The 144179-nt window shown below is 45.7% G+C and overlaps 3 protein-coding genes and 1 long non-coding RNA gene across 9 annotated transcripts; 2 read left to right on the forward strand and 2 right to left on the reverse strand.

The window, feature by feature from the left end:
* Window positions 1-11069: 11069 nt before the first annotated feature.
* LOC116948117 (cell adhesion molecule CEACAM5-like) lies at window positions 11070-51317 on the forward strand. 5 transcript variants are annotated; one of them, XM_032964478.2, is made up of 19 exons: window positions 11079-11249; window positions 15398-15540; window positions 18482-18608; window positions 19773-20063; window positions 21818-22102; window positions 23805-24089; window positions 24890-25174; window positions 25986-26270; window positions 27082-27366; window positions 28168-28452; window positions 29262-29546; window positions 30353-30637; window positions 31448-31732; window positions 32541-32825; window positions 33746-34030; window positions 35950-36246; window positions 40924-41038; window positions 44376-44449; window positions 45118-51317. In XM_032964478.2, exons 1-18 carry the CDS (start codon window positions 11201-11203, stop codon window positions 44416-44418), a joined length of 4200 nt encoding a protein of 1399 aa, XP_032820369.1. In that variant the 5' UTR covers window positions 11079-11200; the 3' UTR covers window positions 44419-44449; window positions 45118-51317. The 5 variants fall into 5 exon arrangements, with proteins under 5 accessions (XP_032820377.1, XP_032820374.1, XP_032820370.1 ...); XM_032964477.2 differs by lacking the exon at window positions 44376-44449 and having other exon boundaries at window positions 11092-11249; XM_032964479.2 differs by lacking the exons at window positions 23805-24089; window positions 44376-44449 and having other exon boundaries at window positions 11078-11249.
* Window positions 51318-76897: 25580 nt separating this feature from the next.
* Window positions 76898-96014, forward strand: LOC116948119 (cell adhesion molecule CEACAM2-like). 2 transcript variants are annotated; one of them, XM_032964487.2, is made up of 6 exons: window positions 76898-77149; window positions 88492-88764; window positions 89710-89994; window positions 91073-91357; window positions 92634-92742; window positions 93658-96014. In XM_032964487.2, exons 1-6 carry the CDS (start codon window positions 77044-77046, stop codon window positions 93719-93721), a joined length of 1122 nt encoding a protein of 373 aa, XP_032820378.1. In that variant the 5' UTR covers window positions 76898-77043; the 3' UTR covers window positions 93722-96014. The 2 variants fall into 2 exon arrangements, with proteins under 2 accessions (XP_032820378.1, XP_032820379.1); XM_032964488.2 differs by having other exon boundaries at window positions 95280-96014.
* Window positions 96015-102876: 6862 nt separating this feature from the next.
* Window positions 102877-141734, reverse strand: LOC142929624 (uncharacterized). The gene is made up of 8 exons (XM_076071248.1): window positions 141580-141734; window positions 118582-118661; window positions 113363-113416; window positions 110983-111015; window positions 109941-110015; window positions 107905-107938; window positions 106735-106796; window positions 102877-104377 (listed from the first exon to the last, which is right to left on the reverse strand). Exons 2-8 carry the CDS (start codon window positions 118631-118633, stop codon window positions 104328-104330), a joined length of 360 nt encoding a protein of 119 aa, XP_075927363.1. The 5' UTR covers window positions 118634-118661; window positions 141580-141734; the 3' UTR covers window positions 102877-104327.
* Window positions 124767-129810, reverse strand: LOC142929625 (uncharacterized). Its single transcript, XR_012945816.1, has 2 exons — window positions 126077-129810; window positions 124767-125102 (listed from the first exon to the last, which is right to left on the reverse strand). It is a non-coding gene; the product is annotated as an uncharacterized LOC142929625 (long non-coding RNA).
* Window positions 141735-144179: the final 2445 nt, after the last annotated feature.

A 144179-nucleotide genomic window follows, 5' to 3' on the forward strand; every position in this document is an offset into this window, starting at 1 on the left:
TGTTTAAGCAGAGATTAACTTCTGTCTACATTTCTGTTTTACAACTGTTGTCATTTTCGCATCTTAATGTGTGCACGGTCATCACATCTCTAAATTACGAGAAACCCCCATCATTGCGGAATAATAGTGCATGCTGGAAAACCGCAAGATTCACACAAGACACAAACGTTTGTGAAAAGCATGCAGCTATTCGTGCAAGTGGGCCCCATAGTGTGGTTCCCAGAGGCAGACTTTGCAACTGTGAGCTTTGGTGACTATGGATGTGTAGTGACATAGAATCGGTCACGTAGCAGCACAGCGTTGGCTGCTGGCAGGGAAGGGGATCTGCAGCTTACAGCAGCCCTGACTGACAGCAGGCCACGTGATAGACCAGAGAGGGCTCTAAGGGGAGGGTCACGTAAGGGGCACACCGAGAACCCGCTAGTAGGTTCCAGAAGGCCGGGGGCGGAGCCAGGCCACGCTGACAGTATAAGATGGCCCTGGGAGGGGACCTCGAGGCTGTCGTGTGGAGTGTGATCCCGTCGTGCTGATGGAGTCTTCACCGTCGTCTCAGTCACCATCTCGGCGTCGCCAGTCAGGCAGGCTACCAGCTGTCCTGACTGGGAGCCGTAATTACCAAGTGTTAACTGTTAAGGCCATTTAATAAACAGAGTGCCTCCTACTCTTAGTGTCTCTGAGTCAGTCACTACATATGTATGTGGGCGCCGCGGTGGCAAAATGTTAACTCTCTCACTTGGTATGAAGGAGGTAGTTGGTTCGATTTCGACCCTGACGCCTGTATATTTGGAGTTTGCGTGTCTCTCTCCCCGTGGTCGTGTGGATTTTTCTCCGGGTCCTCCGGTTTTTCCCTCCACATTTAGAAACATGCCTGGCTGCTGTACATTTCCACGTGATAAGCCACTTTGTTGAGCTATCATTTGTGGCCAGGTCTCTTCGGAAAAAGAGCTATGTAACTCAGTGGGCTTTACCTGGTAAAATAACAAAAATATTTGAATAGTTTTAATGTATGTTGAACTTCGTTCGCACTGTACGTAGCCAACCGTGCTAATTGGAGGTGCTATTAGCTGATTAGCCCTAATTAGGATGAAACTGGCACACAGTTGTAAATCACTGCATCAATGCTGCTGTCAGTTGGTCACATTTGCTCAAATCTATTTTGATGGGTGACTCAAGACAAGATTACCACAATGCACTTCTTCAGGGATTGCTGACAGATTAGTGCATATGCACATTTTTGTGGCTTGTGTTCACTGAACAATCGGACATATCTGTCGGAGAGACACAGCTGGAACACACTGCAGAATTCATATACCGGAGGCACCTTTTTAAGGCAGACCGAGGTGAAAACTTTTAAAATAAGGCGGCGAGTGACAGCGAGTAAGGGTGCTTCTGGAAAGGTGGCATTCACAATGAAATGCAACGTAGCCAAGTGTTTGAAGAAAAAAAAAAGATGTTTAATCAGTGGACAGATTAGAAACGTGGGCACAGACAAAGAGGGTGCGAAACAAAAGCCCAAAAGTGCAACAAGAAGCGTCGAGAGATGATTCGTGCTCGAGGATTGCACTGAGAGGCATGGAGGGTAATGTAAGTATGTGTAATGTAACAACTCCGGACACACCACTGGAGAGGCTTCTTAAATTCTCGTACACACACGACTCTCCTCCTCCCACCAAGCTTAAAATACGCTGCCAAGCTTAGCAGTGTTCATTGGAGCGCTGTCTTTCCAACAGCTCTGTTCTTCACCTGAGGACGGCTGCTTGCGTTGTGGCCGAAACGTCATGAGAATTTTATATTATTATGTTTTATTTTTATTATTTTATTATTTCCCTTCTACGTGACTTTACCGAAAGAACCAGGAAGATGAACATAACGCTGTCTAGCGACGATGGTGACGTCTCACTAGATAGCTGGTTGACTAGCGACGACGACAAAGCGATGACGAAGACGACAGCGAAGACGACAACCAGGACCCCGATCCCCTAAGACGGCCCAGAACCTCGCTTGTCCCTGCCTTTTATTCACCCCAGCGTGGCCATGCTCCGCCCCTGGCCACGCCCCTCCACTCGAACTCTCTCACGGGTTCTAAGAGCTTCCAGATAGATCACCTCTTTGACCCTTGGCCTAGTTATCCCTCCTTGTGGTCCGTCGCGTGCATCTGTCTTCTCTCGTTCCTATCCTGTTCCCACATCCGCAATGACCACTTATGGCCGCTAGTCGGCGTACTGTCTCTACATATGTATGTTGTTTGTATGTGTGGGGAACGGCAATGTAGTGGCGAGACGAGTTCGATTCCCGCTCACGGCCAACACCGGTGACGATTATCTGAACCGGTCCCGGGCCTCCGGTAGGTGGACTCAGCATCAAATGAGTACCTGGTGCGGTGTGTAAACATCGCCACTGGGGAAACAAAGGCGGCCGGGCGTGGTGCTGGCCACCCACCCCCTCGTGTGCCTTCATAGGTGCTCGCTAACAGCACTTGGCCCAACAGTCTGTGAAGGCAATACGGGGGACATTTATCTTTCTATTTATTTTGTATGTAATTGGAGGTGTAATGATGGAGTGGCAGACAACAAAGTGCACATGTGCAGGTGCTAGGTGGAGGATGGTGGTGACTGAGGGAAGCCTTCATCCAGCGGTGGATTGCTCATGGCTGATGATCATTTATGATGGCGATGATTTGTAAAAAAAAAAAAATCTGTGCAATAAAAAATAACACAACACCCGGTGCACGAGTGAATCTTCCTGTTTTTGTTGCAAGCGCGTCGAGTACGCAATGTCCATTTATGAGGATAACACACTGTCCAAAACCGAGCGAGTGCCGATGATAAAAGACTCTCGCCGTTGAAGCGTGCAGTCTTGGCTGAACTTGACCTGAACCCTGACTAGACCAAAAACACACACACACACAAAAAGGCCTGGGCCTCCTTGAGTCTGAACAACACGACTCTAACATTATCGGGGCACTTATTTCCTGGGAGAGAGGACAAAAAAAGTAAGAACGCATCCTCATAAAACAGTGACACTTTTAGTGCTGTACATGTACTGCTGGTTGCTAAACAATGCACAGATAAAAGCGACACTTCCTTGTTTTTTTTCCAACGTCTCTCTTCCTTTTTTACCGCCGGCCGCGAAAGTCCACAATGCCCGCCGTTTGAGACGCACGCCGCGCCCACGTGAAATATCTCGACTCGATTTAGACTTCAAACTTTCGTGACTGCAGGAATTCATATTCTTGGTTTTTTTGGTAAAGTCACGTCGATGGAAAACAAAAATCTAAATTAAAAGCAAAACAACCCAAGACGTTTCGATCTTCCTCCAAATGTATCAGCTACATTTGGAGGCTTGCCCCCTCTTTTCTCTCCACCTGAAGAAGACCGCTTGTGTTGCGATCGAAACGTCGTGGGAGGTTTTTTAGCTTTTAATTTAGATTTTTGTTTTCCGTCTACGTGACTTTACCGAAAGAATCAAGAATATGTCTTGACTCGATATGCAATCCTGTACTTGTCGCGCACTGCGTAATGCAATGGGGACGTTGGTACAAATATCACGTACACGTGCAATAATTGAGAGTGTATAAGTAAGTTATGCGTGCTTAGCGTGAAACCTTATTGTGTGTACAGCGACGTTCATCACCATAATTATCGTCAGGCCATGACGGATGAAGATTTGAATGAACCTGCCGCCGTCTCTCAAGATATCACGATTTCATCTCATCTCTGCACAGAAACTGATCTCGTTGGTCCATTTCTACAGCGAAGGTCCGTCCAGTTGTGTTCCCTCCTTTGGCTGCCACTCGGTTGTGCGAGCGCGGCGGTGGCTACGAGATGTTAACTCCCTCGCCTGGTATACAGGAGGTCGTGGGTTCGAATCTGACGCTTCCTGTATATTTGGGGGCTTGCATGTCTCTCTTCCCGTGGTCCTCTGGTTTTCCCTCCACGTTTACAATCGATACGCACTTAGACGATTTGCCTGCTATACATTTCCACGTGATAAGCCACTTCGACCACCTATCATTTGTGGCCAGATCGATTCTGAAAAAGAGCTATATAGCTCAGTGGGACTTATCTGGCAAAATCAAAATAGTTTAATAGCTTAGTTTAGTCTCGATTTTAAGGTACGATTATGTACGTACCCTCCGACACCCGACACAGCCAACTGATGAAGCTGTGACGTGATACAGACTGTGCGAACTTGTTTATAGCTTCAGTTTGGATTCTGGCAACTGCCTGATGATGCTGGTTGTGACTACCGGAATAACGTCAGCACCCGACTGTGAAATGTGTGCGGTGGATCGCTTTCCAAACAACACTCCCCTCGAAGCAGCCGTAAGTTGCCACGCCTGTGCACGTGTCAACGTGATTGAATTGGCAGTATCGGGCGGAGGATGTAGAGCACACATTTATACTGACGACATGTGACGAAACACAATCGATTATGAATCGTAATACTGGTCGTTGAAAGCCGTCGTTTGTTAAGTATAATAATGAATAATAATACGGGGTGCTTTACAAAAATGTGAACACTTCTGAGACTTTGCAACAACGTCACAAGAAACGTCACAAGAAACGTCTTGACTTTTTGAAGCTATTAACATTACATTTGTTATCATGTTACAGTATATCATCCGTTCTTTTCCCATGAAAAACGATAGTCCCATGTAAGTGTTAACTTTTTGGTGAAGCACCCTGTTTAATACTGGCCTGGGAACGCCTGGGAATTCCCCAGGAAGGGCTAGAGTCTGTGTATAGTCGTGTATAGTGTAGTGTATAGTAGTGTATAGTGTAGTAGTGTATATTAGTATATAGTATAGTGTATAGTAGTGTATAGTAGTGCAGTGTATAGTGTAGTGTATAGTGTAGTAGTGTATATTAGTATATAGTATAGTGTATAGTAGTGTAGTGTAGTAGTGTATTTAGTGTAGTGTATAGTGTAGAAGTGTATCGTATACACTACTACACTATGTACTGCTATACATTACTATGGGCAGTGTTGAGTCTATAGGCAGTGTTGAGTCTATGGGCAGTGTTGAGTCTATGGGTAGTGTTGAGTCTATGGGTAGTGTTGAGTCTATGGGCAGTGTTGAGTCTAAAGGGCAGTGCTGAATCTAAGGACAGTGTTGAGTCTATGGGCAGTGTTGAGTCTATGGGCAGTGTTGAGTCTATGGGCAGTGTTGAGTCTATGGGCAGTGTTGAGTCTATGGTGCAGTGTTGAGTCTATGGGCAGTATTGAGTCTATGGGCAGTGTTACGTCTATGGGCAGTGTTGAGTCTATGGTGCAGTATTGAGTCTATGGGCAGTGTTGAGTCTATGGGCAGTGCTGAGTCTATGGGCAGTATTGAGTCTATGGGCAGTGTTAAGTCTATGGGTAGTGTTGAGTCTTTGGTGCAGTGTTGAGTCTATGGGCAGTGCTGAATCTGTGGTGCAGTGTTGAGTCTATGGTGCAGTGTTGAGTCTATGGGCAGTGCTGAGTCTATGGGCAGTGTTGAGTCTATGGGCTGTATTGAGTCTATGGGCAGTGTTAAGTCTATGGGCAGTGTTGAGTCTATGGGCAGTGTTAAGTCTATGGGCAGTGTTGAGTCTATGGTGCAGTGTTGAGTCTATGGGCAGTGTTGAGTCTATGGGCAGTGTTGAGTCTATGGGCAGTGTTGAGTCTATAGGCAGTGCTGAATCTAAGGACAGTGTTGAGTCTATGGGCAGTGTTGAGTCTATGGGCAGTGTTGAGTCTAAGGGCAGTCTTAAGCCTATGGGCAGTGTTGAGTCTATGGGCAGTGTTGAGTCTATGGGCAGTGTTGAGTCTGTGGTGCAGTGTTGAGTCTATGGGCAGTGTTGAGTCTATAGGCAGTGCTGAATCTAAGGGCAGTGTTGAGTCTATGGGCAGTGTTGAGTCTATGGGCAGTGTTGAGTCTAAGGGCAGTGTTAAGCCTATGGGCAGTGTTGAGTCTATGGGCAGTGTTGAGTCTATGGGCAGTGTTAAGTCTATGGGCAGTGTTGAGTCTATGGGCAGTGTTAAGTCTATGGGCAGTGTTGAGTCTATGGTGCAGTGTTGAGTCTATGGGCAGTGTTGAGTCTATGGGCAGTGTTGAGTCTATGGGTAGTGTTGAGTCTATGGGCAGTGTTGAGTCTGTGGTGCAGTGTTGAGTCTATGGGCAGTGCTGAGTCTATGCGCAGTGTTGAGTCTATGGGCAGTGCTGAGTCTATGGGCACTATTGAGTCTATGGGCAGTGTTAAGTCTATGGGTAGTGTTGAGTCTATGGTGCAGTGTTGAGTCTATGGGCAGTGCTGAGTCTATGGGCATTGTTGAGTCTATGGGCAGTGTTGAGTCTATGGGCAGTGTTGAGTCTATGGGCAGTATTGAGTCTATGGGCAGTGTTAAGTCTATGGGCAGTGTTGAGTCTATGGTGCAGTGTTGAGTCTATGGGCAGTGCTGAGTCTATGGGCAGTGTTGAGTCTATGGGCAGTGTTGAGTCTATGGGCAGTGTTGAGTCTATGGGCAGTATTGAGTCTATGGGCAGTGTTGAGTCTATGGGCAGTGCTGAGTCTATGGGCAGTGTTGAGTCTATGGGCAGTGTTGAGTCTATGGGCAGTATTGAGTCTATGGGCAGTATTGAGTATATGGGCAGTGTTGAGTCTATGGGCAGTGCTGAATCTAAGGGCAGTGTTAAGTGTATGGGCAGTCTTCTTTGGTTCTTTCGGTAAAGTCACGTAGAATGAGAATAAAATAATAAAATAAAATTACACAATAAAATTCTCACGATGTTGCGGCCACAACACAAGCGGCCTTCTTCAGGTGAAAGAACATAACTGTCGGGACGACAGTGGTGAGTCTATGGGCAGTGTTAAATCTATGGGCAGTGCTGAGTCTATTGGGCAGTATTGAGTCTATGGGCAGTGTTAAGTCTATGGGCAGTGTTGAGTCTATAGTGCAGTGTTGAGTCTATGGGCAGTGCTGAGTCTATTGGCAGTGTTGAGTCTATGGGCAGTGTTGAGTCTATGGGCAGTATTGAGTCTATGGGCAGTGTTGAATCTATGGGCAATGCTGAATCTAAGGGCAGTGTTAAGTCTATGGGCAGTGTTGAGTCTATGGGCAGTGTTAAGTCTATGGGCAGTGTTGAGTCTATGGTGCAGTGTTGAGTCTATGGGCAGTGTTGAGTCTATGGGCAGTATTGAGTCTATGGGCAGTGTTAAGTCTATGTGCAGTGTTGAGTCTATAGTGCAGTGTTGAGTCTATGGGCAGTGCTGAGTCTATTGGCAGTGTTGAGTCTATGGGCAGTGTTGAGTCTATGGGCAGTATTGAGTCTATGGGCAGTGTTGAATCTATGGGCAATGCTGAATCTAAGGGCAGTGTTGAGTCTATGGGCAGTGTTGAGTCTATGGACAGTGTTGAGTCTATGGGCAGTGTTAAGTCTATGGGCAGTGTAGCGTCTATGGTGCAGTGTTGAGTCTATGGGCAGTGCTGAATCTATGGGCAGTGTTGAGTCTATGTGCAGTGTTGAGTCTATGGGCAGTGTTAAGTCTATGGGCAGTGTTGAGTCTATGGGCAGTCTTGAGCCTATGGGCACTGTTGAGTCTATGGGCAGTGCTGCTTCATGATTGCAGTGGAGGGGTCCAAGGAGGGAGATGGACCAGAAAGGAGATTGGGCACAGGGTGAAGAAGGGACAGAGAGAGAGAGAGAGACAGATACAGGATTGGGGACGAAGAGGACGAGAGGGTACTTGGAGGGAGATGAGAGAAGCGAGATGAGGTGGGGCAAGTCCATGAAGAGATTTAAAGACTATAAGATGATGTTGTTGATACTGCGTTGGCAGCGGTGCATGATTCACAAATTGCTCGTCGCATTCGTCAATAGCACCGTGGCCTTAAGAGAAAGAGAAGTATTAAAGGTGACGCTTTGGGCAATAGCCCTGTGGTATGATGGAGGGCCATTGCCTGAAACGTCAACTGTTATATATATTTTTATTTTAAGGTGAAAGTGTTATTCATAAAAGTGTTGAGTTTTGTTGCTGTTATTCTCGTAAAGGCAGTCGGACAAAAGACATGCTTCGTCAAAGTTATAGCGGCATTAAGCACCGCTATACAGCAATCTACTACGGAAATAATATACAGTATTACACGTGCATACGACTTAACTCCATGCACTGTCGTAAAATAATTATGAATATTTCATACATTATCACAAAGCTTAATCAATACATCGTAAATACACACGCTATGGACATCTTAGCAATGTATTCCATTGTATGCGGTGCATGTACATCAATCGGTAAACACGTGAGATGACCGTTAGCTGTTCTTGCAACAACAACAAAACGAAAACCAAAATTGTGCTGACATGTCCACTACGAACGGAGCTTTGTTCCAAATAACGCTCATGATTGACGGGGTCATTTCCCCCGAGAATAATAACATAAGGAAGCATCCAACATGTCGCAGATTAATGAACGTACACATGCCGTGGTGGCATTGTTAGCCCGCGCGAACTGCATCGGTTTCATTGTCAAGTGAAAAACCTTGCAGGCTCCGTTTTCCCCTAGAGAACGCCATGCACTTCCACAGGATTTGTTTTTTACCATTTGCACTTGGGCACGTTTATCTGGGTGGTTTCTCCCCCCACCACCACCGCCAATTGTATCCCAATTGCGCAATCGGTTCAATCTTGATTTGAAGTTTTCATGACGGCAGGAATCCATACTCTTTGGTTCTTTCGGTAAAGTCACGTAGGTATAAAATAAAATAAATTACGACGTTTCGATCGCAACACAAGCGGTCGTCCTCAGGCAGAAAAAAATTATAATCCAGCAGTGGAATCCAGCAGTTCTACTGCTGGATTCCTACTGCAGGACTACTGCTGGATTCCACAACAGTTCCACTGCTGTGGAATCATATACGTGTTGACTTCTACTGTTAGATTATATTGGAACTGCTGGATTACACAGCAGTTCTACTGCTGTGGAAGCCAGCAGTTCTACTGCTGTGGAATCATAAACGTGTTGAGTTCTACTGTTGGATTATATTGGAACTGCTGAATTACACTAGCGGTCGTCCTCAGTTCTACTGCTGGATTGTATTTTTTCTGCCTTTTGGACGACCGCTTGTGTTGCGATCGAAACGTCGTGATTTATTTTATTTTATACCTACTACGTGACTTTACCGAAAGAAGCAAAGAGTATGCGCTATCGGTGTCACGCCACGAGTCGAGGGTATCTCCTATCGGATCACTCGGAGGAGCAGTGCTCCTCATCGAGTTGGAGAATGGCCCACGGCGATGGATATCATAGAGGTACCTCCGAGGTCCCGTATAGCAGGGGTGGGGAACCTTTTTTCTGCCAAGGGCCATTTGGATATTTATAACGTCATTCGCGGGCCATACAAAATGATCAACTTAAAAATGAGCCCGTTATATTTGGTCAAACATTGAATTAACTCGCCCCTAATATGATGGCTGGAACTGCTTCTCTTTGGGTGAGGCGTGGTGATGATGTTAGCTGGTATTGACGATGTTGCTACTCGCAACTGCTTTTCCAAGTTCCCTCCTAGATTGATTGAATTTCGAGTCCCGCCTGCGGTTGCCTTGGCAGGGTCACACCAAATGATTTCGCGGGCCTTATACGGCCCGCGGGCCGGACGTTCTCTACCCCTGCCACTGGGACGTGGTGCATTGATGCTCCGTGTTTTTTGCGCCACGTAACTTCGAAGCCTACGCACAACTCAAGCAGCTGCATAGATTCAACCGCAGGACCTCAGCGTTGCCAGTTCAGCGTCTTGACCTATACATTATTAAAACTATACGTAAAATATTTTACCAGGTAAGACCCACTGAGCTATATAGCTCATTATCAGAAGCGATCTGGCCACAAATGATAGCTCAACGAAGTGGCTTATCACGTGGAAATGTATAGCAGCCAATACTTTTAAACATATGTTTCTAAATGTGGATGGAAAAACCGGAGGACCCGGAGAAAAATGTATGCAACCACGGGGTTGAGAGACACGCAAACTCCAATTATACAGGCGTCAGAGTCGGAATCGAACCCACGACCTCCTGTATACCGGGCGAGGCAGTTAACATCTCCTAGCCACCGTGGCGGCGCAGGCAGGCAGGTATAATTCAATAATAGTAATACGAACAACGTTCATTTCAACTTGTAGTACGCCGGGCGGTATTAGCTCACTCTCAAAGAGAGAATGACTCGGAGGCGCGAGGCAGAACGACAAAAGGGAAAGAAGCAGCAGCAGCAGCCACGCAGTGAGCCGCTTGTCAAGTCGCATCACCCCAGCGGAGGTCCGTTATCTTGATCTCAGCGGGGAATAGTCCCCTTTGGCCCACCGCCAGTGCCGGATGAAGCTAGTGCGGGGCTTGTAGCATATGTTATGAAGGGGCACCTAAATATAAATATACACGTAAATATTAAAACACACGCATTTTTTTTACTCGCATAGTAAAGTAATTGTATTTTTAAATTTGCTGTACAGCCAGATAATGCGACAAATCGTTAACCTTAAACACCGCAGTCGTTCATAAAAGTTGAAGGATGTATAGTAACTATAGTAATAAGAGCAAGTGCAGAATCACTGAGCCGGAATTGATAGCTTGAAATCATTCAGCGCGGGGCCCTTGAAAGTGCGGGGCCCGTAGCTACTACACATGTAGCTACTACACGTGTCGCTAGTTTTGCTACTCGGATAATCCGGCACTGCTCAGCGTACAGCACGCACATTAACGCGCGTTCACGGGCGGGGGATGAACCCGGGAAAACCTGGAGAATGTCAATGCGTGCGAAGGGGCCGGACCTCTCTCCGATACGGAGGGCGCACCGAGTGAAACACGGAAACTTTTGTACGATGATGATGATGGTAATAATAATGCGAACGATCCGCAAGCCCTTTGTGACGGGAGCCGTCAGTCCGCCCCCCTTATCTGTCCCTCCAGCCAAACGAACAGTGGATGTTAATGCGGTGAGCCAAACAGATATATTAAAAGTAGGAACGTTCGACAATTTCCCAGAAATAGCTCACGGGAAATTCTGTAGCTTGACCGGTGCCAAGGGGGCGTGGACCCACACACCCATCTCCCTTCCCCATTTATATATGCTGGGGACCGGACTTTCCCTCTCAGATTTGTGTAGGCACATTTGCACAAAAAGGCCTTCGTCATTTCGTCCAAAGCTTTCTGGCAGAAACGTCATCGGCATTCCCGTACACAATGTTGTTCAGATTTATTGTAGTCGTACTTTTTGCCCGCGTTTGCCAAGGTAAGTCAATCGTACGGTTTATGCACGTTCATGTTAAGACCGTTCATTGTTAAAGCGTTGACGTTGTGTATTTTCTTTTTTTGTTTTTTTTTTACAGAGCCCGCACGTTTAAAAGTGCGCGTGTTCGATTTGTTTTAATCTTACCTTTTGTACTGTTGGCTCTTGAAGATGTTCCGATGCACTTAATTTCAAGAGGTCTGTAAACCTTTCTAAACGCAGTCTGAATAATTTACACTTGAGGAATGTTTAAAGCAGTGTTTTTTTGTTGTTCAATGTTACTGAAGGAGTTGAATTTAGAGCGATATAGTATATATGTAACCCAGTAGAGTTAAACGAATGTAATCCAACAGTGAGTGTTTGTTTTTACTGAAGGAATTTAATGTAGTTATATATATGTAAACCAGTAGAGTTAAACGAATGTGCCTGCTTATACCAATTTAACTTTAGGTACAATATATTTTACATCATATCCAGATAAGGAAAGCATTACAATACTAAATGGCAATGCAAACATTTTCTATGGATTTCACGAACTGTTTGCAATTAAGCGAGAAATCGAATACAAATCCTAATCATTGCATAGTGTCTCGCAGTCAGGGAAATGTGTTGAAATTCAAGACACCAACTTCCATTTACGTGAGGCCAATAATCTAACAAGAATGATCAAATGGAAGGTACCATGTATCGTGCACATGATCAGGTGATCTGGAATGCATCCGATCTTGTCAGCTGTCGTAAGCTGAGCAGAATGTTGAGCCTGCACTGCACTTGGATGGGTAACCGCAGCCCCAATGCTGCAGCAGATATCATAGGCTGCTGTGGGGCTACGTGTTGGGCAACAGGTGACAGTGCATCGAAATCCATTGTTGTGCTGCGCTTCTATGGTCCATGCCTTCAATCAGTGCGGTGAAGTATGGTCAAATAACCCCCCACGACCTCGTCCAGTAGTGGAAATACAGTAAATGTAACCTACACTTTTACGTTAATTTTTTTAAAACTATTTTTATTTTTTATTTTACCGGGTAAGCTCCAGTGAACTACATATAGTTCTTTTTAGAAGCGACCTGGCCACAAATCATAGCTCGGCGAAGTGGCTTATCACGTGGACATTTACAGCGGGCCAAATATGCATAAACGTTACCTCTTTAAAGATGTCTGCCCTACGTATAAGAAAAGTTGGCGAAACTATCCTCTAGAGGGGCTCTCGAGAGCTTCCTCCGATTGGCATGGTTGGATATGTACGGTGCGAAAGAAGTTCAACATACATACACAACCTCCTCGACATGAACCCCTTGCCCCAGCGATGGCGTAACCAATTTCAGAGCGACACTTTCACCGTTTATATAGCTATCAGCATTTATGCAGGGCAGCAGGGTGCCTCGAAGCAAGAAGGCGCCTGGGTTTTACTCCCGACTCGGGCGCCTTACTGTGTTGAATTTGCCACTTGTTCTGCACGAGTTTCCCCCGGGTTCTCTGCTTTCCTCCCAAAGCTAAAATATATATTTTATTATATTGTTCAAACATCCCAATGCAAAAAAAATACCTTCAAATTACTCAGTTGAGATTAGAAACAGGCGCAACATCGCTCCGGACTGTGAAAAGTTGACAGGACCATTCTAAAATTAATGCACGAGTTTCCCCCGGGTTCTCTGCTTTCCTCCCAAAGCTAAAATATATATTTTATTATATTGTTCAAACATCCCAATGCAAAAAAAATACCTTCAAATTACTCAGTTGAGATTAGAAACAGGCGCAACATCGCTCCGGACTGTGAAAAGTTGACAGGACCATTCTAAAATTAAGTATTGAGACTCAAGTGAGGCTTTCCTGATTTAAAAAAGTAATAATAACAATGTACTATACACAGTGTGCAAAGTACTTTGTACTTCATTAACTGTGACACCAAGATTTAGTTTCGTAGTTTTTGGCCTTGTTTGTTAAAATGGTGAAGGTTTTTCGTTTTAATATTTGCAATTTTGTGCTGAGGTACGTGTTCACACAGGAAATGAGTGTGTTGAATAAGACACGAATATTAAATAACAGTTTTGGAGATCATAATTGAATGAGCCGCAATGTGTCATTTTATAGTATTCATGGATTATCTAAATACATCATGGTTTATCGATTATGCTTCTTAAATTGTATGATTGTAAACACAACTAAACACCAGAACCGTTTGATAATGACATAACATTATTCCTACAAGGTCAATCTAAATATGTATTTATACTGGAGGAATCCGATGAGCTATAAAGCTCTTTTTCACAGATGTCCAGTCGAGGCGGGTCAGAACGTTACAATAACAAACAATATAAAAACACAATAGGAGTGCAAAGTATAGAAAAAGTAAAAAAAATAACTTTATAAAAGAAAATACTTAAAAAAAATCTTACCAGGTAAGGCCCACTAAGCTACATAGCGTCTTTTCAGAAGCTACCTGGCCACAAATTATAGCTTAACGAAGTGGCTTATCATCATGTGGAAATTTATAGCAATCAAATACTCTAAACGCATGTTTCCAAATGTGAAGGGGTTAATCGGCAGGACTTGGAGAAAAATTCATGGGACCGCAGGGAGAGCATACAAACTCCGCATATACAGCAGGCGTCAGGGTTGGGATCGAACCCCTGACCTCCTGCATACCAGGCGAGGAATATAACATCACACCACCGTGGCGCCTCTGAAGTAAATAAAGTATATACGTTCAAATCGCATTAGGTGGCCACGGGATGTTGATTGTCATTTCCTCACAATGCTAAGTGAGTTTTTTTCCCTCTGGTTTCCGAACATCCCAAATGCAGGATGTTCCTAAAATATATATATATTCTTGAGAATCAGTGAGGCTATTTTTATGGATATATAACTTTCATTATACTAATAGCTCATTTGAGTGAAAATAACAAATAAATTAATTAAATCTTGTCACATTCAAAGCGAAAACTCGCACCAACTAACAAAGAGCCGTACATCTGAATGTATTAAAAACAACTTTGAGTTGTCGCAGGTCTGTTGAACATCACCAGAACCGACCCCCACAGCGCCCACGTCAAGGGAATGAGTCACAGCACTGTAGGAATAATGTTGTGTTCATCTTTATCTTGAGACATTTACGGCGCATGCAACCCAAAGTGAGCACAGCAACAAAACAAAAATCCGTTCATATTTTGAATGCGTTTATAGAGAAAATAAAATGTTGTGTAAAGCAAATCAATGGTTGGAATGCTCAAGAGCTATCGTCCCTCCCAGTTTAGTTTATATTTATTTGGCAGCGGGCTGAACAGTTGCCTACCTTTCTCGGGGCCTTTCTTGGGGCAGGCACGGCGAAGTGTCTGGCAGTGCCTGCCCTTACTGAAGGCAAGATGGATAACGGACTTCTCCCAAACTCCATCGCCTCTGCTGCACAATCCTGCTCTGATTACTGTAGCCAATTCTGCTTACTGCGTTAGTAAAATTGCAATGGCTTTGTGCAGAGTGTCGTGACGGAGACGTTTCATTTTGAGACTAACGCGAGTTAAATTTATTTCTCAGCCAAACCGTACAGATTGATATACGCAGCACCATGCATGGTCATTAACGAAGAATACGGAACCAAAACTGAAAAGTGCGCAAAGGAAGCACGGAGAGTTGCGTGCTTGAAATAACATTTTGAGGCAATGGCTTTGGGTTGTGGCCTTCTCTTGAAATCTCAACAATCTGGTTAAAACAACATACAACTTGAGACCCATACAAATTGGAGTCCATGAGTTTTCTCGCGAACATTTGAACAGAGCCTGCGTTACAAGCATGGATTTATTTAACCGTGTCAACTCCATAATAGATTATCCGCCGGCTTCGGCGGGGGGGGGGGGGGGGTGCCGAATTTTTAAAAACGCCAGATAATCACGAACCATCATTATTTAAAATAGTTAATTTTTGCAGATTCTTGAATGACATTGTGTTTTTTTTGTGTTTTAAATTTGCTGATCGCCTGACTGGTTAACAGGCCTTGCAGCGGTTTTGCCGGTTTCGCCAGATGGGACCTGGACCGCCGGAGCATGTTGCAAGCAGCCGGATAATCGCGCGGTGTCGGATAATCGATTATAAAACTGTAATGCGATCAACAGGCGAAGACGTTTGACGCAGTCACGAAACAAAAATTCTCCCCGCAGGATCGGAAAAATTGAAGGTGACGGTTTCTCCGCGCGATGCGCTCGAGGGAAAGCCGGTGAAGATCCAATGTGAGATGCCCTCAAAGAGACCGGCCAGATTCCAGTGGCTCCAGCTGCCCCCAGCCACCGCCTCTCACAGACTGGTGAGTGCAAGGCCATCGTGCCCGCTGCCATGCGCCGTCACCGTCCGTGATCACGATCGGTGGTTGCCTCCGACCTCTTCTCGTGACCAACGGAGGCATTTCGCGACGCGTGTGTCACGCCAAAGAAGGGGTCGCTTGCGTCGATCTCGCTCACGTCCCTTGGGTACACAAGGGACGGAGTTACTCTGCAGAAGTCGCCGGCTTTCGATTTCATCTCTCCGGCACGGCAGCTGCACCAAGGGTGTAACGTTTCTTAAATGGGGCGCGCCGCACTCGATCAGCAGGCCACAACGTTTGCCCAATGCGGAGGAGTAGGGCAACATACCATCTGCGGCAGCTCTCAAGAGCTTCCTCTCCTCGTGAACGCCCTTCCATCAGCGGTGGCGTGAGCAAGTAATTGCAGGGTTGCACCTTTACGATTGAGATAAGACATAAATGAATGGTCTACGTGAAACATCGTCATTGGCAGTATACCAAAAGCGCGAACTAACAATTGTAACAATGCTCGTCATTTTGTTTTCATCGCCTAATTGAAATAAACGACCTCAAATGAAATGGCCAAATAAGTGTACCCGCTGCATTACGATCGAAAGTGAAACGCAACATCAAGACGGTTAATCATTCCAGAACAATCGCGTACCCCTGCCAACTCCAGAAGTGAAACTAAAAAATAAGAGGCAGCCGGAGGAAAAAATGTTTGACCTCTCCAGCCTGTCCTTATTTAAACTCACCCTTACTCCATGTAATGTAGAAGTTGAGTTTAAAGTGAATTTGTTTAACCAGGTGAAATAACAAATGGTCATGGATAGCAAATACTGAAGGGTAAATGTATGAAACAAACCGAAAATCATGAGAAACGGAAATGTGGCTCAAGCATAAATCAATATTAAAGGTTTTAACATTTTCTATAATGTAAGTTGACCGGGTCAAATTACTGTTAAACTTATTCTTATTTCACTTTTTGTTCAACTTTCACTTTTGAGGACTTTATTAATAAGCTCTTCTGTGCAAAAAACCCAGCACAATATTATGCTGCGTGAGCGCAAGAGGTTTTTTTTATTACCGTCAAATATTAATCAAGGGACATGTTTGCTGTGGTCCTACAAATGCAGCGTTACAGTACAGTACTATAATTGTCATAGATGATTTGGTGATATTATAGTTACAGATGCCAAAGCGTTATTATTCGCTTGTATCACAATTCTTAATTTAATTGCATTTTCGAGAGGAGTCATTGAAATTGTTATAATCAGCTTTCTATTGATCTTAGATTGTACCTATACTTGTGAGTGTAGTTTTAAATTTGCGTACAGCGCTTTGAGATACTCAAATATGAAAGGCGCTTTATAAAATAGTGGTTATTATTATTGTTGTTGCAACTGCACTGGGGCCTATGGATTGGAGAGGATCCAGGCTCTGGCCTACGAACAAATAGGAAACTCACAGCTGTCAACCCATACGGTTTACCCCATATTGAAACAGCCCTGTTTGTGTTTCTCCCTTGTGATGGGACTTTGTAGGATGAACATTGATATTTATAAGGGGCACGGGGTGACCCATATGGTCTGTAATAAGGTAGGGCACTGATAAGGGGTTGACAGGGATGGAAACCAGACAGGGGGTGGTGCGCATAGCGTTCCTCGTACCGGCGATTCATGCCAACCACGCTGTGCCACTGCGCCTCAGAAGGTTGGAATGGGCCCCATGTTAGGGCCCCATACTTGCGAAAGTTGGGGCTCAAGATGTAACCCGAGTCGAATTAAAAGGTAAAAGTGTTTTAACAAGCTTTGCATAATGGGGAAAAAATACATATTTGAGAATGAAATTAAATACACCGGCTGGAGGAGGATTAGGAACCACACAATGAAATAGTGGCAACCAATGGATCACGATTAAGTGATTATATTTATATGCAGGATGTGAAGTTTAACTTCGTGGTGCCATGGTGGCTGAGGAATGGAAAAGGTCTTCATCCAATGATGATGCCTTGCAGGCACGTGGTAGCCCAGGATATATACAGTACATGGTTACATCTGCGATGATGCCTCGTCAAATATTCTTCTAAAGAGAAACTTCCAAGTTCCGCCTTTTCCTGCCATGGAATTCCAGCATCCCTCAACTCGTTGCCCGTTGTCACAAGCCTGGGGCTTCGTTTGCATTCGGCAATTATAAATCCCGCTGCTTGTCACGGGTCACCGTTCCCACGAACTTAAACCCACATCGACTCGTCATGTCGAGACTTGTCTGGGTGCACGAGGCCGACGCCAAAGGCCACGCGTTCTCTGTCTGCGTCTCGCTTCGCGCTGAGTTTCACTCCCGTTGTACTCTTTTCGCGAGTTCTTATGATCCTTGCTCACCACAGGAAGTGTGGTAATTCTGTGCTGCTGCTGCTGCTGCTCTTCTTCTTTGGTTCTTTCGGTAAAGTCGCGTAGATAGAAAAAAAGATAATAAAAATAAAGTGAATAAAAATACAAAATAAAAAAATAAAACCACTAATGTAGACTGTAGCCTGGTTCTTAATCTGAGTGAGTGTACTGGCAGTCTATAATGTAGACTGTAGCTTGGTTATTAAGTTTGGTGAGTGGACTGGCAGTCTATAATGTAGACTGTAGCCTGGTTATTAACCTGAGTGTACTGACAGTCTACAATGTAGACTGTAGCCTGGTGCTGCTCTTGTTCGTTGCTTTCCACTTGGCGTTTCGGGCGTGGCTGTGCTCAGTCAGTAGCCGTGATATTAAATAAAAAGTATATCATGCGTACAATAACACAAGACTATTACTTCAGCCTTTAAATTGTTTTTTGGTACTTAATTTGACCTCTCGATTATTTGAAAGTGGTTGATGTGACACGACAAAACCTTGAACGCGATCCTCTTTCACCGCGCGTTTCTGTTGAGAGAGAGAAACTAAAAAGTTTGAACGCGTCTCATCCCAACCGGCAGCTGTCGATGGACAGTTCCACCATCACCATCTCGTCACTGCGTCGCAGCGATGGTGCCGACTACAAGTGCATGGCCACCACCGATGATGGGATAATCCACACGGGCTCAACGAAGTTGGACGTCTATTGTAAGAGTACACCTCCAAGCCGCATTCAAATCAACTAATTTTGCACATGCATCTTGACTTAAAGCTTTCGTGACTGCAGGAATTCATATTCTTGAGTCTTTCGGTAAAGTCACGTAGATAGATTCAAAGAAAATGTTTTTTTGTTATTTTCTTTGAACCTATCTACGTGACTTTACCGAAAGACCCAACAATATAATTTGCACATCTTAAGCGGGGTTTAAAGTAATCTTATTTTATTTCGCTCAAGCTAAAGCCCACTGAGCCATTGGAGTTTTTTTAGAGGCGACCTTGGCTGCACGTGACAGCTGATGGAAGTGGCTCATCATCGCATGCGGGAATTTATCGTAGCAGCCGCATAATCTATACAAATGTTTTTTCAATGTGGAGGGGGAATGGGAGTGAAAAACGGTAGGTCGGACCCGGATAAAAAAAAAAATCGACGCAATCACCATGGGGAATACACGCAAACTCCATATATACATTCATTAGGGTCGCGATTGAACCAACGACCTTCTGCATGCCAGGCGAGGGAGGATAACATCTTGCCATGGTGGCGCCCCATTCGTTATTTTGCGCCAGTTCGTATGGCACACGGTTAAATGATGGAGGCACCGCATTGCACAGAAGGGCATTGTCTACAGTGGTTTCACAGTGGGCGGTAATGATGTTATGTTGCTTTTACACGACTAGGTAATTTGCGGGTTATTTTATTTTGTAAATGAGGTTAAGTCTCAAAAGGTCAGACATAATTCATCCTTATCATAGGTACCTGGTTTCTTATCGCCAGAATGAGCCTGCACTTAACTCTGTAACAAAAAAGACAAGTCCTATGGCTCACACATACATTTACTCCTAATGTCAGGTGTGTGTGGTGGTAGCACTGCGCTACGAACCCGGCGACCCGAATTAAATTCCTGCTCACGACCAATAAACGGTGGCGAATATATGAACGTAGTCCTGGGCCCCGTCGAGGTCGACTCAGCCTTAAAAGAGTACCATGCGCGGTGTGCAAACATCAACACCGGCGAGACAAAGGCGGTCGGGCGTGGCGTTGGTCACCCACCCTCTCGCGTGCCGTGCCGGCCTTAATAGCTGCTCGCGAACAGCGCTCGCCCCCAACAGTCTGTTAAGGCTACCTGGGGGATCTTTGCCTTTGTGTGGTAGACCCTCCCCAGGCCATGACGTTGAGGCTGAGCCCCCACAGCGACCCGGTCGCCCGAAGCGATCGGAGCCCGGCGCACGTGGCCGTGGCAAAGGGGGCCTCGCTCACGCTCATCTGCGAAGGGGACTCCAACCCAAAGCTGATAATGGCGTGGAAGAGAGGGTCGGAAGAGATCGACCACTGGACCTCGGAGTACACCGTCGAGCAGCCGCAAGAGGCCGTGTACACGTGCGAGGCCGTGTACGAGATCGCCAACGTCAAGTACAACGTTTCCGTCAACGTCACCATTCAGGGTGGGCATCATTCCACGCGGATTTCTCTATTTGATGTTGTATACATCTAAACGTCGAGTCACAGAACGACACGAGACTTTTGTATCAGGGTCAAGCCAAGATATGTTACTAATAATATAACACCGTTCTGGTCGATCCCTCGGATATTGCATGGTCAGCACTCCACCTCAAAGTTCTGTACTTACAAAATCCCATCAATCCATCATCCCATCATCCCAACATCCCATCATCCCATCATCCCAACATCCCAACATCCCATCATCCCAACATCCCATCATCCCATCATCCCAACATCCCATCATCCCATCATCCCAACATCCCAACATCCCATCATCCCATCATCCCAACATCCCATCATCCCATCATCCCAACATCATATCATCCCATCATCCCAACATCACATCATCCCAACATCCCAACATCCCATCATCCCATCATCCCAATATCCCAACATCCCATCATCCCATCATCCCAACATCCCATCATCCCATCATCCCAACATCATATCATCCCATCATCCCAACATCACATCATCCCAACATCCCATCATCCCAACATCCCAACATCCCATCATCCCATCATCCCAACATCCCAACATCCCATCATCCCATCATCCCATCATCCCAACATCCCATCATCCCATCATCCCATCATCCCAACATCATATCATCCCAACATCACATCATCCCAACATCCCAACATCCCATCATCCCAACATCCCAACATCCCATCATCCCATCATCCCAACATCCCATCATCCCATCATCCCAACATCCCAACATCCCATCATCCCATCATCCCATCATCCCAACATCCCATCATCCCATCATCCCAACATCCCAACATCCCATCATCCCATCATCCGGCTCAGGGGTCGGCAACCTGCGGGCTCCGGAGCCGCGTGCGGCGGTGGGTTATTACGGACTGGCTCGTGACGTTATTTATTCACGACCACCGTCTCGTATTCACCACTTTGCATCGAGGCTCTTGAAATATTGAGGGTTTTTTTTTTATTACCGAATTTGAAAAAATAAATGGCTCTTAAATTTTGACTTAAAGCTTTCGTGACTGCAGGAATTCATATTCTATGGTTCTTTCGGTAAAGGCACGCAGATAGAAAAAAAAGTGAATACAAATATCACGATGTTTCGATCGCAGCACAAGCGGTCGTCATCAGGAACAGGGCTGCTATCTTCTGAGGGCAAGCTGTTTATAAGGTTTACATGAGCTGCCCCGCCCATCTCTAAACCTTTATATAAACAGCTTGCTCTCAGAGGCTAACCTCCCTGTTCCTGATGACGACTGCTTGTGTTGCGATCGAAACTTCGTGATATTTTTTATTAACTTTATCTTTACTGTTATATATTTTTCTATCGACGTGCCTTTACCAAAAGAACCACAGAATATAAATGGCTCTTCTTATTGTTTCGGTTCCTGACCCCTGATCCAGCTCTAAGTCTCCCCTGGTTCACTGGCATTTGGCACCGACTGTGATGCCTGTAATGACGTAGAAAGTCAAGGCCTTTTGTCAATGCACCGCTTGATATAAATCCACACACACATAGGCTGATATCAATCCACACACACATAGGCTGATATCAATCCACACACACACACATAGGCTGATATCAATCCACACACACACACACAGGCATGCGGCGGTCTTCGGGGATCAGGAGTACTATCTGACCATACCTGAACGGACACAGAACTCGAGTAACGATTTCTTTTTTTTTGCTGTTCACCTTTCACAGAACCGGTCTCAAAGCCACAAGTGAAGGTAGAGAGCACAGTGGTGCTGGACCGGGTTGGCGCTGTGACAATGACCTGCTCACACGACATGAACACACAGCCCGAGTACAGTTGGTTGCGGAACAATCGACCCATCTTCGCCCAGGAGGAGAGGTACACGTTCATCGGTGGAGGTGCCTCCCTGCGTGTGGAAAGCGTCCGCCATACAGACACGGGGGCTTACCGATGTGTGGTGTGGAACGACGTGAGCAAGGAGACCAGCGAGCCAGTGACGGTGACGATTCTGGGTAAATATGGACCGTCTTACTGGAACTTATTATTAATCGGAGTGGCCTTTATTATCCACACACAATCGGGTGCACTTCCTCGCGTGCCCTGCTACTAAGAAGCGTTCATTATCCGGCAGTCAAACTGACATTTGTAAGTCCCAAAAGCTGTAATTTTTGTCGAATGAAGTTAAAACACAAATTCAATATCGTGGAATTGTTTTTGTTAATGCAGCCATTGGCGACTGGCTTCGGTTAATCAGCCAGCTACACTTAAGAACTCAGTTGAATTACAGGTGGCTGCAATGCAGATTCAAACCCAGGATCTCAGCAAATATTGTGTGTGCACAGCGATCAGTGAGCCACTTTAGGTCGATGGTAATCATGGCGAAACACTGTCCCTACGTATGTTTTAGTCATCCCAGCGAAACGGTGCGGTCGTTTTTTTAGTACCGAGATTGCAATCACCATAATCAGCCAACGATGAATCCACTGGTGGATGAAAGCCACATAAAGCTGTCCCCACGTACCCTGGGTGCATGTGACGGAACAATTCAGCAAGGCCCTGTGTGCAATGCCCATGGCACCGTCCCTTTGTGGAGCTGAGTTCACCACTCTGTCTCCGCGTGGTGTGGTTAGACGTCTTCTTGGGCGACTCCATTCCCTCGGCTGCCACTCTGTTGTTAGTCTCGACCATTGGCCATCATTAATCCTAGCAACATTCCCTCTTTATTTTTTTTACTTTACCAGGTAAGGTCCACTGAGCTATGTGTCACTTTTTTGGAAGTGACCTTGTTACAAATGATAGCCCAGTGAAGTGGCTTATCACGTGGACATATATAGCAGCTGAAATACTCTAAACACATCATGATAAATGTGGAGTGGAAAACCGCGGAGGACCCGGAGAAAAATCTACGTGACCTCGGGGAAAGCATACAAATACACAAGCATCAGGGTCTGGATCGAATCCATACAAAAAATGAATATTACAGTTATGTATTGGTATATTATGGCTCTTATTGCTTTTCTCTTATTATTCGGAACAATACATTGCAATCTTCTTTGGTTCTTTCGGTAAAGTCACGTAGAATGAGAATAAAATAATAAATTGATAAAATAAAATAACACAATAATATTCTCACGACGTTTCGGCCACAACACAAGCGGCCTTCATCAGGTGAAGGGAGCGAGACTGTCTGGTAGGACAGCGCTGGAGTGAGAGAGCCACGTTCAGATCACGGCTTTTAAGCTGTGTGAGAGGAACAAAGAGCCTTAGAGCCGCGACTCTAAGGCTCTTTGTTCCTCTCACACAGCTTAAAAGCCGTGATCTGAACGTGGCTCTCTCACTCCAGCGCTGTCCTACCAGACAGTCTCGCTCCCTTCACCTGATGAAGGCCGCTTGTGTTGTGGCCGAAACGTCGTGAGAATATTATTGTGTTATTTTATTTTATCAATTTATTATTTTATTCTCATTCTACGTGACTTTACCGAAAGAACCAAAGAAGATGAATCATTGCAGTCACGAAAGCTTTAAATCGAAATACATTGCAATGTTTGTTATTTGGAACCCTATGTTTACCTGTCAATAACAGACATTGTCACTCTATTCAGCGAGACATTCGTTATCAAATATAGTCAGCCTATGTAACGGTTTGTGAATAAGAAGTGCGGTCTTTATATGATGGGAGATGCTGAACATTGTTGCCGTGTTGTCGTGAAACAGAATCCGTCACAAAGCCACGACTTGAGATGGACAGAAGCGAGGCACTAGAGGGAACTCACTCTGTGACAATGACCTGCTCACACGACATGAGCGTACAGCCTGAGTACAGTTGGCTGCGGGACAATCGACCCATCTCTGCTCTGGAGGAGAGACACAAATTCCTCGATGGAAATGCCTCCCTGCGTGTGGAAAACGTCAAAAAGGAAGATGCAGGGCTGTACCGATGTGTGGTAAAAAACAGCTTGAGCCAGGCAACCAGTGATCCAGTGAGGATGACAGTTCTAGGTAAATATGTTGGAATTTATCTTGTTTATCTCTCTTCTCAATTGTCACCCAGTTGCGCAAGTCCTGGATTGTTTTTCCAATAAAAATCCAACACAAGAAAGCAAGTATAAATGTCAAGAGGTGGCCAGGTGGTTCAGGCCTCAGGGCACTGAGCTGACGTTGCTGAGATCCTGGGTTTGAATCTGGACTTCAGCCACATGCGATCAAACCTGGTTTTCAAGTGTAGCTGGGTCATGGCCTCAACCCAGTCACCAATGACTGTATAAAAACACATCACTTTGAATTTGGGTTTTCACTTCATTGGGATAAACTCCTGCTCTATGAATGGACACTACACATTCGACTGCCATGCAATAAACACGGCTGAGTAGCAGGACATGTAGGAAAGTGCATCCTCTTGAGTGGGAACAATGAACGTCACTTGCAGGGATCTCAGTGTCAGAAGTCCGCAACATCTTCTAGCGCACGGAGTTGCACTCCTCTGTGAGCGTTCCAAATGGACACCTTTTTCTCAAGACGCGATGCTCCAAGAACCTGGTTTATTCACAGGTGTCTGAAATATTAATTATGCCCAGGATCTCAGCAGTGTCATCTCAGTGGCCTGAGCCACCAGGCCGCTTCTTGAATTAATTTATTATAAGTGGAGTCGTGCAACTCTGTTAGGTCTTGCATTTTTGTTATGAAAACACATTTCACTTAACTGCATAATTAGCTTCGATTTGAGAGCAACGTTTCAATTTCCTTTTGAGAGGTTGGTCGACCGTGTTACAAACCATTGTTGCTGTGTTGTCGTGAAACAGAAGCCGTCACAAAACCGCGAGTTGAGATGGACAGAAGCGAGGCACTAGAGGGAACTCACTCTGTGACCATGGCCTGCTCACACGACATGAGCACACAGCCTGAGTACAGTTGGCTGCGGGACAATCGACCCATCTCTGCTGCGGAGGAGAGACACAAATTCCTCGATGGAAATGCCTCCCTGCGAGTGGAAAACGTCAAAAAGGAAGATGCAGGGCTGTACCAATGTGTGGTAAAAAACAGCTTGAGCCAGGCAACCAGTGATCCAGTGAGGATGACAGTTCTAGGTAAATATTTCAATTTCTTTCGTGTTTTTTTTCCCAATATGCATCCAGTTGCGCCAATCCTGGATTTTTATTTCCAATATAAATTTAACACAAGACAGCATTGCAACACTTCACGTTATAAAGTATAAATATCAAAAGGTGGCCAGGTGGTTCAGGCCTCATGACACTGAGCTGACGCTGCTGAGATCCTGGGTTTAAATCTGGACTTGAGTCACCTGCGATTAAACCAGGTTTTCCAGTGTAGCTGCTTTATGGTCTCAACCCAGTCACCAGTGACTACATAAAAACTCAATCACTTAGAATTTTCACTTAATTGGAAAAAAAACCTGCTCTGAGAATTAAACATTACAATTGTGACTGCCATGCAACGAACACGACTGAGTAGCAGGGCATGTAGGAAAGTGCATCCTCTTGAGTGGGAACAATGAACGTCACTTGCAAGAATCTCAGGGTCAGAAGTCTGCAACATCTTCCAGTGTACGAAGTTGCACTTCTCTGTGAGAGTTCCAAATGGACACTTTTTTTTCTCAAGACACGATGCTCCAAGAACTTGGTTTATTCGCGGGTTTCTGAAATAAAAACTCTGCCCAGGATCTCAGCAGTGTCATCTCAGTGGCTTGAGCCACCAGGCCACTTCTTGAATTTATTTATTAGAACGTGAAGTCGTGCTACTCTGTTTTGCATTACATTTTTGTGACAAAAAACATTTCACTTGCATTATTATCTTCGATTTGTGAGCAACGTTTCAATTTCCTTTTGAAGGTTGGTCGACCGTGTTACAAACCATTGTTGCCGTGTTGTCGTGAAACAGAAGCCGCCACAAAGCCGCGAGTTGACATGGACAGAAGCGAGGCACTAGAGGGAACTCACTCTGTGACCATGGCCTGCTCACACGACATGAGCGTACAGCCTGAGTACAGTTGGTTGCGGGACAATCGACCCATCGCTGCTGCGGAGGAGAGACACAAATTGCTCGATGGAAATGCCTCCCTGCGCGTGGAAAACGTCAAAAAGGAAGATGCAGGGCTGTACCAATGTGTGGTAAAAAACAGCTTGAGCCAGGCAACCAGTGATCCAGTGAGGATGACAGTTCTAGGTAAATATTTCAATTTCTTTACGGGTTTTTTTTCTTCCCAATTTGCATCCAGTTGCGCAAGTCCTGGATTTATTTTTCCAATACAAATTTAACACAAGACAGCATTGCAAGACTTCACATTATAAAGTATAAATGCAAGAGGTGGTTCAGGCCTCATGACACTGAGCTGACGCTGCTGAGATCCTGGGTTTGAATCTGGACTTGAGCCACCTGCGATTAAACCTGGTTTTCCAGTGTAGCTGCCTCATGGTCTCAACCCAGTCACCAATGACTACGTAAAAACACAATCACTTTTAGTTTTCACTTAATTGGAAAAAAAAACCTGCTCTGAGAATTAAACATTACAATTGTGACTGCCATGCAACAACACGACTGAGTAGCAGGACATGTAGGAAAGTGCATCCTCTTGAGTGGGAACAATGAACGTCACTTGCAGGGATCTCAGGGTCAGAAGTCCGCAACATCTTCTAGTGTACGAAGTTGCACTTCTCTTTGAGAGTTCCAAATGGACACTTTTTTTTCTTCTCAAGACACGATTCTCCAAGAACCTGGTTTATTCACGGGTTTCTGAAATATAAATTCTGCCCAGGATCCCAGCAGTGTCAACTCAGTGGCCTGAACCACCAGGCCACTTCTTGAATTAATTTACTAGAACGTGAAGTCGTGCTACTCTGTTTTGCATTACATTGTTGCGACAAAAAAGTCACTTTACTGCATAATTATCTTCGATTTGAGAGCAACGTTTCAATTTCCTTTTGAGAGGTTGGTCGACCGTGTTACAAACCATTGTTGCCGTGTTGTCGTGAAACAGAAGCCGCCACAAAGCCGCGAGTTGACATGGACAGAAGCGAGGCACTAGAGGGAACTCACTCTGTGACCATGGCCTGCTCACACGACATGAGCGTACAGCCTGAGTACAGTTGGTTGCGGGACAATCGACCCATCTCTGCTCTGGAGGAGAGACACAAATTCCTCGATGGAAATGCCTCCCTGCGTGTGGAAAACGTCAAAAAGGAAGATGCAGGGCTGTACCAATGTGTGGTAAAAAACAGCTTGAGCCAGGCAACCAGTGATCCAGTGAGGATGACAGTTCTAGGTAAATATTTCAATTTCTTTCGTGTTTTTTTTCCCAATATGCATCCAGTTGCGCCAGTTCTCGATTTTTTTCCAATACAAATTTAACACAAAACAGCATTGCAACACTTCACATTATAAAGTTTAAATGCAAGAGGTGGTTTAGGCGTCAGGGCACTGAGCTGACGCTGCTGAGATCCTGGGTTTGAATTTGGACTTCAGCCACCTGCGATTAAACCAGGTTTTCCAGTGTAGCTGCTTCATGGTCTCAACCCAGTCAACCAATGACTACATAAAACACCATCACTTTGAATTTTCACTTAATTGGAAAAAAACCTGATCTGAGAATTAAACATTACAATTGTGACTGCCATGCAACTAACACGACTGAGTCGCAGAACATGTGGGAAAGTGCATCCTCTTGAGTGGGAACATTGAAAGTCACTTGCAGGCATCTCAGGGTCAGAAGTCCACAACATCTTCTAGTGTACGAAGTTGCACTTCTCTGTGAGAGTTCCAAATGGACACTTTTTTTTTTCTCAAGACACGATTCTCCAAGAACCTGGTTTATTCACGGGTTTCTGAAATATAAATTCTGCCCAGGATCCCAGCAGTGTCAACTCAGTGGCCTGAACCACCAGGCCACTTCTTGAATTAATTTACAAGAACGTGAAGTCATGCTACTCTATTTTGCATTACATTTTTGTGACAAAAACATTTCACTTGCATAATTATCTTCGATTTGTGAGCACCGGTTCATTTTCCTTTTGAGAGGTTGGTCGACCGTCTTACAAACCATTGTTGCCGTGTTGTCGTGAAACAGAAGCCGCCACAAAGCCACGCGTTGAGATGGACAGAAGCGAGGCACTAGAGGGAACTCACTCTGTGACAATGACCTGCTCACACGACATGAGCACACAGCCTGAGTACAGTTGGTTGCGGGACAATCGACCCATCTCTGCTGCGGAGGAGAGACACAAATTCCTCGATGGAAATGCCTCCCTGCGCGTGGAAAACGTCAAAAAGGAAGATGCAGGGCTGTACCAATGTGTGGTAAAAAACAGCTTGAGCCAGGCAACCAGTGATCCAGTGAGGATGACAGTTCTAGGTAAATATTTAAATTTCTTTACGGGTTTTTTTTCTTCCCAATTTGCATCCAGTTGCGCAAGTCCTGGATTTATTTTTCCAGTACAAATTTAACACAAGACAGCATTGCAAGACTTCACATTATAAAGTATAAATGCAAGAGGTGGTTCAGGCCTCATGACACTGAGCTGACGCTGCTGAGATCCTGGGTTTGAATCTGGACTTGAGCCACCTGCGATTAAACCAGGTTTTCCAGTGTAGCTGCTTCATGGTCTCAACCCAGTCACCAATGAATACATAAAAAAATATCATTTTAATTTTCACTTAATTGGGGAAAAAAAAATCTGCTCTGAGAATTAAACATTACAATTGTGACTGCCATGCAACAACACGACTGAGTAGCAGGACATGTAGGAAGGTGCATCCTCTTGAGTGGGAACAATGAACGTCACTTGCAGGGATCTCAGGGTCAGAAGTCCGCAACATCTTGTAGCGCACGGAGTTGCACTCCTCTGTGAGCGTTCCAAATGGACACCTTTTTTCTCAAGACGCGATGCTCCAAGAACCTGGTTTATTCACAGGTGTCTGAAATATAAATTCCACCCAGGATCTCAGCAGTGTCATCTTTGTTGCCTGAGCCACCAGGCCACTTCTTGAACTAATTTTTTAGAATGTGGAGTTGTGCTACTCTGTTTTTCATTACATTTTTTTGACAAAAACATTTAACTTTACTGAGTAATTATCTTCGATTTGTGAGCAACGTTTTAATTTCCTTTTGAGAGGTTGGTCGACCGTGTTACAAACCATTGTTGTCGTGTTGTCGTGAAACAGAATCCGTCACAAAGCCGCGAGTTGAGATGGACAGAAGCGAGGCACTAGAGGGAACTCACTCTGTGACCATGACCTGCTCACACGATATGAGCGTACAGCCTGAGTACAGTTGGTTGCTGGACAATCGACCCATTTCTGCTGCGGAGGAGAGACACAAATTCCTCGATGGAAATGCCTCCCTGCGCGTGGAACACGTCAAAAAGGAAGATGCAGGGCTGTACCAATGTGTGGTAAAAAACAGCTTGAGCCAGGCAACCAGTGATCCAGTGAGGATGACAGTTCTAGGTAAATATTTAAATTTCTTTAGGTTTTTTTTTTCCCAATATGCATCCAGTTGCGCCAGTTCTCGATTTTTTTCCAATACAAATTTAACACAAAACAGCATTGCAACACTTCACATTATAAAGTATAAATGCAAGAGGTGGTTTAGGCCTCAGGGCACTGAGCTGACGCTGCTGAGATCCTGGGTTTGAATTTGGACTTCAGCCACCTGCGATTAAACCAGGTTTTCCAGTGTAGCTGCTTCATGGTCTCAACGCAGTCACCAATGACTACGTAAAACCACAATCACTTTTAGTTTTCACTTAATTGGAAAAAAAACCTGCTCTGAGAATTAAACATTATAATTGTGACTGCCATGCAACGAACACGACTGAGTAGCAGGACATGTAGGAAAGTGCATCCTCTTGAGTGGGAAAAATGAACGTCACTTGCAGGGATCTCAGGGTCAGAAGTCCGCAACATCTTCTAGTGTACGAAGTTGCACTTCTCTGTGAGAGTTCCAAATGGACACTTTTTTTTCTTCTCAAGACACGATTCTCCAAGAACCTGGTTTATTCACGGGTTTCTGAAATATAAATTCTGCCCAGGATCCCAGCAGTGTCAACTCAGTGGCCTGAACCACCAGGCCACTTCTTGAATTAATTTACTAGAACGTGAAGTCGTGCTACTCTGTTTTGCATTACATTGTTGCGACAAAAAAGTCACTTTACTGCATAATTATCTTAGATTTGAGAGCAACGTTTCAATTTCCTTTTGAGAGGTTGGTCGACCGTGTTACAAACCATTGTTGCCGTGTTGTCGTGAAACAGAAGCCGCCACAAAGCCGCGAGTTGACATGGACAGAAGCGAGGCACTAGAGGGAACTCACTCTGTGACCATGGCCTGCTCACACGACATGAGCACACAGCCTGAGTACAGTTGGCTGCGGGACAATCGACCCATCTCTGCTGCGGAGGAGAGACACAAATTCCTCGATGGAAATGCCTCCCTGCGCGTGGAAAACGTCAAGAAGGAAGATGCAGGGCTGTACCAATGTGTGGTAAAAAACAGCTTGAGCCAGGCAACCAGTGATCCAGTGAGGATGACAGTTCTAGGTAAATATTTCAATTTCTTTAGGGGTTTTTTTCCCAATATGCATCCAGTTGCGCCAATCCTAGATTTGTATTTCCAATATAAGTTTAACACAAGACGGCATTGCAACACTTCACGTTATAAAGTATAAATATCAAGAGGTGGCCAGGTGGTTCAGGCCTCATGACACTGAGCTGACGCTGCTGAGATCCTGGGTTTGAATCTGGACTTGAGTCACCTGCGATTAAACCAGGTTTTCCAGTGTAGCTGCTTCATGGTCTCAACGCAGTCACCAATGACTACTTAAAACCACAATCACTTTTAGTTTTCACTTAATTTGAAAAAACCCTGCTCTGAGAATTAAACATTATAATTGTGACTGCCATGCAACGAACACGACTGAGCAGCATGACATGTAGGAAAGTGCATCCTCTTGAGTGGGAACATTGAAAGTCACTTGCAGGCATCTCAGGGTTAGGATTCCGCAACATCTTCTAGTGTACGAAGTTGCACTTCTCTGTGAGCGTTCCAAATGGACACTTTTTTTGTTCTCAAAACACGATGCTCCAGAACCTGGTTTATTCACAGGTGTCTGAAATACAAATTCCACCCAGGATCCCAGCAGGGTCATCTCAGTGGCATGAGCCACCAGGCCACTTCTTGAATTTATTTATTAGAACGTGAAGTCGTGCTACTCTGTTTGCATTACTTTTTTGTGACAAAAACATTTCACTTGCATAATTATCTTCGATTCGTGAGCACCGGTTCATTTTCCTTTTGAGAGGTTGGTCGACCGTGTTACAAACCATTGTTGCTGTGTTGTCGTGAAACAGAATCCGTCACAAAGCCGCGAGTTGAGATGGACAGAAGCGAGGCACTAGAGGGAACTCACTCTGTGACAATGACCTGCTCACACGACATGAGCACACAGCCTGAGTACAGTTGGTTGCGGGACAATCGACCCATCTCTGCTGCGGAGGAGAGACACAAATTCCTCGATGGAAATGCCTCCCTGCGCGTGGAAAACGTCAAAAAGGAAGATGCAGGGCTGTACCAATGTGTGGTAAAAAACAGCTTGAGCCAGGCAACCAGTGATCCAGTGAGGATGACAGTTCTAGGTAAATATTTAAATTTCTTTAGGGGTTTTTTTTCTTCCCAATATGCATCCAGTTGCGCCAGTCCTGGATTTATTTTTCCAGTACAAATTTAACACAAGACAGCATTGCAAGACTTCACATTATAAAGTATAAATGCAAGAGGTGGTTCAGGCCTCATGACACTGAGCTGACGCTGCTGAGATCCTGGGTTTGAATCTGGACTTGAGCCACCTGCGATTAAACCAGGTTTTCCAGTGTAGCTGCTTCATGGTCTCAACCCAGTCAACCAATGACTACATAAAACACAATCACTTTGAATTTTCACTTAATTGGAAAAAAACCTGATCTGAGAATTAAACATTACAATTGTGACTGCCATGCAACTAACACGACTGAGTCGCAGAACATGTGGGAAAGTGCATCCTCTTGAGTGGGAACATTGAAAGTCACTTGCAGGCATCTCAGGGTTAGGATTCCACAACATCTTCTAGTGTACGAAGTTGCACTTCTCTTTGAGAGTTCCAAATGGACACTTTTTTTCTCAACACACGATGCTCCAGAACCTGGTTTATTCACGGGTGTCTGAAATACAAATTCCGCCCAGGATCCCAGCAGTGTCATCTCAGTGGCATGAGCCACCAGGCCACTTCTTTAACTAATTTTTTAGAACGTGAAGTCGTGCTACTCTGTTTTTCATTACATTTTTTTTGACAAAAACATTTCACTTTACTGCGTAATTATCTTCGATCTGTGAGAAACGTTTCAATTTCCTTTTGAGAGGTTGGTCGACCGTGTTACAAACCATGGTTGCCGTGTTGTCGTGAAACAGAATCCGTCACAAAGCCAAGAGTTGAGATGGACAGAAGCGAGGCACCAGAGGGAACTCACTCTGTGACAATGACCTGCTCACACGACATGAGCGTACAGCCTGAGTACAGTTGGTTGCGGGACAATCGACCCATCTCTGCTGCGGAGGAGAGACACAAATTGCTCGATGGAAATGCCTCCCTGCGCGTGGAAAACGTCAAAAAGGAAGATGCCGGGCTGTACCAATGTGTGGTAAAAAACAGTTTGAGTACAGATACCAGTGATCCAGTGAGGATGACAGTTCTAGGTAAATGTTGGATATAAAAATACATACAACATACCAGTGATGCATGCAACGATAAACACCAGCATTTCGGTTGTCACCATTCACAGTCACAACGTTCGTAGCGAAAGCATTTTTGTTTTTACCATCTCATTCGTAATTTTTCGTGCAATGTTCTACACTCTATTAGCGTACAGTCTAAACAAAATCTACAAGAATACTCTCGTTCCCATAAAATTTGGCGCATGTACATTTTAAAATACTGTTAATGATATATGCAGTGTGAACAGCCATGCGTCTTGACACACTCCCACACCGCTGGGCTGCGAGGTTGCCTGGAGAAATAGCATCGGTGCAGACGTTTTAATGTTTTTCTTTAATGTTATCTTTAATGTTATCGCGTCTTGTGCGAAAGTTTTCCCATTTCCTCAAAGTAAAATTGGCCCATAACGTCCTGTGACTTTCTTGGATGAATACATGCTTTCATCTATATACAGCATACACAATCAAATCGTGATTTGATTGTGTATCCCAATTTTCATTGGGATTTCCCAATTAAAATTCCGTATATGGCTGTGGTCGTGGTCACACATAATTTATTTTCTGAGCCTAAAATGAAAACGAGATCAGTAATAATCTACAATGCCCTAATTTAATTATTGTTATACCGAATAACAAATTTTCATTCAGCTATGGCATTGGTCCTTAAGTAGAAAAAAGTGGACACATGCCAGTAGGCTAACGTTCAATCCCCCCCCCCCCCATGTTTGTCAGACATGTTGCTTGCATTAACATTACGCTTATTTGGTACAATTTGTTGGTACTTTGTTGATTTTAGCAACCCTATAACTTTGCCATTATCGTACAGTGGCCCATTTATTTGATACATATATACATGTAATGCCCTTCCTTGATTGACAACGGTGTTGCTGTGCTGCTTGCAGGGCGTGTCTCAAAGCCACAAATCAACATGAACGAAAGAGAGGTCGAGGAAGGACACAGCCCTCTGATCATGACCTGCGCTAATAGCAGGGAAACGGGTCACCAGTACATCTGGTTCCACGATAAACGGATCATCTCTGCTCCGGACCAGAGGTTCTCGCTTTCGAATGGAGGCGCCACCCTGCGCGTGGAAGTCGTCCAACTCAGCGACGCCGGGGAGTACCAATGCTTGGTGCGGAACGACGCGAGCGAAGATGTCAGTGAGCCAGTGACGCTGACCGTCCTGGGTGAGTACACGCAGAGAGACGCGTCCTGTGGCCCAGCTGTGAAGTTTTCACAGAAGAGGCTGCCCCTTAGAGAAGAACAACCCCCCCCCCGCCCCCCACAAACCGATCTCATCGTGTAGCTTACACGCCCAGACTGCCTGCCCCTCGGATGGCTGAAATGCATTCGAAATATGTTATCAATGATAACGAAAAATACATTTAACATAATCCATTGCCTGTTGATTAACTGTGACCAATCCGACCATTGAAATGTATATGACTATACATTAACCCCACCTTCAGTAACGGGAAGACTTCTTCGCAATTCTGGCGAATCGCCTGATGAAGCCGGTTGTATCCACCAGCGAAACGTCATACTCAGAGTGTAAACGTCGTGGGTTTTACTCTCCAACACACCGGTGTGCTGAAGTAGTAACGAATTGGCACATTTTGTTTTACACGACTAACCTTACTAATTGGCTGTGTTGGGTGGGGATGGGTCAATGACACATTGATATATTTACGCGCGATAACCCCAAAAAAAACATTTGCTATGAATAATTTTGGTCGCGATAGCCGACTACGTTTTGAAAAAAAAAATAGACTGGAAGGTCACGGTCAAGTGAGTCGATGATGCAATCCATTGTGACGTCAAACCCATACGCTGTCGCAGAACAACGGTCAAGTGAGTCGATGATGCAATCCATTGTGACGTCAAACCCATACACTGTCGCAGAACAACGGTCAAGTGAGTCGATGATGCAATCCATTGTGACGTCAAACCCATACGCTGTCGCAGAACAACGGTCAAGTGAGTCGATGATGCAATCCATTGTGACGTCAAACCCATACGCTGTCGCAGAACAACGGTCAAGTGAGTCGATGATGCAATCCATTGTGACGTCAAACCCATACGCTGTCGCAGAACAACGGTCAACCGAGTCGATGATGCAATCCATTGTGACGTCAAACCCATACGCTGTCGCAGAACAACGGAGTGATTTCATGAGAGCGCTCTCCCTGAGCCGATTTTAGAGTCTTGTTTTTTGCCATTCACGGAAGCTTCAAACTCCTGTCGGACAACCGTGGACACTCTGCCTTGGTGTGTATTTTCAAGAGGGAAAGCCGTGTGTTGTTATGGGTTGTTTCTTCCACTTATTGACATTGAATCCGAATTTTTTTTTAATGCGACACTGGAATTTCCCCGTCTGAAAATGTGCAACGTCCACAATGCGGAGAGATGACTTCCTCTTTGGTTCTTTCGGTAAAGTCACGTAGAATGATAATAAAATAATAAATTGATAAAATAAAATAACACAATAATATTCTCACGACGTTTCGGCCACTTGTGTTGTGGTCGAAACGTCGTGAGAATATTATTGTGTTATTTTATTTTATCAATTTATTATTTTATTATCATTCTACGTGACTTTACCGAAAGAACCAAAGAAGATGAATCATTGCAGTCACGAAAGCTTTAAATCGAGATGACTTCCGTTGAATGTTTCTTCCAAAATAAATTCATCCCGAAATTTACCCCAAACTTCAAAAGAGAACATCCCCGTAATCGCTGCCGTCATATCACTGACACAGCTCGACTCACAGGGCCACCGGGGGGTGTCCTCCGGCATCCATCCGAACAACGATGACCGGCAACGCACACGCACTGCCCTCGATTTCGGTCGTCAACAACCGATGTCGGCGGTGCGTGAAGCGAATGACTTTGGTGCGACTGGCACACAAGCACGCGGCACAACAAATACCGCGTTCGTCCAACGCGACCGTTTCTTTAAAAGGGCGAACACGCCGAAGGTGACGCTTCGGGCCAAAATGGGCCCCCCCCCCCCCGCCTCCTTCAGTAGCTGTAACGCGGTGCGGAGAATGTGGCCATTGCCCGAGACGTCACTTATCAGTTCGTCGTTTCTCCCCGTGCCCCGCAGAGTCGCTCTCCAAGCCGGAGGTGAAGGTGAACGACAGCGCGGCTCGCGATGGCGATGTCCGCGTGGTGCGCCTGGACTGCCGGCACGGCGGGCGAGCGCGGGGCCGCGGCGCGTCGTACGCGTGGCTCCTGGACGGCCGCGAGCTGACGGAGGAGCCAGGGATGTACGAGACGTCGGCCGACGGCGCCTCCCTGCTGGTGCTGCCCGCGGCTCGCGGCGCTTCCGGAGAGTTCCAGTGCGAGGTGCGCAACGGCCTGAGGAGCAAGAAGAGCGAGCCGGTCAGGTTGGCCCCTCCCGGTGAGATCTCGATGCAGAGCGAATCCGGTGGCTTTGTTGCACGTCACCTGCAATCCAGACAAAGGGTTGTTGGGTGGAACGCACACACGATGATGAAACGTCCCTCCGTGGCCGCAGCCGCCGAGGTCACCCTCTCCTATCTTGTGACCGGGGTATGAGATTAATTATTCATATTATTATTATTTTGGTGCTGTCAATTTCCACGTGATACGCCATTTTGTTGAGCTATCATTTGTGGCCAGGTCGCTTCTGAAAAAGTAATAGCTCAGTGGGCCTTACCTGGCACGATAAGAATGATAAAATGTTTACAATGGTTTTAATCAATGTCCGCAGATGAGAGTGCAAGGTCACCACAAGTTGGCCACGTAAGTGGGCGGGCGCAATGGGAGCTCCTGTGACGTAGGACACCTCACGTGGGAATGCCCACAGAGCGTCGGATCTTTCCGCGCTCAGCTTCGTTGGCGCTCGACCGGGGTTCCAGCTGGATTTCACTTCCGAAAAACTTTAAACGGCCTACGCCGAATTCTGGCTTCACCGAAACTGACTTTGAGGGGATTTTAGCGTAAAAAAATGCAAAAAAGTAAAAGGCACAGCCCTGCAATAGCTTAGTTTAACCCGCAGGCTTTCGCAACCAATGTTATCCATAATAGAGGGTTTCTTGGGTTAAATCGCCTAAATATAAATGTGTTGTTAAACTCGCCACCACCCGACACAGCCAATCAGTAAGGTTTGTCACGTAAACAAAGCGGGCCAATTAGTTACTATCCATAACAGAGGTTTTTTGGCTTAGATCGCACACATATATAAATGTGTCGTTAAAACCCGCCACCACCCAACACAGCCAACTAGTAAAGTATGTCAGTGAACAGAATATGACCAATTCGTCACTCGTACAGCACACCGGTGTGTTGAAGAGCCAAGCCACAACATTTACAAGCATCAACAGGCGACAGCCAGATTTGTGGAGAAGTCGAACTGATTCATTCCTTATATAGAGGCGTAGATGTGGTGACCACGCTTCTGCGCTCTTGCACAAAGTCGGGGGGGGATCACTGAGTCAACGTACATTATGCATTATGCGAGCACTTTGAACTTGTCCTCCCTGTACATTGTGTGTATTAAAATAGCCGTACCAACCGTTATCCCTATTGAAGTATGCTGCCCTTTAAGGCATGCATTTAAACAATGTATTATTTGATGATTCGCTTCCATGCAGGCAGTAGCTAACCGGACGGTTCCAATTATGTATTATTTATTTCAATTTCGCTAGATTATCTAATTCGTCTTGGGCCAGTAGTAGCTAGTTTTGCAAAGAACTTCAACATGATCAAAATCAATTGAGTGTCCTTGTTGGCACGCGTGTTTTGCTACTGCTACCTCTATTATGGATGATATTGGTCGCGAAAGCCTACGTGTTAAACCAATTAGTTACGCGTTCAGCACACCTGTGTGTTGGGAGAGTAAACACACAACATTTACAATTCGAGTGTACCGTTACGTTTCGCGGGTAATTGCTTTGCTAACGCCACTGCTGATGGAAGGGCCGACCACTAGATATAGCTCTAGAGAGCCCCGCTTAGTTGGAAATTGGCCTACTCTTCCACGCTGGACAGACGTCTTGGGAGATGTAGGAGTACACAACTCCTTTACCGAGTGGACTCACTGCGGTTGAAGGCCATTTTTGCTGCTGGGTGGGCAGAGCCAGAGGATTTCAGACAACGCATTGCACCGGTGGCCACTGGTGTTGCAAGTTTCATTGCGTTCACCGTTACATCACGGCATCAAGTGGATTTACTGTGCAAAAAAAAAAGAAAGTCGACATAAGTTTCCAGTTTAAACAATTGTGCGTGCTGTTAATATCCTCTGCCACTCCCATAGCCTAAAAATCCCCCTTCCATCCAAGTTAATGAGTTTCCTCTTCTCTGATTATGATTGACTCCCTCCTTATCTGGTAATATAAATAAGCCTCCTTTCCCCATTATACCCCGGTCCCAGTTTTCTGCAAAGCGTGCTGCAATACAGAGGAAATTCCAAGGTATGGTGCCAGGGATGAGTCTATCCATAGGAAAACAACAGTTGACTTCTCACAAAGCGGTAATTATCTTATTGGCCCTGAAGGAATGAACGTGCACAGTTAGGTACGTGTGTATTGCGAAATAAGTGTATGCAAGATAATCAAATGAATTTAACAAAAATAAACAAAATTAGACTGTACGTTTACACACCGTACAGTTAACCAACCCGGTAGCTCGAAAGTTGTGAAGTCCACATCATGGATGGGGGTCGACTCAGCTCATTATCCCTCCTGGGTCGATCAAATAAATACCAATGTGTGGGGCAGTCAACAGGGGGTTTTCCTGTAGATTGACTCGCCCCTGCCATAAGAATGGGGGAATTTCCACCACTGGCTCAAGTCTGTAATAATAATACATTTTATTTGTGAGCGCTTTTCTGAATACTCAAAGACACTTTACATAAAATCATAAAAGCAGCAAAAACAACATCAAATGGTAAAAAACACTAAAAACACATCAAACTTAGCTAAACATTAAAAGCAATTTTAAAAAGATGAGTTTTAGTCAATGATTTGAACGCTGGAAGGTCGGTGCAGTCACGGATTTGTTTTGGGAGAGAGTTCCAAAGTGAGGGGGCAGCTATAGAGAAGGCTCTGTCGCCCCAGGTTCGATGCTTGGTCCTGAGAGGTGGAGTCAGGAGGTTGGCGTCAGATGAGCGAAGGCTACGGGATGGGTTGTGGCGGTGGAGCAGGTCAGTGAGGTAGGAAGGGGCCTGGTTATGAAGGGTTCTGGAGGACAGGGGTAATGTGGTCACCGGTGCGGATGTGAGTGAGCAGACGAGCAGCAGAGTTCTGGATGTACTGGAGTTTATTTAATGTTTTGGTTGAGGTGCCGTATAGGATGCTGTTGCAGTAATCAATTCTGGAGGTGATGAAGGCGTGGATGAGGGTTTCTGCAGCGGAGAAAGAGAGTGATGGGCGAAGTCTGGAGATGTTTTTGAGGTAAAGAAAGGCAGTTCTGGTGATTTGTTTTACGTGGTGTTCAAAGGAGAGGTTATTGTCAAAAAAGACTCCAAGGTTGCGACTTTGAAGGGATGGAGACAGGGTGAAGGTGTCGACAGTGACGGAGAGACTACGAATGGATTTAGTGATAGATTTGGGACCAATGATGATCATATATGTTTTGTCGCGGTTAAGTTTAAGGAAATTGGTGTGCATCCACGATTTAATGTCAGCGAGGCAGTTAGAGAGAGTGGAGTGGGTGGCGGAGGTGATGGATTTGGTGGAGATGTAGAGCTGGACATCATCGGCATAGCAGTGAAAGTTAAGACCATGGTGGCGAATGACGTTGCCAAGGGGAAGCAGGTTTAGTATGAAGAGCAGAGGACCAAGCACCGAGCCCTGGGGGACACCTTGGGACAACGTAGCGGTGGAGGAGGTGCAGTTGTTGATGTGGATGAACTGTCGTCTGTCGGTGAGATAAGATTGGAGCCAGGAGAGGGCGGTGCCAGTGATGCTGAGGGAAGATTTGAGGCGAGAGAGAAGAATGGTGTGGTTGATAGTGTCAACAGCTGAAGTGAGGTCCAGACAGACCCAGGGAGCAGCAGCTCAGGCAGGCCCAGGGAGCAGCAGCTTAGTGACGTTCTGTTTACGTGACAACCCTGACTCGTTGGCTGTGTCGGGTGGTGGCGGGTTTTAACGACACATTTATATATCCCATAGGTCTGTTCGTAAGTCGATTTGTTTGTAACTTCAACTTTATTAATTCCAAACATGGTGTATGGGGAATGGCTGTAAAAGTTGTCCACAGTAATCTCCTGTAGATGCCACTAGTTCTTTATGTTCTGCAGATGTAGATGCCACCACCGCCATCTATTGCGCGGTTGAACTTATGGCTCTCTGTCCGAACAGGCAAAGAGGAGGTTAACACTGTCTCAAAGCTCATTTGAGCAGTAAAATCACTTTTGAGTAATGCACAACCTCTGCTCTCATGACTGTATTAAGCTTATATCACCATCATGGTCAGCAACTCAACTTTAGGCCTCTAGCAATTATCTGAATTATCGCAATTAGGCGATTCAGGATCAATGTTCCATTCGAGGATCAATTTGTGTAATACTGTACGGTGGTGAACGCAGTCGCTTCTGGTAGCAGCAGAGGTCACATTATATATAAAGAAAAAACATTAACCACAAAGGTATGCGACTTGATAATAATCGATTATAATTGAGACATCAATGCATCGTTAAGCAGCAGCAGAGTTCACATGAAATATAAACAAAAACATTTACTACAAAGGTATACGACTTGATAATAACAATCGCTAAATTATAATTGATACGTCAATGCATCGTTAAGCTTACCGAATCAACTCACGCCACGGCATTTTGAAAGCCCCCAATGAACCCACCCCCCCCACCAACCGGGACACGTTGACAACGTTCACTCATCACGGGAGCGCAGCGCCGTGGTTTTGAGGATTGGTTACCCCCCCCCCCCCAAGTGACTGCGTCCGCCGAGCGTCCCCTAGGTCGACTCAGCCTCAAATGAGTACCACCGGGGGAGACAGGACAACATCAGGTGCTCGCTAACCGCACTTGCCCCAACGGGTCTGTTAAGGCTACACGTGTGTGTGTGTGGGATCTTCGTGTGTGCGTGTGCAGCCAGGGCGAAGGCAAGCCCCCAGGTGATCTTGGGGGCCACGCTGGGCACCCTGGTGTCAGCGGCGGCCGCGGGACTCGTTTTTTGGACTTACAGGAAAGTCGCCTTCAGCAGGAGGTGAGGGCCTCGACTCTTCGCAGGCACGCGCGTGATGAGAACACGTGATGAGAACACGCGCGTGTTCTCATCACACGTGTTGTCATCACGCGTGTTCTCATCACGCGTGTTCTCATCACGTGTGTTTTCATCACGCGTGTTCTCATCACGTGCGTTCTCATCACGCGCGTTCTCATCACGCGCGCGTTCTCATCACGCGTGTTCTCATCACGCGCGTTCTCATCACGTGTTCTCATCACGCATGTTCCCATCACGCGTGTTCTCATCACGCGTGTTCTCATCACGTGTTCTCATCACGTGTTCTCATCACGCGCGTTCTCATCACGTGTTCTCATCATGCGCGTTCTCATCACGTGTTCTCATCATGCGTGTTCCCATCACGCGTGTTCTCATCACGCGTGTTCTCATCACGTGTTCTCATCACGCGTGTTCTCATCACCTGTTCTCATCACGCGCGTTCTCATCACGTGTTCTCATCACGTGTGTTCCCATCACGCGCGTTCTCATCACGTGTTCTCATCACGTGTTCTCATCACGCGTGTTCTCATCACGTGTTCTCATCACGCGTGTTCTCATCACGTGTTCTCATCACGCGTGTTCTCATCACGTGTTCTCATCACGCATGTTCCCACCACGCGCGTTCTCATCACGCGTGTTCTCATCACGCGTGTTCTCATCACGTGTTCTCATCACGTGTTCTCATCACGCGCGTTCTCATCACGTGTTCTCATCACGCATGTTCCCACCACGCACGTTCTCATCACGCGTGTTCTCATCACGCGTGTTCCCATCACGCGTGTTCTCATCACGTGTTCTCATCACGTGTTCTCATCACGCGTGTTCCCACCACGCGCGGTCGTCGCTCGTTCCTCATTCGTTCATCGTCGTCTTCCTTTTACTGTCATAGAATTCGCTCTCGCCGAATCCACGCATCACAGATTCGCTGTTTGCTTCCTCTCATCCGTTTTATTCACCTCAACTCCGCCATTGCATTCTTCATATGCACCGTTCTTAATTCTCTGTAAAGTGCCTTGGTTAAGGCGCCACGATAAATGACGTTAAGATAAGATGAGCGCCACAGGCCCAAGGGCCCAAATTTCCCAGCGGACAGCTAAAAAAATGCCAGCACCGTTGTGTGTACGCTGAACTTCTTTCGCGCCGTACATAGTCAACTGTGCTTATCGGGAGGTGTGAACATCATGCATGTTGCTGCTGGGCCGGTTTGGAGTAACGAGAATCCGTGTAAGGCACTACCACTAGAGTACCAGTGGTAGTGCCTTACGCCTATTGTTATTGTGACCTGTTCGTTTAATCCGATAAGTCGATCGTACGGCAGTGCCGTGAGGATAAGAGAGTGAGAGATGGATGTGACACGCCACAAGAATTCCAGGAATATCATTTCGGACTATTCCGCCTGATATTTAGCACTGGATGTATCAATATAGGTGCTCGCTAACAGCACTCGCCCCAAACGTCTGTGAAAGCAAAAAAAAAATACTCTTTGGTTCTTTCGGTAAAGTCACGTAGGTAGAAAAAAAGAATAGATCACGACGTTTCGATCGCAACGCAAGCGACCGTCTTTAGGTGAGAGAGAGAAATCTTCTGAAACAAAGCCTTGTGTAGGCCTGAGATGGGTGCAACCTCAGGGTAAGAGGGCGGGTCTAGAGTATGGATTCCTGCAAAGCTTCAAATCAAGACTAAAAAAATTTTCGATTTGAAGCTTTCGTGACTGCAAGGATTCATCTTCTTTGGTTCTTTCGTTAAAGTCACGTAGAATGAGAATAAAATAATAAAATAAAACAAAAAAATTCTCACGACGTTTCGGCCGCCACAACACAAGTGGCCTTCTTCAGGTGAAAGGAACAAACCTGTCGGGACGACAGAGCTTCAATGAACGCTGCTAAGATTCGCAGCGTCTTTTAAGCTGGTTGAGAGAAGTGAGGCACCTTGACAAAGGGGTTTACATATCAAACAGGAGAATTTAGCATTGAAACAGTTGAGGGATTCGCTTGTGATTGGTCACAGAAATAGCTATGTTAAAGTCAAAGCCTACACATCCACAGAGGCATCTAGTGCATAGACGCCAAAGGGGCTGCAAGAACTCAACTAGCATACAGTAAACCGATGTGAAGAAAAACCCAAGTCTAAATTACATCAATATAATAAATGTACTCAATATATTCTTCAATAAGCAGAGCTATTAACAGCAACTGGGTATACACTACACTATATAATGAATACCATATAGTAAACAGATAAAAAACTAAAATATTAACTACCTCAATGTTATCAATAGACTCTATATATTCTCCAATCAGCTGAGCTACCAACAATAAGTCGTTATATATCACGATGCTATATGGCGAAAAAATTGGGTGGATTCTTACCCTCCACATCAGCACCACGGACCGCTACGAGCCCCGTTCAGACGGACGAGTCCATCATGGTCGGAACGGAGGAGAGAAACAGCTGCGAGGCGCTGTTATAATCATGTTATAAACCATACCATTAACCGTGGTGTGAGAAGTATTAAGAGTCAATGCCAGCGAAAGAGCTGCGGTCTGAAGGTCACCATAAAATAATTAATCAAGAACCGAAATGGTTTCAAACATCTTTCCAATGGTTACTAAGCCAGAATCCATCTTCTCGGTTGAAATTGTCTCTGTGCTTGTATATGTGGATAGCCTCATGAACGAATCTCTCATGGTAAGCCGGTTGGCTTGCAAAGAACCTCCGTCTTGGAGAAGTCAATGTCATGTGAGCCCACTGAATTATATTTATATATATAATTAATCGGTTTACTGTATGATAGTTGAGTTGTTGCAGCCCCTTTGGCGTCCATGCACTAGGTGCCTCTGTGGATGTGTAGGCTTTGACTTTAACATAGATATTTCTGTGACCAGTCACAAGCTAATCCCTCAACTGTTTCAATGCTAAATTCTCCTGTTTGATATGTAAACCCCTTTGTCAAGGTGCCTCACTTCTCTCAACCAGCTTAAAAGACGCTGCGAATCTTAACAACGTTCATTGTAGCTCTGTCGTCTGGACAGGTTTGTTCCTTTCACCTGAAGAAGGCCACTTGTGTTGTGGCCGAAACGTCGTGAGAATTTTATTGTTTTATTTTATTATTCTATTCTCATTCTACGTGACTTTACCGAAAGAACCAAAGAAGACTAAAAAACATATTTAGATTTTGGGTGTTGAGTGTGTATATACGTGTGTATGTTATCTGTATATATTTGTATACGGTATGTGTAAGTGGTGTGTACATATACGGTACTATACGTTTGTGTAAACGTTTATATATTGTGTGTATACGCGTATATGTGTGGAGCAGTGGCGCAAAGGGTAGGGACAGCGTTCAAAACTCGGCGACTTGATATCGGTTCCTGGCCACGGCTAACATCAGTGGTAAGTGATATCCCCATAGGTCGACTTTGTTACTTGGACGAGTGCGTGATGTGGTGTGTAAATATCAGCGCGGCGGAGCGAATATCGCCCAGCACCGGTAGTGTCCAGCCACACCGCATCGCCAGTAAACGTGAAACGGTTGGACCAACGTTGACCCAACGCTGGTCCAACAGTTTACAAACACATTCCAACGTTGCCCCGATGTTGAATGTTTAATGGGTTCGCTCGCTAACAGCGCTCTGGGTTATCAAGCATAATAACCGCATGCAGTGTTCCCTCGTCAAATGCGAGGGATGCGTTCCGGAGATGCTCGTGAATAGCCCTAGATAACATGTTTATAAAAAAAAAAAATTACCTTAAATAAATGCGTAAATAAGCAATGAAATACGCAGAAATGATCTCATCACTTTATCTCATCACTTTCTCGCATCACATTCTCTCTCATCGCTTTCTCTCTCTCTCTCTCTCGAGATGCACTCGTGTAAAGTTCCAGATGTGATTCGCGGTTTATCAAGTTCGTAAATAACGAAGGAACGCTGTAAAGTGAAAGCGGCACGACAGTGGCTGTTGCTGCACTCAACCTCTGCCACCCAATCACGGTGGCCTCGCGTTCCTGCGTTGTCCGCGATAAGTGTCCAACGTCTCCTGTGTATGTATTTCGTTCTCAGTTACGACCTGTGGAAGAGCATCAAGGGCCCTAAACCTCCGCCAAGCTCAAAAACGGCAACCACCAGCGTCTGAGTTGAGCAGTCTTGTCGTCAAAAGTTTGCGCGTGTGTGGTCTGAAGGAGTCGCTGGCCCGTGAGGCTGTGCGCAAGCGATGAGTTTTGAATGTAAATATCTCATGGTTTCGGAAGGCAATTTCAGATCGTTTTTGGATCTTCCGATCGTCCACATTTTTGTTGTGTACTAATTTCAAAACGTCTTCGTGCTAACAATAGTGACGTCACCCAATTCCACGTGACATCGCATTTGGCGAAGAAAGCATGGAGGCGACGCAATGATTTTCGATCAGTCCGAAAGACGTGACATTTTTTGGACTCTCCGAAAAAATTAATTTCTTTGGTTCGATTTTCGCATTATTCAGATTCAATCCGAAAATCTGGAACGCACCCCTACTGTGTGCAGTCACGCGATCACTGCGAGTTATAACACTGCAGAATATTTGATTTGGGGGGGGGGGAGGAACAAAACACGCACCTGAAATCCACCCTTGTGGATCTGATATTTGTTTTTAAATCCTCGATGACAATATTGTAAAATGCAAATGCGCTTGAGTGCAATCGTCATTTCCGTTTACACCTATAAATCCGTGAACACGTCTGGCCAGCGTGGAAGAGTAGGCCAAAACACCGTCTGGGAGGGGCTCTCTAGAGCTCCCTCGAGTGGAGGCTCTTGCACGAGCAGTGGTGTGAGGCAACAATTGCAGCGCTGCACCTTTACCTATACTCACCTCCTGAGATCCACTTTTCAATGTTCTGCTCTCCCATTCTACCATCCAGAAACTACAGTCATTATTTGATCTTTTAGTCAAAGGCCTGACTGTAAGGATTTCCCAAGAAGCACTTATTTTCTATGGGACATATAGATACATGGTACATTATAGAGGTATCCTCCCAATCTCTAACTGGTCATTAGCTTTTGCAAATCTGATAGTACATGAATAAATGGATAATTGGTCAACAGAGAATGTATTACTGTTATTCTCTCCGGATATAAAGCACTTTTTGAGTGTATATTAAAGCAAACGTTATAGATGCATCTGATCATCCATGAGGTGTGTGTACCCAGATTTGTATAACTTGGGGTGCCGTCTCACTGTGCAGTGCCTTTTATAATCCGGAGAGCACGGCAAAACATCGGCTACGTAAACAAAACGAACGCGTAGAAAACAAGAGTATAATTCATGTGCTTGTGGAACTGTGCACAAACCATCGTGGTAAAAAAAAACTGAATTTCTTTTGTTATTTCCTGACCATGTCAATGTGCTTGGTGAGACGCAGCAAGAACACGGCATGATGATCGCAGATGGACGTCGTCCCGTTCACGGTGGTGACATTTTGCATTGCCTCTGAAAACTTTCAGACTGAGTATATTTTTTTTAAATACTGTAGGAGGTCAGATTTAAAATGAAGCTCCCTTCGTCAAAATGTGAGGCTCGTAATTGTCGCTTGGGTATGCGGGAAAATTGTTCAACTCGTTGATGTCGGGAACAAACTGGGCATACCGAGGATTCATTAGTAGCGGCTGATAGTAAAAAATGCATTTAAAGTAGTTTTCTTTAAAAAAATAACAGCAGTTAATTTCGTTTGTTTCACATACAAATAATTTGCCTCCGACCACACACGGTCTGTTCGTTCCTTTATAATGACATAATTTTAGACAGTTTAATTTTTTTAGCCAAGTGCGATATGAATCGATGTTAAATGGAATTTCTGTCGTAAATGATGCATCTTAAATTGAGGTAAATATTTAAAAGAAAAACTACAAATTTAAGTATGCCTTGCAATGTTCTACCTACCGACAGTAATTATTGCAATTCACATATTAAGATAACGATTTTTTAAAAAATATTATCCTTTTAAAGTTGAATCTGAAAACCATCCTTTCAGAGCGTTCAGTGTTTATTTAATCTCGTTTTTTTTTCTCTTACATGAACTTAGGAGTAAAATCTGAGAAAAAGCCTCGAGCACTAATGCAATGGTAATCACATTTACAGTGGCTCCCTTATCAGTTGTTGTTTTTAGAAAGCACATTCACCCAATACTTACAGCAGCAGATTAGCTTGCATCGCGTGATAACATACAACACGCGTGATAACATACAACACGCGTGATAACATACAACAACGCGTAATAACATACATTGCGTAATAACATACAACACGCGTAATAACATTCCATTTGAACAAAAGATAATCCACATTGGATCCTAACATCCCAGAGAATTTCTACCCTATGTGTGTACTTGTGTTGAACGTCTTTCGCACCGCACTTAGCCAACCGTGCTAATCGGAGGTGCGGGGGAAGAACAATAAACTAAACGCAAAAAAAGCAGTTCGCAAAAAAAACGAGTTTTCAATCGACTGTATATTTTTTAAGTGCAAAGCTCCAGTGGCTTCCTAATAGCGGAAGGAAGAGCGTTCCAGACGGCCGCAGAAGCGCGTCTGAAAGCGCGCGATGCAGCGACCGTCTTTTGTTCGATGGTTAGCCAAAAGGCCGCTGTGAGGATGGACCGAAGTTTTGAGAGAAAAATGAATGTGAAAATGCGAATATTTTCTCACGTTCTACCAACAACTTTGTCCCCAGCGTGTTGGTCCAATCTTAGAACGTGCAATTTTATGGCGAAGAAAAACATCTGGCTCCGAAATGTCCTCCAGTGTGTCTGGAACCTTGTGATACAGCCATCACATTCGTTGATTTTTACTTTAGTCCACGTTACATTGTAAAAATAACACCACATAATTATACAGTGATAAGAAGCTATATTAAAGTGGTACTAACATACACTTTGATTCATATATATTTCCGTTAAAATATAATCAAAAGCAGAATGTGAGGATAAAACAGTACGTCTAATAAATTCATATGGTTTAGCCGAAGTTGTGATCGTCCCACTCTTACGGGAAATTGGCAATTGTGAAATTATTTCATATTGACTTCACTTGCAAGTCTTTTTCCCCAATTGCCAAACTCAGATCTCATTTTTTGTTGTTGCAACGAAAGAGCAGTTCGATTTTTTTTATTTCCTCTATGGACACGTAATGGGGTGCATGAGGGCAATCACGTCCTGTAGCGAGACGTGTGCAACTACATTGACCTTGCAGCCAATAAAACTTGCGGTGACGCCGGCACGCGTTGTGACTTCTAAGAGCCTTTATTCAGACACGGCACTCACGATGCCCAGGGCTTGTTCTTGCGAGCCTGAGCTCCATCTCCACTCGAATGTCCCCTCTCCTTGTGCTCGTTTCCTTTTATACCTAACCAAGGCCCCTCTCTGGAAGCTTCGATCACCCCACTCCATTCGGCCAATCCTGACCCTTCTCCACCAACGGCTCTCAAATGTCCTACTACAATCCACCCCTTGTACTTCCCGCCTCTTTAACTTTCAAATCTTTCCTCCAATCCCTTCCAATCTTCGCCTCCACCACCAATCACCGTGGAGGCCTCTCTGCACCAGTGGGAGAACTTGGCCTACGTCCCGATTGTCTGTCTGACAGTACACTTGTGTCAGCTAATCGGTCTGTTATCTCGGTCGTTACAAATCCTGTATCATAGAGATGTTGAAGCCCCGTACGCAGGGATTATTGTCATATGCTACGAAGTTATCAAAAGATCACGCTATCTTGTGTGAGAATATGTATGGGGTTTTGACTGTAAATCTACTGCATACGAGAGACAAAATGCGTAGGACATTTGAGAGTTATAGAAAGTAATATTTAATTGCAATAACACCGATATACTGCACGCGATGAAGGCATTTGCAAGAACAGGTCTATTGTCATGAAAAGCGCTACAGGGTTGCAGGGGTGATCTCGATTGGTGGAAATTCCACTGCCCCATGACAGGCACCAGTCTAGCTACAGTATATGACAACCACTCTTGACTTCCCACAAGGTTGTCTGATTGTTGTTGTTGCCGATTAACAAATCAACCCAGAACGTACCCAATCGTGTCATGCCTCAGAGGCTAAGTAGAGTTCAGTTTCGCGTAATACGACTGTACTTGGATTGGAGACTTGCCTTCGTGTTTACCAGGTTTTGGCTGCCAGGTTTCCAGGGATTGCTGTTAGTGAAGTCTGTTCGATAACGCCGCGTGTTTTCATAACGCGAACGGGACATAACGCGATGAATGCTTTAGGGAACACACTTTATATAACGCGTTTGCGTTATATAAACTGAACGAATAAGCGGTCGTACGGCTGTCTCGGCATAGCGTCATTCAAGGCGGGATGCTGCTGGATGCTTCTAGACGTCACCCACGCGCGTCAGTCTTTGTTCAGCCTGCTTGCACATCTCACTGTGCTTTAGCCTATATAATATACCGCGTCATAGGACAACAGACTGTGCTGCACATAAAATAATTATATCCCTGGAAGGCTTTGAGTTGTTACCACTTATATGCACGGGGTCTTTGCCAGGCACTCCGGATTTTCTCCACAGGCCGGACGTCCATTGGTGGAACCGGCCAAACATCCATGTAGGGGACTCTTGAGAGTGATTTTGGGTTGTGCTACATGTTGCTCGACATGATGTCTTGCCATTTCGTTCCACGTTGCTGGGAGATTACTTTAGGAAATGAGGGCCTCTATGAAAAAGGCTTTCCCAGGCGAGTTAGATCACTATTGTTGCCTACATTGTGCAGATGACAGGCGTAGTTGTCCCGCTCTTCCTTAAGTGCTATTCTCGACCCAATATTGTGCAACAAATGGGTCTTCGATAGCGAGTATTTCCCCCAAAGTTACCGCACATTACAGAGCAAGTGATTTCGCATGCAAACACATATTTGTGTTGTTTTCAATTGAACGCTTTCGACATTTTAGTTGTATTTTGATCATGTACTGTACATGTACAGGCCTTTACCAATCCACTGATGAATGAGGGTCTCCTCTCCGTGTCGTGCGTTTGGGAACGAGGTTGGGGGCAGTTATTTGACCATACTTCACCACGCTGCTTTTCTGCACTGATCTCTGATGCCCACAATGTAAGGTGTGGTTCAGTATATTTAATATATAAAAAATAAACAATTAAGACATTTCTTTTGGTGCACTGAAATGGCCAATTTCTGTGAATGAAATTGTAGACTGTTATCGTGAAAATCGTCATATCGTGGCCTTTATTATCATCGTGAAAAGAAATGCATGTTGCGTCGCCCCTAGTTTGGATAACCATGCAACGGCAAACGGGCTGACATTGCCCTCTCCACGTAGACTAGGGGTGGGGAACGTCCGGCCCACAGGCCGTATAGGCCCCACGAAATCATTTGGTGTGGCCCTGCCAAGGCAACCGCAGGCGGGACTCGAAATTCAATAAATCTAGGAGCAAACCTGGAAAAGCAGTTGCGAGTAGCAACATCATCAATACCAGCTAACATCATCGCCACGCCTCACCCAAAGAGAAGGCAGTTCCAGCCATCACATTAGGGGTGAGTTCATAAAATATTTGACCAAATATAACGGGCTAATTTTTAAGTTGATACTTTTGTATGGCCCGCAAATGATGTTATAAATATCCAAATGGCCCCTTGGCAGAAAAAAGGTTCCCCACCCCTGACGTAGACCAAGGTTCTCCACATGTGGTGGCCAGGGCATGATGCTCACCTTTCTTGTGAGCTCTCCAAACTCGTGAGCTCTTCAACCAGCTTTTACAGTTAGCACAATGCACACCTGCACAAGACTTGAATGGTAAATTCGCTAAAATTTTAGCCCGCTGCAGTGTTGTTATTGCTATCAAGCAGCGTTAATGTCAACGGTGATAGCGAGAACATGTTTGAGTCGTGGCTTAATGCACGGTTTTCAGCGAGGTTTCCGGATTATAATCTATTATCGGTAAGGAATTATATTTTGCCGAGTGCAGTGTGGTTTCACTTGCCATTGAATTATTCCATGTGGTTAACGGTGTCAGTAACTTGATCACTTGTATGTATATATGTTGAACTTCTTTCGCACCATACGTCGTCAAGTGTGGCAATCGGAGGTGCGGGGAAATATATATTTTTTGTAAAGCAATCCATTTTATATTGTAAGTTGTATCGTCCGCTAAGTTTTTTTATATATACATATATAAATATGTTATGTCTTAAGCAGTGCTTGTATTTAAACAAAACGTACAGTGTGTGACATTTATCAAAAAATTAAAAAAATCGAACAAACTTTAAGTGAAAATTTTGTTTTGTTTTCCAATCATACTGCTTTTATTTCAGTGCAAAACTGCTCGTAATTATAATAGTTTTCTACTCAACGTTACAACTAGATCAAAATAATGAATCCGATCTTGAAAAATAAGCATGATTTGAGTCTGGATATTGGATAGATGAGTGACTACCGGTGGTGGCATAAGGCTTAAGCAAACGATTAAGGCCCCAAATAGCTCAAGCAGCCTCGTACTCAAGAAAACAGAGGTGAACCAAATACGGTGTCAGGTTAAATTCAAATCCTATTGTAAAAAAGCTGATTTAGCATAAAGTAAGTTAAACTCTCTCGTTCTTACCTTGTCAATGTATCTCTTCTCTCACGTTTAACTGGACATCTGTGAAAAAGAGCTTTATAGCTCATCGGATTCCTCCTGTTTATATAAAAATATATATTCTTATTCTGAACTACATCTATTTCTTGCCTACACTTCCTTCATTTCATTAAATTTCTGTCTCTTCCGTGTCTCCTCATCTCATAAGAGCTGTGTCGTTTGTCTACATTTCTCTCAACTTCCTGCATATCTAGCTCTCATCTCAATCTCTTCTATCGTCTCACGAAGAGCTTACACATGGAATAGGGGCTAACCCAAAAGTATATTCTTTGCTTCTACCTAGGGCCCCCAATAGGCCAGCACCACCACTGGTGGCCACCGTGCATGACATAAGTGTTAAACGGCTTCTGCGGGACTACCTTGTCAGCAGAAGATAATGCGTTAAAATCAATCGTTTCACTGCACTATGCTCCAACATCTTTGCTCCGTGCCTTCACCAACCACTTGACTGGCATGGTAAAGTCAAGGTCAGAGGAGTCCCGTGAGCGCCACGGCGTGGGGGAGACCTCCTCATCCAGAGAGTCGATTGGAGCACATATACGTAAGGCTAATATGTTTTTTTTATCGCGAACAAAACCATGTGTAGTAATCGCATTTAAACCTTTATATATATAATCATCTAAGAGTCCACTGCAACCAGGGGTGCTGTTCGTGTGCATTATTTTGCCGCTCAATGATATCTCTTTTCCACTGCACAACTGAGCTATTCTGGGCCCGTGCCGAGCCAGCCCGGTGTGGCTCCAGGGGGAGCCAGGCTGTGTTTTTGTTCGTCACTGGAGAAACAAAGAGTCATGCCGCAGACACACCACTGAATGAATGAAGTCGAAATTAGTCCAGGGGACGTGGAGATGCCAGGGCAGCACCAATAACGACAAGCCCCAAGAGCAGCCAAAGGGCAGCCAGAGCAGCACCACGTGAATCCCAGGGACTGCCGGGCAGCCGAAAGTGGGATATTACGCAGACGGCTGGGGCAGCACCAACAACAACTACTGACATCCTGCCCCGGTGGCAAAAAACTGTAGTGAAGGAATGGGTGTGGTGATATATCCGCTGCGATTTGCTGTTATGTGAATAACTCACTGTGTGGCTGGGAAATGGTCACCAATTTCTCGGCAGACATCAGATGGGCACACATATGGAAACCACGATGTACAATCGACGGTAGAATTCCGGCTAACATCTCAAAACGGCTTGCTGAAAAGAAGGCTAATGTGGGCTTGTTTTCAGCAAGCCGTGGATGACTCCATTCACAGTGGGAGGCCAGAAATGGCATGTTGTTATAGATGACCAGACAATGGTCAATGACCATATCAGCGTCATGGTAGGTCTAGGTGTCATGGTAGGTCTAGGTGTCGTGGTAGGTCTAGGTGTCATGGTAGGTCTAGGTGTCATGGTAGGTCTAGGCGTCATGGTAGGTCTAGGTGTCATGGTAGGTCTAGGTGTCATGGTAGGTCTAGGTGTCATGGTAGGTCTAGGTGTCATGGTAGGTCTAGGTGTCATGGTAGGTCTAGGTGTCATGGTAGGTCTAGATGTCATGGTAGGTCTAGGTGTCATGGTAGGTCTAGGTGTCATGGTAGGTCTAGGTGTCATGGTAGATCTAGGTGTCATGGTAGGTCTAGGTGTCATGGTAGGTCTAGATGCCATGGTAGGTCTAGGTGTCATGGTAGGTCTAGATGTCATGGTAGGTTTAGGTGTAATGGTAGGTCTACGTGTCATGGTAGGTCTAGGTGTCACAGTAGGTCTAGGTGTCATGGTAGGTCTAGGTGTCATGGTAGGTCTAGGTGTCACGGTAGGTCTAGGTGTCACGGTAGGTTTAGGTGTCATGGTAGGTCTAGGTGTCGTGGTAGGTCAAGGTATCATGGTAAGTCTAGATGTCACGTTAGGTCTAGGTGTCACGGTAGGTCTAGGTGTCATGGTAGGTCTAGGTGTCACGATAGGTCTAGGTCTCATGGTAGGCCTAGGTGTCATGGTTGGTCTAGGTGTCACGGTAGGTCTTGGTGTCATGGTAGGTCTAGGTGTCGTGGTAGGTCTAGGTGTCATGGTAGGTCTAGGTGTCACGGTAGGTCTAGGTGTCATGGTAGGTATAGGTGTCACGGTAGGTCTAGGTGTCACGGTAGGTCGAGGTGTCATGGTAGGTCTAGGTGTGGTAGTAGGTCTAGGTGTCATGGTAGGTCTAGGTGTCGTTGTTGTTCTAGGTGTCATGGTAGGTCTAGGTGTCGTGGTAGGTCTAGGTAGGTCTCGGTGTCATGGTAGGTATAGGTGTCATGGTAGGTCTAGGTGTCATGGTAGGTCTAGGTGTCGTGGTAGGTCTAGGTGTCATGGTAGGTCTAGGTAGGTCTCGGTGTCATGGTAGGTATAGGTGTCACGGTGGGTCTATGTGTCACGGTAGGTCTAGGTTCACAGTAGGTCTAGGTGTCATGGTAGGTCTAGGTGGCATGGTAGGTCTAGGTGTCACGGTAGTTCTAAGTGTCATGGTAGGTCTAGGTGTCATGGTAGGTCTAGGTGTCATGGTAGGTCTAGGTGTCATGGTAGATCTAGGTGTCATGGTAGGTCTAGGTGTCATGGTAGGTCTAGGTGTCATGGTAGGTCTAGGTGTCATGGTAGGTCTAGGTGTCATGGTAGGTCTAGGTGTCATGGTAGGTCTAGATGTCATGGTAGGTCTAGGTGTCATGGTAGGTCTAGGTGTCATGGTAGGTCTAGGTGTCATGGTAGATCTAGGTGTCATGGTAGGTCTAGGTGTCATGGTAGGTCTAGATGCCATGGTAGGTCTAGGTGTCATGGTAGGTCAAGGTATCATGGTAGGTCTAGGTGTCATGGTAGGTCTAGGTGTCATGGTAGGTCTAGATGTCATGGTAGGTCTAGGTGTCATGGTAGGTCTAGATGTCATGGTAGGTCTAGGTGTCATGGTAGGTCTAGGTGTCACGGTAGGTCTAGGTGTCATGGTAGGTCTAGGTGTCGTGGTAGGTCAAGGTATCATGGTAGGTCTAGGTGTCATGGTAGGTCTAGGTGTCACGGTAGGTCTAGGTGTCATGGTAGGTCTAGGTGTCACGGTAGGTCTAGGTCTCATGGTAGGCCTAGGTGTCATGGTAGGTCTAGGTGTCATGGTAGGTCTCGGTGTCATGGTAGGTCTAGGTGTCACGGTAGGTCTAGGTGTCATGGTAGGTCTAGGTGTCACGGTAGGTCTACGTGTCATGGTAGGTCTAGGTGTCACAGTAGGTCTAGGTGTCATGGTAGGTCTAGGTGTCATGGTAGGTCTAGGTGTCACGGTAGGTCTAGGTGTCACGGTAGGTCTAGGTGTCATGGTAGGTCTAGGTGTCGTGGTAGGTCAAGGTATCATGGTAGGTCTAGATGTCACATTAGGTCTAGGTGTCACGGTAGGTCTAGGTCTCATGGTAGGTCTAGGTGTCATGGTAGGTCTAGGTGTCGTGGTAGTTCTAGGTGTCATGGTAGGTCTAGGTGTCACGGTAGGCCTAGGTGTCATGGTAGGTCTAGGTGTCGTGGTAGGTCAAGGTATCATGGTAGGTCTACGTGTCATGGTAGATCTAGGTGTCACGGTAGGTCTAGGTGTCATGGTAGGTCTAGGTGTCACGGTAGGTCTAGGTCTCATGGTAGGCCTAGGTGTCACGGTAGGTCTAGGTGTCATGGTAGGTCTAGGTGTCATGGTAGGTCTAGGTGTCACGGTAGGTCTAGGTGGCATGGTAGGTCTAGGTGTCATGGTAGGTCTACGTGTTATGGTAGGTCTAGGTGTCACAGTAGGTCTAGGTGTCATGGTAGGTCTAGGTGTCATGGTAGGTCTAGGTGTCACGGTAGTTCTAGGTGTCACGGTAGGTTTAGGTGTCGTGGTAGGTCAAGGTATCATGGTAAGTCTAGATGTCACGTTAGGTCTAGGTGTCACGGTAGGTCTAGGTGTCATGGTAGGTCTAGGTGTCACGATAGGTCTAGGTCTCATGGTAGGCCTAGGTGTCATGGTTGGTCTAGGTGTCACGGTAGGTCTAGGTGTCATGGTAGGTCTAGGTGTCATGATTGGTCTAGGTGTCATGGTAGGTCTAGGTGTCATGGTAGGTCTAGATGTCATGGTAGGTCTAGGTGTCATGGTAGGTCTAGGTGTCATGGTAGGTCTAGGTGTCATGGTAGATCTAGGTGTCATGGTAGGTCTAGGTGTCATGGTAGGTCTAGATGTCATGGTAGGTCTAGGTGTCATGGTAGGTCTAGGTATCATGGTAGGTCTAGGTGTCATGGTAGGTCTAGGTGTCATGGTAGGTCTAGATGTCATGGTAGGTCTAGGTGTCATGGTAAGTCTAGGTGTCATGGTAGGTCTAGGTGTCGTGGTAGGTCTAGGTGTCACGGTAGGTCTACATGTCATGGTAGGTCTAGGTGTCATGGTACGTCTAGGTGTCATGGTAGGTCTAGGTGTCATGGTAGGTCTAGATGTCATGGTAGGTCTAGGTGTCATGGTAGGTCTAGGTATCATGGTAGGTCTAGGTGTCATGGTAGGTCTAGGTGTCATGGTAGGTCTAGATGTCATGGTAGGTCTAGGTGTCACGGTAGGTCTAGGTCTCATGGTAGGCCTAGGTGTCACGGTAGGTCTAGGTCTCATGGTAGGCCTAGGTGTCACGGTAGGTCTAGGTGTCATGGTAGGTCTACGTGTCATGATAGGTCTAGGTGTCACGGTAGGTCTAGGTGGCATGGTAGGTCTAGGTGTCATGGTAGGTCTACGTGTCATGGTAGGTCTAGGTGTCACAGTAGGTCTAGGTGTCATGGTAGGTCTAGGTGTCATGGTAGGTCTAGGTGTCACGATAGGTCTAGGTCTCATGGTAGGCCTAGGTGTCATGGTTGGTCTAGGTGTCACGGTAGGTCTTGGTGTCATGGTAGATCTAGGTGTCGTGGTAGGTCTAGGTGTCATGGTAGGTCTAGGTGTCACGGTAGGTCTAGGTGTCATGGTAGGTATAGGTGTCACGGTAGGTCTAGGTGTCACGGTAGGTCGAGGTGTCATGGTAGGTCTAGGTGTGGTAGTAGGTCTAGGTGTCATGGTAGGTCTAGGTGTCGTTGTTGTTCTAGGTGTCATGGTAGGTCTAGGTGTCGTGGTAGGTCTAGGTAGGTCTCGGTGTCATGGTAGGTATAGGTGTCACGGTAGGTCTAGGTGTCACGGTAGGTCGAGGTGTCATGGTAGGTCTAGGTGTGGTAGTAGGTCTAGGTGTCATGGTAGGTCTAGGTGTCGTTGTTGTTCTAGGTGTCATGGTAGGTCTAGGTGTCGTGGTAGGTCTAGGTAGGTCTCGGTGTCATGGTAGGTATAGGTGTCATGGTAGGTCTAGGTGTCACGGTAGGTCTAGGTGTCATGGTAGGTCTAGGTGTCATGGTAGGTCTAGGTGTCATGGTAGGTCTAGGTGTCGTGGTAGGTCTAGGTGTCATGGTAGGTCTAGGTAGATCTCGGTGTCATGGTAGGTATAGGTGTCACGGTGGGTCTATGTGTCACGGTAGGTCTAGGTTCACAGTAGGTCTAGGTGTCATGGTAGGTCTAGGTGGCATGGTAGGTCTAGGTGTCACGGTAGGTCTAAGTGTCATGGTAGGTCTAGGCGTCACGGTAGGTCTAGGTGTCATGGTAGGTCTAGGTGTCACGGTAGGTCTAGGTGTCATGGTAGGTCTAGGTGTCACAATAGGTCTAGGTGTCATGGTAGGTCTAGGTGTCATGGTAGGTCTAGTGTCATGGTAGGTCTAGGTGTCATGGTAGGTCTAGGTATCATGGTAGGTCTAGGTGTCACGGTAGGTCTACGTGTCATGGAAGGTCTAGGTGTCATGGTAGGTCTAGGTGTCATGGTAGGTCTAGGTGTCATGGTAGGCCTAGGTGTCACGGTAGGTCTAGGTGTCATGGTAGGTCTAGGTGTCACGGTAGGTCTAGGTGTCATGGTAGGTCGAGGTGTCACGGTAGGTCTAGTGTCATGGTAGGTCTAGGTGTCATGGTAGGTCTAGATGTCATGGTAGGTCTAGGTGTCATGGTAGGTCTAGGTGCCACGGTAGGTCTACATGTCATGGTAGGTCTAGGTGTAATGGTAGGTCTAGGTGTAATGGTAGGTCTAGGTGTCATGGTAGGTCTAGGTGTGATGGTAGGTCTAGGTGTCATGGTAGGTCTAGGTGTCGTGGTAGGTCTAGGTGTCATGGTAGGTCCAGTGTCATGGTAGGTCTAGGTGTCACGGTAGGTCTAGGTGTCATGATAGGTCTAGGTGTCATGGTAGGTCTAGGTGTCACGGTAGGTCTAGGTGTCATGGTAGGTCTAGGTGTCATGGTAGGTATAGGTGTGGTAGTAGGTCTAGGTGTCATGGTAGGTCTAGGTGTCGTTGTTGTTCTAGGTGTCATGGTAGATCTAGGTGTCGTGGTAGGTCTAGGTAGGTCTCGGTGTCATGGTAGGTATAGGTGTCACGGTAGGTCTAGGTGTCACGGTAGGTCGAGGTGTCATGGTAGGTCTAGGTGTGGTAGTAGGTCTAGGTGTCATGGTAGGTCTAGGTGTCGTTGTTGTTCTAGGTGTCATGGTAGGTCTAGGTGTCGTGGTAGGTCTAGGTAGGTCTCGGTGTCATGGTAGGTATAGGTGTCATGGTAGGTCTAGGTGTCACGGTAGGTCTAGGTGTCATGGTAGGTCTAGGTGTCATGGTAGGTCTAGGTGTCATGGTAGGTCTAGGTGTCGTGGTAGGTCTAGGTGTCATGGTAGGTCTAGGTAGGTCTCGGTGTCATGGTAGGTATAGGTGTCACGGTGGGTCTATGTGTCACGGTAGGTCTAGGTTCACAGTAGGTCTAGGTGTCATGGTAGGTCTAGGTGGCATGGTAGGTCTAGGTGTCACGGTAGGTCTAAGTGTCATGGTAGGTCTAGGCGTCACGGTAGGTCTAGGTGTCATGGTAGGTCTAGGTGTCACGGTAGGTCTAGGTGTCATGGTAGGTCTAGGTGTCACAATAGGTCTAGGTGTCATGGTAGGTCTAGGTGTCATGGTAGGTCTAGTGCAGGGGTCGGGAACCTTTTTGACTAAGAGAGCCATGAAAGCAAAAAATTTGGAAATTTATTTCAGTGAGAGCCATATAATATATTTTAAAAGTGAATTCGACTAAATGTCAGTATAATAAGCCTCTGAATTTATTCTTTTAAATAATGTTGTTATAACACTCACCATTAATGCGACTTCTGGTGCTGCATGGATTTGCTGATGTCTTTGTAGTCGGGTTGGTACTTGGTGAGGTTAAGCTTCATGCAAGCGTTGAGGCTTTCATCCGTTAAACGTGATCGTAGGTTGGACTTGATGTTTTTAAGATGTGAGAATGACTGCTCACATGCATACGTAGATCCAAACATGGTCAATACAGCAATACTCACACGCTGCAGTGTGTGGTATGTGACAGGAAGCGCGTTCCAAGTTTTGAGAATCAGCTGGTCTTCGGGTTGGAGTTTTTTCATTTCTGTCCACATGTGCTTGCTCGCCAACTCCGCTTTCTGTCGTGTGATTCTTTCCAAATCTTCATTCAGTGACTTGAACTTATTCACCCACATGTCTGAGGCCTTCAGGGCAGCCACTTCTGCTTCAAAATCTCTGACGGAGACACCAGGGATGTAATTCAGGTCGGCTGTGTTCAGTGAACACTCGTTTGGATGGGTGATGAACTTAAAAAGACGAGTGTGCTCACGAAATTCTCCAAAGCGTGCTTTGAAGGACTGTAGGAGACTGGATGTGCAGTCAGCTAGCTGGTGGAGATCAAGGTTTTGAATGGGCTCACTTGCTGTGCATGCATCTTTAAATTGGCTCAGTTTTTCAAAATGTAGTAAACGACCTGTTTCAAGATCCGTGATGAAAAGCTCCAGCTTGTTTTCAAAAGCAAATACAGCTTGTTGAAGGGATAACACTGTATTTCCAATGCCTTGCATTTTCACGTTGAGCTGGTTCAGATGTTCAGTCAGATCTACGAGATAGTAAGACTTGAGGAGCCACTCGGTGTCGGCTAGCTCAGGATGCCCGACGCCTTTCATTTCAAGGAAAGTCCGGATTTCGTTCAGGCAAGCCGCAAAACGGCTAAGCACCTTCCCTCTTGACAACCAACGCACATTGCTGTGCAAAAGCAGACCAGGATAGTTATTTACAACTTCATCCAGCAGTGTTTTAAACTGGCGATCATTTAAGGCTCGGGCAACAATAAAGTTGATCACACGAATGACCAGCGACATCACTTCGCCAAACTGCCTGTCACACATCTGAGCACAAAGTGCCTCCTGGTGTATAATGCAATGGAAACTTAGGATGGGTCTATTTTCATGTTCACGGAGAAGCGCCACAAATCCTTTGTTTTTCCCCACCATACACGGAGCACCATCAGTACACACTGAGAGAAGTTTATCCATAGGTAGACTTTTTTCTTGAGCAAACTCCATGAAAGACTTGAATAAATCCTCACCTCTTGTGGACCCTTTTAATGGCAGAACAGCAAGACTTTCTTCGCGCAGTGTGTCACCAACAGCATATCTTGCAATCACGCTGAACTGCGACAAATGGCTCACGTCTGTTGACTCATCCAAAGCCAGAGAAAAGAACGGCGCTGCATTTATGTCCTTCACTTGCGTTTCCTCCACTTTCTTTGCCATCACGATGGTACGATCATGAACAGTTCTTGCCGACAGAGGCATGTCTTGTATCCGTTTGATTATCTTGTCTTTGTTCGGAAGATCATCAAAAAGTTAATTGGCTACATCCAGCATGAACGTTTTAGCATACTCGCCATCTGTGAATGGTTTTCCGTTCCTCACTATTGCTAAAGAACCAGCAAAGCTAGCCGAATTATAGTCACCTTGCCGGGTCCATACGCGGAGTTGCTGCTGGCTAGCTTGCACCCTGCTCAGAAGCTCTTGGCACGCTTTCTTTCTGCTGTCTCCCGCAGGGTATTTTGATGCAAAGGTAGCGTGGCGCGTGTCGAAGTGCCGCTTTACATTCGACCGTTTCAACGATGTAATTTTGTCATTGCAAATTAGACACACCGCAGAACCCGCTCTCTCCACAAAGGCGAATTCTTCGGTCCATTCGTCCTGAAATGTACGATACTCGTCGTCTTTTTTTCTTTTCGCCATCTTCTTCATCGAAGGGTTAGCTTTGAGCTAATGACCGAGCAGACGCAGTCTCAGACTGATTCAAAAGGGGGCGTTTACCTGTTTTACCCAGCAACGGCAAACGTAGGCCAGTATCATCCAATTAAAATAATGGACAATTGCTCCTGCAGCCCTGAACAGGACATGTGCAGTGAAAAATCGATGGATGGATTAAAACAAGTGAGAATATTTTGTTTTATCTGCGAGCCATATGCAATCATCAAAAGAGCCACATCTGGCTCGCGAGCCATAGGTTCCCGACCCCTGGTCTAGTGTCATGGTAGGTCTAGGTGTCATGGTAGGTCTAGGTATCATGGTAGGTCTAGGTGTCATGGTAGGTCTACGTGTCATGGAAGGTCTAGGTGTCATGGTAGGTCTAGGTGTCATGGTAGGTCTAGGTGTCATGGTAGGCCTAGGTGTCATGGTAGGTCTACGTGTCATGGTAGGTCTAGGTGTCACGGTAGGTCTAGGTGTCATGGTAGGTCTAGGTGTCATGGTAGGCCTAGGTGTCACGGTAGGTCTAGGTGTCATGGTAGGTCTAGGTGTCACGGTAAGTCTAGGTGTCATGGTAGGTCTAGGTGCCACGGTAGGTCTACATGTCATGGTAGGTCTAGGTGTAATGGTAGGTCTAGGTGTAATGGTAGGTCTAGGTGTCATGGTAGGTCTAGGTGTGATGGTAGGTCTAGGTGTCATGGTAGGTCTAGGTGTCGTGGTAGGTCTAGGTGTCATGGTAGGTCCAGTGTCATGGTAGGTCTAGGTGTCACGGTAGGTCTAGGTGTCATGATAGGTCTAGGTGTCATGGTAGGTCTAGGTGTCACGGTAGGTCTAGGTGTCATGGTAGGTCTAGGTGTCATGGAAGGTCTAGGTGTCATGGTAGGTCTAGGTGTCACGGTACGTATAGGTGTCACGGTAGGTCTTGGTGTCACGGTAGGTCTATGTGCCAAGGTAGGTCTAGGTGTCATGGTAGGTCTAGATGTCATGGTAGGTCTAGGTGTCACGGTAGGTCTAGGTGTCATGGTAGGTCTAGGTGTCACGGTAGGTCTAGGTGTCATGGAAGGTCTAGGTGTCATGGTAGGTCTAGGTGTCTTGGTAGATCTAGGTGTCATGGTAGGTCTAGGTGTCATGGTAGGTCAAGGTGTCATGGTAGGTCTAGATGTCATGGTAGGTCTAGTGTCATGGTAGGTCTAGGTGTCATGGTAGTTCTAGGTGTCATTGTAGGTCTAGGTGTCATGGTATATCTAGGTGTCACGGTAGGTCTAGGTATCATGGTAGGTCTAGGTGTCACGGTAGCTCTAGGTGTCATGGAAGGTCTAGGTGTCACGGTAGGTCTAGGTGTCATGGAAGGTCTAGGTGTCACGGTAGGTCTAGGTGTCACTGTAGGTCTAGGTGTCATGGTAGGTCTAGGTGTCATGGTAGATCTAGGTGTCATGGTAGGTCTAGGTGTCATGGTAGGTCTAAGTGTAATGGTGGGTCTAGATGTCATGGTAGGTCTAGTGTCATGGTAGGTCTAGTGTCATGGTAGGTCAAGGTGTCATGGTAGGTCTAGGTGTCATGGTAGGTCTAGGTGTCATGGAAGATCTAGGTGTCATGGTAGGTCTAGGTGTCATGGTAGATCTAGGTGTTATGGTAGGTCTAGGTGTCACAGCAGGTCTAGGTGTCATGGTAGGTCTAGGTGTCATGGTAGGTCTAGGTGTTATGATAGATCAAGGTGTCATGGTAGGTCTAGGTGTCACGGTAGGTCTAGGTGTCATGGTAGGTCTAGGTGTCACGGTAGGTCTAGGTGTCACGGTAGGTCTAGGTGTCATGGAAGGTCTAGGTGTCATGGTAGGTCTAGATGTCACGGTAGGTCTAGGTGTCATGGAAGGTCTAGGTGTCATGGTAGGTCTAGGTGTCATGGTAGATCTAGGTGTCATGGTAGGTCTAGGTTTCATGGTACGTCTCGGTGTCATGGTAGGTCTAGATGTCATGGTAGGTCTAGTGTCATGGTAAGTCTAGTGTCATGGTAGGTCAAGGTGTCGTGGTAGGTCTAGGTGTCATGGTAGGTCTAGGTGTCATGGTAGATCTAGGTGTCATGGTAGGTCTAGGTGTTATGGTAGGTCTAGGTGTCACAGTAGGTCTAGGTGTCATGGTAGGTCTAGGTGTCATGGTAGGTCTAGGTGTTATGGTAGATCAAGGTGTCATGGTAGGTCTAGGTGTCACGGTAGGTCTAGGTGTCACGGTAGGTCTAGGTGTCACGGTAGGTCTAGGTGTCATGGTAGATCAAGGTGTCATGGTAGGTCTAGGTGTCACGGTAGGTCTAGGTGTCATGGAAGGTCTAGGTGTCATGGTAGGTCTTGGTGTCACAGTAGGTCTAGGTGTCACGGTAGGTCTAGGTGTCATGGTAGGTCTAGATGTCATGGTAGGTCTAGGTGTCATGGTAGGTCTAGGTGTCACGGTAGGTCTAGGTGTCACAGTAGGTCTAGCTGTCATGGTAGGTCTAGGTGTTATGGTAGATCTAGGTGTCATGGTAGGTCTAGGTGTCACGGTCGGTCTAGGTGTCATGGAAGGTCTAGGTGTCATAGTAGGTCTAGGTGTCGCAGTAGGTCTAGGTGTCACGGTAGGTCTAGGTTTCATGGTAGGCCTATGTGTCACGGTAGGTCTAGGTGTCATGGTAGGTCTAGATGTCATGGTAGGTCTAGGTGTCACGGTAGGTCAAGGTGTCACAGTAGGTCTAGGTTTCATGGTAGATCTAGGTGTCATGGTAGGTCTAGGTGTCACGGTAGGTCTAGGTGTCATGGAAGGTCTAGGTGTCATGGTAGGTCTAGGTGTCACGGTAGGTCTAGGTGTCACGGTAGGTCTAGGTGTCATGGTAGGTCTAGATGTCATGGTAGGTCTAGGTGTCATGGTAGGTCTAGGTGTCATGGTAGGTCTAGGTGTCACAATAGTTCTAGGTGTCATGGTAGGTCTAGGTGTAATGGTAGATCTAGGTGTCATGGTAGGTCTAGGTGTCACGGTAGGTCTAGGTGTCATGGAAGGTCTAGGTGTCATGGTAGGTCTAGGTGTCACAGTAGGTCTAGGTGTCACGGTAGGTCTAGGTGTCATGGCAGGTCTAGGTGTCACGGTAGGTCTAGGTGTCATGGTAGGTCTAGATGTCATGGTAGGTCTAGGAATCTGTTTTCTGTTCTGCCATAACATGGTGCAGCAAGTGTTTTCATTTTGAGCTGGTGTTGGAACAGCGTGTTGGTGATTATAAGCAGTATGGGATGCACAGAAATCCAGCAGCCTCTTTCTGATGATGTTGAGCTTATCTGGGCTTCAAATCACTAGCAGAGATACAAACACGAAGATCCCTCATGTAGCCTACATAGTGTTGAGTGTGAGGATGTAATGGCACACCAAGTGTGGTGTGAGTGCGTCCACCTAAAAGAAGCCCAGGACGACTTCTGATATCACCCGCCACTGATGTTAGCTATAGTTTGGACTGCAACTCAGGTTGACAAGTTCACCGGTTCACAATGCAGTGTGCTAACCACTACAGCTACACACATAGGTAAGCACTCCCACACATGTAGATACGCACAAATACTGACCAAAACAATGACAATTATCCCCAATATAGCAGACTGTTGGGGCAAGTGCTGTTAGCGAGCATCTATGAAGGCCGGCACGGCACACGAGGTGGTGGGTGACCAACACCGTGCCCGGTCGCCTTTGTCTCTCCAGTTACAATGTTTACACATGGAGGCTGAGTCGATCTAGGGGAGGCCCAGGACCGGTTCAGATAATCGTCACTGGTGTTAACCTTGTGCGGAAATCGAAGGTGGAGCCCTGGGTTCATAGTGAAGTGCGCTAACCGCTGCACTTCCGCTCCCCACAATACTGACCACTCACTCACACAAAAGGAGTGACCTCAGATTATGCAGTTATTTCCCATACATTGAGAACAATGGACATAAAAAAAGGTTTCACAAAAAACTGTGAGCAGAAAAAAGTTGTTTTTCCTTCTCCCCACACTCTACGCCGGACACCCACGCGGTGTGAGCCCGTGACCAGGTACTGCCTCCACACAAACTTGCACTTCTCTTTCCCGGAAACTCCCCCACATCGCCATACATTAACGATCATTCTCCACCACTGCAAGGCCCGCGGGCCTCTGGTGGTCCCTGGTGGCCTTTAGTTTGCGGCCCCTGACGTTCAGAATTCTGCTTAGTTGACCGAGCTGTTATCGTTGCATTATTTTGTTTTGCTGGCGGTGTGGCTGAGTGTCTTTATCGGCAAAAGTGTCCCTCCTCTGAAAATTAGTGAAGAACACTGTTCTACACCATCCCTCCTTCAACTCCGTGCATCTGCTCCAAGAGTGATGTCTTTGGGTTCTGGTGCACGGAATAAAACGGGACTTCTCTTCCAAAATTACAATCTACCCCCTGCTTCATTGTAGCTAGGCCCTTGCGACCCTCCATGTATCTATACTATGTTGAACTTCTTTTTCCAACCGTGCTAATCAGAGGTGCGGGGAAAGGACAACAAATGAAACAGCAAAAGCAGTTCTAAAGAAAAGAGTTTTCAATCTATACGTATTTAAAAGTGCACAGCTTCAAATGGCTTCCTAATATCAGAAGAGCGTTCCAGACGGCCGCAGAAGCGCGTCTGAAAGCGTGCGATTCGGGGCCCTGGTGTAATCGCGCAGCCTGCAGACTCGATGATGGCTGCGCTGCTGTAATCTAAACTTTGTTTGCATGGGAAGAATGAGAAAGCACTGTCGGTGAACAGGGCTAGGGTGACACCATAGACGTTCATCATCATCGGCTATCGTCAATCCACTGCTGGATGAAGACCACCCCAAGCGACCTAACACCTGCCCACGCATTACAATGAAACAGAAGGATTTCTCCACAAATCTGGCTGTCGCCTGGTGAAGCTAGTTGTCATCACTGACGAAGCGTCATACTCAGATTGTAAATGTTGTGGATTTTCTCTCCAACACACCGGTGTGCTGTACTAGTAACGAATTGGCCGCGTTCTGTTTACGTGACAAACTTTTACTACTTGGCTGTGTCGTGTGGTAGCGGGTTTAACGACACATTTATATTTACGTGATCTAACCGCCCCCCCCCCCCCCTCTTGATCGGAGAGATGAAGGTCAGAGCTTGAGTCAACCCATAGCTGTCAACCCATAGCTGTCAACCCACAGCTGTCAACCCATAGCTGTCAACCCACAGCTGTCAACCCACAGCTGTCAACCCATAGCTGTCAACTCATAGCTGTCAACCCATAGCTGTCAACCCACAGCTGTCAACCCATAGCTGTCAACCCATATGGTTTATCGGTATTTTTGTACAAGGACATTTAATTTTCAGGTCCATACGGCGTACAGCCGTTTCAATGTGGGCAAAGTATGTATCTGTTTGTGTTTGTCACTTGTGATGGTGACTTTGTAGGATGAACGTTGAGATTTATAAGGGGCACGGGGTGACCAATAAGGTCTGAATTGGTCTGTAATAAGGTAGGGCCCTGATAAGGGGTTAACAGGTATGTGAACTCACAATGCGGACCCGATTTTTGTTAATCTTTAAATGACAATTACGTTAACGCTCCATGGAGCACAGAGCAATCTCCGACTATTCTTTCACTCAGAAACGTCGCCTATTACGTCAACACACATTTAACAAACCAAAAAAATATTGCTGCTATTTGCATGTACCCATTGATTGCCAATAAGCCTTCTCGCCACGGCGGATAAGGTTGTTATGTTTTTAAACTTTGGTATTCAGTGACCGTTGCTACGCGCTTGTGGGAACAGGCGAGCCGACGGCAGTAATGGGAGGGGGAAGATGAGTAATGCTCACTTTTCCGGGAAGCAGTGCAACAACATCGGGACAGAGGCAGCATGTCAGGTCCCTGCGGGTTCAAAGCGTTATGTTTGTTTTAAATATTTTTTTTTTAAACAATGGATTCATGAAATTATTTGCTTCCTGTGTTCCTCTTCTCCCCATAAGGATCGCAATTTACAAACAATCTATTGGTTTGTAGGTGTATTTGTGTACGGTTATCCTGCTTTCGGACCGTACGTAGCCAGCGGTGCTAATCGGAGGTAAGGGGGGGGGGAAGAACAACAAACTAAACACAAGTGAAATTTTGATTTAAAGCTTTCGTAGGACTGCAGTAATTCATATTCTTAGCTCTTTCGGTAAAGTCACGTTGAAGGGAAACAATACAATAATAATATATATTTATATATATTTTTAATAAAATATATTGTTTTATATATATTTATTTTATTGTTTTCCTTCAACGTGACTTTACCAAAAGAGCTAAGAATATAAACACAAGTTCTAAAGAAATTCGTTTTCAATCTGGATTTAAAATTGCACAGCTCCAGTGGCTTCCGAACGGATGCATCGTGCGCTTTCAGATGCGCTTCTGGTAGCCGTCTGGAATGCTCTTCCAGTATTATTGTAACGACACCGACAACTGGGTACTGGGAGCCTAGATATGAAGCTTTCGTGACTGCAAGGATCCATATTCTTTGGTTCTATTCGGTAAAGTCACGTAGGTAAAAAATAAAACAACAAAAATCACGACGTTTCGGCCACAACACAAGTGGCCTTCTTCAGGTGAAGGAACAGAACTGTCGGGACGACAGCGCTTCAATGACCGCTGCTAAGATTCGCAGCGTGATTTTTTTTTTACCTACGTGACTTTACCGAATAGAACCAAATAGTACTGGGAGCCTCTTTATTGTTCACACACAGAGCAACCACCCTAGGCCCGGCTTCCTCCTGGTCTTGAAGCGTTCCTTCCCTTCAAGTCCTCTCTCCTTGTGCTCTCCCCTTTCATCCTTCTCGAGCCCTTTTTCTCGAACCTTCTCACTGTTTTTTTTACCCCAGCCAGTCCCCGTCCTTCTCCCTTTGCGGTTCTTAGCCGTCGTCTGAACATTTATTCTAATCCCTTAGAACCCTCGCCTCCCGACCAATCATCCTGGAGGCCCCTTCGACATCAACAGGAGGCTTTGGTTCTACTCCCTGGAAGCCAGTTTGACTGCACCTTTGCTTGGGGTGAGTGGTTTAAAAAAAAATGTTGGTCATTGCATTTGGTAAGCCACTGGAGCTACGCACTTTTAAATCTTGATTGAAAACTAATTTATTTTCAACTGCTTTGAGTGTTTCGTTGGAAACCAGGCTCTCTTCCGCCTTGCTACGACTCTTTGTTACCGTATTTGTGTGTTTAGGCACAGCAGCATTAAGGCCAGTATACAGTACACGGCTGTGAAGCCACTAAACCGCAATAATAATTATCGCAGTGGATTTTCCCGGTGAACTTCTGTCCGGCACAAAGAAGGCAGCAGAACGCAGCATGTGACCTTGCCAAGACATCACAGTCCTCAATGTGCCAAATCCCCGTGGGTCTGTAGTAGGAGCCTAATATGTTCTTATACTAATCATAAGAGCAAAGCCAACAACATTCTATGACGTGGGAATTCAGAAGTAAAAACCGTTTCTCCAATATATATATTTTAAAAAAAAATCTACTTCCCTCAAAACATATCGTTATCGTTGACCTCATGGTAAAAGCAAAATAGCACACGCATAGCAGCAGTCCCGTGACAATGTGCGTGTCCGCACACTCATAAAGATCACGCACCACCCAGTGATGGAATTATGAGTCATTTCAAAAGCTATGGGACGACAACATTTGTATGACATCGAATCCTTCTTGCATTTGCCAAGCTGAGCGACTTGAAAAATACACGTCAGGAGATCGTGCATTCAACACGTGACATTGTTTTATTTAATTAAGATTGCTTTGCTAATTGGTGCCTTTGACCGAATTGGCCAATCTCGTCAGATCTACACCCTGGACAAAGATTGGCCTGGACGATGCTTGGGATGTTAGGGACGCTCACCATCGGCAGTAGAGGGCAGTGCTTCTTCAATGCGTCCACGTGTTTATTACTCCCACCTTTGCCAGCCCGCGTTGACCAGCATAAAGTATGGTCGCGTTACCCCACACAGAATTTGGGAATGCCCTAATCCAGCAGTGGACTGACAAAAGGTTTGTACATGTACACGTAATGTCTAGTAGTATTTGGCAGTATCAGGATAATAGGAATTATCCTAGATGAGTTCTGATTCAAATATATTAGATTTTCAAGGATAAATTTGGATATAAGTTATTTTACTTTTCATTCACGTGTCTTCGTGATATAATAACTGTGATGTTACCCGATGGAACATCACGCCACTATTGGCATATCTCTCCATTCAATAGTGTGTATTTAATCATACAGAAGACGGTTGTCCATAGCCACCGTATTATCCCTAATATAACCCTACGTGTAAAACTAATATAAGACTAACACCGTGCTTTAAAAAAAAATGACCCCAAAATTTTGGAATGCTTTATACTTTCCAGAACAACCGATCATCCGGAAAATAAAGTAGAGCCCACCAATTACACGGATTGTAACCGCTCTGCTCGTCACGTGCCTGGGAATCCCAATGGGGGTTTCCGGGACAATTGTGGGAAATCCCAAGCACTCTGTAAACCATGCACCCTTGGTGCTCGCTCTGACCACTGGGCCATGTCTACACTTATTTATTTAAAGCACACTGCGGTTTGTGAAATTGTGACCCGTCAGTATGTATGCATGTATGTCGATCTTCTTTCCTCAGAACAGTTTTTTGTGTGTGTGCTGAGTGTGTTGGCCTTGGATTTTCACGGTTGGCTACGTACGGTGCGAAAGAGGTTCAATAGACACACATACGTAGCCTACTTTGCTAACCGGATTTAACACATCCATTCCCTCGCCACCACTGTTGGGTATTTTATTATTTTTTTATGTACTGATAAAGAGACTCCTGAGATTACGTATCATTTCCTTAATTGTGCTTGCCCGGTAAGCAGGTGTATTTTGCGATATGGTACAAATCATTATCGTCGGTGATTATACGCTGCGTGTGTATGCATTCACAGTATACTGCACGTCACATCATGAAATATGGCTCCCAGCGCCACAGCCCGTAATTTAAACGTTACCGAGTTCAAATCCTGGTGAGCGATTGACGCCACTCTCATTCCCCTGCTGGGTGGATACAAAGCAAAGTAGTACCGTCCTTAAATCTTGACTTAGGAATTCATTTTCTTTGGGTCTTTTGGTAAAAGTCACGTAGATAGGTTGTTATTTTCTTTGAAACTGTCTACGTGACTTTACCGAAAGACCCAAATAATTGTACCGTCCTTGGTTTCGATTGAGCAAACGGGGGTTGCTTTACGGATATACTTGAGGAACTTGTGTAGAATTTCGAACGCTGGCTCAAGACTGTAAACAGGAGTGTTGTGTGTCTTATGTGAGTGGGGAACCACCGTGACTTTCACTTTAGCTGCGTGCCTAGGGATCGGCATTTTTTTCGAATTCAGTAAAAAAAACACCCCATAATGATCACAGCTCTTGTGTAATAGAGAGTGGTCTTCGGATTATACGGTTGTTTTCAGGCTGATGCTATATTTGGTGTTGCGCTGGATTATGTTTGATTTATTGCAGTTCTTTGTTGTGTTGTCCTTTTGGTGACCAGAGTCACTTGTAAATGAGACTAACTCTGTCTCATGAGTTATAAAATCGTTAAATAAACTGGACGACCCAGGATAGTGTCCCTACCACAACAGTATATTAGAAGATAACGAATGAAACAATGGAGAGCTTTATTTTTACGCAAAAGAACAGGACTATACATCGTATCACTGGCCATTGTGTATTCACACTCGACAAACAACATCCAGTCAATATAAAGAACGTATTTTATGGATTCTAAGACGCTCCAGAAATTAAAACAAAACCCCGAACTGTCGGACAATTTTTTTATCTTTTAAAATGATTATCCCAGAAAATATTACATCCTGGAAAAAGTGGGAAATGAGGGCGTTATGAATTTCAGAGCAGATGCTGGGGAACAAACAGCGTCTTATATGGAATTTTTTTTCGTCGTGGAAGTGGCTGCGTGGTGCCATTAATAGTTGGTGACTTTTCAGTGGTAATGAATACTCTTTGGTTCTATTGGGTAAAGTCACGTAGGTGAAAATAAAATAACAGAAGTGGTAATGAAGTTCTTCAAATCTGGTCACATATGTAATTACGAAAGTGGGCACGGTGGCAGTAAAGGGCACACAGTGGATCATGTGATGCGCCAGCAACTCTGTCTTTAAATAAAGTGGGGAAAGTGTGGCTTACAATCCTGGGAATACGGCAAATTGTCACTGCTGACAGGCATACAAAAACAGCTTGGTTATTGGTGTGCATGCACCTCAACGGGTGTTTGGACAGCGGCTAGCATACAGTATTTCACAATGTTGACTCCGAATAAAAGCCACAAAATAAAATAATGCTCACTCACATCTCGACTGGAGGGCTTTGTCAGTGCACTACTGGATGAGGGCTCCCCCACGCCATGTGCGGGTCATGGGGGTTATTTGACCTCTGGACGGTAAACCCATGAGCACCAATCTGCTCATCAGAGGTCACGGATTTCTATTTGTTTATCCTTAATCACATTTTACAAAGGCTTTGGAAAATACTGTACCCCCAGAATACTCAAAACTGCCGAGTCTCGCAGACCCCATGAAGAGGTCCGGGACGTATTTCAATAAACTGTTATAATTTATGAGTGTACATGAGTAAAAGAAAATAGTTTGGGTGCAATGTCTGTGTTTATACGGTCGCCTTGCTGGCGGTGTCAAGATCGGCCTCTGAGGAGGAGGCTCGCGAAAGACGCTGCTACTGGGCAGTTAAAGGCAGTCGCCCTCCAGCAACAACGAAGGGTAGAGCAGCGATGCTCACAACAACAAGCGGAGCGCCGGGCGGCTAGAACACTGCAAGTTGGCATAGTAGGGTGCACAGGTGGTGTATCGGCCAGTCATCTCAGTCAACCCATAGCACCTGGGTCTGTCCTGTGACCTCCTGCCAGCGGGCATTCAATACTTCACGTGGGCTTAAAGTGCACATAGCCTGGCACAAGCACAGGGGTGACGTCGCCACCACTTAGTGGCAAATGGCGGTGGTTGCTGTTGCCTTGTTGACATCTTATGCTATTTTTGCATGAGGTCCTTTATAAATCCAATCATAGCTTTAGGGAATTTAAAACAAAACAAATGCAGTGTGGGGGGGAAACACCAGTGGCTACCAGACACGGTTTAAAATGAAATGGATGTTCAAATAAAATGGTTGAATCTCGATTTTTTTTTAAATTCCACAAACAGCCAACACTGTTCAGACGTGTCTCACCTTGCAGAACTAAACCAGAGGGATTTCAGATTGAAAAAAATGCAGAAGTTAAAAGCTATCACATGTCCAAAACAAGCAAAAAAACACTGCTTTGATTTAAAGACACGAATCTCGTCACTTTAATCAGAGATTCACGATATCGTAACTCCTTGCCACAGGTACTTAGAAAGAAGCCCTCCAATGTCTTTCCACAGTGGTTTTAGTCCAACGGCTTGAGGGGGCTTTGCAGTGTCTCTGCGGCCGTCTGGAACGCTTTTCCTTCTGATATTTGGACGCCGCTGGTGCGATGCGCTTGTACATCTGGATTGAAAACTAATTTCTTTAGAACTGCTGTTTGTGTTTGGTTTGGTTCGTTGTCCTTCCCCCCGCGGTTGGCTCTACATACACATTACCGTAGTGTACCAACGTCCAGAATGTGTGTAAACAAATCATACCGGACTGGTTTTCACCTTCAGGTTCTCATCAGCAGAGATTGTATTGGTAAGGGCCCTGTAGACACACGATGGCACCCTATTTCATGCAATACCAAGACTGCATTAAAAAAACATGCATTGTTGCGGAGCACTATGGATTCTATGAAACCTTAACTCAGAAATGTATCTAATAAACATTACCTGTACATCCTAGGCTGTTTATCTAATCGTGCAATGATTATGTTCATTATATGATTAAAGTAACTTAATTTTCGCTTTTATTTAAAATATATTTTGACCATGCCAACGTATCAAAGTGTAGTATTCTGGGTTGGACCAGTTTTGACTGCTTTATTTGATGAGACTAGACACTGATGATTATTAAATTAACCCCACAAACGAAGACTCAACTACAACTCCAGAGTTTGTAGTCAACTAGACGAAAACAAAATAATAGTATAAAAAAATTAAAGCTGACAGTGTATTGTAATTAATTTTTCATTTCCTTATTGCAGGCCGGTCATGTGATTTAACACATAGATTACTTCCCCTAGAAATACCCTTATAGTTAGAACATCTGTGGCAAACTTTTACCAGTGTTCATTGAAAATTAGCAGTCGTCGAACTTTATACATGCTTGGTTAATTTATTTTGTCTAATTTAAGTTCGCTTGACCATTTGGCAAATGGAGTTTTGTTGGTGTGTCACGGGAAGACCGCAGTAGCATCGTTGCTCTGTAGACGGAGTGATCGATGATCGATGTGCGGTCGCCGCGTCGATGGCATTCGTCGCGATTTCTCACTTTAACAGAGTGGGCCTCGTGAAGGCCGCCGTCTTCCACTCCAAGAGACTGCGGTGCTCGTGTGGCATTATGGGGACAGTCGTGCACAAATGTGTAGATTGCCCAGCGGTAGAGCAATCAGTCAAATAATCCCAGGGCCTCCGAATTCAAATCATGGTTGGGGGTCGACTCCACCTGTCAATGGGCACTACCTTTGGGGAAGTCGACAATGGTTGCCCTATGGAGAGACTCACCCCCGCAATAGGATTTTCGGAATCTCCGCCGGTTTCTCTGCAGGGCTGTAAATAGAAGATGATTACCATCAATACCTCGACGCTCATTTAAGCAGTAAATCACTTTGACTTGCACTGGGTGGAGGACTATAAAATAAATATTATTTAGTTTTAAGTCGAACGGTGTTTGTTCTCCGGAGACACTAGACCCACCGTGGGAACAAGCAACCTTTCGTTACCGACTCAAGTCCACTAAATAGAGGTGAGCATAGCCTGATGCTTAAAAAAACAAATGCATTGGTGATACGAGAGAAGAATTCAAAGCGACCATGAGAACATGTGAACTCCGAATAGAGTGTATGCAGCCGCCAGGGTCAGGAGAACAAAGATCCCCGTGCCGCCTGTGACAGACTGTTGGGGCAAGAGCTGCTAGCGAGCAGCACCTATAAAGGCCAGAACGGCACACGAGGGGGTGGGTGACCAGCACCACGCTCGGTCGCCTTTGTCTCCCCAAAGGCGATGATTAAACACCGCACCGGGTACTCATTTGATGCTGAGTCGACCTAGGGGAGGCCCAGGAGTGGTTCAGATCATCGTCACTGATTTTTGCCGTGAGCGGGAATCGAACTCGGGTGGCCAGGTTCGTAGCGCAGCGTAGCGCTAACCGCTAGAACCCACTACTACCTCCTGCATACCAGGTGATGGAGATAACATCTCTTTCCTTTGAGAACGAGTTTTTGTTGTTGGTATGTAAATATTGAAAGGCAGACAATAACAAAAAAAGACTGCGCACGATGCTGAACGTTTTTGTTCCCTTACATTGCACTGCGCCTTGGGAGTTCCACAGAGTTGATAAAATCAAGGAGTTTTCAAGAGCGTGCCATGAAAAAAGGGAGCAACTGTAGTACCACAGGAAGAGTCTGGTTTCTCCCTACCCCGGACGATAGCGTTGTAACAGTGTGACATGGGCCGTTAATATCCCTGCGTTTGCACAATCGATTTCACAGATCAGCCGGACGTTGTCGCGACGGTTATCCATTGCAGAAGTCGGAAAGTCCCTCTTCGCATTCCTGGAATGAAGCCAAGTAGGGGTTGTTTTTTTCTTTCAAATTTACAAAGCAAGTTGGGAAAACCCCAAACCACAGCAGGGAGCGGGAGACGGATACAGCAACAGCCCTTGCTAGGAAGAGCCTGACGATAACAAACAACGCATTTGGCACCTCAGTAGTAGATACGCATTGTGTCTCGGTTATGTCTGAAGATACATGTGGACAAGACGCGCAGGTTTGACAGGCACACTTGAATGCAATGCGACTTGTGATATTATCTTGTCTTTAAGGGTACCGTGTACTCGCCTGGAACAACTGGCACACTTGACGCATCTGCAGCACGTTTGAACCTTGGTTAAAAAAAAAACTGTTCTCGTGTACTGTCTACGACGTTAACTACGAAGCAGCAACGAAACAAGCTTGAAAAGAACGTGATGACAACATCATTAAATTGCATTATGTGAGCCATGCGGCTCTTGAATCGGGTGCAATCGCAACAAACAAAAATATGAACAAGAAACATCTTAAAGTGACTACGCGCAACAGAAAAATCCAGGAAAAAAACAGCAAAAGTCTTCCAGAAACCCCGGCTGGTGAAGGGTGATAATTGGTGATCAGGCGGACCGATCTCTCTCTCTACGGCGGAATCATTCACACGGCTGAGTGACATCTCCCCCTCTAACGCGAAGTCGATCTTGAACGTTCTGCGAGCCACAAAGAGGCAGTCAAAGACACGCTGCTAACACTTAGGGGCCGTCCATAAATGACGTCACGCACCTGGGGGGGGGGGGTCAGACATTTGTGACGATATGTGACGAGGGGGGTTTGAGAAATGTGACGTCACATCAAAATGCGCAACTTTAAATAAATATAGACAACACGTTCTACTTAATGTTTTCTCTCCTACAACATCAGAGTGCAGCGCCACATTAAATACGCACTACAATGACAATAGTTTTAAGCGATTTGAAGCATGTTTTATATTTTTGGGGAGGGGGAGGGGGCAGAACTTTGTGACGTCATATTTGAGGGGGCGTCTGACTTTTTGTGACGCCGTGTGGCGAGGGGGGGGTGGTCAAAAATCGTCCAAAATCGCGTGACGTCATTTATGGACGGCCCCCTATTAGTTATTAGGGTGCCCTAAACAAGGGGTTCTCAACAACCGGGGTGACGCGGACCTCTGGTGACGTGGCATTGTCCCAGGGGCCACACGTGAGGTGATTTGTAAACGAGTGGAATTATATCGCACGCGAGAGTCACTGGTGAATAATCACGCATATGTAAGTTAAGTACGATCAAATGTTAATCCATATGGTAATCTGGAACGACATTAAAGACCTTTCTAAACTCAATGATCGTAAGCAACGTGGTTTTCAATATTGCGTCACGCGTGCCTTTTGTTATTCGCTTGCAGTTACTCGCTAGTTAGGATCACCTCACAAAATGGACAATTGGTTAAAATATTGACGTTTATTTAATCCATACCTTTAATTTCTCAGAACAATGCTGGGGCAGGCAAGGAGGTTGAAACAAAATTCAACAAGGGGGTTAAAGTAGTAGCCAAATAAAGGTTCAGAACCACTGCTCTGCAAATCCCTTGGACACAGACCATTTGTTTCTTATATATTTTTTTCAACTTTAAGGCAGCGTTGTTGATGAGTGTGTTGAGTTTCTTAATTGTGCTTGTGCCCCACTGCATAGAATGTAACTAAAAAGCAGGCATTAAGAGACCTTATTTCTCCATAACCAGTTGCCGCTAGGATTAAAACCGTGTAAATATAATACATGAAGCTGACAAAGAAAACGCTGTTTTAAGTTACCAAACTAAATTTGTCCAAAGGCAAGTCACTGTGAATTCCTCCTCAAGTGAACATTGAAGCAACGCTAATCTACTAATCTCACATATACTGTACAGCCCTGAGACCTGTGGTACGGTACGGTGCTAAAGAGGTTCAATATACCCACACACACACACGTAGCCTACCGTGCTAAACGATATATAAGTTAAATATGCGTACGTACGACTGCCTATTGTTTGCAAGTCACGGTCTCGAGGCAGCGAAAATTAATCATAATGTTGCCTTTCGCAATCAAATATCACCCATCCGTGCAAACCCCGTTCTTTCCATCACGAGTTAATTTTTCTCAACTTTAAGGCAGCGTTGTACAAACCCCGTTCTTTCCATCACGAGTTAATTTTTCTCAACTTTAAGGCAGCGTTGTACAAACCCCGTTCTTTCCATCACGAGTTAATTTTGGCATGGAGTTTCAAAAAAATTCCCCCGCTCTCTCCCTCTCTCCCTCTCTCGCCCTCTCTCTTCCACGTTCACGACGTCGCGTGGGAGGCGATGAGTGACGTTGAGTCGCCGCACCACCACCACCACCACCACAACCAAACCACACGCCCTCCCTCTTCCCTTCTTAACTCTCACCACGAGCGCACCTCCGCTTAATTCTCTTCCGAGCTCGCAGTGCGCGCGTCCCCCACTTCGCCGCCGTTCGCCGCCACGACGATGATGACCACGACGACGACGATGATGATGATGAGTACGACGACGACGATGATGATGATGTCGATGCTGCTGCTCGTCGCTGCCACCACCCTCGCCGCCGCGCAGAGTACGTAACCGTCTCGAACGCGTCTCGAACGCGTCCTTCTCACGAGCAAACAACACGCGTCGGACCGCGACGTGCGTCAGGGAGACGTTTTAAACGGGGCCCATTGTGGCACGGCGAATGCGTCGATTTAGCGGGCGATTGCTTCTTTGTTTTGTTCGTTTCGTCCGCTCCTTCCGAGAGCAAGAGGAGCAGAAGGGAGCAACGCGCGCGTTGCTGCCAACGCGCTCTGCTGCGGCAAAGGTCGCGGTGAGGTCTGAAGTTGGTTGTTGTTTTAGAGCCAGCACAGAAGCCCCCGTTAGTAGCGTCGTGGCTCGGAAGGCCTCCGGGCAACCTTCTGAATTCCTAACACGGACGCACGAAAGACGTTGGCACAACAACAACAACAAAAAGAAAATGCGTTGGGGACGCACGCGTGCAAGACTGCATCGTTACGTATCCTGTTTGTGCGTTAGGTGTTTATACTCTTTGGTTCTATTCGGTAAAGTCACGTAGGTAAAAAAATAAAATAACAAAAATCACGACGTTTCGGCCACAACACAAGTGGCCTTCACCATGTGTTGTGGCCGAAACGTCGTGATTTGTGTTAATTTATTTTTTACCTACGTGACTTTACCCAATAGAACCAAAGAGTATGGATCCTTGCAGTCACGAAAGCTTCAAATCTAGAATCGTTAGGTGTTTGTTTAAACTTTGTTTAACATCGACTGTCGTGCATGCCACCCCCCTCTGTCATCACACAGCAATGTGCTTGACTAATGTGCAGAGGGGGGAGGGGGGGTGCCATTTTTGCCGATAAGACATCATCAGTGTGTGAGGACTACCACACATTTGAAACGATTGAGGGTTTTACAGCACGATAATGATGATGATGATGTGGGGTGTTCTCACTCTTTTTGTATTGTCGGGGGCCGCACTGAAGGCCACCAGGGGCCACCAGGGGGGCCCGCGGGCCTTGCAATGAAGAACCATGTCCTGCAGGGTTGACTGAATATTGGCAAACCTTAAACGCCTAAATATTAATCGAGCCTTACCTTCATGTTATTAGCTTTTGGTGCTGTTCCGCATATGTATTTGCACTCAATTGTTGCTTTGAACGATGCTTTCTAGTTTTGCGCTGATTTTTTTCTGACCTCTTGTTTTTGTATTCACCTCGGTACAGAATATGCAGTAAAATTCCTCTTATCCATTGTGTTGTAGCGGACCAATATTATGGGTCCTATTTTCCGCGCCTTTATCCGCAATTATATTCTACTTATCCGGGGAGAAAATGTTTCGCGGATAATGATGGATAATTTGGATTCATTTTACATTCCACTCCAATTATTCACAAAAACCCATGGGTAATTGGAAACCGTTTCACAATTACTTATGGGTACATTCCTGTATGATGGCGGATAATTGGGGGAATAGGACCCAAGGTATTTCGAAGATTTTTCGTAGATAACAAGAGGCGTGGATATTATCTGTAACTCACATCTCCATACCTCCTTATGAATGATGTTCATCTAATTGATTTAGCACCAAACAAAATAAACATGAGAGTGGGTGATTGACTGACTGCGGTGTGGTTAGGATACGGTGAATTAGACTATCTGCACAATGCAATGAGCTCAATTAAAAAAACACCGTTTTGAATATTTTTTACAAGTGGGATAAAACACGTTTTAGTTTTCACAAAGATGCACGTCATAACTGGAGAATTCTGGGTAAAACAAAAAGCAGGAAAAATACATTGGCTCTTCACTTTATGTAGCAGAATTATTTTATTTTAATTAATTTGACCAGGTAAGGCCCACTGAACCATCCATAGAGCTCTTGTTCAGAAGCGACCTGGCCAAGACTGATAGCTCAACGAAGTGGCTTATCACGTGGAAATCTGTTTCAGCCAAATGCTCTAAACGCGTGTTGATTCTAAATGTGGAGGGGAACCCCGAAGGACCCGGAGAAAAATCCAAACGAGAACATGCAGACTCCAAACATACAGGCGTCAGGGTCTGGATCGAACCCACGATCTCCTGCCTACCAGACGAGGTAGTTAACATCTCGCCACCGTGGTGCCCCTAAATTACATCACTGGGAATTGAAAATATGTGAAGCAAATGAACGTCACCATCATGAAACAAACATTTCTCGAGCTATTCACACCACGTGGGAAAGTGCTGCCCCCGACTTTTTGCACCAGATGTTAAATTAAGGGATATTAGGGGTTGCTTTTGTGATATGCACTTCCGTGGGCTGTTATTTAACGCGGTGTGTGTTTCATTGCTCTCTCTGCAAGATAAAATACAAGTGGAACCATGATCTCATGACGAGACGCAGACCGCACAATCAGGCTAAAGCTGGTAGAAAGACCAAAGTAAATACAATCAAAAGAAACATGTAGGATGACGTATCATTTGGCCTTGTTTCACCCCTAGTTATGTGTGGGTGGCTTGATGTGTGTAGAAAACCTACAAACATGGGTCATGTAGCCCGCATGCCCAGCCACCGCATGCCCAAGTAGCTTCCGTTTGGCCGCATAGAGGGGGCTAAACGGGCACTACATGAGCTGGAGAAGAGATGGAGCTGATGCGCTACGGGAGGACGTGGAGCTGAGTGGACTTGCCGATGACTGGTACCAGTGGTGTCAAGATCGGCCTCTGTGGAGGAAGCTCGTGAAGAACGCTACTGGGCAGTTGGAGGCAGTCGCCCTCCAACGCTCACAAAAAGGCTACAATGCAGCAAGTTGGCAGAATAGGGGTACAGCTGATACATCTACCAGTCATCTCAGTCAGCCAATCCATGGCACCTGGGTCTGTCCCGTGACCTCCTGTCAGCGAGCCTTCGACACTTCACGTGGCCTCAAAGTACACCTGGCCTGGCACAGACGCCGTGATGACGAATGGCGTGTATTGGTATACAACCTGCAATTGTTTTCATAAAACAATGTAGTACGGTACTTAATCGTAATAATAAAAAGGGTTGTTAAATAGAGTAATTGAAAATGGGAGTTTCTGAATTTCCTGACAGGCTATTTGGTCTTATTGTACAACGAAAAAATGCACTAAACGTGTGAATACGCATCGCTATATGGAATTGTATGCGAGCACCGATTGAGGACACACAAGTTGCATAATGAAGTCACGAGCAGGTCTTCCGTGAAGCTGCTATGTCGCTCCCAAATGTCTTCACAATGAGGGGAAGCTGTTCTTGCAGGATATGAATTCTACCGGGTATTTTGTTCAAAAATACTATTTTGTCAGTCATATGCTTGGCGTGTCGCAAGCAGTTCGACCGCTTTAGTTGCTAATTAGTGTCGGGATCGTATCACGGGATGATATTTCAATTTGGAATCCTACAGCTAGCAGTGAAATATTATTTCGCTTGTTTACCCAGGCAAGCCAAGCTAAGCTGACAGAACACTGTGTTTTTTCAGCAGGGTTCTGTCAGCTCTTCTGCAGTAAGGGGGGGGGGGGGGGGGTGGCGGAGATTGCTATGTCTATTCCGATTGAGTAATTTGAGGGTCATTTCTCAGATTGTTGGACCATGGCGCTGGCACACAATGGCCTACTATTGCGAATGTATGCGCCTTTGTTGAACTTCTTTCGCGCCCTACGTATCCACGAATTGGAGGTGCCAGTGACGTCACGGGATCTCTGACGTCCACTGTGAAAGGAGACCGCACGTTTCGTTTTCCGTGAATGCGCTCGTAGAATATAACCAGGGCGTCCATTGGGTTTCGAACCGCTGAAACAAAACGTCAAACGAGCTATCATGAGGCCACTTCACCGTCCCACAATAGCTTTTTTCAAGTCCCTTCGAATAATAATAGATTCCTATTCAGCAGTGGAATACAGTACCAGAGTGCTCTAAATGATTCGGAATCAATCTTTAGCTTAGCAAATTCACACACCAATATTTTAACATAGGAATGAGACATTTCAATTTTAATTGCATGGGTGGAGGAATGGCTAGAAACGCTACGTTAGAGCTCGGCTGACTGTGGAATCTGGTCCATTCTGGTTGATAAAACAAATGCTGCAGGAGGATATCATTGGGCTGCAAGGTCAATGGGCTGATGGGACTAAAAAAAAATACTTTTTTTAATGTGGAGACACGAACAGAAGTATATCTTGGGGCCTTTTTGCCAGTATCAAAGTATGAAAATAAAGAATAGCTTTTACCTTTTCTGGCAGTAAAACAGGTTTTTCGATGTTCAAAAACCAAATAGAGACCTTTTTCAAGGAATCTCAGTTCTGCATTAATGGCACGTACTTGTGGTGAAAATGCAAACAAACATGCTCTGATAATGTGTGCATTGTCTATGATAACACGATGTAACACAATTTTTGTCCCTGGGTACTAAGGGTTATTTTTAATTACCTATGCCTAAAAAGTACATAAAATGGCTATTATTTCCCACAAACTTTGCACGTTGAGGCCACGTGAAGTGTCGAACGCCCACCGGCAGGAGGTCACGGGGCAGACCCAGGTTCCAAGGGCCGATGTACCAACTGTACCCCCCTACTGTAGCAGCTGCACACAAACATCCATCAACTTTTCCACATCTCGCAGCGGATTTTGGCTCACCATCGAACCCACTTCCTTCCGATATTAGGAAGCCACTGGAGCGATGCACTTTAAAATCAAGATTGAAAACGTATTTCTTTAAAACTGCTTTTTTTCTTTCTACGTGACTTTACCCAAAGAACCATAGAGCAATTCCTGCAGTCACGAAAGCTTCAGATCTAGTTTGAACCACCTCTATCGGAAGGATTTCCACACAACTCACACTTAACTTCTAATTTAGCAATCTTTGGAAGAACGCATTGCATTACACTTACAAATTTGACTGAGTTTGTTTTCTCAAACTTCGGAAGATTCCCCCACCCCCCACCCCCCCCCGGGTTTTATTTTCCACGATGCTTATGGTTCCACCACAAATCGTATCTGCACAAACCATGGCAGTAGATGCGGCTACCTGGTGCACAAATGGAACATTAAACAACTTTCCAGTAGTGTGTGACTGTGGCTAGCCAGAGCAGACCATACAACATTTCACGTCGCAGATGCCCCGATCCACAAATACGAAGGAGACGTTAACAGCGATGACACTCCGCTGCTACTCACGCGGTTATCTGGCTTGACCACTTGAATGTGAAATTGTAGTTTTTGCTCTGCATCTACAACGGCCATACAAGAAGATTGTACCTTAAGGTGTGTATTTAAAGTTAATGCTTGATTGACCTTAGACATGCACCGGTCTATTGAATTGAAGAAAGAGAGGGAGAGGTTTCAAAATTCAATAATAAGGGGCCGTCCATAAATGACGTCACGCACCTGGGGGGGGGGGTCAGACATTTATGACGATGTGTGACGAGGGTGGGGGGGGGGGTGAGAAATGTGACGTCACATCAAAATGCGCAACTTTAAATAAATATAGACAACACGTTCTACTTAAATTTTTATTTAAAGCTTTCGTGACTGCAGTGATTCATATTCTTGGTTCTTTCGGTAAAGTCACGTTGAAGGGAAACAATAAAATAATAAAATATATATAAAACAATAAAATTCTCACGACGTTTCGACTGCAACACAAGCAGTCATCGTCAGGTGTGAAAACCAACGGCAAGAACATTTGAAAGAAGTGGCAGCTTGTATCTATTTTTAAACGTTAGCGCCACGGATAGCGATTTGACAGTTTGTTTAGATGGACGAGTCCATCTATATTCGGAAAAGAGGAGGGGGGAGACGAAAAATTAATGTATGCTGTCTGAAAGCTACCGTAAGCGTGAACAATCAATTAAGACCCGAAATGGTTTATCAAATCCTTCCAATGATTGCTAAGCCAGAATCCATCTTCTCGGTTGAAATTGTCTCTGTGTTTGTATATGTGGATAGCCTCATGAACGAATCTCTCATGGTAGCCAGATGGCTTGCAAAGAACCTCTGTCTTGGAGAAGTCAATGTCATGTGAGCCTACTGAATTATAACTGTGATCTGCCACGGCCGAGGTGTTGGTCCTACCGTGTTTAAGGTCTACTTTGTGTTCACGAATGCGGTCCGAGACATGTCGTTTGGTTTCTCCAATGTAACTACTACCACAGAGGCAACTTATTTTGTAGACACCAGGGTACTGTATGTCCGGAATCACATCTTTTACAGACGGAACCAGATCACGGATTTTATGTAATGTGTTGAAACGGACCTGGATCTTGTGTTTATTCAAGATTTTGGAGATATTTTTTGTGATCCCCGCAATGTAGGGTAAAGTGATGGTTTTGAAAGGCTCCTCAAGAGGGTCCTTCTTCATGGTTTGAGTGATAACTTTGCGGATTGTATAGTCGGAGTAACCATTAGCCTTAAGAGCTTGGTGTACGTGCTTGAGTTCACTGCCTATATGTTCCTGGTCGGATATGCATTGGGCTCTATGGTGCAGAGTCTTAAAAGAGAATTCTTCTGTGATGGATGGTGGTGGGAATCCGGTTTCAGATAAGCATCCGTATGGGTAGCTTTCCTGTAGACAGAGTGGCTCATTGAACCATCAGGTCTCTTTTTTATTAGGACATCCAAAAAAGGTAGCTTGCCATCTTTTTCGACTTCCATGGTAAATCTGATGGCTGGGTGTATGGAATTGATGTGGTCGAAGAGTTGGTCTAGAGCAGGCTGGCCATGTGGCCAGACGACAAAAGTGTCATCCACGTACCTCTTCCATAAGGTTGGGCGCAGAGTGGCAGTCTGGATGGCGCCAGTCTCAAATTTCTCCATGAAAATGGCTATAACCGGAGATAGGGGGGAGCTCATTGGGGTGCCCTCAGTTTGTTTGTAGAACGTTCCATTCCAAGTGAAGTATGTATTGGTTAAGCAGTGTCTCACCAGGGGGGGGGGGTACCTCAGTGTTTAGTCCTTGATGAACCAAGTCTTCAGTGATTGCGATAGTGTCAGGTACAGGAACTTTGATGAATAAGGAAACTACATCAAAACTGACAAGCAGGTCGTCTGGGGACAGGAAAATACACTTGATTGTCGATACGAGGTGAGTAGAATTTTGTACCGCAGAGGTGGTTTTTCCAGTGAAAGGCTACAGGATTTCAGACAGAAAACGAGCCAGTTTGCAGGTGGGGGAGTTGATAGTAGAGACGATGGGACGAAGGGGTGTATCTGCTTTATGTATTTTTGGTAAGCCATATAATCTTGGTGGCCTGGCAGCAGAAAGTTTTAACGAAAACTGTTTAGTTTGATCAATTAATGCGGTTGAATCAGAAATTATTTTGTTGGTTTGTGTGACGAGGCTGTTGGTGGGATCTCTTTTTATTTTTGTATAGCTGCCATCGTCGAATAATTCTTTAATTTTGTTGTTATATTCTATTTTATCCATGATGACAGTAGCATTGCCCTTGTCGACTGAGAGGATTACAATGTCATTCCTCTTTTTTAATTTATATAATTCAAAACGCTCATCTTTGCTGAGGTTGCTAGCTGGCATCTTAGCGTTTTTGAGTGTTGCAGCGATTTCAGATCTTGCTACGTCTGCAGCAATCAAAATTTAACCGTCTTTACGGGGAGGGTTTCCACATAACTTTAAGATACTTCAACAAACTCCGGGATAAGAAGGCTCAGCGGATCGAGTCTCTCACCTTTCTGAAGAGATGCCGCGACTCTGGGGTAATACCAATCGCATTTACACTAACCTCTGCTGCTGTAACTTCTTCTAATGCGAAACGAATTCTTTTCAAAACTAACTTAGCTCTTATCTCAGAGAAAATCAGACTTATACGCACCGAACTAAATCAGTTAGACAAGACACTCTACAAATCACACTTATCATTGATGGCAACAATGTCCACATCGGATTGGGAACATGTAGACAATATGACTGCCTCTTCAGCTGCTACGGTCGACCAAATGTAAGGACAACCTGATTTCCAAATGTAACCTCCTCTCCAACAAAAGACCGGACCCACACACCAAAAAGAGAGACGTTAACAAAGTCGTAATTAATCGCAGTAACAATTCTATTTCCGATGGTCTGAAATCCGTTTTAGCTAAAGGTCTAAACTTTGCAGTCACTCCTAAACACATTCCAGTTAATGATATAATTGCCCAAGTAGACGTTGCTCTCAGGGGCCTGGGTCACATCGCTGTAGACGTAGCAAGATCTGAAATCGCTGCAACCCTCAAAAACGCTAAGATGCCAGCTAGCAACCTCAGCAAAGATGAGCGTCTCTAACGCCGCTCTTCTGACTCTCGTGCGCACGAAGGTTGTTTTAGTTCTCATCCGATCTTAGAAGCTAAGCAGAGCAGAGCTTGGTTAATAATTTTAATAAAAACCCCATCTCAACAGCAATTGTGGCCTTAAAGGTAAAAAAAAGAGATATACTGTATATCATAGGGGACGTTTCAGGCAATGCCCCTTCTTATTATGGCCCTGAGTTATGCGAACGCTGAGGCTGTCGCTCGGTGGAAAAGGAACTTGCGATGAGACGTTAACTGCAGTGGTTCTCGCTGCGTTTGACTTTTTGTGCTTTTTGCATTTGCTATACAGTGAGTAGGGGAGATTTCGCATTGCCAGCACGATGTAATCGCACTGCAAAGAGAGGAAGCAATGTCCCAGCGAAGCAAATTACTCGCACGAGCCATCATCTTAAAAATAAACGGCACTATAAATAAACATATTTATGCTGTTACGGTGTGGGCTTTTTCATCTCGGCCGTGCACATCAAGGGAGGCCTTTTTGCTTAAAAAGAGTCCATTAATTTTCACGCGAGGTAGCAGGAGGTAACCAGTCTTATTGTGATCACAGGGATGAGCACATTGCGGTTGTGATCATCGATTAATTATCCGGCTGTTTCCAACATTATGCGGTGGTCCCGGGCCGATCCGGTGAAACCGCTCCAAAGGCTGTAAACTGTCTGACGATTGCTAGCACGTGTGTAACAAGCACAACAATTTGCTATGCCTGATTTCAGTGTCAAATATTATAAACGGTACATTATACACTACGTACAACTTAATGAAAATAGTGCACGTATATGCAGGAACCTGTGCAGAGTCTTCGAGATTGGAAGTAGTACAGTACATACGGTAACTTTTTTAGAGCAGGATATTTATTCTTGTCTTTTTGTATGTTTATTTATGCCAATTTCATATAGTAAACAAATTTTAAACACACAAAAATCCCATAATGTCACGCAAGAATGTGCAAAAGTAAGCTATTTTAAATAATGATGATTCGTCATGGGACCTCATTTGCCAGTACCAAAATATGAGAATAGGTTTTCCCCTTTTTTTCGGCAAAAACACAGGTGTTAAGATGTTAAAACACCAAAATGAAACCTTTTACAAGGAATCATGTCTGCATTAACCACAATACTTGTGGTCAGAATGGAAACAAAAAACATACTCTGATAATATATGTGGCATTGTCTTTGATGAAACTGATTGGTCCACACCAGAGACAGCTTTCTTTCGAGCCGAGTCTCAAAACGGTGTTAGACCAGAGGATGTTTTTGTTTGCAGACATGATTCCTTGTAAAAGGTTTCAGTTTAGCGTTTTAACATCTCAACACATGTTTTGTTGCCAGAAAAAAGGTGGGAAAACGTATTCTCAATGACGATTCGTGATTAATTATCCGGCGTTTTTTTAGGAAATCCGACGCCCTCTTCCTCCCCCGAAGCCACCGGATAATATAATCGATCATCGACTGCAGTTGTCATTTAGAAAAGAGAGCGAAAAGAAGACGACTGGAGAACCGGATTTGGCCATGTGAAGCAGCAACATTGATGTTTTTTTCTATCTAATGCACACCGTGTCCAACCATCACACTGCGTGTCGCAGCATGTCCTTCTGTCCCCCCCCCACCACCCTGGCACTGCTCAAATTTGGCAATCACTCACATTTTGATTTAAAGCTTTCGTGACTGCAGGGATTCATATTCTTGGCTCTTTCGGTTAAAGTCATGTAGAAGGGAAACAATAAAATAATAAAAATATAAAACAAGAAAATTCTCACGACGTTTCGACTGCAACACAAGCAATCATCATCAGGTGTGAAAACCACAGCAAGAAAATTTGAAAAAAAATTATTGCTGTGGTTTTCACACCTGATGATGATTGCTTGTGTTGCAGTCGAAACGCCGTGAGAATTTTATTGTTTTATATTTGTATTATTTTATTGTTTCCCTTCTACGTGACTTTACCGAAAGAACCAAGAATATAATCACTCACATCGTTTATTTTCCCAAAGTTATTATAACCCTTTTCTCAGCCACTGTGATTAAAACAAAAGCGACAGCCCTAGTAAATGTAACGTGAGAGCAAATGGCGTTGTGTCATCATCATAATCATTTGCATTTATTTGTGAGGCACCTTCCACTAATGTACGCTAATTGCTATGAAGGTGGCGATGAATGTCTAATGTAGATTTGCTGCTATGGGATTCTGCATTTAACAATACAATACGGATTTAAAGCTTTCGTGACTGCAGTAATTCATATTCTTAGCTCTTTCGGTAAAGTTTCGTTGAAGGGAAACAATAAAATAATAAAATATATAAAACAATAAAAATTCTCACGACGTTTCGACCATAACACAAACGGTCGTCATCAGGTGTGACAAGCAACGGCAAGAAACATCTGAAAGAAGTGGCGGTTCGCATTTATTTATTTATTTCAAAACGGTGTTTTACTTATTTATTAAAAAAACGTTTGCACCACGAGCAGCGATTTGACAGTTTGTTTAGAAGGACGAGTCCATCTATATTCTGAAAAGAGGAGGGGGGAGACGAAAAATTAATGTATGCTGTCTGAAATCCACCGTAAGCGTGCACAATCAATTAAGACCTGAAAAGGTTTATCAAATCTTTCCAATGATTGCTAAGCCAGCATCCATCTTCTCGGTGGAAATTGTCTCTGTGCTTGTATATGTGGATAGCCTCATGAACGAATCTCTCATGGTAGCCAGATGACATTGACTTCTCCAAGACAGAGGTTCTTTGTAAGCCATCTGGCTACCATGAGAGATTCGTTCATGATACAATTATCGTGAATCTTATGACTAATATATCGTATGATATATTGTAGTGTTGGCATATTGAGGCGACCAAAAATACCCACGTGGTCAGTGCAGACATATACTCACGCAGAGGAGAAAATGCCCAAGAATTACATAGTGTTATGTGTTCATACCTGAACATTAGTAAGTGTGAATATAGCTGAGGCATCATAGTCTGAATTAACTCTGACTTATTGCGATGCCTGGTGCATTCCTTGCATTTTAGACCTCCTAAAAGTGATCGCGGCTAAAAGATGATGACAATGATGATGGCGACCTATGAAAAAATAACGTTTAATTTCTCTTTACAGATGGTGATGTCAAACTGAGAATACGTGCGTCTAAACAAAACATTTTCGAGGGCGACAACTTTACCATATCTTGCACGAACTCCTCTGGATATTTAAATCCAAATTCCACCTTTTCCTGGGAGCTGCCGCCAAACATCGTCATCCCAGAGCAGCAGTTCTCAGAAAACAAGCAAACCATCAGCATCGTGTCAGTCAGCAGGAAGTATAATGGAAAATACAAGTGCTCCATCATTGGCACAAGCTTTGCAAGCGACAAGACCATTGACATTTATTGTGAGTAACCCAACAAACTGACACTCAGAGAAAGGCGTTCCTTGAGCTCTTTTAACCATATTCCTCTGAAAGATACCGCATTCCAGAATCACTACACAGTGGTATAGCAATGGAAAGGAAATGACTAAACGGTCCAAAATTCATACCGCTAACTCTACCGTATTCACGTATGCACTTAATGTTGAATGGCGATTGTTTTTGAGAGTTTTTCCCAGTGAGTAAATAATTTCATTCCCTTATAGAATTCATAATAACATTGAAGCGAAAACTCACCTCTTGTCTAAAGCCCTGTGGCAGTGGTGGAAAATTAACGTTCCTACGGCAGGAAGGAAACTGCACAGGACAGCCACTCCCCACGCGAAGTGGTACTAATTTATTTGACCAGTGAGCGATGATGGGTTGAATCAAAACCCCCAACCAGGAGTTGAGCTCACAACCTTCCGATCGCGAGCTGCTGCTGAGCCACCTGGCCACTTACAAAACTGCTCCATCCATAATAAAGGTTTTTGGGTTAGATCGCGTTATTTATAAATGTGTCGTAACCCTCCACCACCCGACACGGCCAATCAGCAAAAAAGTCTCACGTTGACAAAAGACAAATAGTTCACTACTTACAGTTTTTGAGTACTCAAAACTGTAAATGTTGTGGATTCACTCTTCAACACACCGGTGGGCTAAAGTAGTGAACTATTTGTCTTTTGCCAACGTGACACTCTTTTGCTGATTGGCCGTGTCGGGTGGTGGAGGGTTACGACACATTTATAAATAACGCGATCTCACCCAAAAACGTTTATTATGAATAATATTGGTCGCGAAAGCCTACGTGTTAAACGAACTACTCCATCACTTGCCGTGTTAGCCTTAACAGTTCCTCACAACCAGCACTTTGGCCGTGACGATTTGTGAGGCCAAAATGTGATGCATTTTTACATCTATTGTGCGCAGACCCACCACAGGACCTGAAAATAATGGCAGGCCACGGATCTCAACAGATATATGAGAAGTTACTGCATGTGTTCATCGCAGAGGGAAGCTCACTGACTCTAACCTGTGAAGCAGTCTCCAATCCAACGCTGGAGTGGTCATGGTGGACTTCGGATACTGATCTCAACAAGTTCACCAATGTTCTGTCCTTAAATAAACCGCAAAATGGCAGCAATTATACTTGCAAAGGCAAATATGAAATGGACAAACAATCGTACGAGATGTCAGCCAGCATCATCATTGAGGGTAAGTACTGTGTGAAAGATGTTTTTTTGGTTTTCAGCAGACTTTCTTGTTTTTTTGTCAATACCAAAATGTAATAAATAAGCCTAAATGCCCATGGCATTTTTGGGTCATTCAAATCCCTACTTTTGATATCCTTAACGTGTGCCTTTTTAATCTAATTTTCCCTCATGCATATCGTCAGTGTTTCGTACAAAAATACGTACAGCATTATTTCAATGCCTGATCGTGCGTTATATTCTTTCCCCGATGGTTCTGAGTTCGTGTCCAGTCGATTTTTTTATGAGACTCTACTCACTGCCGTGTATGTACTGTAAGAGTGCCTCATGCAGTTGACAGCCTCTAAACTATCCAGTGTTAGTTACATTGAGTACTGCCTGGCTAAGCTGCAACGATTTTGGTGGGCATACAGGAGCCACCATAGGAATGTGGAATTTCTCACTACGAGTGACAAATGTGCACACCGATGCGGGGAAAGAACCCCAGTCTCTGGAATTACCATCCCCACAGATGTTTCTCCTACCATAGACCAGATTTTAATTCAATGACCTGCCTTCCTTGGGTTGTACTTGTCAGTTGTTATTATATCCCACTCCTTTGTCTTTCAGTTGGTGGCATACACTAGAACTCTATTTCTTTTAGCCTTCGTGGAGGAGGAGGGTTAAGCTGTAGGGATTAGGACCAGGTTGTTGGGGTTTAGGGCTACGGTTATGACAACATTTTTGCCGGAGCTGCTTGGGGCTGATCTCAGGAAAATGTTTCCCTATCCCCACCCCCTTTCTCTTATTCTCTCTCGGGGGGAGCAGGATCCAGTGGGGGGGGGGGGGGGGGGGGGGGGTGTTGGATGGTCCTTGAAGATATTCCATGAGAAATTAAGAAATTGAGCCCTAGTTATTTGACGGAGCATAAACCCAAGATTGTATAACCCATAATGCAACCCCCACATTGGCAGTTCATCTGACGCTTCCGATGTTGCAGAGTTGCAGCGTCCCATCTCGCACCGATGATTACTTCTAGCCGAGCAAAATGTCACTGCAGTGCATCTTTAAACGTGCTCACCCTCGTGTGTCCCTGTCCACAGTGCCTATCTCCGTGCCCACACTCACGACGAACAGCACAGGGGACGCTAAAGAAGGAGACTCGGTCGCTATGAACTGCTCGCACGATAACGGCACGGGGCAATGGTATGCCTGGACTCAGAATGGGCAGCCGATCATTGAGGTGAAAGAGAGGTATATTTTCTCTAAAGAAGGTGCCTCCCTGCTGGTGACGGACATTCAAGGGCGTGACAGCGGGGAGTACCAGTGCACGGTGCAGAACCATTTGGGCAGAAAAAGCAGCAACGTCTTCAAGATCAACGTCACGTGTAGGTTTCTCACACTGCCGTATGCAACCATCCACGAACACCACACGTACATGCACAACATCCCTGTTGTACATCCACTTCTGGATGAGGGACTCCCCACATTGTTCGGCATTGCGCTTGCTATTTGACTTTATTTTACCATGCTCGCCATAACGAAATGAATTATCGATGCAGGAACAAAGAAGTACAGTACGATTGACTTTTTTTCTGCACTGCCCTCTGCTACCCATGATGTATCCACACAGCCCTATGCTCTCCAGGCTCAAAGCCTGCTGAGCTTCTTAAATCTAATGGGATTGGGCGCATTCCGAGTGATCTGGTCATAGGTTCGTAAAACAGCGTGGATGCAAGTGTAGCTCTGTCTTAAAGTGCTGGACAGACACTGTCACTGACAAAATGATACAGATTTTTCATATCTTCAGTTGCTTTATTCAAAAATGAATGTTTGGATTCCATTGTGTGGCTTATGTAGAGCAACCATTAAAACATTTAGTTTGGAGTTATTTGGCCATTCAAATGATTTGAGGGTTGAATTACAGATACACCGCATTTTTAAATCTTATTTCAGGCAGTGTGAAATTTTGTGGTCCATGGTTTGGAGTTTGTAGCCACAGCCGGGCAAAGAAAATCCACAGCATCCTTGGTCAAGCGTTGCCCATTGTGACCTCGTAAATATGAAGCCATGCAGTGTGATAATTTCGTGTTGATGCAACAGCTTAATGGGAAGAATGATTCACATTCACAAGCCTGAATCATTGCAGTAGGCAATGCCCCCTAGTTTAGAGATGTGAGGAAATTCCTCTGGTTGAACAAATCTATTATTGAGTCACTCCTGTCCACATGGTGATGACATATATGGATCACAGGATAATGCAATGTTGAGTTAAATAACAGTCGGTGGACCTTGGTAGGGCATATTGGTAGGAGAGATGATCATTGGTGAACTAAACCAGTGAAGGAATGGCAGTCGAAGGAGAGCACGCCCCTGAGAGAATGACCATCGCAGACACGATGTGGTGATGAACTCGTGGACAGGTGATGGAATGTGCCATCGCAGAACCGCGGGGGATGGCGACGGTATAGTTCAGGAAGGCTTTCATCCGGCAGTGGATAAACAGATGATGATGACGACGATGATGAAGAAGAAGAAGCAAAACTAAAAACACACGGTAAAGTAAATAACTACTGCAATATCGTAGGCATGGAAGATTTTTAAAAAATGTGTTTTTAATGTTATCGTTGGATTGTTTTTCTCTCTCTCGTTTGTCCTTCACAGCTGAAAATAGGTTTATTTACATCGTAATCGCTTTAGTGGTGATTGCATTGTCGATAGCAGGCGGGCTGGGAGGCGTGCTGCTCTGGCGCAAGTTGACACACAGTAGATCGTAAGTCCTCCACAAGCACATTCTCGCATTCTCACGAACCATTCACCACGATTCATAAATATGCGCTCAACCGAAACATAACGGAGGGGTGGGTGACGGTGAAGTCTGAGTCTTGATCAGGGGTTGGCAAAACCTGGGGCTCTTCAAGGACTGCTTCGTGACATTATTCATTGAGGACCATCTCGTATTCACGTGCATTGCGGCTCTTTAAATATTGAGTTTCTTACCGAATTCGAAAAAAATGGCTCCTCTCGTTATTTTGGTTGCTGACCCCTGGTCTAGATATACTTGTTTTCCGTTGACGGTACTTCATGAACTGGTCAGTGTGGATTTAAATACCGTTGTCTCAAGGACTGATTCAAGGGGCGCCACTGTGGCGAGATGTTAACTACCTTGCCTGGTATGCAGGAGGTCGTGGGTTCGATCCCAACCGTGACGCCTGCTGTATATTTAGAGTTTGCATGTTCTCCTCGTGGTTGCGTGGGGTTTTTCCCCTCCACATTTAGAAACATGTATTTAGAGTATTTGCCCGCTAGAAATTTCCACCTGATAATCCACTTAGTTGAGCTTTCATTTGTGGCCAGGTCGCTTCTGAGATAAAATATATATATAGTTATAGTTAGCACCCTCCACGAATGTAAGCAATGGTCGGGATTGCCAAGTCCATAGCACTGTACGATGACTGCTGCCCCCAAGGCTCCTATAGCAATTTAAATAGTAAGAACGATATAATGAATGGTTAAAGTGACCACTGCTTGGCACTAAAATATGCTAACACTGTATTAATACTTTGGTACGGTAAAAAAAGAAAAATCTGTATCCCCAAATCTGTTGGTACTAATGACACGTCATTTATATCACTGAAAAGCATGTTTATTACATTTGTGTTTTCCTGGATTTGTTTTTTTGCCACAGATATGACCTTCTTAAGCAGATAAGAAAAATAAGCGAACAGCCGCCTAATCAAGAATTAGTGTGAATGTTGAAAACAGCATGAGAACCTGGAAGAGGGAGGGGTTACAACATTCCAATAAGATAATTCGCTAATCGTGCTCTTCTTTGATTTAGACACTCGGCACAAACGGCAGAGTAACCACTTTGCTCTGTGAGCGATGCTTTGGGAAGATTTGTAACAATGAAATCCGTTGCTATCTGTATTGTCAGAATTTCATTTTTGCGTGTGTACTTTTTATGTGTTGTGTTAAACAAGAGTGGCAGGGTGGCACAGCAGTAACACTTTTATGACTCGCGGTTGTTCCTGATAAGGGGCGCCTTTCTCCGTGTGGAGTTTGTACGTTCTCCCTCTGCGAGGGTTTCCCACGCGGGTTCCCCGGCTTCATCTCAGAAGCTAAAAGCAATTTGACGTAAATGGTATTGGCCAAACATCCCGATGGTGAAAACAGACCGGCAAATTACTCGATTGTGATTTCACATCGCAGCAAGAACTTGGCAGGACCCTCCTGCAAACCCGTTTTGAGACTCTTGAGGCTTTGCTGGGTAAACAAGCTAAAAAATTATAATCATACCAAATGATGATGATGCGGATGGCAAAAGCTACACATACAGAGTGCTTTTATCAACCCTGTTCAAAGGTGGGGGGGGGGGGGAGAGCAGGTGATAAGCCATCAGCAGAGGCCTTCAGGCCCCTCTAGCCCACTGTAGGGGCTGCTCTCTGTGAAGAGACGAATGTTGATATTTTTTTCCCCAAAAAGGCCTCTTTGTGAGTCGACGCGGGGTAACGCCACTGCTGATCAATCAGAAAAGGATTGCTCGTGCAGCTTTCGCTATCAGTTTGTGAAAATCGATGGCTGTATTTTGATTCCCCCTTTCGTGTTGCAAGCTGGTGCATCATCCAAGATGAGTAGCGTGAATGGTGCAGTGCCCCGATTTCTGAATACTGTGGAGTGGCCTTGAGTTACTGGTGCGACCCGGTCAGCTCAGCCATACAACACCCAACACGATACGCATTATTAACGGCTTTCAACCCGTGGCTCGCACACCCCACCCTTAGCCGGAGGGGACAGACGCTTTACTAACTCCACATTGCCAAGAGGCATTGAACTTGAGATTTCTCTGTATTGCTGCCATAGTAACTGGGTGGAGGGTTGTGGCGGGGAGCAGTCACGGGGACCAGTGGTCTTGATTGAGGGTCCAGCATATAAAACAAAGGTTGAGAATCACTGAAATCCTGATGTAAAAATCAAGCGAGAGCTCAACTGCGGATATTTTGGAAGTACTGGAGCAGCGTCTAAAGTGTGGGGATACGGGTGAAATCAAGCGTAAAAAAATAAACCTTACGAGCCACGCCACTAGAACTTCCAGTAATCTTAAATGTGAATAAGGAAAACGACAACCATGTGGACTGTAAAAACAACATTTTGTACGTAAAAAAAAATCACTGTATGAATGCTCGAGAAGTTTATAGGAATCCATCAGTGAATTAACCAACCGTACTGGCTTGGTTAAAGTTATGAGAATGATGGATTTAAGTTTATTACAATACAATTTAGTAAATCTGCATTTTTGTATTTTTTTAGGATCATATAAACTGAACAGCAAGTAGTACACAAGTTAAAACGCAAAGCAGCATGAATCTGCAAAAAAAGAGAAAAAAAGAAATCATTCTGCGACAGAACACGCTATACCAAGGCGATTGTGTCATTGGAATTAAAACGAAAATATGATTTATTTTATTTTACCAGGTAAGACCCACTCGGCTATAGAGCTCTTTTTCAGAAGCGACCTGTCCACAAATTATAGCTCAATGAAGCGGCTTATCATGTGGAAATGTAAATCAGCCAAATTATGGTAGCCAGTAAAAATACAGAACTAATAACAATTTCCAGGGCAACTGCTGTACAATATCTCTCCCATTGGGGGAAAAATGGGTATCTTTAAACCTGAGTGAGAATAATCACCTTCAATCTAATTCCCCAGAAACGTCAAAGGAACATGTATGTAAACCACACACTCTGAATCATATCAAATGGGGAGGAAGATCAAATGGACAATAGGATTTATGAATAGGCAATTTTACATCTGCATTATAATCTGTACAATCTCGCTTAACAAAAAGACGTGTTGAAGCGGGGATGTCCAATACTACAGCCCAGGGAAGGTTATACAGAGGGATATTTGTCTTTTGGTGGTGTGATACTTCATTAATGGTGTACTGTATATATTGCTGCTGCTGCATGTGGGGATTGCGGTGTTTGATTTTCGAGGACTTTGTATATAAACTACTGTTGTAAATAAAAACGTTTTTAATAATAGTTTTGAATCCGTCTCACCAAGTTATTTCGATGCCACAAACCAGAAGGAGCGTGTTATGGTTACACAGTAAGCAGAAATGGAGGTTGAAGGCCTACAAGACAAGATTGCGAGGTCTAAATAACTAATGCAGCCAACATGCTATTAAAGCGTTGGGCCGTAACTTATATTCTCGAACAACATTCAATTTAAGTCAAGCTTCAGTTCAATATTCACGGTGTAATAGATTTAAAACATGTGATGGAGCATTACCACGTGATACCATCAACAATATGAACTGCTATATATAGTCTATATAACTTAAAATATATTAATTGCTTGCAACATGTATTTATTAAAATATTTTAATTGAAAAAGAACAAATCAAACATAGAACAATTGTTAAGTTAAATAAATAAAGTAATAATAAAAAATAAAACAATTTCAATAAGAAAGCAATAGGACTCTTCAAATCGCCGCCTTTGCGATTTGCTAATCGCATTGTTTCAAATTGCGATTTCGATTTGAAATCGATTAATCGTTCAGCCCTACCTTGAGGGCAGCAGCTTTCAAGAGTCCGGGTCCCCAGGTCACGGGTGGTTCGCCACGTGGCCATCCACGTGGCCTGCGGGCTGGCATGCAAATGCAGGTTGATCGGAACACGAATGACTATTTACTTATGATAAAAATTTAGTTATGGAAAACTACCCTGATGGAACTACCATAACGCTAATATGTAAATCCCCCCCCCTCCACCGCAACCATGTTGCTTCTACAGTAATATGAATGTGTATTGCATTCCTGGTATTTATAGAGAAGTGAATGCGTTTAGTCTGAAGATGAAGCGTGTTGGTCTAACCTCATGGAATGCTGTAATGAATCAGAATCAGAAAGGGTTTTATTCGCCATGTAAGTTCACACCGACACGGAATTTACTTTGGCAGGATGGTGCATACATTCAACATATAGGAATCTAAAATCTTAAATAAGTTTTAAACAAGTCTTACTATAATAAGGGTTAAAAGTCTAACACCAAGGGGCTGAAGTATATAAAATTAAATAAATATCGAATATAAAATAGCTTTAAGATATAATTTAAAAATAAAAAATACAAATAGGGTAACATAGTTAATATCGGCAAGGTGTCGTTATGTAGATCAAATGTTAAAAACAGTGTTAGCCCTTGGCCTTGTTTAACAGGCCAGCAGCAGATGGGAAGAAACTGTTTTTATGGCGTGAGGTTTTGGTCCTGATGGACCGCAGCCTTCTGCCGGAGGGGAGTAGCTGAAACAGAGAATGTCCAGGGTGGGAGAAATCGGCCATAATCTCCTCGCTCGCCTCATGGACCTTGTCGTGTGCAGGTCCTCGAGGGTTGGTAGATTGCAGGCAATTACCTTCTCAGCAGTGTGGATGATACGCTGCAGTCTGCTCTTGTCCTTGGCAGTGGCAGCAGCGTACCAGACGGTTATGGAGGAGGTGAGGATGGATTCAATGATCGCTGTATAGAATTGCACCATCATTGTCTTTGGCAGGTTGAATTTCTTCAGCTGCCGTAGAAAGTACATCCTCTGTTGAGCTTTCTTGGTGAGGGAGCTGATGTTCAATTCCCACTTGAGGTCCCGGGAGAGAATAGTGCCCAGGAAGCGGAAGGACTCTACAATTTTGACTGGGGAGTCTAACAGGGTGATGGGGGTGAGTGGTGCTGTATTCTTCCTGAAGTCCACAACCATCTCAACTGTCTTTAGAGCATTTAACTCTAAGTTGTTCTGGCTACACTAGGTCACCAGATTGTCAGCTTCCCACCTATAGTCAGACTCATCCCCACCAGAGATCAGCCCAATGAGGGTGGTGTCATCCGCAAACTTCAATAGTTTGACGGACAGATGATTGGAGGTGCAGCTGTTGGTATACAGGGAGAAGAGCAGAGGGGAAAGGACGCAGCCCTGAGGAGTTCCGGTGCTGATGGACCTGGAGTCAGAGACTTGTGTTCCCAGCTTAACGCACTGCTTCCTGTCAGACAGGAAGTATGTGATCCATTTACAGGTGGTGTATGGCACGTTCAGCTGGAAGAGCTTGTCCTGAAGCAGGGCATGGATGATGGTGTTGAAGGCAGAGCTGAAGTCCACAAACAGGATCCTGGCGTAGGATGCTGGGGCATCCAGATGCTGTAGGGTGAAGTGGAGGGCCATGTTAACTGCATCGTCCACAGACCTGTTGGCTCTGTAGGCAAACTGAAGGGGGTCCAGGAGAGGGTCTGTGATGGCTTTGAGGTGTGCCAGGACCAGGCGCTCAAAATACTTCATTACCACAGATGTAAGGGCGACCGGTCTGTAATCATTTAGTCCTGTTGGCCTTAGCTTTTTGGGCACAGGGATGATGGTGGAGGACTTGAGACAGGCTGGTACATGGCATGTCTCCAGGGAGGTGTTAAAGATGTTGGTGAACACCGGAGACAGCTGGTCAGCGCAGTGCCTGAGGGTGGCTGGAGAGACAGAGTCTGGCCCGGCTGCTTTGCGTGGATTCTGCCTCTTGAAAAGTCTATTAACTTCTCCCTCCTGAAAGCATGCTCAGTCCTGCCCCAAAACAACAACCACTCTCTCCCAGACTTCTATGGACGTTTGAAAACTAATTTCTTTAGAACTGCTTTTTGTGTTTAGTTTGTTGTCTTTCCCCCGTACCTCCGATTGGCACCGTACAGTGCGAAAAAAGTTCAACAGGCATACATGGACAAAATGAGCTACTGCCAAAACAACCCATTCAATCACGCAGTACCACTGATCGGCAGTTGTCAATGCCCTCCTGGCATCTTAAAATGACAACCTAGAATAGAAGATGGACCTACGTGCTGTCAATGTCCTGTGATAACACAGCAACGATTGTTGACTCGCTCGTATTGGTATAGGTTTAAACCGTATTTTTAACAAATAAAAATCAGGGCAAGGTAACACAGGTGCCTCAATCCATCTGACTTTCGAAGTGTCAAACGCTTCTCGCGCTTTTGTAGACCCAGGCAAATTACAAACCATCACAGTATAGTTAAACACAGTGCTTTGTGCGTTCCGAGCCGTTGTATGGTTTAAAGGCAATCGACACGGAACTCGTTTTACTGAATGCTTGGCCCTGGACTTTCCACACAATCCTTTTGGGTAATGACCTCAAACCCCTAGAATTGGACGGGTCCCTCCCATGAACATTTGCCATGAGACGTATCGCAGGGCGGCTTTAAAAAAAATTGTTTGCTCGCTTCAAGCTCGGCATGATGCAAAACATGACCCGGTGTCCCGACAGAACTAAACACGGGACCCCGAGATAAAATCGTACCAGTTTGGCCAGTTTGTATCTGCGGGTGACTGCATTTTGTGCAGACGGATATGTTGATTAAGCTGGGCTTGTCACGACATAGTAGTACTGTATACCATCATAGCGGCCTCATTTACGAAGATGCTATGATTCATTTGCACCTACTGGAAGAATATAAATTGCACAATGCCACATCGGAGTTGTGTACAACTAACGAATGTAGGCTGACCAAACGTGAATGCGGAATTCGTGCGTGTTTTCGGTGTGCAGCAGTTGATGAGTGAATGGAGGGGGAAAAAAGTTACTTCGCTATTCGATTGTTTTCATGGCGATCCGGTTTGTGTTAAGGCTACGGTCATCTCGGGTCATTAAAAAAAATCATTCTTGTTCCATATATGTACATGTCTCCTAATTTTTGACGAATGCGCTGCTCCTCCTAGTGGGATCGTGGTACTCAAAAAATGAATTTGTAAGCTTAGGATCGCGTGCCGCTTACTGAACTGTTGAGCAACAGCACAGTGTTGTGGCATTGTTGTAGCGTGAGAACACAACCGAATGCCATCATCATCAATCACCACCACATCAAAGATAAAGATCCCCAGGTGTAGCCTGGACAACCTGTTGGGTGGCACGTGTTGTGAGCACCTTATGAAGGGCGGTACGGCATTAACGAGGGGGGGGGGTGGGTGGCCAACACCGCGGCCGGCCGCCTTTGTCTCCCCAGTGGCGATGTTTACACACGACACACCAGGCACTCATTTGAGGCCGAGTCGATCAGGGGGAGCGGGAATCGAACTCGGGCCGCCGGGTTCGTAGCGCAGCGCGCTAACCACTACACCACCGCTCCCCATCACACGGCTTTGTCATCAACGTCACTATAATTGGAACGAGTGCGAGTTTGTTATTGTCCAGATTATATTTTTAAAAACCCATTGTTTTGGAGCGCGTAACATTTGCGAAACGTGTTTTTGACATGTTAGTGGATAAACAGCGTTGATTTAAAATGTGCCGAAACATTCAACCCGGCTTACCGACGGTTTCGATTTGCGACGGCTATTTGAACCTTACGGCGGGACCCCGGGGTCCCGAATAAACGGGAGTCAAAATCGTAATTAAACTAATCTATTTTTGGCGACTCCGTCACACCGTGCACAAACGCCGCGACCCACCAGAAATCAATCCTCTCGTTCTTCACCAAGCACCCGTCGTTCACTAAATCGCCGTAGTCATACACACACAACTTTGAAACTGTAATCAGCGCATCGTGTAGAGCTCGAGGGTAATAGATTGAAGGCGAACGACACGGCAACAGACATAAAACGATGTCGCAAGGCACTTTATGCGAGAGCCGGGGACTTATGGGACCCCGGGGTCCCGCCATAAGGTTCATTTAGGGCCGCCGTTTTATAAAGTTATGGCTGAGAAACTTCACATACACACACACGACCCAGCTGCTTCCTCCTCCACACGACTCCCTGTGAAGTGCGATGTTTCTACCGTGCAACGTCGTCAAGAAAGTCAGCGAGGGTCATTTTTATTTCTTTCAAAAAGGTCAAGCCACTCAAGCAGAAGGAATACATTGGAATACATTTTAAACGACCAATTTCAGGAAAAAAATTGCATGTTCAGCACTGCACTGTACACTTAACACTAGTGGTCTATGAATGTATGGCACGGGGAGACCGTTTTCTAACATTTAAAAAAACCGCCACTTTTTTCAAAGTTTCTTGCTGTGGTTTTCACACCTGATGACGATTGCTCGTGTTGCAGTCGAAACGTCGTGAGAATTTTATTGTTTTATATTTTTCTTATTTTATTGTTTCCCCTTCTACGTGACTTTACCGAAAGAAACAAGAATATGAATCCCATGCAGTTAGTCACGAAAGCTTTAAAATGTTTATAGCCAAAAGTTTAAATTACAATAAAAATCCATAATGTCCATTTCTTACAGCAGCATAGATTCGACCAATTCTTACATTAGGCTTCAAGCCCCTTCCGCAGGACATTGGAGTTGAGGGCCCCACAATGTCCGAAATCTTCGCGTTTATCTCATCACGCGAACAACGTTCAAGCATGGGGAGGTTGGCGGTGGCAGCAACTCAAACCGCCATGTAATATACGCAGGCAGGGTGGTCCTGTCCCTTTAATTATTACAATGCGTGTCAGTGCGCCTGCTCAGCCAGTTTCAAGAGAAAGCATTGCAATAAAGCAATCTTAGCCTGTCACATTGCGGGTTCTAATCGAGTGTGCATGCCCTCAAGCGCCACACCATTATTAACATCCCTGCAAATTATTTTCTGCAGGAACATTCATAGCCCTTTTTTTTGGCAAGACCCGCTTGGTTGGATGCGAATGAATGCCTGTCCAGGTCACGGCAGTTGTGACCAAACTTCTTCAGCACGCTGGGTAGTGCAGGTTGGCGAAGGGGCGCGGGAGCTAACCAAGACCGCCAAATCAGCTCGGAATCTTCAGCCCGATGGTCGCCATGGTCAGGAATCAAACTGCGGTGATGGGGCTCAAAGCGACGTTAACCCACTACGCCACTGCTCCCAATTACAACCAACGAATGAATTGTGTACAGTTGGGTTGTTGTGCGTCTACCCAGATTATGTTAATAACCGACGCGTACATCCGGGAGCGTTTCACTCGTTATTCTCAAGACCCTTTTATAGGCGGGTCCTGCATTGGGAAGTTTCGAACGAGCGTTCGACGTCCGGGAAGAAACCAGAGCAGCCGAAGAAAAATCGGCACACACGCGGCTCGGCAGAGGAGATGGATCCAAGCCACTTCCATCTCCTTGCAAAAAAATAAATAAATCACGCAAGCCACGCGTATAACAAAAAACACGCTGCGTTTGCGAAATTATTTATTACATTCCAAGATGGTATCAATCGGCCTACGAGCTTTCTTCACTCATTTTCAGAGAGGAGCAGTAAGACATCGGTGACACGGCTGCCACACAGTCTACAAGGGGCCTTTTCACTTTGTTTAGTCGGAGGCCACACGTCAGGGGATCGTACTAAAGGCCACCAGGGGCCGTTAGATCTTGACCCAATGCTTTCGTGACTGCAGCAATTCATATTCTTTGGGTCTTTCGGTAAAGTCACGTAGATCGGTTGAGGACGCCTGAGCTATGCCTATTTTAATCCTTTATTTTAATCCTTTAGTGCCCCCCCCCTCCCCCCACTTTTTCCAACCTGATGACGATCGCTTGTGTTGCGACCGAAACGTAGTTTTTTTCGTTTATTTTATAAGTGTTTTGAACCTATGTGACTTTACCGAAAGACCCAAAGAATATGAACACGGTTAGAACTGCTCGTAAAGGGCCTGCCCACCACTTCCTTCCATGGCCTTAGTTACTCCCGTTAAGTTAGGCGACCCTCAAACCCCATCGTGGCATCTCGCCGCTGCCATCTCTTCCTCAAATCTTTCACCACTTCCTTGGCCTTCTCTCCACTTGGGTTTGTACACCTCCCTCGCCTCTCCTTCTCGTTGCATGCCCAGCCTCATTTATGAACACTAACAATTACACGTAGAGTACAGCATACTATAATAAAAAAAGGACAGGAAACCGAGCAGGCAATGTATCATTAGTAGACATTTAATTTAAGATCACAATACAGGAGTGTGGGTGGGATATGCATAAAAACACTTTATTGGATTATTTTTTTTTACAAAAACATTAGTAGGTTCTAAAACAACATTCGTAAGTTGCAAGACCAAAGTAGTAGGAGCGGTTGGAGGGGGTGGGGAACTCGTGCTTCGAACAACTATTCACCACGCACTCCTCGTGTGCGGTTTCGATCCACACCACGAAACCATCGGTCGCACGCTCGACCTTCCGGTACTTGAACGCCGCACACACGCTGTGGTGAAGATGAACCCGAAAAAAAAAAAAGAAATGGTCCAAAAAGGGGTCCTCGTCTCTCCAAATTAGTAAAAAAAAAATAATTAAGCACATCCCCACCAGGCAGTCGGTAAATCCTGTTTTCACAACGAAAGGGAAGTGAAAACAGGATAGGGGGACCCGGTGGACCGCGAACCCCCCCCTCCCCCGATCAAATAATTTTGGCACAGGCTGTATTGGGCGGTCATGCGACTCGTACACGACTCACTATTAGTTGCTTACACTCGGACAGCACAGAACAGCATGCACACGAGGCCAGCAACCTGTCATAGCGGCTCTCCTTTAACAAAGACAAAAAATACCCCCCACAGCCTGGACAGACTTTTGGGGCAAGTGCTGCTAGCGAGCACCTATGAAGGCCGGCTCGGCACACGAGGGGGCGAGGGTGGCCAGAATTACATCTGACCGTCCTTTTGTCTCCCTAGTGGCGATGTTTAACAACACTGCACCAGGTACTCATTTGAGGTGGCATAGCGGAGGGCCCAGGACCAGTTCAAGATAATTGTCACCTGGTGTTGTTCGTAAAGTGGGAAACCAACTCGGGTGAATGGGTTTGTAACGCAGCGAGCTAACCACTACACTATCGGGTTCCCCACACCCCACACACGCACACAATTTGATGGGAATCACATTTTCAGATGACTTCAAGGTTTGTACAACGTGCTGCTTCATAGTTTAATCACGGATGACAGCCAAGTGTGCCCCCGACACCGCTCAGAGAGAATGGCCACAATTCACCACATAGCAGTGAAAGAAAAATTGACCGATAACTCCCTTTCTGTAGCTAGCAGGTGACATGGCCTGCAAACAGGCGAAATGAGATGCATGTGGTAATGCACATAACCACGTTGTTTGACTGGGCTACAACAATGTCATTAGTCATTACCTGTGACTGTACTTTTAAAACCAACCTATGCAAATTATAGTCACCCAAATATTTTTTTCCAAAATACACGTTCACCATTTCACACCATGCCCCCCCCCCATTATTGCTTGTGGATTTCAAATGCTATTGCATGTTAATGTGCACAGCATATGTGTAATTATTACTGCCGAGCTTGCACTGGGGGTGTAGAGAGGAGTTCGCCTGCAACGGGCATTGAAGTGTTGGCTCTGTGTGAACGTCAAATCACACAGTGCTATCCTGGTATGATAACAGCTTTCCCCTGGATGGGGAGCCTGGCAAGCGAGGAGATCAATTTAACGGAAGCCAAAACAAAAAAAAGGATGAACGGAAAAGGAGCAAATTAAAATAAAACAAAAATACAAAAAACAAAATGGATGAAAGGAAATTAAGAAAAACAAAGGAGACACGATGACAGTATTATGATCACAACTGACAAAAAACAGGTCACGAATTTAAAATGCATTATGTGCAAAACTGTTGGCATCCTACGCCGACTTGCTTGGATTCTGAAATCCATTACAACATCCACGAAGAGACAAAAAAACACTGCTTGTGTTCCTTTGTCAAGTTATTAAAATTTGCAAACCAATTTTTTAAATATATAGTGGTACAAATGGCGGTAGACATGTGACTGTACGCATTCTGACGTAAAAATTTAAATAAACTTTTGAATGATTGTGCCCAGGATTGTGGAAAGGTGCCATTGGAGGCCTGGAACAAAATGCCAAAGGAGGCCTAACCCGCTGAAGCCTCCGGCCTTTCCTGAGCACCCCCTCCTGTACCAGGAACTATGGCCCTGTGTATAGTGCCTACCACACTATGCCTGACAGTGAATTACCACACGTTATTTGAGCTTAACGCGACTATAGAAAATTCATAAACATATCCATACACAACAAAAATGTAAAAACAATGCAGAATAATATTGTACACCGTTATTACAAATGTGCAGGCAGAGAAACACTGGATTCCAGTCATGAAATGTTTACATTTTGATACAGGACCTTGTAAAAGTGAGCATATAGAAGCACACTGCAGTTGTGATGGCCCAATGTCGGTTTGTTATGTGAACGTCTACTACCAACAACCGAATAATGTACTTGGAAATTCGAGCTCATAACTGCAATCGCTTGCAAAATGCTGAAATATATTTTTAGTCATTTTAAATACCGGTTCTGTCAAGTGTAAAAAAGAAACAAGGCACGGGTGAATAAACCATCAGCACACCATGGATGTGCGAGGAACATCCACGAATTAAAACATCTGTTTGAAACGGAGGAGACATTTCAGCACACATTTGTTGTAAATAGGGCCCTTTGTAAAAAGAGAGGTCTTCCGTACAGATGTAGAAACTATTTCAATGTGCACGCAGACAGACATGCAAGCATGCAAGCCGATCCGGCAAACTACATCATGCTGGGTAATTTTTAATTAAGTTATATTCCTACCATTAATAAAAACCAAAACAATGCCACATTTAAAACGTGTTTAAAATCACAATAAGCAGGTACGATAAAATATTATACGTCCAGAAAAATAAAATGCCAGCTGCTCTGCCTTCAAATGTAACCGGTCAAGTCAACTCCAGTATATGCTAACATCTATGATGATAGATTATGACAACGTTGCAGCATTAGAGCTGAACCATGCTGGGCACACGCTATAGAATGAACCATCATGGATTAATAAATTTCAGTGTAATATACACATAATACTGCAGCGTTACAATGGTCAGTATTAAAATTACAATACACAAACAAAAAATCAGCTTAAACTGAAGTACTATAGCTTTACGTTTACATTATAAAACCTCCTTTGCCAGTAACAAGATATAGTAATAGGTTTTACCCTTTTAACTGGCACAAAAACTGACACCTTTATTCAAGGTATCATGTTTGCAATAACCACGACACAAGCAGGCAAAATGCAAACAAAAGAGACAACTCTGACAATAATATGCACCGTCCTTGAATTTGATTGGTCCACACCCGAGACGGCTTTTCTTAGAGCGTAGTCTCCACTGGCCTTTTGGCGTCATCTGGACCAACACCAGTGGAGACTAGGCTCTAAGAAAAGCCGTCTCGGGTGTGGACCAATCAAATCAAGGACAGTGCATATTATTATCAGAGTTGTCTCTTTTGTTTGCATTTTGACTGCTTGTGTTGTGGTTATTGCAAACATGATGCCTTGAATAAAGGTGTCAGTTTTTGTGCCAGTTAAAAAGGGTAAAACCTATTACTATAGCTTTACAATGGTTAGCATTAATCACCCTGGATTAACTAAATCTCAGTGTAATCTATCGTACTTGTAAGCTTTATGATGATTGGCATTTAACACCATAGCTTAACTCTGCTCATTGTAATCTACACCATTATATTTAGCTTGACCTTGAATAATTTGATCAGCGGTCCACGATGATGCCGCAATAAACAAAAGGCCCTGCGATCTTTTCATTACCTACTCGAAACAAATGTGCAAACAACGCAACTGTCTCTTCAAGCGTGTTGACAGTTCCCTTTTTCGTTCGCCTACGCAATGGCCAGACCGATAGCGAGGACTCAAAATTGGGAGTTAGGAGGATATTCCAGACTGCGTGTGCACCCGCTCTGCGCCTATCACACGGCATTACCGACGTTGTGTGCATGTGCTCCATGTTTTCCGCGGACTTCCTTGCGTTCGGCTCCGGAGTAGCTGAAAAAAACATTCATTTAAAAAAAAGAGATTTCAACTAAAAAGTCACAGCTGTAGTTCAATGAATGGGAGGGGATTTAATGGGTTCTCGGTTTCAGGGGTGGAGGGGGTGTGTGACAAAGTTCACCCTGGGATTGTCGAGTCAATCTCAGGCAATGAAGAGGTGCAAAGGGACATTTATAATCGAAAATACAAAAAGAGCGCTAGGCTTTTAATTGTAGTGGTAACGAAGCGCCAGTGCTGGGCTTTGTCAAGTTTCACTTCCCAAGTCGCAGGATTTGAGGAAACGTGCACTACTGCACCTGGCATTCAGCCCATTCAGGCGTCTGAACAAAAACAAATCCATTGTATCCCTCTGCATTCAAGATTGTCTTACAATAATACAGGTTTCCCCTCGCTTTAAGCAGGCTCCTGTTTGTGCGATTTCACTTATGCGCAGCCAACCTATTTCTACCCAAAATCCGATAAATTAAAATGGGCATTTTAATTAACTCCTAGGTGGCTTTGCAGTCTAATGTGGGACAACATTGTGTGTACTGTATGTGCTACTCTGCAAGTCAGCTTTCTTCGTGGGGTTTTGCTTCATACCAGCATTTTTTAAAATGAATCTGCCACAAAGCAAGAGAAACCTATTTATACAAAAATATGTAATGCACTCAGAAAAGGATTCAGGAGCGAGAAACCAAAAGAAACGGTAAGGAAGCCAGAACCGGAGCCAACGATCGCCCCAAGTTCTGTGGTCCTGTATTGGGATGCTTGGCCAACAACAGTCATGCAAGTTCATACATGTGGGATGAAACCAGAAATTATCTGGCACAGATGGAATTTGACTTGTTTTACTGCCATATATGGGAAAGTGTGGACATTGAGACTTCTGACGCCCACGCAAAAAAAAGGGCGTCTCATATCTTCGTGGTTCAGTAACCGTCACCTTCACAGCGCTGCATGTTTATTTAGCTTGTGTTTAATGCTGCATTAACCAGGCATGCATAGCCACCAGCATCCATTTTAAAGCGGCCCTACCCAGAGCAGCTTGCATAAAATGGGAAAAGTTACTTTAAAAAAAGTCAGCCACCAAAATGCACGCAGCATCACGGGCCTTGCTCACCTTTTTCCACAGTTCCGGCAACGTTTGGAGTTACCTGCAAGAACAAATTGGCAAGCGGTAAAAAATTAAAATGCACACACGTTTAATACCTAGTCATTCAATTCCAAGCATTGGCCGATCAATGTCAAGGCGATCAGATAATCCAAACATGGATTGTTCAGTTGTATTAGTTTAGATTATACAGTTGGTTAAAAAAGGGATAAGCCATGTGTGAAGAACAATTAATATATTTTTTAGGCATTAACGATGCAGATTCATTGTTACGCCCATGATCCATGCATCAAATTGTCAGAATAATTTAGAATGTGAGACGCAGTCTTTGTACAGACAGGTATGGATTCAGGAGGCACAGGAAATGACAGACAAGCAGGAAGGCAGCTGCAAAAATAGCCAATTTCCCAAGCTCTGTGGTCTTGTATTGGGATATTTACGATTTGTGCAAAGGTCTATACTAAACTTAATTATTTTATTATTATTTTACCAGCTAAGGCCCACTGAGTTGAATAGCTGTTTCCTAGAAGCCACCTGGCCACAAATGATAGCTTAACAAAGTGGCGTACCACGTGGAAAGTTATGCCAGCTAAATACCTTAACACATGGAATACAAATATTGCATTTAAGCTAACGGTACGAGGAAAACGCTGCAAACGATGCAAAGACCACGACGGTATGGTGGAGGAAAGAGAATCGATACTTAAAGAGGATGGGGGGGGGGGGGTGAAATTGTGACATTACCAATATTTACACATTTCCACAATAATCCACATTGCAAGTAGAACTTTCCCCCCCGCTGTATTAAATACATCACAAGTGCTTCTTAGAACAACCCTGGTGATATATTTGTCTTCCAGAAGACGCGTTTTTATATTAGGTTGTTCAGAACCATATACCGGAAGACTGTTTCTGCACATCTAGCCACATGACCAATCCAGGAGGGCAGAAGCCACTGTCAGCCGTTTGAAAAGAATCTTCCAGAAGACATCCGTAACCATTTAAGCAACGCGTTTCATAACCATTTGGTGGAAGACTGCCCCCCCCTCCACCCAGAGCAGCACCGTGCTCTATCAATCACTAAAAATGCTTTGTTTTCAAAACGACCTCAAAAAGAAAGAGACCAGGGATTAATTCCTACTCCCCAGGGCGTCTGATAAATTGGGAGAACACCAGTGCCGGAAATTAAGCTAGTGGAGGGCCCTAAATTAATACAATGTAAATATTAAAACAAATGTTTAATCATCATTAGACTTCCTTTGCCAGTACCAAAACGTAATAGGGGTTTTCCTTTTTTTCTGGCAACAAAACTGAAACCTTTTTTACAAGGATTCATGTCTGCATTAACCACAATACCTGCAGTCAAAATGCAAACGAAAAACACATTATAACAATATATGCATTGTCCTTGAAACTGATTGGTCCACACCAAGGGACGGCTTTCTTTTGAGCCTCGACCCAATTGGTGCTCGACCAGATGACGCCAAAAGGCATACAGCTCAAAGACAATTGGGTCAAGGTTCAAAAGAAAGCCGTCCCTTGGTGTGGACCAATCAGTTTCAAGGACAATGTATATATTATCATAGTATGTTTTTTTTTGCATTTTGAATGCAGGTAGTGGTTAATGCAGACATGAATCCTCGTAAAAAAAGGTTTCAGTTTTATTGCCAGAAAAGAGTGGAAAAACCCTATTATAAATGTTTAACTTGCACAGTAAAGTCATTGTATTTTTTCATTTGCTATACAGCCAGATTATAAATCGCTAACCGTAAACACCCAGTCATTCATAAAAGTTGAAGGCTGTGTAGTACTAGAGTAATAGAGCAAGTGCAGAAATACTGAACTGGAATTGATAGCTTGAAAGCATTTACCACAGTGCGGGGCCCCCAGCATATGTAGCTACTTTTGCTACTAGGATAATCCGGCACTGGAGAACAGTAATGCCACTTGAGAGAATAAGTGAACAAAATAAACAGACGTAAGAGCGTTAAGCACCCTGCCCGAGGCCATTAAATCACGCAATTCTTGTGGTTGTGCAGACTTACTCAGGAGGATCAAAATTCCAGATATGCACATGATGGCAGCAAACACCAGCCCAACCTTGGAGAGCGTAGCGTAGTCTGAAAATACAAGACGGTTCTCACCCCGTTAGCCTTAGGAACGCTGGGCAATTGATAAAAATGGTGAGTATTTATCCCACAAAGCCTCACCAAGTCAAGAGTCTTACAGGAGGAGGGGTTCCTGCTGCATTGGGATTTTTGCCGAATGTCACTAAATGTTTGCTCATACGAGAATAAATCGGAGAAGCTTGAGAAATCCCACTATCCACACCATTGCGACGCTCCAGCACTACCATCTCCTGGACACTTTGCCTCACGGGCACATGCGACAGGCTCTGGTGATCACTATTTTAGTACGAACCGGGCCTCAACCCCCATGTAGGTTCTGGAGATGCCAAAAGCAGACATTTCAGGGCGATTTGGTGAGCAGCGTTTATGGCCAGCATGGTACCCAAATGGGCAGGTGGTCACAACACCATTTACAAACCACATTGATCTCCGTATTCATGTTGTGAACATGAAATACGCGCAAGTGGGCATAGCGCCGTTGGCATGGGCCCAGTGCCAGAACCCTTCTGGCCTATGGACCGCAGGTGCAGTTTTACTGCCGGCATCCTCGATAGCCATGCCCACCAAAATGCTATTTGTTTTCCAAAGTGAAATCGCCTCTGCAGCTAGCTATTGCCCAGCGCGTTCCATGTCGTGTTAACAGTAAATTAGTGCCGACTGAAGCAGGAAGCAGTTTTAGGATGGCAATTGGCAGGATGCGATAACAACCTTGATAATCAAAATTTGTCAGTAACACTGTCACAATCATTTACATGCTCCGAAAAAAGGGCATTTGCCCAAAAGTGGTCACCTACTAAATATTTATCCTTAAGGCCACTGTGTTAGACAAATGGAGGTTTTTGTTAATGCAGCATCAGCAACCCATTCAATATGCCAGGGTTTTTTTTTTTTTACCCCCCCACCCCTCAGAAAACCACAAATGACAACTCGGGAATTGTTTGACAAAAGGTTACCTTACCATAGTAGAGAGTGTCTGGCTGTTTTGGGGCATCTGTTGAAATATAAAAAAATATATACATTTGCATACAACGTCAAGCGAATTATTTTAAAACATTTCAGGCTGAAAGGGTATGGAATGACGTTTTAACTCCTCCGAAAGTTTTAATTACCATTTGCCATACAAAATTGAATCCTTTTTATTCGTGACATCTGACATACACGCATGCCTGGATGGACACGACTCCATTCAATTTTAAGTACAGCTTTATTCGTCCATAAAATGGTAAACAATTGAAAAGATGAAATGAGATATTTACTCAATTACCAATGCACCACCTTATGCAGTACTCGGGAATATGTTCGGAAATGCAGCCTATTGCGCCAAATGGATGTGCATATACGCTGCGTTGTACCGTGCATGCGATGTTACCGATCAAGTCAATGTCCTTAGCAACTAATCCACTGCAAGTGTGTCATGGTCACAAAATAACACTGCAGTTTCATTTGAGAGCGGACTCACGTGTGCAGTAAATGTTGCTTTATGGAATATTTATACGTGCGCACAGTATTCGATTTCGCATGTAAATGTCCTGCCAGAATAGTTAATTGCCTTTCCGTATTGTTTTATCCCTGTCATTTTGGTGACCCCGTATAACTTGGAGTTTTGCATGTCGCCCTCCCTCGCGGTCACGTGGATTTCTCTCCGGTTACTTCGGGTTTTCCCCATAAAGCTGTGCGGGTAAACCCCACAGCTATATGGCTCAGTAGGCCTTACCCTGGTAAAATAAAAAGTTTCATTTATAGTTTAGACCCAGGTCAGTCTTGCAAGCGATACTATCCCAGTTATCATCCGGCCGAATAAAACTACAAACCAGCCCAGCAATTATAAACACCAGACTTTCACGACCTCCCCCCCACCCACCCCAGATTTCTGCAACTAACCAACCATCTGGCACATTCACTGTGTGCAATGGCTTAATCTGCATATGAATAATGATAAATATTGATAATCCCGAGATAGGTAGGCTCGGGGGTGGAGTGGAGAGTAAGGGGGCGGGGGGAGGTAGCAAGGATTGGAGGTAATATCCACAGATTTAGTCTGAGCTGCTAAAAAAAAAACTTCTATCCGTCACTTTATTGTGGACAAGTTATTGGCAATGTCACGCCGCCACCTTGTGGCCAAGTGACGTCATACACATCGGTTCACGTGTACGGTTACTTTGGCAGTGCCTGCTGGGCATCCACAATTTTACCTTTTATTTACCACCGCCACTCGCCTCTGCCCCCCCCCCCCAGGTTAAATACCAAGATTTTGTTTGCGTTAACTTGGTTGTTTTCCGTACAGGTGACGTAACAGGGCACGGGGTTTAGCTCTTCCCACGAGAGAATGACGGGGACACCACCAAGAAACGTGGCGTTTTGTGAAAAATGAAATTTGGCATCTGAAAGTTCCGCAGGCCACCGGGTGGCAACCACTGCTCTCTGCACGGCTCAAAGAACGCCGCGACCGTGCAAAACGTGCGAGCGACCCAGAGTGTGTTATTATTGCGATATCACTAGACAATTATATTTTGAAAAAAAAAAAAAACACATGTTGACGGCCATATGAACCACAATGGGTTGTACGACAGCAAAGTCCTTGTTTTCCTGGCGTGCCCGTTTGTTCCTTCTCCAGTGGCCCAAAAGCATTTGTTCTGGCAACGGTGCAACAAGCGGCCAGCGAGGGGCCACGTGACTCCACGGAAGGCCATAACGGCGGTCCACGGATGATTAATCCTGTTATGTTGCGCGTCATTTACCAAACCCTGTAGCAGGTGTGGTACGCCACATTCAATGTCAGACAAACTTTACAACAAATGTGGCAGGGTTGCATTTGCATTCCAGTCACGTTACTCATGAGATGGTGGTCCTTGGACACAGTTGACACTCTATACAACACCATTGATGCCAATAGAAGCTCCCAGATGTCAGACAATGGGACATCCGATCACCGAGGTAAAGTTGTCTGATACAGAATTATTTACCAAATCTGCCCACCAACTGTTATAATCACTGATGGTGCTGGGCATGGGCCAGCTACGCAAAAGTATCAGTAACCAAGCCAAATCAGCCATAAAAGCTACTCGGCATACAAAAAAAAGAATTAATAGCAAGTCTTCTTTAATCTCCATCATCCAACTACCTTTTTACCTCTCGTCTCGATACCTCGTGTCAATTCACGAGTTTATACATCTAAAAAAAGCCCCCCACCCAGTACCACCACTAGTTACAAAGTGGGCACTTTGTCCAAGGGGGCAAAGATTGCTGCCCATCTACCAAAATGCCATCGTTGTCAAGAGAGAGATGAACCCATGGGGAAGCTACCCGAGTTTACAAAAGCAGTGCGACAAAAGACGTACCCGCTGCCTTATTCCGAGTCACCAGTTCATCCAGCACATCTTCGCTCAGCACTCCTGCAGACGTACGTCACCGAAACAGGGTCAAAGTTCACAATCCCCTCCGGCGCAACCCACGCAAACCAAAAACGGCCTCCCGTACCAAAATCAGGCACAGAAAGAAAGAACGCAGTCGCGAGCGCCATCAGCGGCGCTTGCCAAAGGAGGTTTCTGAAGGCCCGGGCGAGAAGGCCACGTGGAGCCCCAATTAAGTCGTGGACAAAAACCAAGCCCAGCCGTGTGAGGCCTGGGAGAAAATCGCCACTTTGGCGCTCCCCTGTCAGCGGCCCTGGCCAAAAAAAAAAAGGTAAAAGCGACCAATGTAGAAAGGACAGTAATTACGAGGTAGAGTTGTTTACATTCATTGGTGGCAAAGCCAAGACTTGTATGCACCATTAGGCAATGTTTACATTGAAGGCTTAAGAAAAAGGCTGCTTATTTTCACAAAAACAAACTACAAAACCCTTGGACATAAAAATCGCAAGCTTACCACAAATCCAATTAAATAACCCAGATTTTCTCAGGACACCCTCAGTCTCAGACATTTTTTTAGTAAGTATGGGGGGGGGGGGTGGACAACATTAGCTGCATTTTTTTTATAATCAAGTAATTTCAGTCCTTTTTGCAAATCCAGGCCCAGATGTATAGTTAGTGGGAAAACGAGAATAAAACTTTCAAAAACGCGTTTTAGAAAAAACCCACGAACAAGTTTCATACTGCATACCAGAAGATTAGCGCACGCGTGTGTATTAGTCCATCAAAACACCTCCCCGCGGTGCCGGACGGGCAACTCTGTTGTGGACATTGCTGTGGGGGGAGGGCCAATCCCGATTGGCCTCTCCCCTCATGGCATCTGGGACCACCACAGTGGCTAAACGGGGGCGAGGGGCTGGTAATCCCTCCACCTTCAAAACATTACCACGAAACCACGACTTAAATATATAACTAATAAGCTTGTGCCGGAGGCCCCAGGGGGACAGGCGTCTATGACGTCTCCTGGCCAAACCCCAATTGGCGGAGCCAGGAGATTGAATCTCTACCCTTGGGGCTCCTTCAGAAACAACAAAAAGCCACTTCTCGTGTGGCCAGGTGGAATGTTCGAACGCTCACTGCGGAGGAGAGGCTGCCACGCCTGTCGGGAGCTGGACCGGTACCGCCTGGATCTGTGGCATTCAGGAGGTCCGGTGGACCAGTTCTGGCTCATGCTACCATGAGGGGTGGACAGTCCTCGACTCGGGGCAGCAGACTGCCAAACAGGGTGTGGCTCTTCTTTTGAACAAAACAATGAAGGGTGCGTGGGAGCGTGGCGGTGAGGTGTGGGAAGCTGTAAGCCCCAGGCTACTTTGGGCTCGCCTTCCCATCAACCGGAGGCGAGGAGTGGTGGTCGTGGTTACTTATGCCCCCACCGAAGACGAACACCCGTGGAGGGATGTAGGCAAAGCCGATGAGTCAGATGCCTTATATGACCTCCTGTCACAGGTGCTGGCTAAAGTGGCCCCTCGGGATAGTCATCTTGTTGGGTGACTTCAATGCCCGAGTTGGTCATGATGCTGGCACCTGGTCTGGAGTGATTGGAGGGCATGGGCCAGATCAGCTCAATAACAGTAGGAGGCTGCCAGATTTTTGTGCAGCTCATGGGCTTGTAATTACCAACACGCTGTTCCGGCATCAGCGCATCCACACATCATGGATGCATGCCGGGTCCAAGCAAGAACATCTGCTGGACTACATAGTGATGGACCAGCGGATGTGCGCCCATGTCCTTGACATCAGGACCGACCGTGGAGCTCATCTGCCCTCTGACCATCGACTGGTCATCTGTAAGATGCACCTGCCATTCTTTCACGCCGGTGGTGGGTGTACACCCAGGACCCCATTCCAACCTAAAGTGGCCTGGTCTCAGTTAGCTGAAAGTTGCAAGCGAGAATTTCATCATCGCTTGCGGCTGGGGTTGGCATCGTTCCCCACTCCTCCTGATGTCGAGGGTAAATGGGCGAGGTTTAAGACCGACTCATGCAGCTGTAATGGCTGCTTTGGCTACATGGTCCAGACCTCCCCAGAGACCCTGGCTGACAGAGGTGTTCAGAATAGTTGAGAAAAAACGACAGGCCCACTGTCATCGGCTACAGAATCCCACGTCAGAGATTGAGGCTGAACGCAGCCTTCGCTCGGAGGTTCGGAGAGCCGCGAGGCGCTGCAAGGATGGGTGGCGGTCGCGGGTTGCTGAGGAGATCGAGTCTGCCTCAGTGGCCCGCAATCACAAATCTCTATTTAACGCCATCAAAAAAGTAACCTGCAGCACCACATCTTTTACCATCATTAGGGGAAAAAACGGTGTTCCAATCTCCGACCCCCAGGAACAGGTTTGCAGATTTGCTGAGCATTTCTGCGAGGTCCTGGGGGAGGGGAAACCCCTCAGCCAGGAAAACATCATGGCACAAAGTGGGGATGACCCTGCTGAGGCTGCGGTGCCTCAAATATTGGAAGAAGTCACCCCCTGTGAGTGGCTGGCTGAGGTGCTGTTAAGGAAGTACTGAAGGCGATCCAGAGTCTGAGACCAGGAAAGGCACCGGGCAGGGATGATCTCCCAAGCGAAATGCTGAGGGGAGGGTGGCGTTTGTGCACACTGCCCTATATGACATCATAACAGTCTGGACCACTGGATGGGTTCCACAGGATTGGAAGGATGCCCTGGTGGTCCCCCTCTTTAAGGGGGACCGCACAGACTAACAACTACAGGGGCATCTCACTCCTCAGTGTTCCAGGAAAGGTCCTGGCAAGGATTATTCAACATCGCCTTGCCAGGCACGCCGAGGAGAGGCTTGCGGAGCCCCAAAGCGGTTTCAGGAAAGGGCGGTCCTGGACAGATGCCATATTTTCTGTCCCTCTGGTACAAGAGGTGTAGGGAATTCCAACAAGACCTACATCTCTGCTTTATTGACCTGGTCAAGGCCTATGATACCATCAGTAGGCCTGGGCTCTGGGTTGTTCTTCGTGCTTTTGGAGTACCTGACCCTCTGCTCACGATCATTAAGGACCTTCATGATGGTGAGCGGGCCCGGGTAAAACTACGTGGCCGGGAGTCAGAGCCATTCCCTGTACACCTTGGGGTGCGACAGGGATGTCCTCTGGCTCCCACATTATTTAACATCTATTTTGACCACGTAGTTCGTGAAGCCTTCAATAGCTGTACCGGGGGAATCTCCATATGGTACAGATATAATGGGAGGCTGATCGATGCCCGGGTGCGGTCAAGGGATGGCTCCCTATTGCTCAACCACGTTATGTATGCTGATGATTTGGTAATAGCTGCTCATTCAGGAGGAGGAGTTGGAGACGCTGCTGCCGAGATTGGAGCGTGCCACTAAGAGGTGGGGCCTTACCATCAGCCCCACCAAAACTAAACACCTGCCTGGGTATTTTGTACCATCGGACACTCCACCCCCACAACTCCCAATCGGTGATGGGGCAGTTGTGGAGAGATTGGAGAGTTTTCCATACCTGGGCAGTGTGCTTATGACCAGCTCAAGTTTAACAGCAGAGGTCTCACTCCGAATCAGTCGAGTGGCAATATCTTTTCATCGGTTGTGTAATGCTGTGTGGAAGCTACCTGATCTGTCGCATTGCATTAAGCTTCAGGTCTTCTCAGCCACGGTCATTTCCTCCCTTCTCTACGCTTGCAAAACGTGGACCCCCTAATGGAACATCTTCACCGGTTAGCAACATTTAGGCTAGCCTGCCTACGATCCATCCTGGGCTTAACCAGGCTGGATTGTGTGAGGAACTCACAAGTCCTTGAAAGATCTGGGCAAGGTCCCATCGGTGACCTCCTCCGGCAGGCAAGGCTGCGATGGCTGGGTCATGTAGCCCGCATGCCCAGCCACCGCATGCCGAAACAGCTTTTGTTCCGCCGGATCGAGGGGGCTAGGCGGGCTAGAGAAGAGATGAGTGAAGTGGTACAGGAGGACGTGGAGCTGAGTGGACTTGCTGATGACTGGTATCAGCGGTGTCAAGATCGGCCTCTGTGGCGGCTCGTGAAGGATGCTACTGGGCAGTTAAAGGCAGTCGCCCTCCAACAATAACGGAGGGCGGAGGAGCGCCGCTCACAATGAGCAGCGCACCGGGTGGCTAAAGCAGTGGGTTGGCACAGTAGGGGGCACAGGTGATGCATCAGCCAGTCATCTCAGTCAGTCGACCCGTGGCACCTGGGTCTGCCACGTGACCTCCTGCCAGCAGGCATTGACACTTCGTGGCCTCAAGGTGCACATGGCCTGGCACAAGCATCGTGGTGACGTCACCGCCACTTAGTGGCGAATGGCGGTTGTTGTTGCATGCGAGAAGGGGAGCCGTAGTGTAGCAGTTAGCGCTCTGCGCTATGAACTCGGCGATCCGGGTTTGATTCCCCCTCAAGGCCAACACCAGTGACGCTTATCTGAACAAGTCCTGGGCCTCCCCTAGGTCGACTCGGCCTCAAATGGGTACGTGGTGCGACGTGTAAAAACATCACCACTGGGGAGCCAAAGGCGGCCGGGCGTAGTGCCGACCATCCACCCCTCGTGTGCCGTGCCGGCCTTCATTAGGTGCTCGCTCACAGCACTTGCCCAACAGTCTGTTAAGGCTACAGAAGGGCAACTTTGTCTTTGCATGCGAGAAGGGGAGCGAAATGGGAGTAAGCACGCGCGGATAATGTGCGCACTCATTCGTGCGTTTGTGTGCAGTTTTAGTCTCCAATCTTCTCCCGTCTCGCCACAGACCTCTCCCTCAAAAATGGTCTGACCCAGGTCACTTACTTGATGTTATTATTCTAATGCATGTTTTTGTTCTAGCATGCCAAACCCACGGTACATCGTTTAGGTTTCACAGCCACAAGATACGCTTTATGTAAGATAATGATAAAGTAGTCATGTAATTCATAAATCAAGAAAAGTCTCAAATGGAACTGCACAAGTTTTCCATGGATCGAGCAACCTTGCACCAAATCAACATGACTACATCTTTATAATTTACAGAAAAAAAAACATTTTAGCCTTGATAATGATAAACATCGTTATATAGAACTGATTTGGTAACAATTGGCGAGATATTATGTTTAAGCAAATTTTCGCCAGTTTGTAATGTCATTGCTTTATGAAGGTCCGTCTCCCCGTACCATGCCAGTTATGGGGTTTAAAAAGCCATCGTACCTTGGCTGGCCAAAGCCACGAGGCACAGCACGTACAGGCAGGAGAGATCCATGCTCACCAGATCTGAAAAAAATCGAACCCTGCGCACAGACAAATGAAAAAGATCACACCGTTAGCCTAATTAGGACAATCAAGACCACATCCTGGTATTTGAGCCAATCGTATAAACAAAGGAATAACGCAGAAACTGCTTCATAACAACAAGCCTATTGGCCTTCAGAATTAATAATATATCAATAAACTTTTGTTTAAAGCAAGAAAATTGTTAACATACTTTAACATTTCAGGTCTCCGAAACATCGTGTTCTTTTATAATTTTCTCTTCTACGTGACTTTACCGAAAGAACCAGAGAGTATGGATTCCTGCAGTCACGAAAGCTTCAAATCAAGATCTCAGGTCTCATTAGCAGCCAGGCCTATTTAACAAAAATTGCTGGGTTGCCAGATGTTAGAGATAAGAACGACGGAGGGCTGCAGGGTCCACTCAGCCCAATGAGTAATCGAGAGCTTTCTGCGGGGGGGGGGGGGGGGGGAGAAACACGATACAATTACCAGACACACTTGCACAGCAAAAAAATCACACCACAACCTTTTAAAACCGCGCAATGGAGTTCGCCTCGACGACAATTAGCGCACGGTCAAACTCCTTGACACGCGAGGCACATGTGCGTTGCTTAAATACGCGGCGCATGGAGGTCACAGCGGTGGCAAGAGCCACCACGCAGCGTTGGCTCGCGATGTGAGCCGGCACACACCAACACGGACACCCCCCCCCCCCTCCGGTTACAGAGCGCAGTTTGAATTTCGCTGGAGGAGGGCTTCCCATTGGGTCAGGGAAAATAAGCGCCGGTATTTTCAGCGGCGGCAGAAAACGATAAATGGGCTAAGCAATACCCCGTCCCCGTATTTCGCCGAGATTGGGGGGGCTCATTAAAAATTGAGGGGTGGTATTTACCCCCCCCCCACCCGTATTGAATTTCAAATGAAGGCCCATGACCTGCCTCTAAGGGAATGTATTCACACTCGGGTTATTTTGAAGTAGGTGCGGTTGGAGAGGCGACACCAATTACGGTGGGTGCGGTTGAGAAGGCCAAAAAATGCTCATCTTCTTGTGCTATTGTACAGGCGTCTTTCCAAGTGTACATTTTTAACACTGTTGTTCACCAGGGTCAATTTTACATTTTGGCAGAGTTAATTCTTTGCAACGGCTAACTAAACAATGAAATGCATAAAACGCAAAAAAGGTGTACTATTGAATGCGCAGATTTTCAAATGAATATACACCACTTGCAGCCACCGTCTCTGGAAAGCAGGCGATAAGGGAAGTGTGGAGAACGAAGAGACATTGACAGCAGCTGCTTTACAAACGCCCTGGGCCGAACTTGCGAGTCGGGGGCGAAGGTGAGCGGTGTTGAATGTCCCGCGAGACGCTGCAGTTTTTATGTCTAAACGAACACCTTTTTGGAATGGTCTCTTAAAGCAGGGATTCCCAACTCCATTGCACCATGGTCCAGGTTTAACAAGGTTTACCGATCGTCACTGTGCAATGTTAAGTGTAATGACTTGTTGCATCGAGTTGAAGATTGGTTGCTGTGGAAAGTTAAACTTTTGTGGCAGCATTACGTTACGACTTTGGGCAATACTAGTTTAAAAAGTCACCTAACCATTTTTGGGTTAAAATAAAGTGAATTCGTATGCTCATGGTGCACACATCAAAATGGCGTATCTAAGATTTAATGGAAATTATGTTTCAAGTAAAAAAAAAGGTCGCAGCTGCCTCAAATGAAAGTGTGGCAATCCAGGCTACGCTGCCCAATGGCGAAAAACCGCACTTGGACCCCATGCAGACGAGAAAAACAATAACATCGACCCGCAGATTAAATCATAACAATTTCATAGAATTGACACTGCGAGGGTGAGTCGATACCTGGCCTAAGGTGGGAGAAAAACCAAAGACTCATGGGACGCCACAAAGACATTGTAATAATAATTTAAAAAACTATACAGGAGACACAAACAGCCATCTGAAAAAGACTGAACGTGGCCCAGCAGGGGAATTGCAGACGTGGAGGGAGACCGTGACCGGCAGAAACAATTTCACGCCACGTCCTCAAAGTGCCGAGTCTCTTAAAAAAAAAGGGCCCAGAAACTAAGGTTTTTTTAGAGAACCCCTAAATAATTCTTCACATACACAAATAATTAGTATGAGATTCCAGATTTGTCCGGAATTTTACAACACCAGGAGGTGGTCTTCTCTTCTATGAATAGCACAGACTCCCTCAAGTCTTCACTGCACAAAAACACCCAGCTCCACCACCCTTCTCTGCTTTTGGGGGCACATGCATCACCTTTGATCTATGCAACTCCCCCCACTCCACTCAGAGATGCAATGGTAGTCATCTTAACTTTAAAACTTTAATTGTTAAAATCACTTTTATAAAACCGCGGTCAGTTTCTACGTATCACGTAGATTTATGCACATAAAACTCCACACGCCATTACACACGTACAAGAATATTCCAAAATAATAAATGCTGGGAGCATAGATGTAGAGTACAACAATGGATTTTAGCCGCAATACAGCCGCCTATGGGCAACCTGGGTGTGGACGGTGGCCACCTATCACGGCGCTCCTCCAGGCTCAAGCCTGCTTCGCGTCGGGAAATGAGGAGCCCGGGCCATGCGCATTCCGGATTATTTCATGGAAAGGCACACGATTCAATTATGGTACGGGAAAATCCGGCTTTGGATGGCCAATAATTTCCAATAATTTCCAGAAAAATATCCTCGAGTCTCCGGACCTCGCTCGCTAAATAAAGCACAGCCGTGCACGGACGATGTACAGTGCCGCATTGCATCTGGTTACTGATATGGGCTCACACTCTTGTCAGCATGCATTAATTTTAATAACATCTGCTTTGATGCTTCAAGTGCATTAGTTTAAATAGAATTACAGCAACCGTATAACATTTGCAACGAATAATTGAATTCCCATGCAATTCCCTTGTATGGTTACCTACCACTCTATTCATTCGAAGCGATGTTATTGTGCCACCTTTGCTGCCGTTCTCTATTGCTCCTGAAGCCGACAGTAGAGAGGCCTTCATCTAGCAGTAGATTAACCGGACTGTATGCCGGGTTGTTATCGTCTATTCATTTCAGTTTACGTTCAGCTTGTACAGACAAAATCACAATCGTTATATCGGAGGGCAGTGTAAATTATAGACTACAGTAACAAAAAAATAACCTTCAAGTTAAAGGTGATTTTTGTTTAGCCAGGTGAGAACGAGCGAGCGGGGTGTATCTCATTCGCAAGGGCAACATGGGGGGGGGGGGGGGGGGGTCACTCAATCGAGAGCAAAACAAATACAACAAAACAGCAATTCATAAAACAGCTCATGCTAAAAAAACAATCCCTGCAACATTTAATGACAGAACTGTAAAAACAGATACATAATGATGCAATGATCGCCGTACAGTGTAAAAGAAAAGACAAGGATATGTCAAGACTATATTGGCTAAAGAGTGACATTTCTCCTACACCACAAATATGCCCTCCTCCATATTTAGCATTTCACCTCTTGCCTGGAAGGGCTGTAACGGAAACGGCAATGCCTTTTGGAATGCACTCGCATAATCACCCGAATTTAGTCCACTTAAATTAGGTGTGGGGTTTAAAAGCCAGGAGATGAACACAACCATCAAGCCCAGAAATTGTGCAACGCAAGCACTTAATTTGTAATTCTAGATTTAAAGCTTTCGTGACTGCAAGGATCCACTCTTTGGTTCTAGTGGGTAAAGTCACGTAGGTAAAAAAAAAAAAAAATCACGACGTTTCGGCCACAACACAAGCGGCCTTCATCAGGTGAAGGGACGAGACTGCCTGGAGGACAGCGCTGGAGTGAAAAAAGCCACGCTCAGATCACGACCTTTAAGCTGTGTGAGAAGAAACAAAGCGCCTTGACAAAGGAATTGGCATATAATTTAGCATTGAAATGGCCGAGTGATTAGCTTGTGACTGGTCACAGAAATGGCTATGTTTGCTTTAACTTTAACATAGCCATTTCTGTGACCAGTCACAAGCTAATCACTCAGCCATTTCAATGCTAAATTATATGCCAATTCCTTTGTCAAGGCGCTTTGTTTCTTCTCACAGCTTAAAGGTCGTGATCTGAGCGTGTTTTTTTTCCACTCCAGCGCTGTCCTCCAGACAGTCTCGTCCCTTCACCTGATGAAGGCCGCTTGTGTTGTGGCCGAAACGTCGTGATTTGTTATTTTTTACCTACGTGACTTTACCCAATAGAACCAAAGAGTACGCTTAATTTGTAGCCAAACAGAGCGGTCCCGAGGACGAGCTCTGGAAAATATCCCTTGCCATCAGAAACAGAGTCCCCCTGGTCCTCGGGGTAGGGGGTAGGGGCCCAACAAATATCCCACGAGAAATTAAGCCCCTTCGGGTGGTACGGTATAATCCTCAAAAAAAAAAATCGGTTAACTCCGCATCGACTTCAACATTGCATTTTGCCCTGCGGCGCCCCCTTTTGTATTTATTGCTCAACATTCCTGCACAATTAGAGCACCACTTGGTTTTTGCGCAGGAGCTAAACAAATCGCTTCAAAACAAAAGCCCTCCTCGGCTGCTCTTCATAGCAGCAGCAGCAGCAACGGCGGCGTTCTCACAAATCCCCCGAGAAGGCGGCTCGAGGTGCTGCCACCATCCCGCCCACCTTCACAACAAACCACGGACGTCTCAGGTGGTGGGCCAGGGCTTAAATTTCTCAATATATTCCGGAATGCCGCTTAAGCTGGCTTGCAGCAGTATGGATTATCGGCGTAAGGCACTAATATATATTTCTGTAATCCTAGGACGACAAAATAAGTCTTAGGGAGAGGCCAAAATGAGGAGAGGTGCACGTGTCGTGCCAAAGTAATATCTGGCTGGAACGGCATTAATCATTGGTGGGTGGTGCTAATCTATTTCGGGGGGAGGGGGGGGTTAGATAATGAAGATGACAGGGAGGTGTAGATAACAGCTTTAGATGCAGTGAGATAAGGTCGACATTTTTCCCTATGGTTGTATGAAATTGCGAAGAGATGCACCGGATGTAGAAGAGATTTAAGGTGTATGTTCATAGGATTTGAACGAGCTGACGTTTCGTGCAACAATAATTTTTTTCTAAATCCCCAAAAGCTCCTCGAGAGTCACTTGGGACCCAGAGATTTTGCTTCACCCGCTCACGGCAAGTTCCGCTTCTCATCGTGGATGCGTGCCTCCGAGATCAGTCGCGCGTTAAGGACGTCAGATTAAACAGTTGAGGAGACTTAGAGTCAAGTGGGCTAGGGCAGGCCACATCGGAGAAAGGCCGATGGTCAAAAATACGTTTGGCAGCCAAGTAATGGAACGCGTCCGAGAAGACATCGACCAAGGAGATCCCAGTGACGAAGGCCGCTTCACCGTGTAGGTGCTCTGTGTGATCATTTGCCGAACTTCGTTAGCACCCTATGTAGCCAACAGTTCTAAATCGGAGGAGTGGGGGGGGGGGAACGACAAACTAAAGACACAAAATCAGGTTAAAGAAATTTAGTTTTCAATGTACATTTACAAGTGCATAGCTCCAGTGGCCTCCTAATAAATCGGAAGGGAAGTGCGTTCCAGACAGCCGCAGAAGCGATGTGTCGACAGTCTTTTTTCGATGGTTAGCCGAAAGCCGCTGGGTGAGGATGACCGCGTGTGGTGGTTCATCATCAACCGTTGCCAAATGATGAAACGCTTCAAGCACGAGACCCTCCCGAAGGTACGAGCTAAACGTTACCGAAATCTACACGCCGTCAGGCCCCCACGGCACAAACACGAGGGAACGCAGCGCGCAGGCCGGGGCACTCGTTCCAGGACCGGTGGAGTCGGATTGTAATGTTTGGCATAGGTTGTGTGGAGACTCCCCTCCTCCTCCCCCACCCTCAACCCAATAAACCAAATCACAATCGAAAAAAAAATGAGTGCTTTACAAGTCTGCCCTATGTTTAAAGTGCACACAGCAGACTGGTTAATATACACGTCACATGTCCGTCATTAAAAACGAGATTATTAGAAGGTTTGGGTATTGCCGAGTGAATGAAAGCCATCTTATTGACGATGCAGAACGGACCAAACCGCAGCAGTGTTAGCAGGGCCTACCGACTCCAAATCTCGTGTCCCTCCTTATACCTACACAAGACAAAAACAAAGACCCGAATATAGCTTTTAGACTTTGGGGAGGGCAAGTGGCATTCTTGCCTTTCACAGCCCACTGGGTCAAAGCATGCAGTTTTAAAAACTTGCAACATTTGCCTGCAGTCACAAAAACAAACACACATCGGTTGCTTATTTATACAGCACACCACGCCAAAGAAGAATATATTCCTTGGAAGCAATACAAGCGCATCTTCGGGAATCGAGACGCGCATTGCACAACTCCTCTGCCAACACAGCTGTCCATCCACAGGCTGTACCGCAGCAGCTTGCGTGCAAGTTCGATGGGCTCCTGTGGGGGGGGAGGAGGGGGGGGTCAGGAGGGCATACGCATAAAGTGGGGGGACGCTTCCAATAGCGGGGTACAGGACGATTTCTTTTTTACCAGGTTGCTAAGCACACCCCCCCCCCCCCCCCAAAGGCCCCAAAATACCAAGCGGCGAGAATCAGAATCTTTATTTATCCTGGGAGAAATCCAAATTAGCCATGTAGCCCTTCTTCAAGCAGATGTCTAGCAGTAGGGGGTTCGCCAGAAAGTTACAATAAAAAAAACAATGCAAAAGCGATAGGGAGTGCAAAGTATAGGAAAGCAAATCGTTAACGATGAATACATAAACTAGACAAAGAAACATCACCATTGATCCGAGCAAGGTTATAAGAACTTGGGGAGAATGGACATTGCCTTTTTTTCTTGATTTGCAAACGTCAGGTGTCAACAAAAGAAAAACTCAACCTTGTTGATTTTAAACCTCATTATTACAAAATAAGCGATTTCAGGATGTTAAAATCGGGTACAATAATAAAAAAACGTGCATGTGCTAAAATCTGTGGACTTGGCTTATTGCATTGTTCTAATGAATAATGGACGTTCACTTTGGTGAAACATTAATTTGTTTCATGTTCAGGATATAAATACGCACACATCAACTCGCGTTGCAGCTGTGTAAATGTACGCATGAACTCTATGCCAGGTGCCGCACGAGTGCACAGAAAGCCAGACAAAAAAAGGCACATTTAGGGTTCTTTCAAGTTCATCTGTGAAAAAGAGCTTTGTAGTTCATCGGATTCCTCCAGTTCGAATGAAGATGATTCCGACACAAAATGGTAAAATGGTGCAGCCTTGTAATTTCTGGCTCACACCACTGCTGGTAGAAGGGCATTTTGGCGTAGTCTGCAAAACTGGGCAAGACATCTTGGGAGGTGGTAAGAATACCCACACAAAAACAAAGATCCCCCATATAATTCTTAGACTGTTGGGGCAAGTACCGTTATAGCGAGTAGCACTTATGAAGACCGGCACGGCACACGAGGGGGTGGGTGTCCAGCTCGACGCCCGGCCGCCTTCGTCTCCCTAGTGGCGATTTAGGCACCGCATCAGGCACTTATCGATCATAGGCAGTCGACATCGGGAAGGCTCAGAGCCTGTTCAGAAATCACCACCGATGGTGGCCGTAAGCGGGAATCGAACTGGGGTTGTCAGGTTCATAGTGCAACGCGATATCGGCTACACTACCGCTCTCTTACCCCCCCCCACGCACACGACCGACCTGCTGCTGCTTTACCAACTCCTTCTGCAATGGAATAATTATATTAAGAACGAGACTAGCGAAACGTGGCGAGCATAATAAAAATTGGATTTGTATTTAACAAGGTTTTCGTGACCAATTTGACCTCCTAATGCGTTTTGGGTTAGATCGTGTAAATATAAAGTGTCGTAAAACCCACCTCCAACCAACACAGCCAATTAGTAAGGTTTGTCACATGCACAAAACGTCAGTGGCGTTGAAAAGTAAACCTATAAAACATTCAAAAATTGAAATAAAACTTAAAATTTTCCACATTCACCATCATCAGTTGCTGCATGTGTAAAGAGCACTGGGACCCAATTAACTTAATTGAATTACGAAAATGTGTCCATCTTGCTGCAACGATGCCAGATGCTATAGTTATTGTAAATAAAACCAGTGGCTTGCACTGTGCTCATATGGGTTCCTTACATTAAAAAAGTCCGTGTTACAATTTAATAAGATTTTAATAAAGTGGTTAACATAAGAATAATGTCACTTTGTGCCATGTTCGTGTATGATTACTGCAACCAAAAACAAAACGTGGGCAACCAAATACTTGATAACATTTGCACAGGCACCAAGCTGGAAGCGAGGACAAGCAAACATTTCCAGAAATGTTTTTGCTTGAAAAAAATAGGTTTCGCAAAAAGAAGTGGAATCACGCGGTAATTAAATTGATGCAAGACTCGCCACAAATGGTCGCCCGACAAATAATTTCGGGTAAAAAAAAATAAACCCAATCCCACCGAGAACACGCGCGAGGCATCAACCCCACGGCGTGCCCCCCCCCCCCTCCCACGGAACATCGTTTCGTGGGTACGAAGTCACGACTGCTCACATTTTTTTTTTCCCCCGCCACCAGCATTTGTTTGGAAACGGCACGGGCTTCTTCTGGGCACCAAGAGCGAGCGGAGCTGCGATTGCATTGCCACACAAAATCCACGCGTTATTGTTTATTTACTTGGGTTGGTTGAACGCTTGCAACAAAGAGAGTCTCTGTTGCTTGCGCGGCCGGCCGCCTGCGCCTTCAGCAAAATAAATAAACCGGGGAGAGGGGCGGTTTCCTTTGGGCTGTTCGAGGAATTGGTCACCGTAGTCTTTTGTAAACGGAATGTTAATGAGTGCCAGAAACTGCATGGCTTGCAAACCCCCTGCCGCCTACCGTCCCCTTCCATCAAAGTGCTTGCTTGGCTCTCCCCACCTACTCCAGTTAACGACACAAATCTTCTATTTGTTGTTCCATTTATTTGGTATAGCCCTGCGAGCCATTCGGCTCTTGAATCGGGTGCAACCGTAACAAACAAAAACCACGAACAAGAAAACATCTTAAAGTGATTGTGCAAACAGAAAATCTAGGAAAAACATCAAAATATTCCCGAAATAGTACCGTACACCAACGCTGTGTGCAAAAATCCCAGTGGGATGCAAGTCAAAAAATAACAACAACACAACTTAGATTAAGGCTCAGTTTAACTCCGTACAACAAAACAAAAATGGCCAAACCAAAAAAACGTTTTCGACATCACCAAAATAAAAGCCATAAATGCAATGTGACAGTGATCATAGGGACTGACCGAATTTTTTTAACAATAAACTACATAAATAACATATAACACCAAACCCTAGGAGCCATATTGTGCACGCACGTTGGACAAGTAGGGCACTTTCGGGTCAATCCACCGCTGGATGGAGGTCCTCCCCACGCTGTACGGGTCCACGGAGGGTGGTTGGGGAGTGCGGGAGGGTTGATTGACCGCACTGCACCAGGCTTGTCGGTGCGGGTTGGTGAATGCGGGGGGAGCAAGTGGTGTATCAGGGCACAACAACGGATTGTGGCGCTGCACTGCTCACACATCAACCGAGATTCAACCCCCTCCCCCCCCCTGCCAAATTACCCTTTTAAAATTTATTTAAAAGGGTAATTTGTAGTCATATCAATTCATGAGAGGCATGTTCGGCGTGCAGTGCGCACAGGGAGAACGCACTGTACGCAAAACCCTATACACATTGCTTGTGGAATAATGATGGCTCCATTTCAAAACAGACGCGCACAGCTTATATTAGAACTAGCTTAACTACCCGGCATCGCCCGGGACTTGGATTCACCACGCCCGGCCGCCTTTGTCTCCCCAGTGGCGATGTTCACACACCCACACCAGTTACTCGTTTGAGGCCGAGTCGACCTAGGGGAGGCCTAGGACCGGTTCAAATAATCGTCACTGGTGGTGGCCGTGAGCGGGAATCGAACTCGGGTCGCCGGGTTCGTAACTTTGCCTTATATAATGGAGATAATTGTAAGCTAAAATGACGTCATTCCTTAAACAGGAGACACATTGCATGCGGTGCACTCCAGTGAAAACCTTCGCCATCACCCCAGCCGTGCTCCTAATACGGCGAAAATAAATACATTAAGACGACCTAAAATATGTTGAGCTCGCATTCATCAAGAGCCAACGGAGGAAAAACAAACACTGCAATAGGTGACGTTTCTGGCAATGCATGCGTGTATGTTGAACTTCTTTCGCACCGTACGTAGCTAACAGTGCTAAAAATCGGGAGGTGCGGTGGGAGAACAAACCAAAAAACACAAAAAGAAGCTGTTCCCACAAAGCGATGGGACCCTTCTTCACAGCAGAGACGGGGGAGGCACAAGAGAGACTGCGTGACCAATAATAATTATAATTTGCACTGAACAGTCAGCACGCACCATTCAGTAACACCATGGGGCACCGATTAGGAATTTCATTTTTAATAATCAGGGCCCCCCCCCCCCATGCTGTTTACTGTACAGTTCAGTCTCCCACTTATTTCACTCAATCTTTCTGGACTCCATCCCCTGCTATGAAGGGCCATTGCCTGAAACGTCACCGATTGCTGTACATCTTTTTTCCTCTTAGAGCGGCAGTGTTGACAGAACGTGTATAGGTTGTTTTTTGTGCTTATGCACCACTGACGATGCAGCAGCACTCCATTTCTGTTTGGTTCAAACCACATGTTCACGCTTAAAGGGCAATAAAAACGTCGAGAAATGTACAATTAAAATAATTGCACCGGCATGTTTAGGCATATTTAAAGTGCGTCATTTTATAACAATCATTTATTGCAATCCTAAACTTATGTTAGGACGGTTCAACATCATTAATTAAACATATAATGAAATTTGCTGGAGGACAGCAAGTCACTCTGCGCCGCCGGGCAAAAACAGCGGTCTCCAAACCACCCAAATTTATGGTCATGATCCCGGCCTGCGAAGGGAACGGACCCCTACAAGGCCACTTGCTGACGCAGGCCATGGGTAAATACAGGATGATTGGCTTTGGAATTTCACGATGTTTAGAAGACCCTGTGGATTTCCAGCCACGTGCAGTGGCCTGGACAATGCACACTGGATGAGCGGCGTTCGTCGTACTCCTAGGCCTTGGGGGGGGGGGGGGGGGGGGTCACGGCCCAGCTCCAGCACGAACCATTCTGCCACTTCGAAAAGCCGAGCGAGCGGCCCTTCCGTAGCTTGGCTCCATGGAAATCCTCAGCATGGCTGGCACCGTGCTCAGCCGGCTCAAGTTAAGCGCGGATCGCTTGAGCCAGAGCCAAGGTCTGGGTGCACCAACACTGTGCTCGATCCATCTCCGCTGGTGCACAACAACAACACCAACGACATTTGCCACTCCGTGGCGGTGACATCACTACGATGCTTGTGCCAGGCTGTGCACTTTTAGGGCCACGTGAAGTGTCGAACGCCTGCTCACAGGTCTTCGGGACGGACCCATGTGCCATGGGTTGACCAACCGTGATGAGTGGCCGATGCACCGCCGATGTCACCTCCCCCCCCCCCCCTACTGTGGCCACTTGCGGCGTTTTAGCCGCCCAGCGCTCTGCTGCACAGACGACTCGCACAAAATGCGTGCATGCCGCGTGGTGCAAAGCCACTGCCAATTGTGTTTTGATACGACACGAAACCAGAAGCAGATCTAGAAACATCGGGGGGGGGGGGGTTGTTAAGCTTTGTCTGTCTCAGAAGGTGGGACGGAGGGGGGGGGCATCGCCCCCATAGACCCCCCCCCCCCCAATCTTGGATTAGCCACCGTTTGATATCACCCTGCATGTTGCTTTACAAAAAAAAAAGGTAGATCCATTACAACCACCGTGATTATCAAGCCAAGTCTCCCCCCCCCTCCACGCAGAATGTCTGTGTCAACATGAACCGCACATCTACATTTCACTTGGTGTGGATCCTGTGCAATGGAGCGCTCTGGTCAGCGACACTATTAAAACAGATTCGTCCCATCGTCCACATGGCCTTGGTAGGGTCCGAACCAACATCATATTATCCGCAATTATCCTTGTTTTTTTTTCCCCTCCCCTCCCCCGTGGATAAGAAGACCAAAAGAAAACAGATAACAGGATAAGAATTATCACGCGTGTACACACGCAAAACCCAATGGTGCCAGGGCTAACGATGGAGTAAGATAAAGTGCCGCCTCAACGCATAGCGGGGATTGGGAAATTCAGACGCAGACCGCCGTTGCACCATCGCCTCGGTCAGCCGAAGGCAAGGTGGAGGCAGAGAGCTGAATGACAGAAGGGGTATTTAGGTCACACTGCACGGAATTGTACCACCACGGTGGTGGAGTGTGTGTGTGGGGGGGGGGGGGTGTTACCCCCTTGTGTGTTGCTGGACCCAGTGGCGAGACACCGACGGTGATTACAATACTGCGGGGGTTGTAAATCCCAACTACTCCCGCCAAAATTAGGATTCGCTGCCACGACAAATTTGCCACAGGATCCCCCCCCCCGCCCCCACCTTTGCTCAAACACAAAGCACTTGAGGTTGATTGTGCGGCGAGCACAAAGCACAGGCGTGATAAGAGGAAGGTGGGCAATCCATCTGCCATCGGCAAAGACTACAACAACGCAGGCAGTCGTTGACGGGCTTGGGGGGGGGGTAAGAGCAAGTATACGGAGCAGAACTCTTGTTTAATGTCTGCACGGGTCAAAAAAAATGTTGTTTAGTTCATCAGCCCCATTGGCCGTCCAGAACAAGCATCGTCACGCAGCATTTTGTTCACGCGAGCAAGCAATCTCTGGACGTTTCGGTTTTCATCGTGACAATATTGGTCCGGAAAGCAAATATGCCAATGCGCTCCTCAAATTTTGTCTTTGTTTTAATTAGAAGTAGAAACACAGAAATGTTCTGCCTACGCGCGTTTATCCGTGAAAATCCACGGCCATGCGCGAGCCACTGGGAATTTTAAAATGGAATTAATTTGCATCTCTAACGAGATGTGCACATGATGAAAAGCGTGGACACGTCGTACTTTCATTACAACCAACGATAATAGCACACGGCCCACAGCCTCCCCCCCCCCCCGTTGCCCATCCATTGCTCGCGAAGGCCTTTTCCGTGGGGGGTTATTTGCATCTGTGCGTGCTGAACTTTTTTCACGCAATATGTAGTCAACCATGCAAAATTGGAGGTGGGGGGGGAGAAATAAACTAAACGCAAAAAGCAGTTCCAAAAGAAAGTTGTCAATCGAAAAGATATTTTTTTTAAAAAGTGTACAGCTCCAGCTGTTTCCTAATATCGGAAGAGCGTTCCAGACAGCCGCAAAAGCGCATTGGAAAGCGCGGGATGCGGTGACCGATTTTATTCAATGCCACATCGTTGTACCAGTTGGTGAAGATGGGCTCGGGACCAGTTCAGAGATCACGAGTGATGGGTTCGCCATGGAAAGCAAAGAAAGTTCAATTTATTAGGTATAGCCCCGTGAGCCATGCGGTTGTCGAGTCGGGTGCAGCCGCAACAAACAAAATGTGAACGGAGAACATCTTAAAGCGACGACGTGCAACAGAAACATCTTGGATAAACCAGCAAAATCAAACTCGGGTTTGCTGGAGTGCAGAGCAAATCACTCACGTTCTTCCCTTAATTATGTAACGCAATTTAGGCCATCATTATACTGGGCCCACAGAGTACTGTGTTTATCGAGAGCAGTATAGCACCGGCCGTCGAGAATTTAAGCTAAAACATGAACTGTCGATAATGCTATAGATTCTATGTTACGACACAGCACATTTAAATGATAGAGATCGGTCAGGTGAAAGGTATTAACGAAGACATCCTTTTGCCATTTTGTTCACGTCGACCCCTGGTGGTATTTTTGCCTTGGTCGTTCCACACACCTGCATACACGTGACGTTTGTTAATCAAATATACATATATTGGGGCAAAGCCATGGCGAGATATTAAATAGCTCGCCCGGTATAGACAGGAGGTCGTGGGTTTGATCCCAACCCCGACGACGTCTGTATATTTGGAGTTTGCAAGTTCTCCCCGTGGTCGTGTGCATTCTCTCTGGGTCCTCCGGTTTTCCCCCCCCCTCCACATTTAGAATCCACATCACGGCATTTGGCTGCTATAAATTGTCACGTGACAGATAAGCCGCCTTCGTTGAGCTGTGATAGCAAGGGTCACTTCTGGAAAAGGAGCTGCATCGCTTAAGTGGGCCCTTACCTGGTAAAAAGTTTGTTAATATCTTTTTTTCATTAAACGAAAAAGTAAAAAAAAACTCCAAACAGCTAGCCACTGTGCCCCATAGCCTTCGAGGCGCACGCAAGCCTCTCTACGCGTTCAGCCGACCTCGTAGAGGCCGAGCGAGCGGAAATTAAAACGAAGATAAACAAATAAAAGCAGAGAAAGAAAGCGTTTTACACGGGAGGAGACTGGGAACCAGCGGAGAGAACATTTCTCCCAAAGCAGTGCCTTGTATGGGTTTTGCCATTAATCGGGTCTGCAAATAAGCAGTTTTCAATTACTACAGTACTTGTCCGTTTAGTAAATTCATGTGTTTTACCTGCCAAAACGCCTCCCTTTTAGCCAAGTGCAACGTGTCACGGTTTAAATGGCAATATCGTTTCATGTCCATGCACGTCAGTCAGTCATTTTCCTCAGTGCCATTATTTATTAGCAAGATTGAAAATGCACCACAGTAATTCTGGGTTCACGATTCTGTATTAAAAATAAAATGCTCCTCGGGAAAGCCCAATTTCATTTCGAAAGATTTCCCCTCCCCCCTGCTCCACCAATGGAAATTTTGCTTCGTGGCGTTTGGGCCAGACGAGACACACACACACGTATACTCTTGCAGCAATAGGCTTGCGGGGCCTACTTTCTGCACTGCATTCTGACATCACCTCCAGACGTCCCGTGTGTGTCGTTCACGCCACCGTGCAGACCGGAGGGTGAAGCAGCTAAAGAAAAAAATAAAGCCCCTTGGAGCAGTGTTGGCAATGTTGCAAAGTGGTGTTGTGAATACAAAGTAGGTGTTGTTAAAGAAACCAAGGGGGGAAAAGCAGGGAGAGAGAGGGAAAAAAATCACACATCACTAGAATATAGCCACGCATTTACATTTCCTACCCAAGACTCTAATACAATTACAATATGAAATCAATCAAACTAGGGCTTGCTTCTCAGGCACGGCTAACATCAGCGGAGAGTTATATCCGTGCTGGTCTTGGGATTGCCTCATTTCCATTTTGCAACAGTCTGATAGTCTGACGGATATACAGTGTAGTACACCAAGTTATGATTCCATGCCGTACACGGGTGCACTACGGAGGAGAAACTCCTCCACATCATGTATGCCGACGTGGGAAATCAACTTAAAACGGATTCTATTTAGCTGCGGGTTTTTTTGTACGCCACTTAGCATTGGAGAAATAAACGTGCGGATAATAAGAGACGAATTTGCCGCTAGATAACCCTTACACGGCGAGATTTGCACGGATAAAAAAAACACAAATCGGGACGTAGAGGCTGGAACACTGCGTCACTCTCGTGCCGTGCACCCTTGCGAGCAACAAGCTGCCTCAGAAAACACGCGAGCCACGAGCCAAATGATATATGCAAAAGGCAAATGACATGCCGACATGCACATAATTTATGTGTGCAAAGCAATAACTGACCGAATTTGTGCACGTGCTCTGCCCGCACGAATGTGTGTGTGTGCACGCCGACTAAATGTGTGCGAATGTGGTGTGTGGCGCGGTAATGCACCAGTTGGCGTGCTGCACTACGAACCCGGCGACCCGAGTTCGATTCCCGCTCACGGCCAACACCGGTGACGATTATCCGAACCGGATCCTGGGACTCACCCTCAAATGAGTGCCTGGTGCACATCGTCATCTGGGGAGACAAAGGCGGCCGGGCGTGGTGTTTGCCACCCATCCCCCCTCGTGTGCAGTGCCGACCTTCATTAGGTCCTTGCTAAAAGCACTTGCCCTAACAGCTTGTTACAGGCTATAAGGGGGATTCTTTGTCTCCCGACCGTGCGAATGCGTGTGGGTTCCAACTGTGTGGATGTGTGTTCCGACCGTGCGAATGTTTGTCCGCGTTCTGATCTTGTGAATGCATGCGTGCGCATTCTGACCGCGTGAATGCGCGAGCGCATATCCGTGCAGTTTGAAGCGTCCATCGGTGGACTGGTGACGGCGTGGGCTGCTGGTTAGGAGACCTGCATCTTGGCCACAGCCACTCCAAGCAAGCAGCATAATCATAATAATACCACAAGTGTAATGCACGCCATCATCAACTGCAAACCAGCACGGCGACGCATAGATAATAGAAAACTCGTCTTTGTCAATAGCACTGTAGCCTTAAAAAGGAAAATATGTACACAAGGTTTCAGGCAATGACCTACTGGATATTACTTCAGGCCACAGTGTTGACAAATGAGTGGTTTGGTTTGCTGTTCGTGCACTGCTGCCAATGCCGTTTCACCAAATCATCTCTTGTCCTGGGTGCAGTCCAGTACCAGAACCCCCACGATGGCAAGGTGTGTGGACGCCTACATCCAGCAGCGGATTTAGTACTGACAATTAACGATTCCTAACGTCCATGTCAGAATCGTTTGCCGTTCCACAGGAAAGGCCAATCAAATTCTAAACAATTGCGATTCATTGGTCAAGTTTGCAAACGTTTCTCTTAGGCGAAGACGGCGGCAAACTTCGGCCTCTCGTGAACACCGCCCACACCACAGAGGGCTGGTAATGCGGTACGAGTGCCTGGCCGCAATGAGAATCGAACCCCATAAAAAGACAAAGATACCCCCGTATAGGCAAACGGACTGTTGGGGAAAGCGCTGTTATAGCGAGGGGGCTGACTGCGTGACCCCCAAGCACCAAACTCGGCCGCCTTTGTCTCCCCAGCCGCGATGTTTTTTACAAACTGCACGAGGCACTCACGAGGCAGTGTCGACCTAGGTAGGGGGAGAGACACACACGACCGGTTCAGACAATCCTCACTGCTGTTGGCCGTGATCGGGAATCAAACACGGTTCACCGGGTTCTGTAGTGCAACGTGCCAACCGTTACACCATCGCTTCCCACAGAGTGCTTTGACTGCAATGAGAATTGAACCCCGGGGGCTGAGGGGGGGGGGTCAATCAGTTTCCTCCACTGCCCCCACCATTTGGAAATCCCTCCATCTCGGCATTCACTTTTAAAATTTGCTCAAGATCACACCCCCCCCGCCTTACGCAACTTATGACCAAACGCCGACAATGGAGAGGCTTATTCCTAGGACAGAGGAATTCCAATCAACGAGGCTTCACTTGGTGTTGAAGACGTCCGAGTTTTGTTGGCCCTGCAGCAGCAGCAACGTGCCAGGATGCAGCATAGGAGGAGGAAGCACGTCTCACGCTCTCCCCCATCTCTGCTCAAAACCCTTTCACAGGGCACGCAGCAGTCAGCTGCCGTCTCATTGGATTGCAATTCCCTTACCCTTTAGTCGGGGAGGGCCCAAACAGGTGGAATTGCGCTATGGAGGGAAAACACCCGGACCGTTTGAAAGAAATACAATTTTGCCATTTGGATGCGTGTTAGTATGATCAGGGTAGGGCTTCATTCACGAGGTAAAACAAATGAAAGCGGTAGAGGGGAAATGCTGCAATAATACTCACCGCCACGACTAGTGAGAAGGGCCTCCAATGGAGAAGAACAGAGGCCATCTAGAAGCGGGGGCGTTTGGCCTCCTCTACACGGGACAGACATCTGGCAAGGGTAGTCTCGTATAACACTTTAGTTAATCCCTCGTTCGTTGTACAATGCATCTCAGTTTTCATTTTTAACGCACTATAATTATCCACAATTCGATCTTTGTTGTGCACAATCTCTGAAGTGTCGGCTAAAGGGCAGGTATTGGGGGGGTTCACGTTCCCTACCAGCAGGCCGGGCGCACGCTTTGCTCCTTATTTCGGAACACTCCCGGTCCGGGCCTTCCGCTTTCCACCTCGTGACCTTTCCCCCAGCATCCTTCCGCCCCTTATAAAAGCTCCCCGACGTCGCCAGCTTTATTTCGATAACAAACGCAAATTATCCCCCCCCCCCCCCATCGCTTACTTTGTAATTTTTTTGTATTTTACCAGGTAAAGCCCACGGAGCTATACAGCTCTCTCAGAAGCGACCTGGCCACGAATGATTAAGCTCAACGGAATGCCAAACTCAAAATATACAGACGTCAGGGTTGAGATCAAACCCATGACCACCTAAATCTCTCTATATATATACACACACACACACGTAAAGGTTCCTGCTCGTGGTCCCCACCTGGCTGGGACCACGATTCCAACTTCTCCTACACTCTTCTTTCTGTTGATTGTGCTGGAGCATGGATTTCTCTCTTTTTTTTTTACACACCAGATTTTCTGTGGCTCTCCTCGTATGTCGCGGATTTGCGCTTTGCAGTATCGGGCTCTTGGTGAAATATAATTTTAAAAAAATTAAAAAGGCAGGTAAAAATCGTGGCCGAAAGAAGAGTAAAAATAAATAGGCACACGCAAACAGGTTGGAGTGCTTTCTGAAAGTGAAACTCAATCGCGAAAAGCAACAAAACTGACGTGCCGAAAGGGGATTTGGTGTAAAAAAAGAAGAAAAATAATTGCATACTCCCCTGCTTTGTAACCTTGTGTTAAAAAAACACAAGGTCACGAATGGAAACAAATGCATCACACCTAAAAAGTGTGCAAAGCAGCAGGGAGACATGCATGTCCATGAAACATAATGCAAAATAGAATGTGCCCAACCTCGTTTCTGGTCCTTCTCCATCCTTGGACCCCTCCACCCGCTATAAACTTCCCCTCCCCTGTAGCTAAAGCAGCACTGCCCATAGATCAAACATTTCCCATAGATCATGGGACCGACCTCCTTTGTCAGTACCAAAAGATGAGAATAGGTTTTCCAATTTTTCTGGCAACAAAACAGGTGTTAAGATGTTAAAACACCAAACTGAAACCTTTTACAAGGAATTATGTCTGCATTAACCACAACGCTTGTGGTCAGAATGCAAACAAAAAACTGATAATGTGGCATTGTCTTTGAAAATGATTGGTCCACACCAGAGACAGCTTTTCTTTTGAGCCGAGTCTCAAACGGCGTTAGACCAGAGGATGTTTTTGTTTGAATTCTGACCACAAGTATTGTGGTTAATGCAGACATGATTCCTTGTAAAAGGTTTCAGTTTGGTGTTTAAAAATCTTAAAACCTGTTTTGTTGCCAGAAAGGGGGGAACCTATTCTCACTGCCCATGCAGTAGTCAACCCTCCTTCAATTCCTCTCTCAAAGCCTCACCTCTTCTCCATTGCCCATTCTCTTCCCTCACCCCTCCACCTTTTCCCCGTCCCTCCCCTTACAATTTTCTAACCCCCAAGTTCCCTCTATTGGTCACCCATTCCTCAGCCCTTGCACACATACCCCTCGCCATCTAAACCTTTCATATTCTACCGATTTAAAAATAAGTTAAGCGCCTTGCACAAAAGGCATATGCAGGTTAAAAAAAAGGCATAATTAAAACAGTTTTAAAAGTAACTGGGCTTTGTGGCAGGATACGTGGCTTAAAGGGAATGCCGATGGACGAGAATAATACGAAGTAGCAGCCAAGGAATGCATCCGACAGGATGGCCACAGAAGATTGAGTGATGAAATGTGTTGATGTTGCAGGTGGCTCTGTGGATTGTTGCAATGTAGGACCACGAGGTGTGGTGGTGCTTGAGGAATTCCATCATCTAGCAGTGGATTTACTACGGCGGCTCATGATGATAAAGACAAACCAATGGACAAGCATGCCGTCCCCCCCCCTGCTTGGCAACACCACAACGGAGTCAATTTCGCCGACGAAAATATTCGTCAACAAAACTATATATACACACACATACATTTCCACGTTAGTTAAAAATTACTATAAAAGGGGGGGGGGCAGTGAAAATCATCAAGCACGACGGTGACTTCAGCCGTCCACCCAAAGGCCCACCCCGCGCTTGACACGACTCGAACGAAGACGCAGAGCAAGTTAATTCAGCAACGTAATTGGAGACCGCAGTGCACCAGGGAAGGCCAAACATGGTAAATGGCCATGTACTGTATATAAAAATACTTAAGGGAATTGCCCGATTGGCTGACCCAATAATAACATCGGCGAGGAAATTACGAGGGGGGGGGGGGGGGCCCTCCCCGAAATCCATGCAGATCACGAGGGCCCATTTGACGATACGTCACCACGTCGGGGAAAAAAACAAAAATTAGACTTAGAAGCACATCACAACAACGGACACTGCCGCTGCCCTCGATGTAGCCCCACAAGCCCTACGGCAAAAAAAAAAACCTGTTGTGGACATTCATCGATGGCTCGAGTGAGCGCTGCCCACCCAGGGGCTCAACGCTGCTTCGGGGGCCTGCGGATGTCGTTCACATTCCCGGCGACGAGGTTCGTCGGCTCCTCCAGCACCAGCGGCCGGTTTACCGCCGGTCCACCAGCACTCGCAAGGGGCACCAAGTGTGAGAGCGCTGGCGCCGATAGCCGGTGCCACATGCGCGCACGTCCTCAGCTGCTGAACGCATAAAGCACTCTTGACAGGTCATGGGACGCAGGGAGGGGGGGGGGGGGTCCAGTACTTGTGCACAAGCAACAGGCATTGCACAGTGTGCACAAACAATTATTACACAATTATAATTAGACGGCGTTGCGCCCGCTCTGAACCCACCTACCGGAGTTGGATTGCAAATCAAAAGGTTCATACAATCTTGATTTTAAGCGTTCGTGACTGCAGGAATCCACTCTGGTTTTTTTTTTTTCCGGTAAAGTCACGTAGATAGAAAAATACGATTTTTTTTAATAATCATACATTTAATAATTCATACAAGTGGCCAGTGAACTCTGAACGGCTCTTGGAGCCACCCACCTCTCAAAGCCGCACCAACTACAGCGATCGATTCATGCGCACCAAAAATTCAAAGTGTGCATCGCGCGCTTTAAGAATCGACGTTACACAGAAGGAACCGGTGCGTCGGGACACGTATAATCACGAGGGTGCGCTTCTCACTGCTCGTCAAGTCTCCGTATAGATTGAAAACACCACATCCACGTGTCCCAAAATGCACATGGGGTGGTGGAAATGCCATATTCCCATGACGAGGAATTAGGACATCACAAATTAACCGCATGCACCAGTGCTGCATCTTCACCTCGGGTGGCGCTCATTTTCATGACCACTAGCCATGCTCAATCCACTAATGGATGAAGACAACCAAATTTCGTGGTTTCACAATGCCGCAACGAATCTCGGTCCCGCACACGAACAGATCCTCCACCTCGGTGGGTACGTTCTCTACTTTGGCCGCTTCTCAGTCATCATTCTTGACCATTGGTCATCATGTCGACCAGGCGACTTGTCGCGCTCAAGGACCACCAAAGCTTTGTTTGCGGATAACTTAACGGACGGAGATTTGGGCTCAAGATAAACAAATTATGAATATTTGTTTACAGGAAAACACAGCAGAGCATGCATGTCCAGGGGATAATGACCGAAGTTGGGTCAGGATGAACACGATTCAATAAAGGAGGCGAGTGGTGTATTGCAGAGAGTACTTTTTGGTAAATAGTTTACCGCCCGAAAAGTGACGATGGTGGATGTGCGTTAATAAATATTGACTCGGGTTACCATGGTTAAAGTCGATCTCGAGCCAGGATTTGAACCGATACCCTCGAGATAGGGAGGGAGACCTGATATACCTCCAGCTGACTCTACAACACGTGGTTGCGTGTGACAAGTTTAAATTTAACGACTCTTTATAGAAGTTGTCATAATGCCAGCCGTTTACATTTTCTGTCCAATAATCGTTTCATGAAAAAATACATACAGCAGCACTGCTACACAGTAACAGTCAAAGATTGGTCAATAGTAAATAGTGCGTATATAAAAAAACGGTTAAACTTATTACGGGAGCAAGCGGACCACGAAAAATGCATTTCATTGATGGACAGAACAAATGCCATGCAGTAAAGCCCTCCAAACATAACGCCAATGCGAGCAGACTCCGCCGTCATTGTAATAGGGCAAAGGTCTGTCCCCTAGAGTTACCCGGTGTACAATCCTTAAAATCACGCAATTTAATTCAATACGTTCAAGTGCACCTCTCGGTAGAAGACGATACCAAAATCAGAAGCGTATTCGTCCAGCCATCATACGTGCGTCCCGAATCGTTTATAGCATCGCGAGATACGCAATCCGGTTCAATATATTCCTCGTGCGTAAATTGTCAACGTACGCCATCGCATCTGTAAGAGAATGCATTTCAGGAGCACGTTAGAATTTGCTATTGTGTTGGCATCGCTCGTACAGACAGCAGCATTTGTCAGCAAATTTCACACGGACTGGTGCAGCTATTTCCAAGTCCATACACGTACGCAAACACTCGTGTGTTGCGCGCTGCGTAGACCACACTCATTCACTGGATTGAACAGAAGCATCGATTATTTTTTTTTGGTAAAAGAAACTGCATATATTTTAAACAAAAACAAAACAATTACATTAACTGCAGTTATTTCTTCATCATCATGTTACAGCTATGGTGGTGCAATCCACTTCGCTGCGATGGAAGGCGCTTATTTATAACATTAAAAGATATGACACTTTCGAAATCGACCACAGATATTATTGAGGCCACCAACGGCGCACCCACGTGCGTAGGGAGGCGGCTTCGAACGGCGGAGAGGGAGGCGAAGGCGAAGAGAACCACGCGGCTAGATGGGAACGACGAGGCAGGCGATCGACATTTCAAGGGAGACCAACGTGGGGGGTGGGGGGGGTAGTGGGGGGCTTTCACGCGGCAGAGAGCCGGCGAAACACGTGGCCATCCGCGGCACGCCGTCACCTGCTCGACGCGCCGCCGCCGCTGCTGCTGCTGCTGCTGCCGCTGCTTCCTCCTCCAAGAAGACGAAGACGCGAAGGAGGCTCCGGCACAACGCACACAGCACGCGGCGTGCCTCCCAGAGCCGCGCTATTTAAAGAGATTCTGCCGGGCCTGTGATGTCACCGGCAGATTCCACAAATCAGCAACCACGCGAACCCTCCACTCACTCCAGCCACTTACAAACCCATCCCCCTCCACCCCACCCATCCAGCCGGTTAACCCACCCAATCAGATAAACGACCCCAAACACTATCAACACACGTGCACAAGCCACTACAAATCTAACACACACACTATCCACCACTCACTGAATCCAACACACACTATCCACCACTCAATCTAACACACACACTATCCACCACTCACTCAATCTAACACACACTATCCACCACTCACTCAATCTAACACACACACTATCCACCACTCAATCTAACACACACACTATCCACCACTCACTCAATCTAACACACACACTATCCACCACTCACTCAATCTAACACACACACTATCCACCACTCACTCAATCTAAAACACACTATCCACCACTCACTCAATCTAATACACTATCCACCACTCACTAAATCCAACACACACACTATCCACCACTCACTGAATCCAACAGATACTATCCACCACTCACTCAATCTAACACACACACTATCCACTACTCACTCAATCTAACACACACACTATCCACTACTCAATCAATCTAACACACACACTATCCACCACTAACTCAATCGAACACACACACACTATCCACCACTCACTCAATCTAACACACACTATCCACCACTCACTCAATCTAACACACACACTATCCACCACTCATTCAATCTAACACACACACTATCCACCACTCACTCAATCTAACACACACACTATCCACCACTAACTCAACCCAACACACACTATCCACCACTCACTCAATCTAACACACACTATCCACCACTCACTCAATCTAACACACACACTATCCACCACTCACTCAATCTAACACACACTATCCACTACTCACTCAATCTAACACACACCCTATCCACCACTCACTCAATCTAACACACACACTATCCACCACTCACTCAATCTAACACACACACTATCCACCACTCACTCAATCTAACACAAACTATCCACCACTCACTAAATCTAACACACACACTATCCACCACTCACTCAATCTAACACACACTATCCACCACTCACTCAATCTAACACACACACTATCCACCACTCCCTCAATCTAACACACACACTAGCCATCACTCACTCAACCCAACACACACTATCCACCACTCACTCAACCAAACACACACTATCCACCACTCACTCAATCTAACACACACACTATCCACCACTCACTCAATCTAACACACACACTATCCACCACTCACTCAATCTAGCACACACACACTATCCACCACTCACTCAATCTAACACACACACTGTCCACCACTCGCTCAATCTAACACACACTATCCACCACTCACTCAATCTAACACACACTATCCACCACTCGCTCAACCCAACAAACACTATCCACCACTCACTCAATCTAACACACACTATCCACCACTCACTCAATCTAACACACACACTATCCACCACTCACTGAATCTAACACACACACTATCCACCACTCACTCAATCTAACACACACACTATCCACCACTCACTCAATCTAACACACACACTATCCACCACTCACTCAATCTAACACACACTATCCACCACTCACTGAATCTAACACACACACTAGCCACCACTCACTCAATCTAACACACACACACTATCCACTACTCACTCAACCCAACACACACTATCCACCACTCACTCAATCTAACACACACTATCCACCACTCACTCAATCTAACACACACACACTATCCACCACTCACTCAATCTAACACACACACTATCCACCACTCACTCAATCTAACACACACACTATCCACCACTCACTCAATCTAACACACACACTATCCACCACTCACTCAATCTAACACACACTATCCACCACTCACTCAATCTAACACACACTATCCACCACTCACTCAATCTAACACACACTATCCACCACTCACTGAATCTAACACACACACTATCCACCACTCACTCAATCTAACACACACTATCCACCACTCACTCAACCCAACACACACTATCCACCACTCACTCAATCTAACACACACTATCCACCACTCACTCAACCCAACACACACTATCCACCACTCACTCAACCCAACACACACTATCCACCACTCACTCAACCCAACACACACACTATCCACCACTCACTCAATCTAACACACACTATCCACCACTCACTCAACCCAACACACATTATCCACCACTCAATCTAACACACACTATCCACCACTCACTCAACCCAACACACACACTATCCAGCACTCACTCAACCCAACACACACTATCCACCACTCACTCAACCCAACACACACTATCCACCACTCACTGAATCTAACACACACTATCCACCACTCACTGAATCTAACACACACTATCCACAACTCACTCAATCTAACATACACACTATCCAC

Source organism: Petromyzon marinus, chromosome 32, assembly GCF_048934315.1.
Source record: "Petromyzon marinus isolate PM22_M1 ecotype Great Lakes invasive population chromosome 32, UKy_Petmar_22M1.pri1.0, whole genome shotgun sequence".
Lineage (NCBI taxonomy): Eukaryota > Metazoa > Chordata > Hyperoartia > Petromyzontiformes > Petromyzontidae > Petromyzon > Petromyzon marinus.

Excerpts from the sequence above, each read along its gene's own strand:
- LOC116948119 (XM_032964487.2), top strand. The coding sequence starts at position 77,044 with ATGATGACCACGACGACGACGATGATGATGATGAGTACGACGACGACG. Across the intron at positions 88,765-89,709 it reads CAAGACCATTGACATTTATT|ACCCACCACAGGACCTGAAA; the intron begins GTGAGTAACCCA and ends TATTGTGCGCAG. Across the intron at positions 91,358-92,633 it reads CTTCAAGATCAACGTCACGT|CTGAAAATAGGTTTATTTAC; the intron begins GTAGGTTTCTCA and ends TGTCCTTCACAG.
- LOC142929624 (XM_076071248.1), bottom strand. The coding sequence starts at position 118,633 with ATGGATCTCTCCTGCCTGTACGTGCTGTGCCTCGTGGCTTTGGCCAGC. Across the intron at positions 110,016-110,982 it reads GCCAGACACTCTCTACTATG|ACTACGCTACGCTCTCCAAG; the intron begins GTAAGGTAACCT and ends TTGTATTTTCAG. Across the intron at positions 106,797-107,904 it reads TGCCGGAACTGTGGAAAAAG|CTACTCCGGAGCCGAACGCA; the intron begins GTGAGCAAGGCC and ends TGTTTTTTTCAG.
- LOC116948117 (XM_032964477.2), top strand. The coding sequence starts at position 11,201 with ATGTTGTTCAGATTTATTGTAGTCGTACTTTTTGCCCGCGTTTGCCAA. Across the intron at positions 29,547-30,352 it reads AGTGAGGATGACAGTTCTAG|AAGCCGCCACAAAGCCGCGA; the intron begins GTAAATATTTAA and ends GTCGTGAAACAG. Across the intron at positions 31,733-32,540 it reads AGTGAGGATGACAGTTCTAG|AATCCGTCACAAAGCCAAGA; the intron begins GTAAATATTTAA and ends GTCGTGAAACAG.